This window comes from Acanthochromis polyacanthus, chromosome 3 (genome assembly GCF_021347895.1).
Source record: "Acanthochromis polyacanthus isolate Apoly-LR-REF ecotype Palm Island chromosome 3, KAUST_Apoly_ChrSc, whole genome shotgun sequence".
Classification (NCBI taxonomy): Eukaryota; Metazoa; Chordata; class Actinopteri; family Pomacentridae; genus Acanthochromis; species Acanthochromis polyacanthus.
The window spans coordinates 27,165,900-27,309,492 of NC_067115.1; the positions used below are offsets into that span (position 1 = coordinate 27,165,900).

The 143,593-nt window shown below is 38.8% G+C and overlaps 10 protein-coding genes and 1 long non-coding RNA gene across 14 annotated transcripts in view; 7 read left to right on the top strand and 4 right to left on the bottom strand.

Moving 5' to 3' along the window:
- Positions 1-1,654, top strand: part of synpo2b (synaptopodin 2b) — an 8,504-nt gene extending 6,850 nt beyond the window's left edge. The window contains exon 3 of the mRNA XM_051946117.1: positions 69-1,654. Coding sequence (XP_051802077.1) covers positions 69-605 — 537 coding nt within the window. The 3' untranslated portion in view covers positions 606-1,654. The remainder of the gene's footprint in view (positions 1-68) is intronic.
- Positions 1,655-4,015: 2,361 nt separating this feature from the next.
- On the top strand, positions 4,016-9,388 carry myoz2b (myozenin 2b). The gene is made up of 5 exons (XM_022208517.2): positions 4,016-4,297; positions 6,044-6,210; positions 7,439-7,532; positions 8,191-8,350; positions 8,423-9,388. The coding sequence occupies exons 2-5, from the start codon at positions 6,052-6,054 to the stop codon at positions 8,646-8,648; spliced, it is 639 nt and encodes a 212-aa protein (XP_022064209.1). The 5' UTR covers positions 4,016-4,297; positions 6,044-6,051; the 3' UTR covers positions 8,649-9,388.
- Positions 9,389-12,581: 3,193 nt separating this feature from the next.
- usp53b (ubiquitin specific peptidase 53b) lies at positions 12,582-43,465 on the top strand. 2 transcript variants are annotated; one of them, XM_022208491.2, is made up of 17 exons: positions 12,582-13,099; positions 14,394-14,579; positions 14,852-15,012; positions 15,512-15,604; positions 15,773-15,907; positions 17,645-17,758; positions 18,325-18,407; positions 19,910-20,015; positions 22,262-22,408; positions 22,629-22,778; positions 22,877-23,045; positions 30,049-30,171; positions 30,269-30,971; positions 34,572-34,633; positions 36,978-37,056; positions 39,313-40,151; positions 40,301-43,465. In XM_022208491.2, exons 2-17 carry the CDS (start codon positions 14,486-14,488, stop codon positions 40,375-40,377), a joined length of 3,135 nt encoding a protein of 1,044 aa, XP_022064183.1. In that variant the 5' UTR covers positions 12,582-13,099; positions 14,394-14,485; the 3' UTR covers positions 40,378-43,465. The 2 variants fall into 2 exon arrangements, with proteins under 2 accessions (XP_022064183.1, XP_022064184.1); XM_022208492.2 differs by having other exon boundaries at positions 14,858-15,012.
- Positions 43,466-43,550: 85 nt separating this feature from the next.
- fabp2 (fatty acid binding protein 2, intestinal) lies at positions 43,551-45,431 on the bottom strand. The gene is made up of 4 exons (XM_022208493.2): positions 45,074-45,431; positions 44,404-44,576; positions 43,988-44,095; positions 43,551-43,760 (listed from the first exon to the last, which is right to left on the bottom strand). Exons 1-4 carry the CDS (start codon positions 45,138-45,140, stop codon positions 43,710-43,712), a joined length of 399 nt encoding a protein of 132 aa, XP_022064185.1. The 5' UTR covers positions 45,141-45,431; the 3' UTR covers positions 43,551-43,709.
- Positions 45,432-51,521: 6,090 nt separating this feature from the next.
- On the top strand, positions 51,522-52,174 carry LOC127533478 (nicotinamide riboside kinase 2-like). The gene has a single exon (XM_051946559.1). It carries the CDS (start codon positions 51,628-51,630, stop codon positions 52,147-52,149), a length of 522 nt encoding a protein of 173 aa, XP_051802519.1. The 5' UTR covers positions 51,522-51,627; the 3' UTR covers positions 52,150-52,174.
- Positions 52,175-54,791: 2,617 nt separating this feature from the next.
- Positions 54,792-76,827, bottom strand: gucy1b1 (guanylate cyclase 1 soluble subunit beta 1). Its single transcript, XM_022208495.2, has 13 exons — positions 76,685-76,827; positions 76,300-76,373; positions 72,665-72,765; positions 72,433-72,551; positions 70,020-70,217; positions 68,689-68,919; positions 68,446-68,562; positions 67,461-67,594; positions 62,373-62,570; positions 60,784-61,021; positions 59,993-60,133; positions 57,452-57,606; positions 54,792-56,276 (listed from the first exon to the last, which is right to left on the bottom strand). Exons 1-13 carry the CDS (start codon positions 76,685-76,687, stop codon positions 56,141-56,143), a joined length of 1,845 nt encoding a protein of 614 aa, XP_022064187.1. The 5' UTR covers positions 76,688-76,827; the 3' UTR covers positions 54,792-56,140.
- Positions 76,828-77,969: 1,142 nt separating this feature from the next.
- gucy1a1 (guanylate cyclase 1 soluble subunit alpha 1) lies at positions 77,970-90,642 on the bottom strand. Its single transcript, XM_022208494.2, has 8 exons — positions 90,150-90,642; positions 89,823-89,890; positions 89,044-89,132; positions 88,215-88,930; positions 84,849-85,334; positions 82,388-82,531; positions 79,960-80,114; positions 77,970-79,671 (listed from the first exon to the last, which is right to left on the bottom strand). The coding sequence occupies exons 1-8, from the start codon at positions 90,387-90,389 to the stop codon at positions 79,533-79,535; spliced, it is 2,037 nt and encodes a 678-aa protein (XP_022064186.2). The 5' UTR covers positions 90,390-90,642; the 3' UTR covers positions 77,970-79,532.
- A 10,102-nt stretch (positions 90,643-100,744) lies between these two features.
- ufsp2 (ufm1-specific peptidase 2) lies at positions 100,745-108,786 on the top strand. Its single transcript, XM_022208496.2, has 12 exons — positions 100,745-100,883; positions 101,053-101,134; positions 102,651-102,834; positions 103,305-103,371; positions 104,805-104,959; positions 105,095-105,287; positions 105,571-105,717; positions 105,832-105,996; positions 106,102-106,226; positions 106,309-106,385; positions 107,929-108,053; positions 108,141-108,786. Exons 1-12 carry the CDS (start codon positions 100,881-100,883, stop codon positions 108,225-108,227), a joined length of 1,410 nt encoding a protein of 469 aa, XP_022064188.2. The 5' UTR covers positions 100,745-100,880; the 3' UTR covers positions 108,228-108,786.
- A 2,151-nt stretch (positions 108,787-110,937) lies between these two features.
- cfap97 (cilia and flagella associated protein 97) lies at positions 110,938-126,362 on the top strand. Of its 3 annotated transcripts, none has more exons than XM_051945886.1 (5): positions 110,938-111,053; positions 112,798-113,739; positions 114,533-114,813; positions 118,018-118,180; positions 126,118-126,362. In XM_051945886.1, exons 2-5 carry the CDS (start codon positions 112,821-112,823, stop codon positions 126,129-126,131), a joined length of 1,377 nt encoding a protein of 458 aa, XP_051801846.1. In that variant the 5' UTR covers positions 110,938-111,053; positions 112,798-112,820; the 3' UTR covers positions 126,132-126,362. The 3 variants fall into 3 exon arrangements, with proteins under 3 accessions (XP_051801846.1, XP_051801844.1, XP_051801845.1); XM_051945884.1 differs by lacking the exon at positions 126,118-126,362 and adding an exon at positions 120,077-120,682; XM_051945885.1 differs by lacking the exon at positions 126,118-126,362 and adding an exon at positions 120,077-120,682 and having other exon boundaries at positions 111,006-111,156.
- On the bottom strand, positions 121,375-123,728 carry slc25a4 (solute carrier family 25 member 4). Its single transcript, XM_022208501.2, has 4 exons — positions 123,508-123,728; positions 122,320-122,806; positions 122,067-122,207; positions 121,375-121,941 (listed from the first exon to the last, which is right to left on the bottom strand). Exons 1-4 carry the CDS (start codon positions 123,616-123,618, stop codon positions 121,781-121,783), a joined length of 900 nt encoding a protein of 299 aa, XP_022064193.1. The 5' UTR covers positions 123,619-123,728; the 3' UTR covers positions 121,375-121,780.
- Positions 126,363-127,597: 1,235 nt separating the features above from the next.
- The window catches only part of LOC110961038 (uncharacterized), a 28,017-nt gene continuing 12,021 nt past the window's right edge, over positions 127,598-143,593 (top strand). The window contains exons 1-3 of the long non-coding RNA XR_002596342.2: positions 127,598-129,608; positions 136,198-136,513; positions 137,543-137,593. This is a non-coding gene — a long non-coding RNA (uncharacterized LOC110961038). The remainder of the gene's footprint in view (positions 129,609-136,197; positions 136,514-137,542; positions 137,594-143,593) is intronic.

The following is a 143,593-nucleotide window of genomic DNA, read 5'->3' on the forward strand; positions in this document are numbered from 1 at the left end:
GGTGGCAGCAAAGTCTGCAACGCTACTCTCACACCAGTCAACCAGTACTGTACATGCTTTTCTTTCAGGGATTTGGTAGAAGCCGTTCCTTGAGCCTCCCCCAGCAACTGAATTCAATGCCTCCTGGACTCCTGTCGCCTGTGAGTCCTTTGGGAATCCATCCACCTTTCTTACCTATGCAGAGGCGAACATCCTTTCAGGAAAAAGTCTACAAGCCACTGTCACCGTGGGAGGCGGCGTCGAGGAGCCCCATTGGCTCGGTGGATGAGGCCTTTTTGTTTCAGAGCCTCCCGTCATCTGTTGCTTCTAACGTCAAAGCTGCAGGGCACCACAGATCTCTGCCAGAGCCTCCAGTTGAATGGAAACGCAGGGTGTCTCTTGATCCTTCAGCTGTCAGTAAGAGTCATTATCATCACATGGCTCCAGTTTTTCAGGCCCCATCCATGAGCAGGACATTTTCACCTGAGAAACCAGCCTTCTATGGGCCTCCCTTCAGACCTGCTCAGCCTCTCAGACCTGCCAGCAGGGCCAGCATTGGATTCATGGCACAAGGCTCCAGTCCAACAAAGTATTCTCCCTTGTATAGTGCAGTGCAGCGCAGTTAGTACCACTGAGAGGAAGTCAGACAAACATCCGATGGAGAGAAATATATGTTTTTTTTCACATTTTTGTGACATACTGTAGATGGTCACGGAAAGTGTATTGAAAATGAAAGAAAAGGAAGTGAAATGGCTCAAAGTGATGGATTATTTTCACTTGGGATTGAGGTGTGTTGGTTAAAGATTTGGACACGTTTTTGACACTTTATTAGGTGTGTTTTGAATTTATGATGGGAGTGTAGTTCACGGCATGAGTGGTCCCCCGGTTTAAAGAGCAGAACAGCTTAATGTAGCTATTGTGTGAGATGTTTTCTCTGCTCTGATGGGAGGTTTTACAACGGTGTCTAAATTTGGACAAACCAGACCATCGCAGTGACGATTTAAGACAGTCTGTAATTAGCATATGTTACGTCAGTTAAAGTGAACATGATGCAGATGAGAGAAATTTGACCCGGGGAGTGGTGTTGCTCACTGAAAAATGCTGTTTATAAAAGATGGCAGATAAGCCGCTTTATTTATCTTTTTTCTTTAAAAGTTATTGTGACTTCAGGATACTCTGGTTGATGTTAAGCACATTCTTGCATGTGTAGACAGTGATAGCCAGTACAGATGTCGTTCATCCAGTATTAATCTGTCTTTCTCTCACTACTATGGCAGTAGCAATAGCAACTGTACTTTAAAAAAATAGTCTATAGTGCTTTCTATTGATGGCAACTTACAAACATGTTATTACTGTGCCTTTTCAGAAAACTAGCAAACTTGCAGTGAGTGTTGCATCTTTATTCCATCTGCTGAACTATATGGAAGATTTCTACATGAACACAATCTGTTTTTGTTGTTGTTATTAATATGAATTTCATTAAGTTTGATAAAACACTGTGTGGTGTTAAAGTATAAACAGACTCAGTTTCTGTCTTCCATATGACTTATGTAACCATGTTGCCTGACAGAAAGAAAAGGGGCTTTCACCCTGTACAATAGTTGTGGTTAAATGTTGGGTTTTTTTTGTGCACTTTTTAAACACAGACTAAAAAAAATAAAACACATGAAAATTCTTTAAGACTTTTGTATGTTATTAATTTATCTTTTGGCATCCATCCATATTTTAGTCACATGTATTTTTAAAAACAATAATGTTATCTCTCACTCTTTGTTACATTTCTTCATTTATTTAAGTACAATAAATACATACGTTACAGGAACATAAAGCATTCGCTTTATGCTGATTTAGAACACTAAAATGAAAGGTATGATAAATATTATATTCTAAGTACCATTTTTACATCTACATAGGAACTTCTTCCAGGCCAAACCATTACAATTGTTTTAAGTTACATTGCTTCAACAATTATTTCAGTTTTTGTTCATAAAAACATTGAGGTAGAGGCCCCATTTACAGTATGGTCGGATAAAAAATGAACAAAATATGCATGTACACAAATAAGAAACTTTGATGAAAAATGGCAATAAAAATATTAAAACCACAAATTAGTAAAGAAATTATGTTATTAAGAATAATTACAGCTATGAAGATGTAAGACAAATGAATCAGCTAAAACAATAACAGCCAGAAGTGAGATAAGATGAAATTGAAAACCTAAATCACCCTAAGGATAAAAATGAGGCAAACCTTAGACTGTTCTTTGTGTTCTTTCCATAGACTGGATATAAAGATGAATGAATGTTGTCCATAGGTTTTCTAAATGCAGTTCTGAAACAGAGTGTGGTGACTCAGGCCGTCACATCTTAATTATGTATAACTTTAAACCATCATAAAATTCAAATGGGTAAACAATAAATTATTGATGATCAGAAATCATGGCAATGTAGAATGTGGACTTTTAATATAGATGTACCCACAAACAAAATGACCTCACACTGAGCACAGATGTGTTTTACGCATGTGTACGTTATGTACGGATACGAATCACGAGACCTAAATATCTAGCGGGAGGTATGAATTGATGGGACTCAGAAACACCCCCACACTTTAATCAATTGTTCCTCATATCATTTCCGCCGGGTAAGTCCTGATAAGTCCACATTGTTGGATTTGTAGTAGGATCACGATCATGTGATCGTCAGCAGGCAGCTGATGTAGTGTTCACTTGTTGTCATGGTTACAGTGACGCTGTGACGCTATCTCACAATGATACAGAAATCTTTAACCAATCCATGGAGCGAGACTATAAGCTGCATCACTGCCAAAATCTAATCAGTTGGTCCTTGTGTCATTTCTGACTGTCCCTGAAAATTTCATCCAAATCTGTTTGTCCGTTTTTGAGTAATGTTGCTAACAGACAGACAGACAGACAAACCAAAGGTGATCATGACATAACTCCACAGTGTTCCTTGGTGTTTCTTTCCTTTGTGCACTCATCATGGATGAGTAAAGTACCTTTAATGACCAAAAACTATTTAGTACCAGGCTGTAAACATGTTTATTTCAACTGTAAAGTTACATATTTTAGCATGGGGGTCTATAGGGAGGGCTGCTCAGTGGCGTAAGTGGTTAGCACTTTCACCTTGCAGCAAGAAGATCTCTGGTTCAAATCCCGGGGTGGGCCTGGGATCTTTCTGCATGGAGTTTGCATGTTCTCTCTGTGCATGCGTGGGTTTTCTCCGGGCACTCCGGCTTCCTCCCACAGTCCAAAAATATGCTGAGGTTAATTGAGTACTCTAAATTGCCCGTAGGTGTGAATGCAAGGGTGATTGTTCGTCTGTATATGTAGCCCTGCGACAGACTGGCGACCTGTCCACGGTGTCCCCTGCCTTCGCCCAAGTCAGCTGGGACAGGCTCCAGTGACCCTAGTGAGGATAAAGCGGTGTATAGAGAATGGATGGATGGTCTATAGGAATTGTCTTTTTAAAGCCCGCCTCAAGTGGACATTTGAAGAACTGCAGTTTTGGCACTTCCACCTCGGCTTCTTTTAGCAGCTTGGTTTTTCCAGATTGCAACAGAACAGCAGGTAAAACTGAATTTCCAAAGCTGCAATGTATTCCAACCATCTGAGTGTGTTAAATTGGAGCCTGCATTGGTAATGTAAGGGTATAAGTAATTATAAAACCGAGAGTCTACCATGCCTCACAGATTTTACAAGGAATATAATGCTCACTATGTCTGAAGCATTTTAACTGTCCCAATAAGGAATTACTGTACGTCACTTCACAAGTATTTGGCGAAGCACCATCACCCCTTTGACCCCTGCATTTATCTGTTTATCATTATCTAAAGTCGGTAATTGCAGATAATAACAGGAACTTGAATCGTGCTAAGAACAAAGAGGTGCCCAGTGTTGACCAGCTCGAAGACACAGCTCCTCTGAGGTGAGCCGTGTTGACTTGGAGGATTCAGAAACAGGGAAAGGAACATTTCTCGGGGGGGGGGGATCCTTTCCCTGAGCAACATGGGTGGACATGTGTGTGTGCCATCTATCCTCTGTCCCCTCTCTCCCTCTCTCTTTCTCTGGTAGCTATCCTTGCCCCATGGTGTTTGAGAGTGGTTTTGAGTGTTTGGCAGGTTAAATTTAGCCTATTGATGTAAGCTGCATTCCACTCACAACAGACACAGGGACACACTCACAGTTTGGCTTTAGTGTCCGCGAGTGTGAAGATCAGGGAAGATCAAGCCTCCTCTGGGTTGACCCCTGAGCCTCAGTGTCTCCCCCTTCAAGGATACAGCAGAGACACCATCACAGGTATGGACAAGCATCAAAAATTATACTTGTGTTGGAACATTCAAGAATTTAATTCTATCTTGACATGATACTTTGGGCTGCGTCTACTATCATATATCATATTATGACCTTACTAATACTTGATTATTCACTAGATATATTTTCTATCTCTTCAATTATATTGCTTTGATGTTCATCTTAATATTTTTTCAAACATAATTCCTTCAAAGTCAACAGTGTAGGACATTATTAAACGAGTTTTGAAGAAGTATTTCCACCACCCGGCACCACATTCTGCATCGAACAAAATTTAAAGGCTGAAAGCTGTTTTTGATGTCACGGTTGAGCACTTTTTTTTGACACTGCTGGGCATTCGTTATGTCCGGCTACTCATCCAAAACTCAGGACACAATATTCATCCTTGACCTTTCCACTGGTGATTTATTATGTGAGGTCTTTACAGGGAGATGCCACTAACATGAACTCACACATTCAAAAATCAGTGCGGAGATTTAAAAGTTACGTGCGTGTGATGCCGATGCAAGTACAACGGGGCTTTATGGATTATGCAACACACTGTAATCGTTAAATATGAGGTCTGCAGAGGACATTATAAAATCACAAATGCTGATGTAGCAGATTTATTTCATAGTACACTGAGAGGGAGAGACTTTATGGATGCAACAAACATAATATACACTCTAATTGTGAGTTTAATGTGGGCCTTCTTAGATAGTTGTCATTTTATACTGCTATTAATACAACAGTACAGAGCCAGGATTTGTTTCGGTGTCAGATAATGAAAGATGGCTGTACACTAAACTCAACAAACACCAAACTCTGTGTTCAGCTTTACTCTGTCAACCTATGAGCTAGCACGACATCCATTTCCTATCGGTTCACAGCATTAGCAGTAAAGCTCCTTCTTTATGACCTGGGCAGAAGAACTACATCCTGTGTCCTGTATGTGTTTCCAGTCCTCCTGCCAACCTCGCCACAGCCACAATGTCACAATTCTGTACAATGCCAACTGGAGAGAGGAAGAAGAATGCAGCAGCTATTTGCCGAGAGGTCCATGGTACCAGCGGTATGATGTTAGAGCTGAGGCTCGGCAGACAAACACACTGCTGCGGGAGAAAATCCGTTCTGATCAGAGTTCAAAATGTCAGGGCTGCTCTCCAGCGTTTGCCATAAATAAGCTAATGGAATGATTTACTACCTATGGTGACTAATCCTTTGTCGTTGTCCTTTTCAAAAGTCTATTTCTGGGTGGGTGGGAGAGGGGAGGGAAGCTGTGTGGGCCAACTTGTGTAGCTGTTCGGGTAGCGTGGTGAAGGTCCGTGACAGCTGTGGTACATTCTGTCTGTAGCATCGTGTACATCCAGAACTAATTGTCAAGTACAATGATAACACATTTTCCATGAAAGGGCTCCCAAAACGGATATTAGGAATTTAGGGAATGAATGCTTGATGTTATCTATGAACTCTTCTTAACCCTCCCCAGCTCTTTTTCATGTGTTGCCAAACAAATTAATAAATAGATACATTAACATAAGAAAACTGCCACACAGTAAATCTGAGGCTTGGCCCACAACCCAATGACACTGACATGACACATGAACTCCCTGACTCAATATATTGGCACAAGTATGTGTTTTAAAAATGTTACCTCACAGTTAGGTAAAATAAAAACAATGAACTGATAGTATTGGTCTAATATGCATTTTATACTGACTGATTTTTGTTTCTTACTTTGTTGCTCATTAGGGGACATCATGGATCTCGGAAAGAAGCTCAGCACTCCCAAAGACATCATGTTGGAGGAGTTATCACTGCTTTCCAACAGAGGTTCCCGACTTTTCAAAATGCGTCAGAGAAGATCTGAAAAATACACATTTGAAAGTATTCAAAATGAAGCAAACACACTGCTGAATGTAAGTCAACACTTTTTTCTTCTGTTATTTAGTGATTTGAAGGGATTTGGTTGACAGAGTCACTCTGTGGAGTTCTGGCATGGGTGCTGTCTGCAAAACAATTTGTAAAACAGTGCTAATCATCAAGTAAAATTATCAGGAAATATCATAGACTGTATATAAAGATGGATGTAGCATCTGGCTCCAAAAATGAAGCCCACCCGGCAGTGTCAAAAACTTGCAATATCACGCCGTCCGCTAGGGTTGGCTCCAAAAAGCTTTTGCTCCATAGAGCCCAATTCATCACCGGAAAAAATAAAATTTGATAGACTGATTTTCTACAGCTCAGGATTTTTTTCCCGTTAGTTTTCGTGGTCAAAATGAGAGATCAGGTGGCCGATCTTAAAATAAATCAATACTGAATTTTAAATAAATCGTTAAAGTTGGCGGAGCCAAGGGGTGTGGCTATACTTGATAGACAGTCTTGTCTGAAATGATTGACAGATCCTTTAGGGCGAGGCTTTCAGCAGTCTGGCTTCAGTTGCTCTCCGGTCCAGCATGTTTGATGACGCTTTTTACGTCACTGGCTCCAAAAAATCCAAAATGGCGACCAGGAAGTAGCAAAATCCGGGCTTCGTTTTCTCGGCGTTGAAACCAACGGGTGACGTCACGGTTAGTTCACGCCTGGGAAATATGTTCTTTGAAAAAAAGTGTTACAACACATGGATGATAACGGAGACATGCGCCTCAACCACTTTGCTGAGGAGCTGCTCCCTGTTTATCAGAGTGTGCTGATGTGTGTGTGTCTGTGTGTTTGTATAGAAGAAGACAACAGTAGTTATAAGCGAACCAACATTTTTGCAGCACAATAGCTATTATAATCCACATGTAAATATACACTGCCGTTCAAAAGTTTGGGGTCACTTAGAAATGTCCTAATTTTTGAAAGAAAAGCATTTTTTTTCAATGAAGATAACATTGGATTTATTTGGCATAGATATTGCTAATGTAGTAAATTACTATTCTAGCTGGAAACAGATGATTTTTAATGGAATATCTACATAGGGGTACAGAGGAACATTTCCAGCAACCATCACTCCTGTGTTCTAATGCTACATTGTGTTAGCTAATCGGCTAATTGATGATTAGCAAACCCTTGTGCAGTTATGTTAAACACATGAAATTGCCTGGGCGACCCCAAACATTTGAACAGTAGTGCACATACAATGTGTTTGATTCTGTTTTGCAGAATGATTTGTTGAATGAAAATGCACACACGGTGGAAATTAAAGTGGATGCACCCACTGACGGAGACGCTGCCAACGCAGAAAACATTGTTTCAGGTAATTACGCGGTTAAGTAAGTGATGCTGTTAATACTGAATCCAATATGGAGCATGATGATTTACTGCATTAGTAATAATCATTAACACGAAAAGTTTAGTAAGTAAAAAAAATCCATTACTTTATTGACATGTCTTCTGTCATTCATTAATGGAAAATTAAGCTGCTGCAGTCAGACAAGAGCTTCTAATTATGTAATACTGTCATGATAATGACAAGTGGTATCACTGCAGCTGGTCTTAGCTCGTTTCCAGAACATGGCACCGTGAATCGCATGTCATTCTGATTAATTATTCAACTTAAGCAGCTTCATTTGATTTTATTAGTTCAATAGCAAACAGAGCCCAGTGCTTATTCTAAAATGCTTCAGCGGGGCTCCATCCCATGTCGACACATTACATGATGAGCACACACTTGAACTATGTGCTATTTTAAGGCCTCAGATCGTAATGATGGACAACTCAGTCTGCCTGCGTAAGTGTTCTCTAAGCGCAGTATCTATTCATAATCCTATCCACTTCAAAACTCGAGCCTTCAATAAAAAAAGCTGAAGAAAAAAGCTCAACAAAAGCACACTGTCAGATTATTCAGTTGCAAGGTTACAGTATTTATCCACAATATGTGATCTCATGGCAATTATTTCTTTGCTCCTCAACAGACACGACTGCAGAGAAGTTAAACACAGCTATGCACAAGTCCTACCACTCGCCATGGGAGGAGGCCATCCTCAGTGACCCTGACCTCGCTGAAACTGTCTCACTAAGAATGCCAGCACCAGACCCACGACCAGAGCTGCCTGAGTACAAATGCTTTAACCGGTGAGAAAACTACATGCACAGTGTGGTGAACGGGAACAAAAAGAACCACTAATGCGTCGATCTAAATCACAGGGTCGCCACTCCTTACGGCGGCTTCGACAAAGCTCCCAGAGGAATCACATTCAAGCTGCCCGAGGTGGACCTGAACCCCCCCAAATTCCCGGAGCTCCAGGAGCCGGGGGTGAAGCGACCCACCTTCAACAGAACAGCCCAGGGGTGGATATCTGAGGGCACCCACCTGATTCTACCCACCATCACCCTGGAGCCCATCAAAGTCCCAGAGTCTGACGACCTGTAGATGATTTATCTGATAACCTGATGTTGGCTGTGGCATTTTTGGCTCGACCTATGACAACAAAACAGTCAGCTTGTAGCACAGTTGCAATCTCTGTACCACTATTTGAGATTTTTCCCATGCGATGGACACGAAATGTTTCTTGTGTTTGTTCTTCTGTTAACTAGTATGTTTACCAAACACTGGAATCCAAAAGAGAATCATGTAAATAGCAAAAGGAATGCGTTGTCCAGGACACTATAGAGGAAGAGTTTCCACCACTGCCGAAAACAAAACTGTAAATTTGAAGCATGTTCAAATGAATTGATGAAAATGTAATGTAAATAAAAAAATGCAGCTTTAGCAAAACTGGAACATGTGGCAAGACATGTTGAGTTATTGCCGAGCAGTGATCAGTAGGAATTCAGTTTTATTTAGCTCTAAATCATTACACATTAAACCAAAGTCATGACCACTACCATAAATGCCCAAAATATAATATGAGATTGCACATCAGATAATATTAAATATATGTCACTGATTTGGCTGTTTTCAAAATCACATAAAGATAATTATTTTTTAAATATTGACTTTAAAATGTTCATATTGTTCAAAAGCAGAGGCTGTGCTTAAAAATATCTTAAGAAGAAGACTGTGAAGACAACCAGCAAAATAACAAACTCAAAAACCTTGAATTTATACTTCAATAAATGTGAAATAGTTTATTGTAAACTGCACAATAAAATGCAAAATGTATAGTCCCACTTGCCTTGTTAAAAGTGGAATAACACTAAAGAGAAAATTCAATACTTGTTTTTTTTAATGGTTTCCAGTTACAAATAGGCTAAATATAATAAAGTTGCAGCTTTAGAGCATCGAACTGTATGGCGATGACACCATGTTGTGTGTCTAAGTTTACAGAATCATGCGCTGAATGTTTATGAGAAATATTTGGTGTTGAGCTCATTGTGTTTCTGAAGAATCAAACATTCAGACTCAAGATTTCTGTACTATATTTTCCGATACTTAAATGTTTAAAGGTCATTCCAGAATTGGAGGACATTTGGGCTTCAAAATTTTTGAAAAATAAACTTTACTTTTTTCTGCTACATATTCATCAACAATAGGTAATAAAACTATCAAAGGCTTGATTGGCTCAGCTTACACATCAATGGTACCATTTTTATTCCATGTTTTATTTGTTGTTTGCTAACCCTACTCTAATCACAGTAACAGGGTTGCTAATCCATGCTAATGTTAGCTTTTTCTCAGCAGTAGAAGCTAGATATTTAGCTAGCTGTTACTGCTGACCAAGAGGACAGGCTTATTGATGGAAAAAAGTCGAGAAAAAAGTAAAAAGAATTTATCTTATCCTGATAATATGCATAACAATGTGTGTGAGGTAGAGTGAAACATACAATAAAGGCTGACAATGTTATGAAAATATGAAAGATAGAAGAGAGGACATAGCTTTGCTCTACCCATTCTTTTGGAAAACTGATGATGTTAATTCCAGTGTTTCATGTCACTTACTCTTTTCTTTTTCTTCTACCAGCTGAAAAGGTTATGCTAACAGGATTGTCATGGGACACACTATCCATGCATAATAATTATTATTTTAAATATTGTGTTGATTTTGAAAATGGCCCCACAATGACAAGAGAAATTTCCTCCAGTTCCTTGTTACACATCCCAGCACATGTAATATAGTCTCTGTTTTAATCACTAATTCGTCATTGTGTACCATTCATTTATTCAACAATAGAGACAAAACAGCAAACAGCTGTATCTTTCAAACAGCTGGACAACGGAGAGGGGGAGAAACAGGAAAGTCCACAGGATTGAATTCAAGGTCGATGGGAACTTCAGAAGAAACATACACAAGACTACTGCTCCTCCAAAACCTCAACACTGTGAAGGATGTGCATGCCTTTCATACACACTGGTCCCAACAGAGTGACATGTGAGCCCTCCTGCAACTCATGGGGGCAAAAGTTATCTGACTTCTTCAGCTGTTTCATTACTGACACGATGAGAAACAACACAAGCTGCGCATTTGTGTGATTTCCCCACCCGCTCCCTAAAAGGTGACACCATGGCAGGTGATGTTGTATTTTCATCGTGGAGTCTGTGCACAGATGCAACACAGATCTTAACATGCAAATCTTATTCACTCAATGTACGCGCTGAGAATGGCTGTGCAGCACGCAGCAGGAAGAATAAGAAGTCTTTTCTTTGTTAGTTTTCTTTTTATAAATAATACCAAAAAACCCTTCATGTGTCCCAGGGGAGGTTTCAGTGCTATTCCTGGAGCTTTGGCAGAATGCAATACACTGGAAAAATACACATCCTTAAGATAGGGTCAGAAAAATACTCTACACAGTTGAATGTCCACTGCATTGACTGCACACTTTCTCCATATATGTGTTTAAATATAATACACTTAGTATGGACATGTACACTACCATTCAAACGTTTGGGGTCGCCCTGACAATTTCATGTTTTAAATGAAATCTCACCCTTTTATTCATGTGCTATCATAATTGCACAAGGGTTTTCTAATCATCAATTAGCCTTTCAACACCATTAGCTAACACAATGTAGCATTAGAACACAGTGATGGTTGCTGGAAATGTTCCTCTGTACCCCTATGGAGATATTCCATTAAAAATCAACCGTTTCCAGCTAGAATACTGTACTCATTTACCACATTAATAATGTCTAGACTATATTTGTAATTCATTTAATGTTATCTTCATTGAAACAAAATAAGGACATTTCTCAGTGACCCCAAACTTTTGAGCAGTAGTGTATGAACCCAGTGGCGTAGTGGTTCTGTCATGTTTGCATTTTGTTGCTCTCCAAAGACATGCACGATTGGTTAGTTTGGGATTCTAAATTTGCTGTAGATGTGAGGGAGAGTGTGCCAGCTGGGATACGCTCCACACCCTCCAAAAGAAAAAGCGGGTGTTGTAATTGGATAGATGGATGGATGTATGGGCATAACATTAATGCCTAATTTCAGCTCAGCACCCTGGCCTGAAGGTACCAAACCACATATCCACAGTTAGTGAATCCCTGAATCAGCTCTGCTCATGATGGTGAGCTGCAGTTAGAAGTGCCTGTTTAATATTCCTGAACAGATTGAATTCTTGGACTGAAAATCAGCGAGGACTTCTCAGTGTAACAACTCACGAATACTCTGTTTTTCACAGGCTGGCCTGCATGCTGTGAACACACACACACTCACAAACAGGCAATCACACACACACACACATACTGTACACACACACAGTTGCACAGCCACTGATGTAAATAACCTGCTAGGGTTCACTGACAGTGTATTTAAAGAAACTGAGAAGAGCAGCAGCTGATTAACACTTGGCAAGTGTTTGCTTGCTTTATTTTTGTCTTAATTACCTTTTTTGTCTTTTCAATTCACTGACATGTTAAACAGTGCAGCCGAGCCACATGAAAACTTTCTGTTTCGCGTATAGTATAAAATATCTTTGCGGAAAAGACACACACCAACTACTTAATGTCACTTTTGCTGACTCCAGCTTGCATGCACCATCAGCCTCTTTTCCTGTCTCCGCTCAGAACCTGCTCGGCTCTGCAGGCTTTCCCCTGCCAGGCCCTCCATCTGCCCCGATTCCTGCCATCCCATGTCCTGTTTACTGCCGCAGTAAAGTCGCTACAGACACAAATGGCACAATGTGATGACAAAAGGAACGCTTGGCGTTAACAAGGGTGAAAGCGTGAGCCTTTTGTCTGGCGTGTCCGGTGGATTTTCTTCCAAGAAGACACACGTCATTGGGTGTTTTATTCGAAGGGAAAACGGGACTCTGCTGCTGTGTCGTGTGTGTGACATGTAAGCCGGAGCATTTTTCAAAACACAGGCAGGGGTTAGTCCCCACAGTGCTGCATGATTATGAAACCAGTGCAGTCATGTGATGTCTTCTCTCATCATCATCATGACAAGTTGGAAGTCTGACCTTCCGCCAGCACACACACACACACAGACACACACACGCACACACACACACACACGCACGCACGCACAGAGTAGTTTGCCATGCAGGGATTGAAGATTGCACTACAGCGGCAGTGCACTTGAGGCTACACTAGGGGCGGAGTTTGACCTCTCAAGTCTCCAAACATCACTAATCCGCGTCGGACATTCTGGTCCAGGATATCATCGGCCCTGTTTGGAGGAAAGGGAGGGAAAAAAAGAAGAGAGGACGATTTACGGAAACAACACAGTCCTGCGGGCTCTGCTGCGGTGCCACACGGAGGCTCGGGCTGCGGCTTGTGTGCGCGTCGGAGCGGCGTTTGGGATCGCTCCATGCGGCTGGACGGATCTGCAGTCATCGCTCCGCCGGGTTTGTTGCAACAGTCCAGCGACAAGTCGTGGGATTTTGCGGCTTTACAGCTGGAGGACGAGACGAACTGCTGACCGCTTTCCTCCACCAAAGGTGAGCTGTTTTTGTTTTTCTTTCCTCCGTGCAAGTTTTGCGGCATGTTTAGCTCCAGTGGTCCTTCCGCTGGGAGCTGGAATATGGAGGGGGGCAGCAGCGTGTTGTCTCTGGGTGGAGGTGGAGATGGAGGTTTTAACGCCGGATCGGGTCACGAAATGCAGCTCAGTGAGAGGATGCACGTCCTTTTCGTGAACCCAGCAGCAAAGATGGGCGCCTGTGTCCGACCATATAGGCCCATGTGGGCACTGACATCAAGTGGAGGCTCTCTGCATGTTATGACACTGAGGAATCTATGACCAAAACATAAAAGAAATAAAGACTCCAGCTTGGAATTAAAGGCCTTAAAATCAATATTCTACTGGCTGCTTTTACAATCAGCAGATGGCAACATAAAACATTGAGGCTGTGCATCTAATTATAATTGAAAATATTGATTTCCCTCCCACATGTATAGACATTACACATCAGCATCAGATTTAAAAAAAAAAATAATGTAATTGTCGCCTAGCGTGGGATCTTGTTGCTTCACTTCTGTGTTATGATGTTTTTGATGGTGGTTATTTACATTTAGCTTAAGAGTGCAGCTTTAAATGTAATATATTGTCATTTTAAATTAGAAAACATACTGTTTATGTTCATTTTTAGCCCCATAATGCAGCTTTTTATGACATGATATCCACGAGAAATATTCTAAAGCAAAGTAATGCAGCATTTAAAATAGCAATGATAATTTTTTCCCCTCCTTTCCCACATCTTTGAATGGAATAGAGTAGAATTTAAAACATATGTCCAAGTGTATCTGTAAAAATAGAGGGCTATATAAGGATTTATAGGGTAGCTGATGTTGCACTATCGGATCTGAAAACGTATGAAAAAGTGTGGCTCAAGTAGTGCAAGTGCTTTCTCAAAGGAACTCCAAAGGAAGCCTTAATTTTGTTGAGTTTCTCTGTATTATTTTGTTAAGGTCTTCACTGCATGATGGGCCTCTTGATATGTCGTGTCACTGTATAAATAAATAAGTAAATAAAATATAAATGGAAAATGATGTAAGAAAAATGTAGGAAAGTCCAATAATTTGTCCCTTTTGTTATCACATCCCCATGCATGTCTGTCTTTTTGTCAGTTTACTGCCTGCAATGCAAATAAGAACAGATTCAAGTGTGTTTATGTGAACATCTTTAGTCCCTTAAATCGAAATACTAAAGGACCAGCTCTTTAAAAGTATTAAAAGCACTTCATACACGTTTACTGTTTGCCTCATTGTGTCCCTCCCTCCCCACATTCTGTCCAGTTGCCGTTCAATGTCCAGAGGCACATGGCTGAGGCTGCCCTGTGGCTGATCCCGACGATGCTTTCAACAAACCGCTCCGGAGGTGCGTGGGGATGAAATGGATGGAGCCCATGGCCAGACCAACGCACCAGCTCCCACGTCCCAGCATGTCCAGCTGCAGCAAGTCTCCCCCCAACTCTGGAGAAGGTAGATGACCGGATTCATCTGACCAGATCAGTCATTTGGATTGGTGATGTAACGAACGCTGTGTCCAAGATTAACTGAATTTTAGTGCAGGACCTTCACTGTTAATTATCACCGTTGGTGTACAAGACTTTAAATGTCAACTGCAATGAACATAGAGCATGGAAGGCTAATGTTTTAAGTGTAGCATAGTTTTAAGGGTATGACACAAAGACACAGATGAGCACCCTTTTAATGCCAAACAGGAGATTTGTGTCAGGAGTATTTGTCATTAGTTGCAGGCTCTAACTCCATGGCATGGGTGAAGATGTTCAAAAAACCTGGCGGAGGTCTTAAGAAATCCTACCAGCCTGGGAGCATGCTCTCCCTCGCCCTCACCAAAGGCCTGCTGAATGAGCCCGGGCAGAACAGCTGCTTCCTAAACAGCGCTGTTCAGGTGAGAACCGTTTTCTACCTACCTTAAATTACTAATTCATTTCAATCTCAATATTCAGCAAGCAAACAGTACATTCTCGTAACATTTCCTCATTCTGTCATTTATCTCTAAAGCTTAAAAGCTGTTTTTTACCACTAGCGGGAAGAAGCAGATCCCAAAACAAGCTATAAACTATGAAATATGCTCGGCATCTGGATGTTTTATTGTTTTTTAATAGCAATATGTTGCACATGCTGGTCATGCTTGTGTATGTTTGGACTCGGCACTAGCAAAACCAAAATACTCAGCTGAAAATGAATAAATGCTAAGTAAGGCTGCAGCGTTGAGAGTTAATGTTCAGTGGGTTTGGCAGCACTAGCAACCTTTTGTATTTTACACAAAGGCATTTTGCTTCGGCGTTCGCATCGGCTGTTTACAGGATGTAGAGCGTGTGATGTCTCCGAATAAAAATATCTCCTTTTCAGTTTTTAATAGATGTGCTGTTTTTAAAACTTCACAGGTGCTTTGGCAGTTGGACATTTTCAGGAGAAGTCTGAGGCAGCTCTCGGGTCACTTCTGTCTCGGTGATGCCTGCATTTTCTGCGCTTTAAAGGTACCGTGTGAAGGGTGTTGCATTGAAAGCTGAGTCACTGTTTTGTTTAGATTAGTGCTGTCAGTGCGATCAGACGTCTCTCTGATCATACCGGCAGTTTTTACTACAGTGGTTGTATGGATAAGTTGAAACAACTATCACAAACTAACAATTGTTTTTGTTTTTCAGAGTATATTCAGCCAGTTTCAGCAGAGCAGAGAGCGCGTTCTCCCCTCCGACAGCCTGCGGAACGCCCTCGCTGAAACTTTTAAGGATGAGCAACGCTTCCAGCTCGGCCTGATGGATGATGCTGCTGAGTGCTTTGTACGTTGACACTGTGCCTTTGGCTTTTCAATCAGAAACGATATTCAGCGGACCTTTCCTTAGTAACTGTGAATTAAATTTTATGGTGCTTCTTCCTTTGTGATTCTAAGGGCCAGTGAAAAAGAAACATGAACCACTGATATAATGCTCAGATTCTATATTGTTTGTCACAGTTGTAGTTACTTTGGATGAAGGAGTAATTGGGCCTTTTGCTTGTTAAGATGATTTAAACCTTGCTAGAATATTCAGTGGGGTGTCTTCAGCAGTATATTATTATTGCTCTTTAATGGGGAGACACCACTGCTTGAAACTGACATCAGCATTTACGAAAAAGTCTCTTTCATGTCAAAGTGAAAACAGATTTCTGCTAAGCAGACTTAGTTCATCAAAAACATAAAATGTAAAAGAAGAAAAACACTGAGAGAGCGCAGTACTCCACCAAGGCTGCTCAGTCGTATAATTTCCGATGGATGAAATCGTGAAAAAATATGTGGCAGAGATCACAGCATCATAGAATGTGTCCATTTAATATAGATGTACCCACAAACAAGATGACCTTGCGCTGGGAACAGGCATGTGTTATGCATGTGTACGTTATGTACGGATACTGAATTGTGTGATCTGAATTTGTAGTGGGAGGTGGGAATTGATGGGACTCAGAAACACCCCCACAATTTAATCAATTGTTCCTTGTATCATTTCCGATGGATAAATCCCGATAAGTGCGCAATGGTCAATTTGTAGTAGGATCACCATCATGTGATTGTCAGGAGGCAGCTGATGTAGCGTTCACTTGTTGTCATAGTTACAGTGATACAGAAATCTTTAACAAATTCATGGATCCAGACTATAAGCCGCATCACTGCCAAAATCTAATCAGTTGGTCCTTGTGTCATTTCATAACTTCACTGAAAGTTTCATCCAAATCTGTTAGTCCGTTTTTGAGTAATGTTGCTAAATGTCATTGCTAGATGTTATGTTTGCTGGATACCAAACACTGCCCATCATCACAAACATACCATCCTCACCCAGAAGCACGGTGGTGGCAGCATCATGGTGTGGGGATGTTTCATTGGTAGCATTCCCTGGAAGGTTTGTAAAGATGGAAGATAAAATAAATGCAGCAAAGTATGGGGAAATCCTAGAATCTGCAAGAGGGCTGTGATTTGGAAGCAGTGACCCAGAGGATGCAGCAGTAGCTACACAGAAATAGTTTAAAGACAAAAAGGCTAGTCAGAGCCCAGACCTCTATCCAGTTGAGAACTTGTTGCTGGATTTAACAAGGGCTGTACTCTCATGATTCTTGTGCAACCTGTGCAGGGCCGATTGAGACCTATTCATCTCAGGGTAATGCTGAAATCGCCATCAAAGGTGCATGTAAATATCGACTTAAAGGGGGTGAAAACCTATGCAATCACTTATTTTATATTTTCAATTCATTGACATTACTTTGTAGAAGTCTGTTTTCACGTCTTGTAAATTTGTGTCCAAAAAAAGCCAAATTGAACTTGATTCAGTGTTGAAAAGCAGCAAAAATGACATGGGGCGAATGCTTTTTATCTTTATGTTTGAGTGACTTTTACTTCATAGTTTAGGGGGAAAATCTGTAAAGCTGAATTTGTTGGATTTACAGCGCTAAATATTTTGTTTGCAGTGACGCTGTGTTCTATATTTTTTTTGTTTGTCTGCTTAGACTGACTGTTGGCACTGTGTCTGCTCTGATTTCTTAAATATCAGGAGAACATCCTGGAGCGAATCCATTTACACATAGTTTCCGACACAGTGACCGATGCTTGCTCATCCAAATCCTGCATCACCCATCAGAAGTTTGCAATGATGCTTTATGAGCAGGTAAACTGCTAGATGACACTGAAAAAACAATACAGCACTGTGTGGTAGCAATGCACAATACATAGAGTTAATGCAGTTATGCAGTTTACACAGTGAAGACATGATAAAGGACATTAATGTATACAGCTGCTTTAAATACAGATGTACACTACTGTTCTAAAATTTGGGATTACCCAGGCAATGTCATGTTTTCCATGAAAACTCACACTTTTATTCATGTGCTAACATAATTGTGCAAGGGTTTTCTAATCATCAATGTAGCATTAGAACACAGGAGTGATGGTTGCTGGAAATGTTCCTCTGTACCCCATGGAGATATTCCATTAAAAATGCAGCTAGAATAGTCATTTACCACATTAACAATGTCTTGACTGTATTTATGGTGAATTTAATGTTATCTTCATTGAAAAAAATGCTTTTCTTTCAAAAATTTGGTCATTTCTAGGTGACCCCAAACTTTTGAACGGTAGTGTAAATGTAGAATTAGTAAGAATCATAAATGTGCACGTTATTTACTACAATAAATAGATGTGCACAGTAAAGTATGGTTTTCTTTTTGTTTGCAGTTTGTGTGTCGCTGCTGTGGTGCATCTTCAGACCCACACCCATTCACAGAATTTGTACATTATGTCTCCACCACTGCTTTATGGTGAGTACTTGATGGACTGCCACGGCTTTAAAAAATGGGATCCAGAAATCAGGCCAGGGTGCTAATCCTGATTTAAATGTCAAAGTATTAAATAACGTTACTGGAAAATTGATTGTGATTCCAAGCATCTCAGATCAATTTCCTTCCGGTGCTTAAAAGCCCATAACAGGAGTGTTTTGTGGTTTGTTTGTTTTTTGGGGGGGGAAATATTGGATTGCTTTTACAGATGTTTAAACATAATCCTAAAATTGACATTAAGAAGGTTTATTCATCTTTTTGTCACCTTTATTTTTCACGGTGATAAAAGGTTTTGCATCATGTGTGACTATCTGTCGTCTCACTGCGATTTCATGATGATTCTGATTCATCAAGTATTCCTTTTAGCTGCACCAAACAGCCCAGCTTAATTATTGTGAGCCTACTATTTGTTTACAATGACAAATAATGATTAAGTCTACTTTTTTATATCCTTTTTAATGCAGCAAGTGCAGTGCAAAGTTTATGCAAAGCCATAGTTGTGTGTTTGTTTTTATTCTGGCGTCAAAGCTAGCTGCTGCTAGCTGAAGAGTGTTGACATGAACAGATGTATTCATTATGAATGCATTCAGCCGTTCGCTATAGGGTTATAGGCATTGTTAGATAAGAAGCTTGTTGTGTTTCTAAAGATAAAAGACAATGTCACTGAAAAGTACAGGATTTATTCTGTACAGCTAATGGTCACATGTACCTCTAATGCTATCGAGTACAACGGTACAGCCATGAATTGTACCACGGCAGCAGAGACGTGGTTTTACAGAAGCATGTATGTCTTACATGGCCAGAATAAGCAAAGAAGATGTTTTAAAGTTACCAAACACAAATTATGCGCTATTGAACAAAATTAGGAAATGACAATCGACATTTTTTGGGCACATCATAAGGAAAGAGACCCTGGTATGTATCGTCACAAGTGGAAAAATTAATGGGGAGAGAAGACGAGGCAGACAGAGAATGAAAATGATGGACGGACTGACAACATGGCTACACATGGAACAGGCAGCAGTCACAATTCAGAGAGCAAAAGATCAGATTAGATGGAGAGAAATGATCGGCACAATGACTGGCGTGGCACTTGATTGATTGTTTGATTGAAATAGTTATGATATGGTGAGTTTACATATGGATATGTACGCGTGTGGCATGATAAATTTATATGTATATACAGGTACGGTGTGGAGGAGAAATTACCCACAATTCTGTTATTGCAATCCGGAAAAGACCAGTGATTAACATGACATGATTACACCTGAAAAATAAGGTTTTTGTGTGTTTGTTTGTTTTTTTGTACTAAATTTCAAAGGTGTGCCTAATAAAAGGGTCAAGAAATGTATATCTCATTGCTGGAACACACACTCTACCTGTTGTTTAATGTATTAAACACATAAATGGTGCTGTGAGGGAAAATATGCACGTGTAAATCCAAATGCGACAAAAAAGTAAGAAAATTGTGTCTTTTTGTGCAGCCAACAGGTTGATCGCATGTCGGGGAAGAGCGAGCGGCTGAGGTCGGACATGTTTGGAGAATTGCTGCAGGCAGCAAACAACACAGGCGACCTCCGAAGTTGCCCGGTATGTTATTCACTTATTGTTTGTTTTTGTTTAAATGTGAAGTTTTTTTAACACAAAGTCACAGCTCCGCTCCCGTCAGTCAAAACATGTCTCTGAATCCACCACTGGTAAATGCTGATTGGTGACAGGCGGCCGTTAATGAATAATTCAGACGTTCAGTTTAACATGTTGCCATGAAACTGACATAAGACGGGTTCTTGCGACTGTGCAGAGTACACTCTGTGCTTTCTGCTGTGACACTGCACTTGAAGCGGCCGGAAGGAGACGGTGCCAGACTAGTGTTAGGATATAAATAGCGGTGGGGGCTTATCCACTGTTTTTCTCTCATCTGTATTTGCGACCGCTGTCTTGTTTTTAGCATCAGTCGAGTAAAGCTGAGCGCTCTGTTCCCGTAAATCCATTCTTCTTCGAGAAAATCTAAAGTTGCAGCGTTAACTCAGCCGTGCGCGCTCTCTGATGATGGCGACAAGTCAAACAAGTTTAATTTCAGTTATTTTAATATATTTGTTTGGTTTTATTTCAGTGAAAGAGCGACAAAGCAACAACCTACTACTGGGATATTTTTTGTTACTTAAAGAAAAACCTTAACTTTACTTTAATTTCTGTGCTTTAAGTTGTCAGATTGATTCAGTGAAGAGAGCTTCAACCAAAAGAAACTGAAATTATACCTCCAAGTAACTTCCAAAGTGTGCCAATTACAAGCTGGCTGGTATTTTTGATGACACACGTTTGGATCTTATGACCGGTTCACTAGTTTTCATTTTATTAATTTTATGCCTACATGTTTGATTTTATTTTTCATTTTCTGTGAAGAACCTTTTTACATCTACTTTCTGTATCTTTTTTTTTTTAACTTGTTGTGTAAATCACTTTGTAATATAGGTTTAAAACAAATAAGCTTTCTTCTTCTTCTTTTTCTATTTCTCCTTATTGTTCTTTTTGTTATTAATATTATTATCAACACATCTTGGAGTCTCCTTGTAATTTTGAATTAATTAATTTGGTCAATGTTTGTTGAAAAACAGAAATGGAAATTTCTTAATCACACACATAGTTTGTAAATCAATCTGAATCTATGTAACACTAGCTAGCTGTTTCCGCTCTATGAAAGAATTAGTGGGAATTTTCTTCCTTTTGCATCTATTATTCCCTAAATAAGAATTACTTTTGTCTTTAGATCCATCATTTAGAGCAGAGGTGTTGAACTCATTCTAGTTCAGGAGCCACTTTCAGCCCAGTTTGATTTCAAGTGGACCACACTAATAAAATGAGAGCGTAATAAGCGATAAATGACGATATCTCCAAATTTTTCTCTTTGTTTTAGTGCAAAAAATATATATTATGAAAATTTTCACATTTGAGGAATTATCTTTTTACAAAATATTATGAACAACCTGAAATTTCTTAGAAAAAATATTTTAAATTTCAGCAACTTTATGCCTCAGTTTGTCATTTACACATTACACCTCACAGATTACAGTGTGTCTAAAAAAGGAACAAAACATTTAATCACACGTATCTGGAACTGAACAATATAGTATTTTACTTTATGATCAAAACCACAAAAAAGGACAAAAAACAACATCGAGAAACAAAATCACAGAAAATAAAATGACAAAAATGAGACAAACGACACGAAACGAAACAAAAAAGAGACAAAAATTTGACCAAAAAAGTTACAAAGTGACAAGAAAGTTGACAAACAACAATAACGAGACCAAAAAATTGCACAAAACGACAATAACGGTAGACAAGCAATGAATGAAGTGAAACACAAAAAGACAAAAAACACGAGCGAGACAAAAAGGAAACAGAACGGCAAAAACAAGAAACAAAAATATGAGACAAACGACAAAAGTAAGACAAAAAACGACTAAAAACAACAAAAACAAGACAAAATATTCCAAAAATGAGACACAAAACAACAAAACTATGAGACAAACAACAAAAGCCAGATAAAAAAAGACAAAAAAAAGCACTAACAGTAAGAAATATTTTAAAAATGAGACTCAAAAATGACAAGAAAACAATGAGCAATATAATATTTTACTTTATAACCAAAACCACTTGTCAAGGTGTAGAAATAATTTTAAATTTATAGTTTTGCAAATGTAAAATGTCGTAAGTCGTCCCGTGAGCCAGATCGGACCTTCTGGAGGGCTGTATGTTTGACACACCTAATTTAGAGCTTTGGGACTGAATGCTGTTCTTGTTTGTACAGAGAAAATGTTTTTCATGTGTTGCAGAGCGACTGTGGTCAGAGCATCAAGATCCGCCGTGTTCTCATGAACTGTCCAGAGATCGTGACCATTGGATTTGTGTGGGACGCTGAGCAGTCTGATCTCACGGACGATGTCATTCGGTCTCTTGGCCCACGTTTGAACCTGTGTGGGGTAAGAGCCCAAAAGGATGAATGGAAATATCTGTGGGTTGTGAGCACGAGATGGCAAACTGGAATGTAAAAAACACACTATGTAGAGAGAGATAAAGGGCAACATGCTGTAATCTTTAAACTGGTTATAAAAACCCCACACATGCATTTTACTCTTGTAGGATTTGTCATCTGGCAGAGAGTAATACGTGGCACTCACATTTCAATTTTCTTCTTTTCAGCTTTTCAACCGAGTCACTGATGAAAATGCCAAACGGAGCGAGCTACATCTGGTGGGGATGATCTGTTTTGCGAGTAAACATTACTCCGCTTTTGCCTATCACACCAAATCTTCAAAATGGATGTTTTTCGACGACGCTACAGTAAAGGAGGTTAGGCCGTCTGCTGTTAAAGCGCTTTTTTTTTTCCCAAAGTCCGCTACTTGTTACTGTGCGTTACATCCTCTTGTGCAACACTTTCTTTATCCCAGATTGGATCCAAATGGAAAGACGTCGCCTCTAAATGTATCAGGGGACATTTCCAGCCGCTGCTTTTGTTTTACACCAATCCTGAGGGAAGTCCGGTGTCTAATGAAGATGCACCGCGACAAACCACCATGTGTCCTCGATACAAAGCCCAAGTAAATGGTGATGTTACCGGTAAGAGGATGTTTTACTTATTATTAGCATGACTCACCCTGATACTCCTTTTTTTTATGTGAATTTTTAAAAAGTTTAGTACAGTAAGTCTGACAGGTGTCTTCACAAGTGTGTTTGTTGGCGCTGTTAATTGGATATCTTGTGCATAGCTGTCAATCGGGGTAAAAAGGTTTAATTAACAGGTTTTTATTGCAGCTGTTTATGTGGTAACAGGTTATGAAACTGCTAAAAGCGCAAGTTAAACGGACGACAAACCAGATTAGAGTTCCAAACGTGTTTTTTCGTCTTAGAAAGTGATCATGCTTGAGTGCTGTAATGTACTGAAAAGGTCAATGTTGATGGACAGAACAGAACTTTGACGCAACACAAACCTTAGCTAGAATATAATATTTGCTGACAGCTTTGACTGTAGTGAAAGAGTCAAAAAGTCATGCCGGGAACGAATGTCCGACCTCAGAATTTAAGCTGGATGAGGTAACAGATAATCTACAATGAGCCGTGCAGCCATGAAAGAATAAAATATCCGTTATAAAAACTGTAACATCTCTCTCCATGACGCGTGTTGGTAGCACACACACACAGGACTACATATGCCATGGTTAATGTCTGCAATTATTGGATGTATTGTTTATTTCTCAGTCTGTGAGGTTTATTTTAATCAAAACTTTGCATTAGGTGCATCAGTATTTAGAGCAGACTCCCTTCAAGTGTGGACCCAGGCCATGATCTTTGACAAAACACTAGTAGGATACCATTTCAGTATTTTTGCAGCATCTATTAACCCTCTGAACTCCGAGCAGTTTTACTCTTTGTGGGCTCATTTTCCCTGTAATATAAAGTCCTGCACCTCTAAAGAAACAGCACCACCATGGCTAGAAGTAAAGAGAACTTCAACACGTCCTCTGTGCTTTATGACAGTGATGATGTCATAAATTGTAAAAGAAGCAAATGGAAGTTAACGTTCTTTGATTACTTATTTTGCAAAATTGAATAAAAGCTGAAATCAACATTTGCAACATGTTTTTTAAGTTCCCACATGCGCTGCTAATGCTGCAAAAATATAGTGACTCTATGTGCTGTTATTGTTTTACTACATAATTATTTTTCCCTACTGTCTGCTTTTTGGAAACACAGCCTGCAGTTCAGCTAGAAAATACCACGTGATTGTCGGTTGCAGCTTAGTCACTAATAACTTAATGGTTGCAACATGAGGTGGACATTTTTTTCTATTTTTTACAGAATCCTGTTTGAGAAAATGTTTTATTTTTGAGGACTTTTTAAAATTAGATTAATGATTAGATAATTTTGATGAATTGAAATTATTTTAAGCTTAGATTTGCTGAAATTTACAAACAGAATGGCAGATAAGTAGTTGATGGACTGCCTGAAAGTTGAAAATTACATGCTTCTTGGTTGTTTTCGTAGATTCTGGCTCTGATAAATGGTGTAATATTGCCATTTTTGTAATGATTATATTCCTTTTAAAGCTGTGGGTGAGTTTGGAGGTTCAGAGTTTAAGTAAGCCTAAAGATATGTAGCATGTTTTTAACCCTTAGATGCCTAAGTGGGTCAAAAATGACCCGGTGACAGTTTCTTGCAATATCTTCTTCTCATTTTGTATTCCAGATATTTCTTGAAAAACATGTTTTTGATATAATTCCATTTAAATTTTTAAGTTACCTTTTATACTTTTTAAGAAATTAAACTACCCCAAGCTTCCATATGAGCGAAAAATTTCCCATAAAATCTCATCGAAACCTGTGATTCTTATCAATTGTGGCGGTCAGAAATATATTTACTGTGGACCACACATGCTATTTGAGAAGTGTTATTGATCAGGACGATTATTATATATAGAGAGAGCAGCAACAGCTGGAGGAGAAGAGTGAGAAAATGTCAACAAAATGGATGTTGGCATTCTTGTTTTGCTGTCCTGTGTAATATTCTTCTTTTTCAATGATCAAAATGTTCAAAATCTGTTAGCAAGTGAGAAATAAGCATATTTCAAACATGAAATTATTCTTGTGTGGACAAAAATAGAATAAAAACAACAGTACAAATGATTAATATTTAACCAAAATACCAAAAATGGCATTTAAAACACATTCATTCTGACATAGGTCATTTTTGAACCACTTACGCAAGGGTGTAGATTCCAATCACTTGTCCATCTAAGAGTAGAAGTATATCATATATCTGCATTAAGATGTCTAAAAATGACTGGAGCGCTGCTATAAATGTGGCTATCATGTGTATTTGTAGTAGCCCAAATATTTCCAACAGTATTCAAACCCAGATAAATTGGTAATTTTTGGTGAATGTAATGCTACATTTCATGGTGGTGTCCTGTCATATTCACTTTGACGCTGTAGCTGGGTATAATAAGCACTGAGGGATGCTTCACAGGGCAGATGGAGGAAGAAAAATGCCAGTCTGTTATTGATCACAGTTATTTTAGTCTGACAATCTGATAGTACTAAACAACCCCACCATTAAATTTGGCTCTGTTAGTAGCTGTATGGATATTAGACTTATCTAAGGATAAAATACGTTACTTGTGTTTTTTAAATTATTATTAGAATATAATGACATGGAATAAAACTTAAACATATTACCTGGTCAACATCATTTCTGCATGAGGAACATCAGATGGAGTTTCATTGGCAATTTTAGTAAAAACAAGATCTTCAAACTATATCTGTATCTTTGGGACTAAATGTACACTACTGTTCAAAAGTTTGGGGTCACCCAGACAATTTCATGTTTTCCATGAAAACTCACACGTTTATCCATGTGCTAACATAACTGCACAAGGGTTTTCTAATCATCAATTAGTCTTTCAACACCATTAGCTAACACAACGTAGCATTAGAACACAGGAGTGATGGTTGCTGGAAATGTTCCTCTGTACCTCTATGGAGATATTCCATTAAAAATCAGCTGTTTCCAGCTAGAATAGTCATTTACCACATTAACAATGTCTAGACTGTATTTCTGATTCATTTAATGTTGTCTTCATTGAAAAAATGCTCTCTATGCTTTCAGAAATGAGGACATTTCTCAGTGACCCCAAACTTTTGAACAGTGGTGTATATACAGATTTTTTTTTTTAATGAAAAAAATGTCCAGTCTCACTGCAGCTCTTAGATAATTTTAGCTACTTACCCAATGAAGCGAGATCATGTAAATGCAGAAAATGCTTTCTCAGATTTGGACATATATGCTAGCTTCATGCAAAATGTGGGAAGCTGCCCTTTTCTTGGCTGCATGCATATTATGCAGGTTTTACGCTGTAGCGAACTGAGATGTATACAGTGATTTTTTTTTCCATTATTTGTTATTTTTATTATATTTCTTCCAGCATTATCCCTGGCCGTGTCAGGCAACTTATTGTGAAATGAAACCGCCTCGTAAGAGCTCACGATCTGAGTGAATGATGATAATTTCATTTCCAACTATCCCACTGTGCTTCAGCATCTGAACAACCTTTTTGAGAAAGCATTGTTCCCTGAAACTGTGTCAGCACCCATCGCACAAACGATTTCACTCGAAACCGCACATTTTGCCATTATGGTTTGCGTTGGGATTGTGCTGTTAAACCGCAGGCAGAGAGATTGTCCCGTCCTGTGTGCTGGCTTGAACTTGACATGAGGATGATGCCGCTGTTGCGCGCAGATTACCACCCACGCCTCCCTCCCTAATCCCTGCTCCTGTGGCCAAACGCACTCATGCTGCCGCTCCACAGTTATCACTCCTCCCCTAGACGTTTCCGATGTTTGCCTCCATTAATTTATCAGCTTGGTTTTTTGGCAATGGCATCTCGCCTCTTTAGATGGATTGTTTTGCTTTAATGTGGTGCCCAAATACTTTGGCATGGGACAGGATTCTTGTTTTTATGTCAGTCAGCGTAAGTAATTGATGTGTTTGCTTCACAGGAAAAATGCAGCTCGGGTTTGTTTTGTGCTCTTCCCTTTTTTTTCATTGTTATCTCTTCTGTTAAATTAGATTATGTATTAGGGTTTAGTGAGGTACTGTTAATTTGCTCTGCGGCATGTGGTGGTTCTTGTGCTTTATCCTCGTGTCCACTCTTCCAGCTTGCATTAGAATGTCTCGGTGTAACTTCAGGCGACATGATGAAGTGTGCATTAGTTAATTACTTGGCAGATGTGTGAGGTATACTTCATCCGAATCTAGTGTCCTTTTTTTTTTTCAGTGGAGCCACTTAAATGTCAGCGTTAGGCTACATGAACAAATCTGGAAATCCATAATACTACAGCTTACTCACTGCTGTTACTCATCGCTGTTCTAACATCCAGCAGCCACGCACACACACACACACACAGAGCATTATTTGACCTCATGTTTCAGAGAGCGTTTCCTTCACCTTTTCAGAAGTAACTGAGAGTTATATTTTACTCACACAGCAAAAACTCAAAATCTTACCAAGTGTATTTGTCTTATTTTTAGTCAAAATATCTCATCCCACTTGACTTAAGATAAATTCGCTTAACAAGCGACATTTCAGCAAGATGGAGGGACTTGCTTTAAGGCAACACATCTTAAATATCTTGTTAAGTCAAATTATCTTGTTTAACCCTCGTGTTGTCCTGCGGGTCAATTTTACCCGTTTTAAAGTTTGAAAATGTGGGGGGGAAAAATATTTTCACGGTGAACACTTTTACATTTTCAACATTTTTTGGGAAATTTTTGAACATTTTTTGATGGAAAAAAATAAACGTTAAAAAAATGTGCGAATTTCGCTGGATTTTGGTTGATTTTTTTCACGAATGTTCTTAAAGAAAATATTAAAGCTTTACTGATATATGTGTAATCACTTTAGATATTGTTAGGATTTTTTTGAAGATTTTTATTTATTTTTTTGAAAATATTTGAAATTTTATTAATGTATTTATTAAATTTTTATTTCTTGCCAAGTTTGGGGATTTTTTGTAAAATACAAGGGAAACTTTTAAGGAATTTTCTTCCTGAAGATTTTGCAAATTTCTATATATTTGGGGAATTTTTTGCTGAATTTTTGTCAGACAAGGCAAAATATTTTTTGGTGCCGTAAATGAGGACAACAGGGGGGTTAAGACACCTAAGCTTGACAATCCTGGTAAAATATAGCTGAAAATAAGTCCTCGCAGCTAATTTTAAGATCTCAAGATTCAAAATATATCTTATTTCAAGAAATCTTATGAAGCCATTTTTCACTTGTTCTATTGGCAGATTTTTTTACATTTACTTCAAGGTAAAAGTTCCTTGAAATAAGTTATTTTTTTCTTGTTTTGAGAGGGGCATTTTTCCAGTGCAAGATTGTCACAACAGCTGTTGAAGTAAAGTGCTAAATAAATAAAAACACGTGTAATAAGGAGCCGAATGCTGTAAGTGCTGAGATGTGAGCGTGAACAATGGCAGCAGCTGCGAGATGAACATGCTCATTTGAAGGCAGATGTTTTGCAGTTCGCATAATGACTGTTTCTCACGATGACCCGCTCGCTGCAGAGACAAAGATATACACCACAGGGTTGGATGATGTGGCAGCAGCACTGCCTTTTAAACAAACTTAATGATGCAGCAGCTGCGCTTCAATTCAGTGCAGTTCAGTTTTATTTATACAGCGCCGATTACAGTTCAGATTGTCTCAAGATGCTTTGCAGAACCCAAACGGCTTGAACCAAAGAGTGTCAAACATGCGGCCCACGGGCCAAAACTGGCCCATCAGAGGGTGTAATCCGGCCTCCTTTGTAAAGTGTAAAAATTACTGCAGATTATAAATTTGTAAAACCGTAATTTGCAATAATTTCTAGACCATGACAAGTTGTATTGATCCTAAAGTAAAATACTATATTGCTCATTGTTCTTTTGTCGTTTTGTGTCTCGTTTTTGAAGTATGCTGTCTTGGTTTTGTTGTTTTTCGTCTTTTTTTTGTCTGTCTTTCGTTGCTTGTCCCATGTTTTTGCCATTTTTTTCTTTCCTTTTTGTCTCGCTTGAATCATTTGTATTTTTTGTCATTTTGTTTCTCGCTTTTGTAATGTTTTTTGCCGTCTTCATCATTTTGTGTCTTATTTTTGTAATAGTTTGTCTTGTTTTTGTTGGTTTTTGTCTGACTTTTGTCATTTGGATCATACAGTCAAATGCTACATTGTTCAGTTCCAGATGAATAGATGCTTTGTGCCTTTGTAGACCCTCTGTGATCTGTAAGTTTTAACGTGTGTGGGTGTTGGGTGGGGAGTGAGTAGGAAGTGTGTTATTGTTATTTATTGTTTTATTTATATGTGAATATATAGAGATATTTTTTGAGACCCGTTTTTGAATTTCATTGTATTATGCAATGACAAATAAAGGGATCTGAATGTGTAAATGATAAACTAAGGCATAATGTTGAAATTGACTTAATTGTCTTCAGAAATTTGTTTATAATGTTTTATAAAAAACAATTCCTTAAATGTGAACATTTCTGAAATGTACTTTTTTGCCCTAAAACAAAGGAAAAATTTGGAGTTGTCGTTATTTATAAGTTATTGTGCTTTGATTTTACTGGTCTGGCCCACTTGAGATCAAATTAGACTGAATGTGGACCCTGAACTAAAATGAGTTTGACACTCCAGCGCTAAGGCGACAGTGGCAAGAAAAAAATAAATAAAACATCTTCAGTGAGATTTTTAGTATTGGTTTTGCAGAAAGATGAGTAAGGATGCATTGTCAAAACAACTAGTACTGCTGAGCTAAAGCTTACACGAGAGCCAGCCCTCCTGTCTCAGGCTAATACTGCTGTATCTGTTTGCATTTACCTACATGAGCAGCCATTGGTTATTCATAAGGTGTAATATTTTGTGCTGGTTGAGAGAACTTAGACCCAAAGAGAGTTATTCACTCACTGATGTCAGCAAGCCTTAGAAAAGTCCAACCAAAGAGCCAGAGTACACAGTGAATCATAAGAAAACATCAAGTGCAATTTATACACTGACTCATCTGCCATTTGATTTATTTTCCCCCGCAGTGAAACATCCACTTGGCAGTCCTAACAAATTTCAGGAGCCTTTCATGGAGAATTTGCAGAGGCCGGGCGAAACATCGAAAAAGGACAGAGGGCATCGAAGGACTGACCCGTCACAACACAAAGGTAGAGCACTGTGTCTGTAGCGCACTGTACTGTAGTTACTATAGACACACAAATTCCAAAATCGTCATTCCACACATAATCTGTCCACTCTCCTCAGATATGGCACACACAAGGTCTTCATCTCCACCAGAGAACGGGCCGAGGCCTTCCGCAGAGAAGTTAAAAAGCCATCCACGTACTGAGAAGTCATCCAGCCATTCAAGCAGAGCATCTCAGGAGCCACATGGTGCACAGAGTGGTGGGCACAGCCGGAGGACCAACACCTCCCCCAGTCGCCACGATCAGGATGAACAATGGGACAAAGGTGGGAATGGAGGAAGCCGCGGCAAGTCAAAGTCCACCTGGAGACCCATCCGGGAGGTGTTAAATGTGGACACGGTTCTGAACGAACTGGAGCAGCGGCGCCAGCAGCAACACGACAGCCCGCGGTGCAGCAAGACTTCATCCCAGGAAAGAACGCACGCTGAACAGAGCCGAGACCGAGAGCGGGACTACGGGCGAACCAGAGAAGATCGGAAGCAGAAGTGTTTAATGACGATTTATGAGGACGAGCAGCGGCAGGAGACTGAGAGCCACAGCTCGGTGGAGTCGGAGAGCAGGACCAGCCAGCAGAGAGGCAGCAGGCTGAAGGGAGGCCCCAAGACTCTGCTGCGTAGCGACACCTGGACCATTCAGAGGACAGAGTCTGGATATGAGAGCAGTGATAGACTCAGCAGTGGCTCCACCAATCCTGACTCACCGGGGGTCGATGGCTTCGCTGTAAAAGACCAGAGATCAACACCGGAGGCACAGCTGCAAAGGTAATTTAGTTTTATTTAGAAACCACAGATTCACATCACATGTCATGTAAGGTATGGGCTTTATGAATTATAAACAGAGAACAAAGAAACCCAACAAGCTTTGCATTCCCTATGAGTGGCAGTGGGAAGGAATGATGAAATCCCTAGAACAGGGAAGGGAAAAAACAACCTCTGACAGGGAAGGTGAGCATCTCCCTCGACCGGTAGGGTGAGAGTGGGGATAGTAGGAGTTGTTGGGGTGGGATGGCAGGACATCAGGTAGTAGCATCAGCAGCTGCAGATCAGAGACATGTAGCTCCAGATCCAGGGACATCTGCGGATGGTAAGAAGGTAATTGTTCAATGGGTTTCTGTGTAAAGACAAATAGACGTAGCAATCGTAAAATAATACTTTTCTATTCAATTCAGTTGTATTTATATGGTGTCAATTACGGTCAAATTATCTCAACAGAACCCATATGCTTGACCCCCAGAGCAAGCCCTAAGGTGACAGTGGCAAGGAAAACACCCTTTTAACAGGGGAAAAACCTCGAGCAGAACCCGGCTCTATATGTGGGGGGGGACCCGTCTGCTGCTGGCTGGGGGGAAAGGTAGAGAGGTAGAAGGGCAGAGGTAGAGGTAGCACCTCACCTTAGTAAAATACAGTAGCCTATTTATGAGCTGCTATCGTGTATCTTACTGATTCAGACACAAAAAATATTTGAGTGAGAACAAGGATGCAGAGTCAGTTATTACTATACATGTACACTAATGTTCTGAAGTCTGAGGCCACTTAAAATGTCCTTATTTTTGAAAGAAAAGCTATTTTTTAAAATGAAGATAACTGTGAATTAATCAGACATACAGTCTAGATATTGTTAATGTGGTAAATGACTATTCTAGCTGGAAACAGCTGATTTTTAATGGAATATCTCCATAGGGGTACAGAGGAACATTTCCAGCAACCATCCCTCCTGTGTTCTAATGCTGCATTGTGTTAGCTAATGGTGTTGAAAGGCTAATTGATGATTAGAAAACCCTTGTGCAGTTATGCTAGCACATGAATAAAAGTGTAACAATGCCTGTGTGACCCCAAACCTTTGAACGGTAGTGTATATCGACTAGAACGTCAGCTATAGCGACTATTATTTTCATGTATTTCTGGGTTCCATCAGTTTATCAGTCTGTGATTAAGTATGAGTGATGATGCACCTCAAGTAAAGCAAACAGGCTAAAGGACACATCACTTGCTGAAAATGCAGAATGGTTCCCAGCAGTGCCAGTGCTCTGACCACCATGTCACCAGGGAATGTTGTCAGAAAGAGGAAGTTGCCAAATCTGAAGTTGCGGTTTCTGCTTTTAGCAAAGGATCTCTGATGTTTACCTCACTTGCACATGCGTCATCACTCAGAAATACTTTTGATTTCCGTGGAAACTATGGTAAAACTGGGCGGAAAATGACATGCTGCTCGTTCCCATGACTCCACGTTTAAATTGCTTGTACTATGTATAGTCTCAGTGCATCAGAAGGCGGCTGAAACTGCACTTTGGAGAAAAACTTTTAGATGTGGTTTGAACAGTTTCGTAAGTGAAATTCTTCCCCAATCAACTGTGGCATTTCTTGTGACCTTCACACCTTGTGCAGCTACAGCTGTCACTGGGAGGTGCAACGACAACAGTCTTGCAAGTTTATTGTATGTCACACTGTCTAAGACGGGTCTAAATAAAAATGTGTTCTCAATCTGTCAGACTACTCAGTGTCAGTCGGTACTCAACAGTGTGACATGAATCAAAATTCGAGGCGCATCAGACTGTGGGGTGAATGAAGGGTTAACTGCAGCATTACAATGTTAATAGGAGAGAGTGAATGAGAGCAGAGATGTATCATCAACTTGTGTTATCATTTAGCACCTCTCCACCAGTTTTTCTTCTGTTACAATCAAGCTTTTTTCTCTTTCGTCTGCATCATTTGAGCTTCTTTAAATTCCATGGATGTATGAAGACAGTTGTGGCTCAGTCTTTCTACTAATTTTATCAGTCTTTACTCACAGTTTTTCCAAAACAACAATCCCCATTAGAAAAGAAACATCTTTAAAATGGTCAACAGGACACTTCCAACTGCAATACAGTCGAATTTTACTCGTATTCTGATTTTTCATCCATGAAGGATTCATATTTGTAACGTTGTCAGAGAGCTAAGAAAATAGATTTTGCATCATGTCATCCCAGCGTACAGTCTGAGAGCGCAGGTGAGGCCAGCAGGGGAAACGCTAATGAACATGTGCAGTGAGCCGCACGATACTGAAGCAAGGCTGGAAGCTAGACAACATTTTTGGCTTTGCTCATAACAAGCAATTTTTATTCATGTGACTGGCTGCAGTCTTGGAGTCTGGTTCGTTTGATACATCCATGGTGTGCACGTATATGTTACAGCAGCAGTCACCCTGACAGTTGGGTCCTAAAGTTGTTGTTGTTGTTGTTTTTGATCGCTGAGATTCTGTGGTGATAGTTTTGACAACTTGTGTCTCAGACAGCTCCAAATTGCACATTGTAAATAGGCCTGTAGTTGACCAGTTAAGGATAAATGTGAGATGTATTTTTGTTAAATAATCTTGGATTTTTAACCACTTGCTCCAAATGGTTCATTACATACTTTACATGTCTGCATATGTTTGATGAAAATACATGCAAGAAGAAAGGGTACCGGGGATATCAGAGTACCTTATTATCATTTATACTGCCAGTCAAAAGTTTGGATACACCTTCTCATTCAGTGGGTTTTATTGAATTGTTTTCTACATTGTAGATTAATACTGAGGACATCAAAACTATAAAAGAAAACATATGGAATTATGTTGTGAACAAAAACATGTTAATCTTCAGTATTAATCTAAACTGTAGAAAATCATCTGAAATAGAAAAGCATTCAGAGAGTGCAGTACTCTGCCAAGGCTACTCAGTCGCTGTGTCATTTCCGACGGATTAAAAAAAACATGGATCCAGACTATAAGCTGCATCACTGCCAAAATTTAATCACTTGGTTCTTGTGTCATTTCTGACCTTGCCTGAAAATTTCATCCAGATTTGTTTGTCCATTTTTGAGTAATGTTGCTAACAGACAGACAGACAGACAGACAGACAGACAGACAGACAGACAGACCAACAGCAATCGTCACATAACTCCGCTGAGGCTCCGCCTTCGTGGCGAAATAACAAATTAAAAGCACTGAATGAGAAGGTGTGTCCAAACTTTTGACTGGTAGTGTATTCCTAACATAAACAGGATGCACAGCTAAATATCCAAATTATAGTTCAGATTTAATGAAAATATTTAAAATAATCATGATTGAAATTAATTTAAGCAGGCTTAATATTAACAAATCTCAAATACAGTGTGCCAGCTAATAGACATAGTTCTAAATCAAACAACAGCCAATCGCATAGCTGAGGCAAATCCAGTTACACCTGAGCAGACAGGGAATTTAAAAATGCTTTTGTTTGTAATATTCTGTCTGTGTTTTCTTGGGATCCTGTGCATTATTTCATTGTTTAGATTTGTTGCTATATATGCTATTTAAAATAAAAGTGGAAAACGTTCTTAATCTGGACTCTTTCTTTACAGCCAGCTGCATCAAAAAGGAGGCGATGCAAAATCAAGTATAATGTCTTCACCATCACACAACGGTAAGTTCTGAGATTTAAAGAGGTTCATCAGGTTTTTCTGACACCGTTACAGTCCTAGCTGCCCGTAATAAATGCTATAAACTGTAACTTATTCGTAATAAGCTGAGTTAATGTATGGTTTGCATTGTATAGCAGCCTGACTGAATGTGAATTTAGTCATTAAAGCCTGGAAAGAAATTCACTTCAAGTCTATTTTAGGAGCATGAAGTATGCTTTTAAAAAAAGAATGAGTCATAAAAGAAGCAGTAGGATAAAATAAGACACCGACAAAAGAAAGGCGATGTTAGCAAGTAAAAAAGAATGTTGTCTGACTGTGGATTTGATATGTAAATGCAAGATTTCCGCCCTTGGGTGTTTGAACAGCTTTCTTCCAGTACAAAATGTGTTAAGTATTCATGCATACCCTACAGCTGTTTGACTTTCCAGACATCATGTTCTTTCTTTCTTTCTTTCTTTCTTTCTTTCTTTCTTTCTTTCTTTCTTTCTTTCTTTCTTTCTTGTGCGGTCTGATAATGTGCAAGTAGTTGAACATTGATTAACGTTGGGGTTGATTTCTGAGCTTAGACTGTCTTATTTAACCTTGTCACCCAGTCAGCCCTGCGCAGGCATTAATCTGATGATAATCCCACAAAGCTCATTCAGATAGCACAGCTGGACACGGCTTCTGGCATTGTCGTAAATATCTTTCTGTTGCATGCTGTACTTTGAGTGTGCTGCGCTTGATACTTTATCGAGGCTGTGTGCATCTAGAGCCAGTGTTTCCAACCAACAGCTAAAGCTTTTATCCTTGCATGGACCTCTCCAGGGCAACAGCAAAGAAAAAAATAACACATCTATTTTTAAAGGGAAGGAATTCGGCGCCACGCTGCCTCTCGCTGCGCTGGTGCACCGAGTGAGCGGGCTGGCTGATTTATCCAGTTGTGGCGAAGTCTGGTGAGATTAGCTGTTTGCTGCTGCCATCTTGTGTCCTCAGAGGACAATAGCTTCTCCATCAGACATGTAAATGATTTAGTTTGTTCCACATTGTCTAAGTTTCTAAGAGAGGGCCAAGTCTAAACCATGGCTCCTCTCTATCAGTTTTTGACCAATAAGATTGTGTCACATTGCATAAATATACACTTCACACTCTATACCTCATGCATTCCTGGGAAAATGCCGACAGATTAACATTTTGTTGACAGTAGTCCTCTGAAGAGTAGCGGTCCTTGATATCAGGCTATTTTGGCATTGCAGAATAAACAGTTTGAACTGAGAGAGGTTGCTGGTCTTCCATCTGAAAAAACGAACACGCTCAACACTCCTTTGTTTATAGCTTTTTTTTGTGTGCATTCCCCGTTAATGGTTATTGAAGAAGATTAGGCTCTGGTAATAATCTTGCAATTCAGAGAAAGAATTATATGAGTCCTGAGATTAAAGGCTGATTTGACCAGAAATCCAAGTTCATTCTTAGGATTTCTTATAATAATATCCCTAAGTTCAAAGAAAAAAAAAATTAATCCTCATGCTTCGATGTTTGTTTGTTTTTTCACAGTCCTTCCTCGAATTCTGTCATATGTCAGATTTGTTAATATTCTTGGGATTTTTTTTTTTTTGTGGTATTTTAGCTGCAGTGGTAAGCACAATGGATTGGTGGTTAGCGCTTCTGCCTTGCAGCTAGAAGATCCACGGTTCACGTCCCCGCCTTCCCGGGATCTTTCTGCACGGAATTTGCATGTTCTCCCTGTGCATGCGTGGGTTTTCTCTGAGTACTCCAGCTTCCTCCCACAGTCCAAAAACATGCTGAGATTAATTGGTAACTCTAAATTGTCCGTAGGTGTGATTGTTTGTCTGTATATGTAGCCCTGTGACAGACTGGTGATCTGTCCAGTGTGTCTCCTGCCTTCACCGTGAGTCAGCTGGGATAGACTCCCGCCCCCCCGAGACCCTAATGAGGATTAAGCGGTGTATAGAGAATGGATGAATGGATGGATTTTAATGTAGTGCACAATAATAGTGTTGCGTGTTTGCATATTTTCTGCCGACTTTAAACCTTCAGTGTGACAGTCTTCTGGCCGTGACAGTGACTCTTCTTCTTCACACTGTAATCTTTCATCCGAATGCATAATTTCTTTTTTATCTGGTGCATTAACTTCTTAATGATCCACGTGGTTAAGCCTGCTCTGTTTCTGCACTGTAGCTTTAATTTGAAAAAGTCGAAACGGAAAGAATAAATTAATGCCCCATCTTTTGTTGTGACGATCACAGAATGTAAATAGTTCCAACAGAGCTGACCTTTTTTTTAAAATATTCTGATTGTATTTAGTGTTTCTCTTTGTTTTGATTTGCTTCCTATTCTGCTTTTTAGGTAAACATCAACCCAAACCTCAGGGAAAGAACCACGATCAAGTTTCACATTCACATCTAAAGGGCAGTCCAAGTTCACGGTAGAGTCTTTTATCATAATATATACATAAACTATTTCACTATGTGCAATTGAAGGGTATTTCCATTTTATTCCAACTTGCCGGCTGACCTAATCCCCCTGCACATTCATCTACACACACCATATTGTTTGCATGCTTGAGGGTGACTTTCATGACGGTTATACTGCCCCCCCCCCCAAGGAAACTCAAAGAGCTATAGTGGATTATCCATGGAATACTATGAGAATGAGTCATTTCACAGTGACAGTAAATCGTATTCATCCAAATTGGCGTCACCAGATGGGAGGCTAAATCAAATGGAAGAAGACACTGGAAAGATTGAGCCAGAAAGGAAACAGAACCGTCTTGATAGATGGGGTCCTTCACAATAAGATGATCTTCCTGTGGTTACGACTTGTCACCGGAAAACTTAAGCTGCACCTAGTGAGACTTAGAAGAATAGTTTGGTTCACAGCTATGACAAAAAATCATTTTGCAGTACTGCTCTCCTTGAAACTTTTATATTACCCCCCAACATCAGCTGAACAAATAACCAAGGCTGGCTACACCAAACAATCAGCTCTGAGATGATGGGATAAGAAAAATTGCAATGGAAGCTGAGATGAAAATTTAAGTTTGTGTATCATATCCAAAAGTAAAAAGAAGGTTACATGCAAGAGACATAATGAGGCAGGCAGCAAGTTGCCCCACGCCTAGATCTGGGATACTTGGAAAATCACAGGAAGCTTGCACTGTGTCCTCCTGATGTGTATTGTTTGAAGGATGTCCTTGTTTCCTTGATACTGATACAGTGGAGCTGGAGTGAAAAGTTAGTATGATACAGTCATGGATAAAAGCTTACCTTACGTTTGGAAAGACCACTCGAGTTTCCATTGACCGCTATGACTCTTGATTTTCTTTGATGGAATCTTTGAGACGTGTGCATTTTCTTTCATAGATTTATAATAGGTCTTCAAAGATGCTTCAGACCCCAAAATAATTGTGCAACCAATTGTTTGTAAGCATAAAGTGCATGGTAGAGTTGTTACTGCCACCATCACAAAGCTGTGTGGTCAGATGAAACAAAAATGTAGCTATTTGGCCACAATGACCAGAAATATGCTATTCAGGAGAAAAGGAAAGGCCTTGAACCCCAAGGATACCAAACTTACTGATCAAGCATGATGGTGGCATTCAATGGAGTAATGAAGGAGAAGGTTACCACCACATTCCTCAGGAAAAGCTAAAACCGTCAGCCGGAAGGTTGATTTTGGGCATAGCTGGATGTTCAAACAAGACAATGACCCCAAACACACATCAAAAATGATACAGAAATGGCTACATCAGGCCAGAATTAAGGTTTTAGACTAGTCTGTCCGAAGTCCTGAAACATTAAGAATGTGTTGGCTGTGGAAAAAAAAAGGAAAAAAGTGTTAGAAAGCCAATTAATTCTGTTCAGCTGCACCAATTCTGTCGAGAGGAATCAAAGATGCAACTAGAAGCTTGTGGACGGCTACCAAAAGTGCCTAATTGAGGTGAAAATGACCAAAGGACAGTTAATCAAATGTTAGAATTACTGTATGTATATTTTTGACTCAGCAGATCTCGTCATAATTCCAAAAGACCAAAGTGCGGAATTGTTTTTTGTGACTAAGATACGTTGGATTTCGGTGATTCCTTTAAAGATTAAGAGTTTTAGGAGCTACTTGACTGCCCATATCATCATTCGAGACTGCCATGATATAATGTACATGGTCTTTACGGGTGTGTGTAAACATTTAACAACTGTAATATAGTATGGTAAAGTCACTGGAAAAAAAAAAAACTAAAACTGCCATTTATGAATATATTATATGCACTCCTGTTCAAAACTTTGGGATCACTTAGAAATGTCCTTATTTTTGAAAGAAAAGCATTTTTTTTCCATGAGATAACATTCAATTATTCAGAAATCCAGTCTAGACATTGTTTATGACTATTCTAGCTGGAAACAGTTGATTTTTAATGGAATATCTCCATAGGGGTACAGAGGAACATTTCCAGCAACCATCACTCCTGTGTGCTAATGCTACATTGTGTTAGCTAATGGTGTTGAAAGGCTAATTGATGATTAGAAAACCCTTGTGCAGTTATGTTAGCACATGAATAAAAGTGTGAGTTTTCATGGAAAACATGAAATTGTCTGAGGTGAACCCAAACTTTTGAAGGGTAATGTACATGAAGTTATTTATTTCCGTAATATTTCAATGATCATTTTTATCATGTCTTTTTTTTTAGACGGAAATCAAAGTACACTTCTAGCACCTCCAGAAAAGCCGTGTCTTCAGAGAGGAACTCTTCTGGTTCAGATAACAGGCCGAGTGAGCAACAGGAGCTGACAAACTGTAGAGGGCACACTGGAGAAAGTACAACCCTGAGGCACATTACAAAAACCAGCAGCTCAGAATGGAACAGCTCCGATGATCTCGCTCTCTCTGAACCCGAGGACAGAGAGAGCACTTACCTCTCCAGTAACAGCGAGACCGCCGCCTCCGATTCTCAGTGTCCCCACATAGCCCTGCCATACCATCCTCCCAGCAACGTGACTGCAGAGCCTCTCCAGCTGAACAACCAGCGTCAGCTCGGTACGACGGGGTCGCCTCACCTTCGGCCCGCCCAACGGATTTCTTCTCACCAGGGCGAAACAAGCCACGCGGCGTTTCGTCCCAGGATGCTTCAAGAAGCTTTCCCATCAAGCCCTCGTCTTTCATCCACATCCTACGTTAGTCCTCACAGGAAGCCTGACATGTCGGGCCTCCGAACCTTCTCAGATGCAAGCTCCAAGTCGGGCTCTGACCCGGAGAGGAGCACCCCGTCATCGTGTGAAAGTGAGGAAAGACTAACTGGGTGCAGAGTGGAACAGGCAGTGCCGGCTCAAGAGGTTTCTCTGACAACATACTTTAACGTGGACAACTGTATGACGGAAACATACCGTCTCAAGTACCACAACCAGAGGCCTCTTGTCCTCTCTGCCACGGTGCCACGGACAGTGATTGCGAGTGAGCGGAGAGATAATAGCCACACACTCCCTAGTGACACACACTCACAAGACGTGCCAAAAGCCAGACCTGAAACAAGTAAGCCTCTGTAGAAACACTTTAAGTTATTGGAAAGGACTAGAATGACAATATCCAGTTGTTGCCTTTGTTGGTGTGTGAGTCTGCGCGCAGGGAACTGCCATGAAATGTATTTTTAACAAGACTGTTCTCTTATTGTTTCTTTACAGGCCATAATAGCAATAAACCCACTGCAAAATGGAACCCAGTGACAGCCAAAGGACTGGATGAGCGTGGTTTTTTATGAGTGTTTCTTGGTAAGTTTTGTTTACATGGATGGACAGTATTAACTGGATGCCAAAGAGTTTACAGAATGGAAATATGTTCAGAAGCCCTGACACCTCCAAACTGAGTGGAGCTTATTTATGCAAGCTTGTCACATAAGTAAAACCTATTTCTAAATGCTGTTATGAATTGTTTGACGGATTAGCAACGATCACATATATCTTCCATTGTCCAACGGTATTGCTGCAAGAAGAAGATTTAGTTTGAAATCTGTTTTTCAGTTTGCACAACGGGTGTTTGGAGAATTCTGTTTATCACCTTACGACGAGGTTCAAATGTTTATTTTTTTATTTGTGCAATAGCACTGCAGAGGTGCTTCAGAACGGCAGAAAATCTATATTTAAGGCCAGGTGTGAGAGATTATGACGAGCCACAGGAGATGCTGTGACCTGTACAGTAATTCTACAGACATGAGTGAATGGAGTGTATGTTAAAGATAGTTTATCAGATTATGATGTCATTCTACACAGTACAATAAAATCAAAGGTTTGCCTCATCAACAGCAGGTTGAAGGGAGTTCATTTAATCACACCTACTAAAGGAGTAAGATTGGAGACGCGTTTCATTAATACACGGGCAGCTTAACGACTTTATGCACATGGGGAACTTTAGATCCCCAAAGAACAGACACTGCAACAAAGACTTCTGTTTTATTGCTGATTAGTTTCACGTGTTATCATTTATCAGTTCTTTTACAACATTTCTGTGTTAATGAATGACTGCGGGCTGCCCCGTATTAGTCAGCCAACTTTGCTGTAAAAATCCTTCAACAAAGATTCTTGTTTGTTCAGTTTCCCTGAAAAACTAAAGCAAATTTAATGCAATTTGTCAAAAATGTGTAACACAGTTTATCAAAGTGTGATTTTGCATGAAGGGGCAGCCCTCGGCCTATTCAGCCGGTCGCTCTACGATCGTGCAGCCTTCTGTCTTCTACCTTCAACTGTGCTGGTTCTTGTAATCCTTTTTTTTGTAACTCACAGTGATGTCAAACTGTATTTTTTCCAGTCTTCCTCCTTAAGTGGACAGATTTAAACAAGTCTGTATTTGCAGGTATTTCCGTACTGATGCCAATGTAATTGATATACCTATGTGACATTATTACTAACCATACAACGCAACACACAAGTATTCTTGTTCATTAGAATAATGTTCTGAAACCTGCATGTGGCCTTTACAAAATCATACTAGCTGTGTGTACAGCAAAAGCATGAGCATGAAAATACTGGGCTGTGAGTCCAGCAAACTTAACATTCTATTGGATTTTATGTAATTGTAATAAAATAAATTAATCAAATAGCAATTTGTAATCAAGATTGATTTGGAAACCTTTTTTTAACATTTAAATGTGGTTCTCTTCTCTTGCTTACATATAAATACGTCCATTTTAAGTAGAAACATATGATGCAAACAGTCTAAGATGTACTATGCATTCACTGAAAATTACTTCAGTGCAGATTTGGGTGTTTTTTAAAAGTCTGTACAGTGCACATCCGACATTCCCAAGAAGTTAAAAAGTTCTGTTGCTTCATTTTCAAATATTATCCACATTTTTTTTGTTTGTTGTATTTTCTGCTCATTAGATTGGCAAGTCTTTCCCTAAACATCCCTTCCACATCTACACGTTTCCACTTTGCATTTTATCTACTCACAGTAACCTTTGCCCGAGTGTTTCTCAACTCCTCTCACTGAGCACATCTAGTCACTAAATCTGCCGTGTATGTGTGCCGTGTTTGTGCTGTCTGGCACCAAAGGACAGATTTATCTGTGTGTGTAATCGCACCTAACCTAGTAATGTGTGCATCTATTTGCATTTCACACGGTTTATTTATTGACACTTTTTCAATTCTGGAAAAAAAAAAGCATCTATATAACAGAGCTATTGAGAATTTACTTAATGTTCACACCTGACACATACTAGGCTGCCTTTAAATAGGTTGATTGTGCTGTAGTAATTATAAATCACCGTTATTTTTAAAATATCCGATACGTTCACTGAATATATATACAATATAAATTATTGACTAAGATGAAGCTCAGTCCAAGTATATTAACCAGATTACCTTAATGTTGTCTCACCTGCAAAGTGTTTTGTTGTTGTTTTTTTACACAAAACTAATGCTTATATCATTTACTTACTGCATTTTCCTGTTATTTACATTCTTCATCTGTAAAATACGAATTCTCCTGTTTTATTTCTGAACATTGTGTCTTCACTTGTATCGATAGTGCCTTGACATTTTCAGTGGAACATGTTTTTTTTTTTGTTTTTTGTGAGTGAGCAACATTTGGGGAATGAAGGAGGCGGATGGAAGGGGAACAGAGGATGTGATGAAAAACTTTTGGAATATGCAATGCTAACAGTGACGCATCGGAGGCACAGGTCTAGTCGTCCTAAAATCCCCTGACAGCTGGAAGCTACAATTTAAATCAGAAGAGTTTGATTCGCTCATGTGTGGAACGTAAGAAAACCTGTGCTTTTAGGTGCAGAGTGCATCCCACCTCCTCTGCCTCGGTGCTGAACCTCAACGTCTAATAACTCTGCAAGGTTTTTTCCAAAGCTTTGCTAGTGTGTGTGTGTGTGTGTGTGTTTGTGACTTGCGTTCATTGCCTGCAGGCTTTATGTGCTCTACAGGCCTGTTTTTCTCCTGTGTCTCATGTCACAGTTGGCATTGCATCAATCCAGATCCTTTATCGTGTGCTAAACATACAGGGACAGAGCCTAATCACACTGTATTGCGTCAACACCCCGAGAACAAAAGAGAACTTTCCACATTATGTCACTGATTTCATCTGATAAGTTCCAGGCTGATGTGGCCTGATGTGTCGGATCTGTACGCCTCATTCAATCCTGCTGTCATACCTCTGTGGGTTTTTTTTTTGGCCTGACGTTTCTGCTGAATTGAGTTGTTTGACGTTTCAGTGAATGCTTCATGACATGTGTAAGTACAGATCAGTTTAAAGAAACATGTAAAATCTGTCTACACTTTATATTTTTGTAGATAATATATATTTATTTTTATTCATTGTTGAATAAAGTTTCAATTACTGTATCACTCTCAAATCAGTCACTCATGTTTAACTTGAGCTTCTCTGACAGTGATTGTGTTTGACAAATCGACGACAGAACAACAAATGTGAAGAGGCAGTTCATGACTTTATTACAAGTATGAAAATCCAATGCATCACAGGGAGTGTGCTTTTTTTCAGGTTACATTGTTGTAGGCAGCTTATAATTCAGCACAATATTGTATGCAAACCAGCTTCTCTCGCTTCACTTCTGCAGATCAGTTTGGTTTAACCCCTCTTGTAAATCCTCTTGGCGTCCACACCTTCGTAGTTGTAGCTCTGTTGGAGAAAGATGATGTCAGATGCAGGTACTACGACTAATGTTGACTGACTTTCCAAGAGGGCCCTTCTTTCCAGTGAATCTCAGAGCACCAAATAAACATTACAGAATGCGTTTAGCCTAATTAAGCCAAATATTACCATCTCCTATGCAGTTTTCCCAAATAAAAATTTGTCTTAAAATTTTAATTCTTGGTGCTCTAATTTACATGCAAATTCAGCCTTACTTGTACGAGTTCATCTCCTTGCACGATTCTGGTTGTTGTCAGTGTTTTTCCGTTGTCTTTTCTTGTGAAACTCCCCTTCAGCATGTCTCCCTCCATGGTCCAGGTGCCCTGTGTGGTGAGAAATAACAGTGATGACAAGAGGCGGGAAATATTCGGCAAAGTCCAAAAGCAAACTGTGTTGACCGACAGCTTTATGAGTGTTTGCATTAGTGAGCTGAAATCGACCGGGCAAAGGTTTTATCACAACACAAGTCAAGCCTTGATTTATGTGTTTTCTCAGCTAACAACCTATTGGGCTGCGGCTCAAAGGTTAAAGGTCGTCAGCGAATGCATCGGAAGCTCAAGGTGTTCACAAAAACTTAATGCAATGAGTTGTGATGTATAATTGTATCCCACCAGATGCCACTTTTGCTCACCGAGACTTCTGTTCCGTCAGCCAGGCTGTACTCGAAGTTGACCCCCAGGGTGAAGTCTATTTCCAGGGTGCGGAAATTGCTGCTCTCCTTCACATGAAACTTGTCTCCGTTCTGTTCGATGGTTATCTTGAGGTTGTCGTGAGCAGCCAGCTTCCTCTTCACCACGTTAATTCCTATCAACAGACACATTGAATATGTTCAATAGACCCCGAACAATGACGGGAAGTTTGTCAGGATTTAATCTCTTTTCATGCACAAGTAGTTCCTTTGTTTGTGCCTTTTCGGAGCAAGAGTCAAATCACAAACATGAGGTCATCATGCCACCAATGTTTAGAACTGAGATTTTAGATGCTTTGAGTTCAGAGTTTAAAGACTATTTAAGGTTGCTCACTTTAAACCATGAGCATTTAAGTATAAAAACCTGCATAAAAATTTGGTAGAAAAATGTGCATCATTATCAGTTTGCTGCATAAATTATATCGTAACAATGATCTTCATTAAATGTCACATATTGTCTGTAAATATCTGCATTTTATTAGGTATTTATAAAGTTTTAAACACATCATGGTCATCGTTTTGAAGAAAAAGCAGACATAGTAATGAGACAGACTGCCATAATGGAAAACAGTTATTTAAGAAACAGTAAGACTGCAGATTTGACACCACTCACCCATTTGTTCCATGAATTTATCATAGTTGTCGTTGCGATCGACTTTCCAGGTGCCGTTAAAGGTCATGGTTGCTGTGAGGTTTGAGCTGGACGACTCTGAAACGAGGAGTGTCTCACTCGAAGCCCGCCGCTCCTTTTAAACCACACGCCCCCTTATCTTGTCATCTATCTGATTGCTGATGTGGCCGTTTAAAGATCATGTTTTCTGCAGGCAACATCCATTCTGTACACATTAAAAAAAAAACTGAATGGTTGATATCCTGTTGAACCTTTATCTCTGTTTACATAGGGTGTTGGTCATAACTTACATTCATGGATGGTTATCAGTGCAGGACTGAAGCCATAAAACATACAGCATTTGATACAAGGAATTGAGATATATTTTTTTGAATTTTAATTTAACTTGAAAGTGATTTTTTTTGTCATTTTTTTGTCCATCAAGAAAAAAGTATAACTTAACAGACCTGCTCAAGCATGTGCATGTACTTTTTTTGTGCATTGTCGGGTCATTCCAGAATGGAAGGACATTTTACGTCCCACTCATCAAATTTTAAATAATCCATGTACAAAATACTAAAACATGCAGTTGTTCTGTGTATTTAAATGTCCTGAGACCAAATCTAAAAAAAAAAAAAAAACTAGGAGAAAAGAATGTTAGAAAATATTTTTTAAAATACCAAATATGTCTGGAGTTCCTTCTAAAATGTCATTTTTCTCCTGTTCCACCAACCTGATGACCAAATTGAATCTCAAATAAAACAGTCAAAATGAAGTTTAAATCTTTTTTTTTTTTTTGGTGTTACTTTTTTTTCATTGATGTCTATTGGAATTGTGGGATTATTTTGCATAACATAATTATTTGAAATAATAATTATTATGCATGGAACATGTCTCCCACAAAAACCCAGTTAGCATAACCTTTATAGCTGGTAGAAGAGGAAGAAAATTAACATCATCAAACAGTTGTCCAATAGAATAAGTAGAGCATTATGCATATTATCAGGATAAAACAATTTCTTTGCACTTTTCTCTTCACTTTTTTCCATCAGTCAGTTCGTCTTCTTCTTCAGCAGTAACAGCTAGCTAAGTATCTAGCTTCTACTGCTGAGAAAAAGCTAACATTAGCATGGATTAGCAACCCTGTTACTGTGATTAGAGTAGGGTTAGCAAACAACAAATAAAACATGGAAAAAAAATGGCACCATTGATGTGTAAGCTGAACCAATCAAGTCTGTCATAGTTTATTACTTATTATTGATGAATGTGCAGTAGAAAATTGTAAAAGAGAAGGTTTATTTTTCAAATATTTTGAAGCCCAAATGTCCTCCAATTCTGGATTGACCCTACTATATATTTGTAAAATATAAATGGAATTTTGTTTAAAATCTTATCACTCAGTCAAGATAGCGTGGCATTAGGTGCAACCACTTTGCTCAAAATCAGCAGAGATCAGCTGAGGTGATACGGTAATTCCACTGATACCTTTGACCTCGTTTTGGTCATTGCTAATAAAAGAGACCTTTGAGATTTAAAGTTAATATTAAACAAATATTCATTTACACACGTATTATCTGCCAATAAACACAAAGCTCAGTAAGTAAACAAGTAATAAATTTACTTCTTAGTGTTTCTGTGTTTTGAGTTTATGAGGTGGGGTAAGAACGTTTTGTATTCAAAGACTCTGGTCTACAGAATAATGTAGACACAATTTATTAACTTCTAATCGACTGAAGCTGCAAGAATAAAGTGTTTCCGTAAAACAAAGATATGCAAAAAAAGTGTCTGAGAACACTGAATAAAACATGCAGAGTCTGACCGTTCTCGGTCTTATCTAAGCTTCTTCTCATCCCAAGAGACCTTTGCCTGACCTTCATGGCCACCTCAGTGAATCTGCCTCTTATCAGACAAAAGACCTTTCTACTATGACTGCAGTGATGAAACTGATGAGAGGGCTTGAGACATACTTGAATAAGTCCCTTACGACATCCCATTCAGTTTATCCACGTTGTAGTATCAGCTCTACCAGCACATGTAAAATGATAACGTGGTGTGTAAAGCTGGCACTATAGTCACTAGAGTTTATTCAAGTTGCCAAGCTATTCAAACTGATGTTTTCTTAGTTCTGCCCATCCAAATGAACAAGGGTACTTCAAGAGATTCTTGGCCTCACATGGAAACAAGGGTAAAAACAAAAGTAAGCCGAAGCTGAAAAGTCTGAACAGCAATCAATATAATCTTAGAATGAAAGAGTAACCAGTGTAGTGATGTTACAAAGCAGAGTAATACTGTACATTCTCAGTTTAAAGAAGTGGTTAAAGCTTGACATCTGGACGTTGTTTGTAAATAAAAAGTCTGGGATGAGTACAGCCCTTTTAGCCGCTGAACCCAGATTTATCCTGCCAGTTCAAGGATCAGGATGGGAACTTCCTGGTCACTAGCCTGCTTCTAACCTCATGCTCGCCCAGCAGCTCTTATGAGGGTACTCAGCTCCCTGGAAACAAGGGGTCTTACTCCCATTTTTGTAGCGTAACTGTATACCATAAAGCCATATATCAATGTCCACAGAACCTAAAATGTTTGAAGCAATCAACTAAAAAAAGGAGAGGAAAGCTTGGTGCTGGCGTGTTGTTGCACAAGGGGCAAAATACCCATCCACATGTCAGGGCAAGGAGCCAACTGTGTCTTTAAAGTGTTCATGAACTTTACTCACCCTACTTGGCACCATCTGACTTCTAGAAGTAAGCCAAGTCAGCTAAGGTGACATGTACTTCTTGTGCTGTGTGGACAGATTTATTGTCCCGGAGCAACAGCACATCAGTTCAAAACTTTCTACTCCATGCAAAGAAATTACTGGCAGGATGAATGTGGGTTCAATGGCTAAAAGATCTGCACTCATCCCAAACTCTTTACCAACAATGTACGCATCTTGAGCCTTAGCTTTGTTTTGTTTTTTAACTGAGAATGTACAGATACTACTCTGCTTTTTAGCATCACTATACTGGTTACTCTTTTATTTTAAGATTTTATTAATTGGCATTCAGACTTTTCAGCTCCAGATTACTTTTCAGAGTTGCCAGCTCACCAAACCAGTGGAGGATCTTCTGTGGAGGCACGGTGACTTATGATCTGATTGGCCACCCTGTGTGCCCCCCCAAAATTTTCGTTGGAAATTTACATTACTGATACTCCGATTTCCGACGCTCATGAATGCAACTTCATTGTCCGACTGCACCAGAATGCACCAATGACTTCAGTTTGGTTTTTTAATTTTCTTTCTTTTGGATTTGAAGAAGCTTTGAATACGTTTCTTGATGCCGGAGGAGAAGACGAGCAGCTTTCTACCTTTGCAGTAAGAAGACTGTGACCGTTTCTCAGTACATAACTGTCTGTATTTGCGTTCCCACGTGCTCCTGAAATGTCATCATGGAGACTGCATTAGACCAGACTAGTGTGCATAGATATGAATCAGTAGATAGATATATGTCTATGGCTGCAGCTCTCACTGAACAAGAGAATTTTATTAGAGGAAGTCAGACACAGTCACACAGAAACATTACACCTCACACTGAAACGGAGCTACAGCTCTGTGTCTTGGACAGGATTTATTTTCAAAGCTGCATGTGTGACGGTAATAATCCGTGCCAGAGCAGACCTCATTAGCACTTCCGCTAGGTCAGCTAACTTCCGGTCACTCCATGGATGCTGCTGTCGGTAATGTAGCCACAATATGGATTAATTTTTCATGTGGGCTTGACAAAGACGAGAACGGAAATATTCAGAGCAAGTGGAGCAGCTAGCTAACGCTTATTACCGTTTTACATTTTCAAAGTCACATTTTTTGAAATCATGTAATTTTTCCGTAAAACAAATCACGGCTTTTATTACGTCAGAGAAACCTGGAAACGTTGTTTATCCGTAATTCCACTAACTTGACTGAACTTGGCTGCAGTTCCCATTATTTGAACATCAATATGATGTATAAATGCAGATGGACTTCATAGATTTCATGATGCAGATATTTTTATTGATGTCCAGTATATTTTATGGACATAAACATATTTGATAGAAATATTAGAAATGGATATCTGGTTCCTCATAATAATTGAGTTAATGCCATTAAATGTTCATCAGCGATTCGTCTTTAGTGTGAAACTTTTATTTTACACCTATATTTTTATAAATGTTGGTCATTTTAAGGTAAGACATTAAAGGATGGTTTTCTTAGGTAAATGAATTTAAGGTTTAATTGACTGAAATCTTTCAGTCAATGTTGTGTTTCTTTCAATTTGAAATATCTGGATTTAATTAATACATCTCAGTCAGTTACATTTTATATTATTAGAATTCTTATTCAGTTTAACACTAGATGATGTATCAGTTCATTGAGTATTTCAGAGCCTGTTTTTTCTTTTCAATTATCTGTATTTAAAGTGATATTATTAAAATATAATTGCAATGAAACAGCAGCAACATAAGAAATGACCAAATATACAAAGGAAGTGCAGCTATTTTAATATAAAAAATGATCTATGAGTTAGAACATGGTGAAAGTGCAGCTAAAGTTAAGTTAGCGAAACTACAGATAAGCAACGTTTCCTTTTACTTCCAGAAAAATAAAAGCTTCATATTTGCTATTTATTAAAAAAAAAAAAAAAATCACTAAAAGCAACACTTCCACCAAGTTTGTTTTAGTTTGTTGGTATTTATCGGTGGAGCAGCAGCACGTTTTCCACAGACCGTTTTACTGTCTGTTGTCTTGTTTTAATCAGTTTTCAGTTCAGCAATTCAGTCCTTCGGCTGATTGGACCAACAGACACTGAAGAACTCCGACAGCTGGTCGGTAATAAATGATAATTTACTGATCGTGCCGGTTTTAATGAACTTTATGTTCAACTTTAGAGTCAGATATAATGTGAGCAGTGAAGCCCAGGAGTTGGTGGAGTTTATTTGGGAGTGTTGACCAAAGAAGAGAGTTAGCATCCAGTGAATATTAGCTTTAATATGAATTAGCAATGCTAACCGAGCTAGCTTACCAGTCCTGATTAGCAGGTAAATGTAGCATCAAGCTAGTGATGTTTGTGTTGTTTCCTGTCAGCAGCAGAAGTGTGTTGGGTTCCTGTAATGTGGTTCATTAAGTTCATAAAACTGTGGCTGGTTGATGTTAATGTAACGTTCAGGAAACTTAAAAGCTGCTTTTCCTTCATAGACATTTTAGCAAATTATTCTCTCAGGTTTTCTCTGCAATTTATATTTTTATTATCTGTGATTATTTCATTATTGTAAAATAAAATTGGAGGCATAAAGACTCATTTAGTTATTTTATTCCTGAAATCTTTGACATAACAGAACTAAACTTCCATTTTCCTTCTTGTACTTCTGATACTGGAACTAAATGCGTCTTCAACACAGATCATCTGGTTTTAATGAATCAGCAGCAACATCACAACAAAAAATGAGACAATTTTCAACAAATTAATGAAACTGATGTTATTTAAAACTATCAAAGTCTGTTTCAGTGTCAAATTAAAGCTGATTATTGACCACTAGAACATTAACGTTACTGTTTTAATCACATTTAATCTTGAAAGAATCACAAACAAGAACACAGAATGCGTCTGACCAAAAACCTCTAAAGACTCACTACAGCCAAGATAAAGACAACTCAGCTGCACCAAATCCACTAATCACTGCACACATTAGCACCATGTGCTAACTGTGGCTAAAGAACCACATTTACCAAGACAGCTATTCGGTCCAAAGCCCTAAAACACACCAAGAAACGCATTAAAGACAATTTTACTGCTGGAAGCTGCAAGCCAACGCCTAAAGAACAAACTAAAGCAACAGAGCCAAACCTGGTTCAGTGAAGAGAAGCAGAGAAAATGTTTGACTGCAGACATAAAGCAGGAAGACACTGAGCTGTTCAGGTGTTCCTGATAACACCAAGCAGCCACCTGGACAGCCAATAGGAACACAGCTTACTGGAAGTCAGAGGGCTGGCTTAGTGAAGTAAATTTAAAGTTGAAGCAGAAAGTTAACAAAGAAAGTTGAAAACCACCTTCTGATGCCTGAAATCTCTGAATTTTCACACAAAGAACTCCTGAACATGTCAAACTGGTTCCGTAGTAGAACCTTCACTGTAAAAAGTCATAGTATGGTGTGTTGCTCAAAAACATTACAACCAGCTGTCTAGGGTCGCCGAGGAGCAACATAAAAACATGACAAACACTGGTTTCCAGAGGGTTAGGCAGCTATTTGAAAGAGTAAGTTTACAACAACACATGTGAGCAGAAAAATCACGAAGTCTGTCTTTAGTTCAGCTGAAAATATTAGTTTTTGTCTTTTTTATAGACCAAACTTTTCAGGAGGTAGATGATAATAATGATGAATAATTAAAGCTCTCATATACAAGTCCAACTTATTTTAGATCCTTGTGGAGAGTTTAATCTGCTGCAACCTTCTCTTTTTCAGCTTTCTTAGACGTCTGATAACTCCCGACCTGGTTTTTGTTGACGTTTTTGACCCTTTTTCCGAGCTTTGACCAATCTGAGAACATGAAGTACATCATCTGCATTGGCAGCGTAACCAATGGAGGGAAATCCACCCTCACCATCCACCTGATCAAGAACCTGCCCAACTGCTGCGTGGTCCATCAGGATGACTTCTTCAAGCCCCAAGATCAGATTGAAGTTGGTGAAGATGGCTTTAAGCAGTATGATGTCATCACTGCTCTGGACATGGACGCCATGATGAGTACGATCTACGCGTGGCTGGAGAACCCGGTGAAGTTTGAGAAGTCTCATGGCGTTAATAACACCCTGGACACAGAGATCGTCCTGAAGTCCGACCACAAGGAGGAGGAGGAGACTCACATCCTCATTGTGGAGGGCTTCCTGCTTCACACCTACAGGCCTTTGATGGACGTGCTAAACCAACGTTACTTTATTTCCATTCCATATGAAGAGTGCAAAAAGAGGAGGTGCTCTAGGAAGTACACGGTGCCAGACCCCCCCGGCCTGCTCGATGGCCACATCTGGCCCATGGACCTGCAACACAAAAACATCTGCTCACTGTGAAAGATTATTGAGAGCAGCTTTTTGTGATTTCTATGCAGAACACTATGATGTTTGCTGATCTGTGCACTATTAAATGACTTAAGAATCTGGAATATTGCTACTGTTTATTATTGTTCTCAGGTTTACTATTAAATGTATAGAGTGTTGTTTATTCTATTTTATTGTATTTGATTTAGGAATATGGAGTATTGGTACTTGTTATTGTTCTCAGGTTTACTGTTAAATGTACAGAGTGCTACTTACTGTATTTTAAAATTTGCATTACTGCACAGAACATTTCAGATTATTTTACCACAGATCAAGGGTACAGATTGTTGTTGTTCACTGTGTATTGGTAGTACTCATTTTGATTTAGACTGATTAGTATACAGAACCCTATGATGTTTATGGTATACAGCTGAGAATTAGTTGCTAAAAGTACAGAATATTATTTCTTATTTTAGGTTTGATAATTGTCGGTAAACATTCTAAGAAGTGGAAATTGACAGGGTTGTATATAGTGCTGTTCTTGTACAATATTTGTCACTTAATTACCCTCAGGATACTGTCGCTGAGCTTACTAGTTTTACATAACAGACAGATGCTGCAGCTGATGATGCTGTAATTCACATAAACAAGGAAACAAGTCCATCATAATTTGAATGTTAATAGTCCAAAATGAAAAGGTCATATACAGCCTTCCTATGGGGTTAAAGAGCCAAAAAAAAAAACACAAAACATGAAGGTCGGTTGCAGCTTTAATTTTTTTCTTACAACTTTTTGGTGGCCCCCAAAATATCTATTGTACCCCCTGTGTCCCCCCGCTAAAATTAATCTGGATCCGCCCTTGCACCAAACTATGTATAGCCTGAGGTCCACAGACAAAAAGCTGCTGACTTCAACAGCATGGGCATGAACAGGGAGAGCTCTCAGCAATAATAAACTAGATGAGCCCTCAGTAGAGGGCAGAACCACGCCCTCTGCTGGCGAAAACCCTGTCCTCCCCATACAACTGATGCAATATGTATCAATTTTGATCATCGTACGTATCTCCCTCCCTACTTGATCTGCTGACCTGTAACTCCACAACTGAGCAGGGGACCTTAGACTGATCTTCAGTGCCAAGTTTGATTATCCTGACTTCAGCGGTTGCAGAGATATCGGACCGGACATAGCCACATACATACATACATACATACATACATACTTACCCAGCCAGATACCGCACCGAATGCAATAACCCCGCCGACGTACCCGTCGGGCGTGGTTAATAAAGTTAAAATAAATGTGGTTCTTCTCCATCACAGACTATTTATTCAATGTTATTTAGTCACAATGAGGAAGATACAGCTCTACACCCAAAGGTCTTTTTACAGTCCACATTTTGCCCTTCTAAAGTGGGAAATGTTGATGATGGTTCTGTGTCAGTCTGATCTGCTGTAACTACCTGAATGCAGCCATCATCATTATTGATTACAGCCATGTCTTTACTACCGTGATGCATTGAAATGTTATCAGTAAGGGGTTGGGTAGGTTCACATAGGTGGTCATTACTAACACCTGAAAAATATCTTCAACTTGAAAGTAGCTTTTGGTAACCTAAATATAGGAGTGTCACAAGCTGAGAATAGCAGGTCTTACAATGAACCATTGTAAATGAGGGCATATTTACATGTTGGTTTCAAATGTTTAAAGACTAATTAAGATGAACTCTCAGAGATATTGCCTGTTTTGACTATTGCAGGTATTGTAAATTTTAAAAGTTGAAGAAAAGTTGAGGCTAAGGTTGTTAATCAGTTTCAGTTGAGACAAATTTGTGATATAGGGCTGATTATATAGGGATAATTAGGACAAAAGACAAATTAATGATCTAGTGCATAATTGTAAGAGACCTCCAGGCAGACATCAAAAGAATGAGTACCACCTGGAATCAAGTTGAGAGAGCGGCACAAGATAAGAGAAATTTTAGGTCTTTTGTTGACGGCCTATACCCTGGAAAGGGTTGATAGGCATAAGTAAGTAAATAATAATTCTAAGATACATTATTCCCTCAAAAACCCATAAGCTAAAAGTCTGATAACAGTTCAAAACACAAAAAGGAAAAATACAAAAAAAAAAATTAAAAGCACTAAGAATAAACACACCAAGATAATGAGTCCACATGTAGTTTTCTGTATACTGTAATAAATCAAACACAGTTTCCTCTGTTTGCCTGAACTAATCAGTGCATTACTTATGTTAAAAAAGACAAGAAATTAAAAAAAACTCATGGACATATGAGACGTTGTGGTGTACTCTTACAAGCATAAAATTAGCAGCTGCTTTGTAAGCAACTGCGTCTTCTCTTTGTTATAGTCTTGAAAATTCAGTCTTCAATCACCATAACGGCAAGAGGTTTGCAATGACATTGTGGGGTGGAGGAAAATTTCTTCACCTGCATTGCTATCCTCCAGGAGACCACTAGAGAGGGCACTTTCCAAAAACATCTACAGTATATTGTGGAGTTACTTTGATTAAAAACACTGACGGTTCTTACTTACGTTGGCTTTGGTTCAAATAAAGACAATGCATTACTTTTGCCTGTTCGTTGTCGTTAAGTTTAGTCTAAGATTTTCCTGACAGATAACAAAATCTGTACTAAACAAAGGAAGTACCACGTAACCCACACTTTTACAGACTTGTTTATTAGTTACCTCCCAAAAAGAAACACTGGTCGAATAAAACAGTCGTGTCTTACAAGCACAGAAATGCACTCATACAGGACAAGAGGCACCTGTTTGTTGTTGCACAAGAAGATGGAAGAACATTATGTGAAGTTTGGTAGTTACAAACTCGGAAAACGTAGTGGGGGAAAAAAATACAGTACATATACTCCTGTGGAATTAATCCAACATATAAAGCACAAAAATGTTTTAGTTAGTTCTAAATATGATGGAGGCACATACAGTAGTTTTATCCATAATAAAATTTACTATATATTTTTTCCTTTTCTAAAGGTCATCATTACATTTTAAACTCTTTATTTCAAAATAAAATAATACAAAGTAACATGAAACTGATAATAAATATGTTGTTCTGTCACTATTTCAATAACATACGTACATGAGAAGTAAAATAGCACTCGGCATTATTTAATAGAAGGAGAAACAAGGAGATAGTGTAATGAGAGGTGCAATAAATAAAGCAGATATTTTTAGTTGATTCTTAGTGATAGATATATGAAGATACTAATGGCTCAAATACTTAAAATCTGTGACCTCTAAAAATACATCCTTGCAATGTAATGCATGAATGTAGTTAGCTTAGTAGTTTGTGTGCCAAAGAATAGATGACATTGTGATATAAATATATATATATAAATACATTATCTCTAATATCTAAATATTTTTTCTTTAATTGATGTAATTGATGTCAGTGTAGTGTATTCAGTGTAAAACTTCTCATATTCAATGAACAAATACTGACAGTAATGTATACAAACATGACACAGAGTCACAGAACGTTTCTTAAAATTTTACCTACAAGTCAGATTTTCACTTTGAATCAGGATTTTGCCATTGTAACTTTTAAAAGTAAATCAGATAACACATATAAAATAAAACATATTGAGTAGTTTTTGGCTGAGTTAACACTAAATCTTGACACGAGACAAGTGACCGTAAATGTTTTGCTTATCAAAAACCTTTTGTGACACTAGTTATTGTCTATCATACACGACTTTGTCCAAAAAAATGTTAAAAACTTGAATGTACCACATACTGTTTCATTAACCTCTGTGTATTCATGAAGCACTGCACAATTATAAAATATAGTGAGGTCATGACAGATCATGGGGAAGCAGAGACAGGGAGGGCAATGGGACACCAAAGCTGTTTAATCATATTAAAAATATCTTCATGTCTCTGGATAAATCATTATTGTATATCTCACCTGCTCCATCTCGTCCCTGCCTCACAGTGTCAGCAGACAGTACAACACTGGAGCTTTCATTAGATGATACCAGTGGTGCGAGTTAAGCTCTCTCTGCGTCAGTGGGCGTCCTGGAAAGAAACCACACCTTCATCGGCTCCTTTTTTCCTTTCATGGTGACGGGGCCCCGATATGCCAAATGAAACTGAGGGTCGGCATTCTCGGCAGACTGCAAACACCTGGAAGACGATGTCACAGATTATGCATGTTGTAAAGTCTCTGATGACTGTATCTCGCTGGTAAATCAAATAAGGACATCCCTTCCTTGTATAGAGTTCACTTTAAATGGATTCCAGTCTGTCGTTTTTATCTATTACTGGTATTTTCTTAATACACTGCTCAAAAAAGTGTAAGGGAACACTGAAATCATTGACATAAATTTATTGAGAACAAAACAACATAAGAATGGATTGTGGAAACCTAAATTATTGACCCACTGAGGGGGGGGATTCACAATCATTTACACTTTCTAACTGGACAGATGGATGTCCTAGAACAAGCGTGTCAAACTCATTTTAGTTCAGGGGCCACATTCAGCCCAAATTGTAGGCCGGACCAGTAAAATCAGAGCATAATAATCTATGGAAAACAACTCCAAATTATTTTAGAGCAAAAAAGTACATTCTGAAGAATTCAAGGAATTTTTTGTTTGTTTTTTTAAACAAAACATTATGGACAACTTGAAATTTCTGAAGAAAATGAAGTTCAGTTTCAACAATTTTATGCCTCAGGTTATCATTTACACACTACAATGTACAGATTACAGTGTGTCTACAAAGGCACAAAATATTTAATCATCTGGAACTGAGCAATGTAGTATTTTACCATATGACAAAAGTCAGACAATAAATAACAAAAACAAGACAAAATATTCCACAAATAAGACACAAAGCGGCAAAAGCGAGAAACAAAGTGACAAAAAACATGAGACAAATGACAAAAGTCAGACAAAAAAGACAAATAACAACAAAACACGACAAAAGAATTGACAATTTGTCGACAAAAGAACAATGAGCAATCTAGTATTTTACTTTATGATCAAAACAACTTGTCATGGTCTGGAAATTCTTTGAAATTTATAGCTTTCCAAATTTACAATCTGTAGTTAATGTCATCTCTGTAGTTTTTACACTTTACAAAGTCATGTTTGTTTGACACTTCTGTCCTAGAAGTTTAACTGAATTTGTGTCATACTCTGTTTTTTTTTTAGCAGTATATATTGCAAACCCCTTTAGGATGCAAAGCTCTACAGTCAGTGATCCAGTCACACACACATTTCACAAGATGCAGAATAAATGGCTTACTGTAGACTACTGATAAAAATAAGGATGCGGTTATTTCATAATATACTCACCGGTACGTGTACTCTGAGACATTTATTCTTCCCTTTTCACCGGTTGTTTCAGTGCGACTTGTGAGGTTGACCGTATTTCCAAAAAGGCAATATCTGGGCATCCTCTGGCCAATCACCCCGGTCACCACCTCTCCTGTGTGGATCCCAATAGTAATCTAAAAAGCAAAGAGAAAGCTGATTGCATCATTTGTTGGTATTAATTTAACCAAAGCAAAATAAATATGCCAAACACAGCCCTGCTTCCTTTGAAACTGGTACGATCAAGCTAAAATATTTATTGTAAGATATCTTCAGAACTGATCATTACTTATCTGCTGAAAACCCATTTTTTAAAGGTGCACATAAAGCACCTGATTTATCTACTTCAAACTATACTTGTGTAAAAACGTACTGTTTTAGTCTGGCAAAACTCTGCTGCTATTACAAAACTGTAAATGTTTAATCAAGGACTTGGTAATTTTTTTCTGCTCCACAGAAAGAGAAATTAAATAAAATCCAGCTCAGTGTTTCTCTTCATCTTTAAGCACAAATCCTTGAAGCTATCAGCTGAAACGTGCAACATTTGGTGTGTGGATATAAGGTTAACTTTGCCAGAAGTCTCTCTATGCACAAAATTAGATTTTTTTTAGGTTTTACATTTGCAATAACCGTTCCAAAAGTAGTCCTGAGCAATCTGGAGACTAATATTTACACTTGAACTTGTAGGCACTTCAGTGCTTGTTGTCTTCAGAGCATGAACATGCCGTGACTGTCTGGGACAAATGAGAATCTATTTTTAACCACGGGGTCGTGAGATGATTCGAGTCTGTTTCTTCTGCTAAACTGGACTCCTCTTCAGCCAGTGCCATGTCCCAAAATAAACAACCTTCTGTTAGCCAGACATGATTTTCCAAAAGTGAAGTCTCAATAGTCATTGATACAATAACAATCTCCAGCGGTCAGTTAAACAAGAGTTTGCTGTTTTTCATCTAACTTCAGCGAAGTCAATCTGTTTGAAGAACAGAGAAGAAGCAAACGTGACGAGAAAAGAGCAGACTGGAAAGCTTGTCAAAGCACTACGGACAACACAACAGACACTGCTGGTCAACACACTGGTCCTCACTGCCAGAAGGTGTGCTGTTCGCAGATTGGACTTGTCAGCCATCTGAGGACACACAACTAGGCCGAAACGCAAGCAGACATCATACTCGAATACCGAGGGATTGCTAACGACGAGTGTATATATACACAATATACATTCTAAGGGTCTAAGAATCAGATGAACTCCTGGGTAGGTTTTCTGTGGGTCAGACGAGGAAGAATGTGGGGTGCCAATGAAACCAAAAGTTTGGTCAACATTTGCACAAAATGTCTGTCACTGAAACAGGAAATGCTCTTTGAAGATGCATTTTTACATAGATTTTTTTTGCAGTTACTTTTGTAATGTTAAATACAATCTTTTTATTTTTCCCTTATGTAGCATATGTTAACATGTGAAAATGGACTCACTTGAACTTTTCAAGCTTTTCAGTCAATTTTAAAATGCTGCTTTAGAAAGTAATACATCAGTAGTTATAATCCAGTGGTAAAATACATACAGGATTGCATAAGTGAAGAAATAATGCTTCAAAAATGTGAATTTTTTTGGTCATTAAGTATGATTATTTATTACTCTGGCCACATTTCGGGCTCATTGTCATGCTGAAAATGAAACTAGGACCAGTCTTACACCTGGCTGATTATATTAACCTTTACAAGTACTCTAGATGTGTAGTTATAAGAGTGCTTTGGAAACTATAATTTCCTGATAATGTTTCTGCACCTTTAACCTGAAGTAAAATCTCGAATTGATGACTTTAACTTGAGGGGAAAACATTTTGAATTTATTGTGGTCTTTGCTTTATTTGAGGAAAGAAAGTGAAACAGACAGTCAGACAGACAGACTGCATACACCCAACACTAAACCTGACACTGTAGTATGAGAGTAAAATTAGAAAGCCAGCGCTGCTCCAAATAATCCAAATTATTCATGCCAAAATAACAGATGCATTGCTAAAAAAGCTCCAACACAAATAAAGAAAAACAGTCTGAAAATCATGACAGCATGTGCCAAACACACAAAAAAATTCTATCACCAAAGAGAAATGAACCAACAGCAATATGGAAGACAGCAAGCATACAAGTTAAAAAGGAAAAATACAATCTACAATATTCTTAATGTGTAAAATATTTTTTATGCTTTAAAATGTCATAATACTCAAAAACCTTTTTTTTTTAAATCAGCACCCTATTATTTATTTTGTTAAATTCTCCAAATTTTTCCAGTATTTTAAATTTTTCCCAATTTGTCGAAGTCCCTGTGCTCAACAGCTTTATGCAATATTCACATTTAATGAGGAGCAAAATCTCAGTTTCTCCACCTCTCACCATGATAACTGTCAGTGTGACGAGTAAGAGGGGGCCAGGCTCACATTTAATGGTACTGCTGGGTTTCAAAAATATAATATAATGAACAAAAATGCTGTCATACTGAATTTGAATAACCTGAGATTCGTATCACACCTGTACGGGCTCGTCGTCCACCTTGACTTGTCCTGCGATCTCCATCATATCGAGAGCGAGGTGGCAGATGGACTTGGCGTGGTGTGTGCACGGCTCAGGCAGGCCGCTCACTGTCATGTACTTATCACCGACCGTTTCCACCTGTACACAGAAAAACATTTAGTCATCCTTCACGTGACTAGTATCATGACCCATTTTGCTTTGCTTTGCTTTTATCTCACGTGGCATCATCTTTTCCCGCCGTTCTACAGAGCGATCTGCTTTCTTTGAATGCGCTGTGCAGCCAGAAATAAACTGAAACACCCCGAGATAAACATTTAAACACTTACATCAGCCTTGAGAAATTCAGGGCCTCTTTGAGCCCTGCTAAAACCATAGGACCACCTAGCCATTCACCCTGTAGAGTAAATATTACTTCTTTTGGTGACCCAGTGCCTGAAGCCGATCCACTGGAAGTAGCGAGGTCTGTTTGACTTCTTAAAGTGCATTCTTGTCTGAAAGCCTGGAGTGTAAATCTGCTGCTCGAGGCCCATAAAATGCTGCAGTCCCTCTGTAAAACTACACTGTGTTTACAAGTTAGTATTCCTCTGATGAAGAACTCAAGTGATATAAATACTCTGAGTTGTAGCTGCATAATTGCGTAACATTTTTCACCAGATTGGTGTATTTTAGCTACTTAAATCCTAGAATTGCAGTCTCTTTTCATCATAGTGCTGCAGAAAACACTCCTTTCTATCCTTTCACTGAGAGAAATTCACACAAATGTGCAATATTCTCTTTTTGCTTCCAACCTTGTATACATAAGGGTTCTTCCGCGAGTCTGTCAAGATGTCGAAACGTGTGTAAACGTCGTTGAGAAGGTTGACGATCTTGATGGCTCCCTCGGCTGAGGCGTGCTTGCTGCAGAAGGCGTTGAATCCGACAATGCCGCTGAAGAGAATGGTCACGTTGTCGTAGCGTTTTGCCGGGACGGGCCGCTTGTGTCGCAGCTCATTGGCAACAGATGGCGGCAGAACAGAATAGAGCAGTCTGGAAATAAAGAGGAGAAAGGAGTGTTTTCAACAAGAGCATAGTTAGGGTGGACTCCAGCGACAGAGTAATGGGCTGGAGCTGCCAGGCTGAAGTCCGTCCTTTCGATCAGCATTTCATTTGCTCACCCCACCACCTTTTGGTCACTTCACTATGCAAGCTGCTCTCAAATGGGAGGTGGTGTTTCTATGGTAACTGGTTAGAACATGGCTGCCTGTTAAAAAGCAAAACACCTTCCACAATAAGTTCAACACACATGATACCTACATTATTAGAATCACCACACAAAAATTTATACATACAAATAGAGTATATTTACCCAGTGGACGAGATACATAAAATCCTTTTTTTCCAAGTGAGGCACATGCTTGAACAGAGGCAACAGCATGAATATATGTTCTCATTATCAGAAAACATGGTGTTGTAAACATATGAAATGTCAGCGACAGCGCAGCAGCAGTTCTCTTAAATATTTAGAGAAGTGCCACGAATTCTAATCAATGTTTGGAGCCTGAGGCGCTCTGAGACCAGAGAATGCTTAGAATAACAATATAGGGATCCAACGGTAGAGCGAAAGTCTATTGCTATAAGAAGAAGGGACTGCTGCAGCAATCTAAATAAAGGCCACGCTCCACCTCTGCGCTCATCTTCAGCTGTCAGCCACTGTTTTGCAAAATTACTATGATAGGCTCATTTCTGAAACCAAGAGTCAAAACTAAGTGAGGGTCTTTACCATAACAGAGACCAAAGACTAACTTAGGTAAATATCACCTTGCTCAATGTGATAATATCTTAATGCAATCCTCAGTTTTTCTTATAGACCTCATCCCTAAAATACATTAAAATACATTGCTCATTAGACACACTAATGAGCAATCTTTGTCACTTATTTTTCCAGCAAAAGATGACAAAAGTAGAATTACAGCAGTGTAGTTACACATTAGTCGTGATGAGCTTGAGGTCGACACGCAACCTACAGCTAATGACAGAACTGAGGTATGTAATTACGATAATTATGATAATGATAATTTGACGCGCGCCTTCTCTTAATGACGTACCATGGGGTAAAGTTTGTAAACACTGCTAAATTTGGGTGTAAATGAAAAAGCTATGGGTATAGCCACAGAGATGATAAAGGCACTCTCAGCACAGGCAACATGGAGGGAGTTCACCTGTTCACCTGTATATCCTGCTCACAGTGTAACAGTAGAAAGCTGGCAAAAAATGGCAAAGTTCCCATTTTATGTGCAGTTATATTAGCATAAGCCAATAGCCGCAGGTAAAATGTATATTCATTTTAGGCCAAACAAACACTATTTTTTTAAAATTGATAAAAAAAAAAAAATCAAACCTGTCTGTCTTCTTCTTCTCATCCTCCAGGGCTCGGAGTGTGTGCTGGAGACGATCTGTCAAGATTTCCAGCTCTTGGGTGAGCTTGTACTCCTCACGAAACTGCTCACCCAGCAGCACCAGGTCACGTGTGGCATCATGCAGGGGGATGTCGCTTAGGTATAGCCCCCTCCGAGTTAGATCGTCCAGGTTCATGACACTAACCACAAAAGAGGAAAGCAGGTTAACAAAGAAGGGAGAAAAATGTGAAGGGCTTATTGATTATTACAGCTGTTTGCACAACAGAATTGCTGCAAATATCTACTTTCTGGATCTTGCAGCAGGAAACGTGCAGACCTGTGTGTCGTTCTTGCTCATATCGAGATACAAATTAAGCAGAGCATAAATAGTGAACCACTGGCAGTGAGATCATTGTCCTCTTGTCAGGGCTGAGCGTACAGTCTCCAGATAATTGTTCCTGTTGTGGGGTGAGGTCAGACACTGCTGCACAGGTCTTCTCTGATCAGCGGAACGAGCACGTTTCTCTGCTTCTCTGTTTGAGTACCTGTCACTTATGTCCTGCAGTCTGTAACCTTTAATGAAAACACTGATCTCGTTCTCTACAAAGCGGCTTTGATCTGACAAGTCAAGATCTCTTGAACCCTGCTCTTCTGAGTGCAATATTTCTCTAAAAAATGCCCGACTAGTAATAGAAATGCATGTCATATAATTAGAATATGGAAACATTTCAACATTTTTCATCAGACATTGCTTAAAGGGAAAAAGATAGATCACACACAAACTGAAATATTCCAAGCCTTAGTTGGTTTTAAATTTGATAACGACTTTCCTCTCCAAAACCTATCTCAAAATATTAGAATTTTGCAAAGGCTGCATGCTCTGTCAATACTTGGTCAGGACTCCCTTTGCTTGAATTACTGCAGAATGCGGCATGAAGGCAATTGGCCAGTGGCACTGCTGAGGTGTAATGGATGCCCAGGTTGCCTTGATAGCAGCCTTCAGCTCTTCTTTATTGTTGGTCCGTCCCATTCCCCTCTTGACAAAACACCACAGATTTCATATGGAGTTCATATCTGGTGAGTTGGCTGGCCAGTCTAACACTGCAATGCCATGGTCCATGAACTATTTCTGAGTGGTTTTGGCAGTGTGAGCAGATGCCAGGTCCTGATAGAAGACAAAATCTGCATCTCCAAAAAGTTGACTGAAGTGTGTCATGCTCTAAAATCAGCTGGTAGATGCTGCGTTAATAGTGGACGACACCAGCTGATGACATGATGTCTAAATCATCACTGACTGTGGAAGCTTCACGCTGGACTTCAAGACGGTTTTATCCTGTATCTCTCAATTCTTTCTCTAGACTCAGTGATTTTGATTTCCATAAATAAATAAATTAATTAAAATTTCTTTCCATCGCAAAAGAGAACTTTCGACCACCTAGCAACGGGCCAGTTCTTTCTCTGCTTGGCCCAGGTAAGAAGCTTGTGACGTTGCTGGATGTTTAGGAGTGGCTTGACAATAAGAATTGAAGACTTGTAGCCCATTTCCTGGACTTACTCTGCTTGCTTGGTGGCTCTGAATGTTCTGCATCCAGCCTGAATCTCCCCCACATTCCCGATTCTGCTTTTCTTCACCATCCTCTAAAAGTTTGCAGTCATTCCTTTTGCTACCACACTTTTCCTTCCAGTCAACATTCCACTTACATGCTTTGATACAGCATTCTGTGAACAACCGGTCCTTTCGACAATGTACTTCTGAGTGTCAGTGATTGTCTTCTGAACAACTGACAGGTCAGCGGTCTTCTCCATGACTGTGGTTGTGTGCACTGGATCATACTGAAAACTTAAAGGTTCTTTGTAGTTGTTTTGAGTTAAGTAGCTGATTAGAGCTCTTCTCTGCCGAGCACCTGTCTACATATTCTACTTATGTGAGATGCACCTGTCTAAGGAACGAATAGAGGTCACAGGAAAAGAACCAACGTAATTACCAGCTCAGGTTTGTTTGTGTTGGTTTTGCTTCTTCCCCTGTACCTTGACATTTTTTGTTTATAAATAGAAAAAAAAATACATTTGAGCTTTCTAGACAGTTGCTTAATTAGCTGACTGCGTTACTGAATGGGGAAAATAAAGTTAGAGTTAGAGTCATTGAAGTTAGAGAAAATTCTGAACAGAAAAAAATCATTTTCTGCTGACATTTTTCCAACAGTTTATCAATCGTGAAAATAGCAAAATAATTTTCAAGAAGTTAGTCAAAAAACATCTGTGTACAATAGAGACTTAATATAGGTTAATTGGAAGTACAAGTATTACTTAAAATTGCACCTTTGCAACAGAAATAGTTCTAGCGAGATAAATAAGTAAAGAATGGGTGACTGTCAAATCTGATTTAAATTTAATTGTTAAATCGGGTTAAATTGGGGTTGTGCTCAATGGCGTTGGGTGTAATATCTAAGGGCAAAGAAATTTGAGTTTTGTGTGACCAATATGCATAATATATGTAGATCTATGTAGATATGATATGTAAATATTATATATCACTGCTGACCTGGGAGCGGTCTTGTATTGTCTGTATATTGTTGTGTTGTGTATATGTTTGTTGTTTTATGTTGCATTTGTATATGGATTGTATTGTAAATAATGCAACTGCATTGACACATTGTAAGGATGTTGTATGGACCCCAGGAAGAATAGCTTTGGCATTGCCATAGCTAATGGGGATCCAAATAAATCAAATCAAATCAAAATCGCTATAATTAACTGTAGTTGCACTTTTTACATGGATAGTGTATTGTCAAGACTAGAAGATAGATTATTAAAGAATAAGTCTTTGTACTACTGACAACGAACCCAGCAAACAAAACCAAGGTACATTCAGCGTAGCAACAGACTCTGTTGCTTTCTCAGCGCTGTTGACCCCCGCTGTCCAAAAACTGCCAACTTCATATGTAAATATCAGTTACAAGAAGTAGCATTCATTATGTCATTAGGGTAGTCTTGATCCTGGAAAATGAAAACAGAAGGTTTGCATTACAAACTAGGAGTAATCTTATTTTTCTAAGTAATCCTAAATTTCACAGAATACCATTTAAATGAGGCCCAGCATTAATATGACAGTGTTAACTTTGGGACCTGATATTGATTTACTTTTAGTTTCCTGACAAAACTGTGCTTGTTTAAGTTACATCCTTTGATTTTTGTTAGTTTTAGTCTAATTTTAATCATAAACATAACACAGCTGAAGCCCAGCTTTCCTCTGTGACTGTGTAATTTCTGCGTGTTCGGTGTTTGTCTCTTATAAGCATTTTCAGGCTGCAGCTGTCGCCATCTTTGTGTATGGTTGTCATGGTAACGGGTGTTATTCTCGTCGCTTTCGAGGTTAGTGGAAAAGGCTCAGTGCTCATGTCCCTCTGCTTTGCAGCGACACAACAGACTGACCCTCTTCAGCAACGTTTTCATTTCCAGACACTAGACAAAATTAAAAAAAAAAAAAGTCTCTCTCTGTCAGGCACCAGTATGAGCAGCACAGCCACTGCCGGGCAGCATCATCTTTCAGAGGAAGATTCACTGAGCATTTCATGTTCAGTCAATTCCAGTTTACAGTTATCCAACAGTATTTATCAACGAAGCATTAGATTGAGTGCTGTCATTGATCCTGGAACTGACCAGCTCCTGTTGACACCGGCGTGAAAGATACCCGACTAAAACGTCAACATCCACATCACCTGTGTCGACTTAGCAGTGTTCCATTACCTTTTAATATCTGCTGCTGCTGCCTGACGGTCATAGTTTGTCTCACTCTTTATAAATCTGTTTCTTCCGAGAACTGAAAATGTCAGATAACATTACTGAGCTTCTCAATAATGGCAGAGATATTTTGGGCTGCGGACGAAAGTTTTTCTGGGAAGCTGCTTTCTGTGAATCCCCAGATGCTGCAGATCACCGAATAAGGAGCAGTGCAACAGGAATACTATTCATCTTTCTTATACGTTGATAGAAAATGTAACATATTTCATCATAGTTTTCCTATTGAAATGTTACTTGTCACGTAATGTTAGTTTTGTTTTTTGTGTATTTTTGCATTTATTGTATTTTGAGATGAAATTCATACAACCAAGTGGCATTTATTTAATTAAAGTATACCTGACTGCACTGTGGTTTATCTACAGCGTCCTCCATAATTATTGGCACCCCTGGTTAAGATGTGTTGAAAGCCTTGAAATAAATTCAATTTCTATTGCAGAAACAGACTCTCACACTGGAAATTGTAGAAAAATGTATTATAGGAGAAGATTAGGTGCTGTTTTGTTGGCAAAAGGGGGTTGTACAAATTATTAACATCAGTGGTGCTAATAATTGTGGCACACATGATTTGATGAAAAAGAATTATTTCTTAATGTGTGATTTTTTTCCTCACTGAATAAATGCACTTGAATTAAAGGTTAGATTTTGCTCTTTTTTCATCGTGGTCCTATATTATTTAGAAAAAAATTGAATTTATTAGAAGCTAAAGAACACATCTTAACCAGGGGTGCCAATAATTATGGAGGGCGCTGTATATCCATGAAAAAATGGGCAGTTCTTGCCATAATGCTACAATAAATCTTGAGACAATAATAAATACTAAATACTACTGTACATTTGAGACAACATTTGATTAAGGAAACCATGTCCAAATGTTTTGGGTAATATTTGAAGCCTTTTGGAAGGGAAATAATGTGTTTGTGGACTTTTTTCATCATCATTTTGTAAATTTACCTCTTCACTGATGACTAATGGCCTTTGGGCTGAACATCATACAGGACTGAATGAAGGGAAGGACCAACACAATGCAAGTAAGCTTCTTCTGTATTACAAACATAGTGATACAAAGGCAACAGTAAACATAAACAGGCACTGCTGAGATTATGGTATTGTGGTTCGTATCTGTCGTATTTCTGTATTCATAAATCAGAAACACCATTCGTCAAAGCAAATCAACATTTGGGTTTTAAGGCTTACATTTGCCAGAAGTTTTTGTCATTCAGTGGGTGAAAGAGAATCAGTGTCTTGGTGTGCGTGTTCAGTCGGTGCCTCTGTCAGATCTGTGGGCTTACCTGGGTGAGCAAAGAAAAAGGATGTTCTCTGCCTCTGGCAAGTAAATCATCTGTCCTTTCAATCTCAGACAGCTGATCTCCACCCCCGTCAGCTCGTCCTCGTTCTCTACCGTCTCTACATTCAGCAGGCCCTCCTGTCAGGGTTACGTCACACTCATGAATGTTTCATTTTATCTGCTTCAAAACTGGGCACCACCTTTTCATTCTAGTTTGAAATCTGTGCACTGTTCATTTTAAATGTTAAATGCAGCAGCGCCATTGACAAAAACTTAATGAGATTTTATGCATGTTTTTTTTTTTTTTTTTTTTTTAAAAAGCGTTTTTAAAGTGTCATTTACATAGCATTCCAAGAGTGGAAGCACTTTGAGGATCAGTCTCTTCAGTATGCACATTACCTACCTGAATATAGCTGCAAGGACCTGCAGCTCCTATTTTAACACCTAAGAGTTTACAGTCCCATGAGACACACGAGGAGCTTTTAATTAATTCCTATTCTTGCTCTTCCTTTCCTGTCTGAGTTTCCATTTGATTTCACACTGAAGTCTGTGGTCAGTAAAAAAAATAGCTTCACCTTTTTGCTCTGATATTTCACAAGTCTCTCTGACCTTTACGTCTGTTCAGAGTCAACTAGAAGCAGTTCTTATCTTGTACTGGACATTCAGACAATTATCCTGTTATCTTAAGTTCTACATATTAATGTGATTGTGTTTACATGCTCATTGATCCTCACTAACGTTGTTATGAAACCCTCGGAATCTAATTTTATGCAGCTTCTAAAAATATCAGTGATCTCATCAATATTAATGCACAAGACCATAAACACATTCTGGCATGTACAATCTCAAACCATGCCTGGATCATTTGTAGACTTGCTGTGTTTTAGCGCTTTCTGCCAGTGTAGTAGAAGCCAATACACGAAATGCACTGGCATGGTTAGCAAAACAGCACGGCGACACAAACAGAGATGTATTGTCGTCACACGTACCTTGCTGCGCAGAACGAAGACTGTGTTGATGTGGGAAAGAATGCCATGAAAGCTGAAGTCAATGTGAGGACGGACCAGAGAAAAAACTGAAGGGAGGATACAGGTACCCGGCTGGAGCTGGGACATCAAACAAAAACATGCATATTTTAGTTACATGGAAATTCAGTAAACAAATTGAGCTTTGCTAAGTCTAAAACAATTAAGTGCTGACTTTATCCACCAGCGTTGGATGTGAATGCACACCTGAGGCAGGACTCGGTAAATGGCGTTGCCGCATTGTGTGAGCATCAGGTCCTTGTCAAACATGAGGTGGAAGGGGAAGGCCTTGCAAAACGTATAGGGGCTGATTCGAGTCTCCTGCGTGCCGTTCTCCTCGAAGCCATCGAGATCTTCGTAGAGCGCCTCCTCCTCCGAGTCCTTCTCCTCTATCAGAAACTTGATGTGGTCACACTCCTCGCTTTTTGGTTGGATCATCTGCGTCGAGTGAAGATAAATTGATAAGAATATTGGTGAAATTCTATTCTGCTGTAACAAACGATTGCAGCAAAAAAGATGGCCTTAATGAAATATCTTCACCTTCTGCACTCACCGTGTCATTAATATTATCCCTGTGATACTATAATTAACCTCGTGTGTCTTTTATAGATTTAGGAGGGTAATAAATGACATTCTGTGGGTTTACGGGCATAAGGCTCGCTGACGTCAAGCTGCCGTCCCTGCACCCTGTTGCCACAGCAACACTGGCTAATATTTCCAGAAATTGGGTGTCACATTTGGAGCGTCTGCCATTTCTGTTCTTTCATTTACACACACAATTGCTGAAAAATACAATCCTGTCTGTACTATATGATTAGTTTGGGGAGAAAATGTCACTGATGAAATGAAGAGAGAACTCCATTCAAACACAGTGGACGTCTGAGGAGAATAACATGCTGCAGTTATTGGTTCAGATTACAGGCTGTGACTGTTGGGGCTGAACATTAACATACAAATAAAAATACCAATAGCGGATAGTTTATGACATCCACTGATAGGAATATTCGTTCCAGTTTAGTCGAAATCGGATTTGTCTGGCTGAGGTAAATATAAAAAATATCGATCTCTCCTCAGTTCCCTAATAAAAATGCAGTCAGTAGCCATTTTACTGTCAGCTACAGTTAGACAATGTTAAAATAATACTGAGGAGCAAGAATAAAAGTCCCTGAAAGACTCCCAGTATCTTCAAACTAGAACCTCTACAACTCATATCTAAAAATATCCTCTGACTCACAGACATTAGGCAAAAAAATCTCATTGCTGAACTGCAGATGTCACAGCGTTCCCGTTTGGGTTTTGGGGAAATGTGTGTTGTTTAATCTTCACATTAAAACGTCTTCAGTCATATTCAGAGACAAACTCGCACATTCTGAGACAAAGCATTTCAGGGACTTTTAGGCTTCCTTGAATATTGGACCATAAATTTTAGAGCAACTGATAAAACTTTAAGTCATCTTCATTCATCATCAGTAGCAGAGAGCCATTAGAGCTGTGGAATTCACTGTGCACCAGAAGGGAAGAGAAACAGCAGAGCAGACCTTCATCTCTATCTCTGTTCCGTGGATTTGTTGAGCGACAGTTTTAATGATGCCGATGACGATGTCTTGCAGGCCTTCTCTCTCCGAGTAGTAGTGGAGAATCAGATTGTTTCCTTTCTCGGCATCGGTGCAACGAAACGACGGAGCTCTCATCCCAGGATAAATGGTACCCAGGTGATCGTGTAGAGCATCCAAATTCTGAAATTTAAGATTGAATTATTAAATATGCAGCAACTGCTCACAAAAACAAAAAGACGGATTTAAAAATGTATGTTCAAAGCTCGAGCAGCAGCTGAGATATGCAGATTTTTTCATTTGCAAGAGAAAAAGGGGTTTCTCCTACAATGAACTTAGGTCAGATGTCAATAGGTAGTAAGGTGTCATCATATGAATTATTATTACACCTGCACACTTGCAGAAAGATCTTCCAGTCCTCACAACACAAATTTGTTCCTGTCCTCTGAATTCTGCTTTTTTTGCAGGGTTAGTTTTTGGGAGATTCTTGTAGGATTCACAAGCTCATGCACTGTTACTGGCGCACGGTTTATCCAAACAGGGTTCAAGTTTTTGCCCTTTTCTAGTTTCCTGGGAAAAGTTCTCCGCTGCTTCTGTCTAACAAACCATCCGGCACGTCGGTCTGTAAGAACCAGCTGTACAAACAGACTCGTTCTCAGCTGGTGCTTGAGGGGGATTTAAGCGACTTTGTGTCATTTACCAATTTTATCATGCTTAGAATATTCTCTTCGGCATCAACTAAATCCAGAACTGGTCCAGATCTGTCCTACAAGTTATGAATCAATAGACTGTCTTCCTTCAAAAGGGAAAACATGGTTGTTTGGAGAATTAAAGTGCCTCATTCTGAATGAATTTGAGAATAAATACGAATTCAAAAATATTAACAAACGTAATGGAAAAATAAATTACCATGTCATAATCGGCGTAGCTTGCCAATTTACTGACAAGTTTTTTAGCATCACTATTTCTCCACTGTGTTCCTTGGCGGAGTTATGTGACGATCGACGTACGTTTGTCTGTCTGTTAGCAGCATTACTCAAGAACAGACCAGCGGATTTTGATTAAATTTTCAGGGAAGATCAGAAATGACACAGGGACCAAGGGACCATTTTGGCAGCAATGCAGCTTATAGTCTGGATCCATGGATTTGTTAAAGATTTCTGTATCATTGTGAGACAACAGCACAGCGTCACTGTAACTATGACAACAAGTGAACACTACATCAGCTGACTGCTGACAATCACATGATTGTGATCCTACTACAAATCGACCGCTGTGGGCTTATCAGGAATTATTCAACGGAAATTATTCAAGGAGCAATTGATTAAACTGTGGGGGTGTAATATCACCAGTGTAGGCTAAAATATACAATAGTCTACTGTAATATCTCTGTGATGCATTCCCCACCTTGGATGTGGACTGCTTTGGTTTCAAACATCTTTTCAATATCTACATTACCATTCAAAGGTTTTAGGTCACTTCGAAATATCCTTATTTTTAAAAGAAAAAATACTTTTTTTTCAATTAAGGTAACATTAAATTAACCAGAAATACAATCTAGACATTGTTAATGTGGTAAATATCGATTCTAGCTGGAAACGGCTGATTTTTAATGGAATATCTCCATAGGGGTACAGAGGAACATTTCCAGCAACCATCACTCCTGTGTTCTAATGCTACATTGTGTTAGCTAATGGTGTTGAAAGGCTAATGGATGATTAGAAAACTATTGTGTAATTATGTCAACACATGAATAAAAGTGTGAGTTTTCATGGAAAACATGAAATTGTCTAGGTGACCCCAAACTTTTGAATGCTAGTGTAACTCCATGTAGCCTGCATTCCCTCTGTATTTCTCTCACAGTACAACATCACTCTGTTCTGAGAGATGTTCTATTAACATCTTCAAATTCTTTTGGAGTCTCTTATATGACTGCTGGCACTTCTTCACTTGTTGTTAGCTGATTGTTGACAGCAGTCTTGAAGCTGCACAGTGGGAAAGTCCTTCTTTACTGTATGGCATTTGAGAAACTTTCCCACGATCACAGTGGATCAGAACGTGGAAATTTTAGGCTGATGATCACATCTCATGAACAGGTGGTGTTTGTCAGTCTGAAACAAGCAATTTGTGACAAGTAAATTATCCTGCATGAAGCCCATTGATGTTTTAAAGCTAGAACATGTTACTGAAATACAAGCTCCAACAGTCATGCTCTCGATTCTACACTATCTTTATGTAGCCCTGTAGGTTCCAGGGTCCTTCAAATTCTACACTCCCCAGTCTGTAGCTCAAGCTTTCTGTCATAAAACTTAGAATCTTCGAGCTAAGATGACGACAAAGCTCCACCTGAACCACATAAGACAAGTGCAAAGACAAATGCAAAGACAAGTTGGCCTACCTGCAGGAATTCACGAACATTAGAGCCCAACACACGTAAGATGGTATCATATCCCGACTCCTGGCAAAATTCAAAAAACATCTTCCCAAACATCTGCAGGATGTCTCCTGCATCGATCTCTGAAATGCAGAAAAAAAAATGTGAATGTCTCCCCTGCCATACAGGCTGGAATATGCTCATTTGTATCTTTAGTCACACTGGCGACAGTAATCAAAAACATGCTGTCACTTACTGAGGACTTTACTTGCAGCTGCGACAAGATCATATGTTTTGGCATCTTCGTATATGATTCTAACAAGGAACTGACCCTCGATATCAAGTTGAGCCTCCCTCCTGAAAAAAAACAAAAAAAACGGAAACTGTTACTCATGAGCCACAGCAAATGTTACAGTAGAAGTAAACAGTCCTTGTAGGCAACTTGTTCAGGCAACCAATGGCTTTTCTTTTTCCAAATTGCTGTCCTGTTGTTGCTTAAATCACTGAGTGATTTGTGCTTACACAAACAACTCAACAGCAGCTTCTGTATGGTCAGTCGGTGTGCACTGTCTTGATTTATATTACAGTAACAAGGGAGGGTTTCTATATTTCTTTGAAGCAGTTTTGTGGTTTCAAAACTGCACTGCTGAACAAGTGGAGATGATCAGGTCTAGATCTACTGCAGGTCCTTTGCAGGCAATCTGAGGCTAAAGTGTACTAATTATACATTTGACAATCCAGTTTTTTGCTAAATTGTCAGAAAAGCTTAATGAGGTCCTGATTACCAATGTTTAACTAAGAAAACAGACATGATTTACAGGCCTGACCAGCAACCACAATTTTATCAGCATGCGTTGCAGCTGGAAAAACATTCCAAGCCTTGAGATGTTTTGCAAAGAAAATAAGAATTCTGCTTTTAAATTACTCAGCTCATGAAAAACTCAAGAGGAAAATACCAAACCTGATAAATTGAGCATTAAATAAGACGGAGTTACATTCACAGATGTAATACATGAGTCTGCACTGCAGTATGTATTTTGTGGTGGCTGGAAAATGACCACTTTGAAAACATTTATATAAGGCAGCTGCTGTCTTTTCACTTTCTTTCGTTTTTGGGAAGGGTCAAGTGAAGGGCAGCGAACACTACAGATGAAAAATAAACTTAGTGCGAGTCAAATATTTAAACGTGCTGGAAAAATTAGCACTACAATGAAGAGTGAGAAGCTGAAAACGAAAAAGTTCACTATTAGAAAGGACTACTGTTTGCTGAAATGGCGTATACCTACTGTTTATGACACAAAAAGCACACTAGCCAACAAAAAACAGTTGCGATACGAACACAAATTCAAGGATTGTAAGTAAAACTGTATACTGACTCAAGCAACTGAATACTGAGGCAGTGCCTTGGCTTCCATTAGGCATCATGTGTTTTGTATTTTTGCATTATTTCTATTTATATTTTGCATTACTATTTTTACCCAATAAAGTCCGTGAGTTTGCAAATTAATTGTTTATGTTTAACAGTTTTTTTTGTTTTTAACAGAGTATCCCCCGCATTACTCATGTAAAATATACAAAAATATAAATATACAGAATATACATGTAAAAGGTCCCAAGAAAGTCAGTAGTGAGCCTTTGTTATTCCCCTCCCTCCCTTCCTACAGCTCATCTGCTGCACCTGCATGGGCAGTGTCTTTGTAACAAATACACTGAATATTGGCTGGTATCATTGTAAGAGATGTATATATTCTATATTATAGCAAAAGCATGACAGAAAGAAGCAAAATATACCGAAGTGTGAACAGATTAAGAAAAGCAACAAAAGAAACAGATGATCAATAGCGACCATAATAATAATTAAGATTTCAAAATAGAAAGTAGAAATAAATAAGTAAAATAAGATGATTTATTTAGCCATTTAAAAACCTCACAAATAGATTGATTAGATAAAAAGACAAAAAGCTATGCACTACCATTCAAAACTTTGGAGTCACTTAGAAATTCCATTATTTTTGAAAGAAAAGCAGTTTTTTTTCCAATGAAGATAACATTAAGTTAATCAAAAATACAGTCTAGATAGATAGATAGATAGATAGATAGATAGATAGATAGATAGATAGATAGATAGATAGATAGATAGATAGATAGATAGATAGATAGATAGATGGCTGGAAACAGCTGATTTTTAATGGAATATCTCCATAGGGGTACAGAGGAACATTTCCAGCAACCATCACTCCTGTGTTCTAATGCTACATTGTGTTAGCTAATGGTGTTGAAAGGCTAATTGATGATTAGAAAACCCTTGTGGAATTATGTTAGCAGGGTCAATAAATAACTGCGGGACTTTTTGACATTTTTGCTGTTTTCAGGCCGAAAATCAACATGGCCCTCTATAACCAAACACCAAATGGCATTTTACAGAAAGATTCTTCCAAATATTATACATACAATTGAATAAAATTGAAATTGAAAGTTATTCATAAAGATATAGTAGTAAACCTGTTGACATGTGATAAATCCACACTTGACTCAGACACTACTTTATATTAAATAACTAATAAAGGAGTCTCTCCAGTTTTTTCTTCAGGAGGAAATGACATCATGTGGAGCAGGTCATGTGATCTGGAATTAACACATTTCCTAGAGAGGTGTTTTTGTAATGAGTAACTTAGTTGAAAGTGATTTCTCAGACACACATATTTTCCATATAAAATTTGATATATTGCCAAAAAAGAAATATCTGTCATAATTATCTAAACTTAATAAATAGAACACAATCAAAACTATTTTTCAATAAGCTCATTTCAATATTGTTTAGCTAATTAGAAGGTGGTCGCTATGAAACTGTTATTTAGTCGACATTTAAGTGAAACCTAGTAATTTTTTATTAATAAGTGATTGCTTCCATAACAAATAATTATGGAATTTGTAAAGATATGATCATAATGCTGGGCCTGGGATCTTTCTGCATGGAGTTTGCATGTTCTCCCTGTACATACGTGGGTTTTCTCCAGCTTCCTCCCACAGTCCAAAAATATGCTGAGGTTAATTGATTACTCTAAATTGTCCGTAGGTGTGAATGCGAGTGTGATTGTTTGTCTGTATATGTAGCCCTGTGACAGACTGGCGTCCTCTCCAGGGTGTCCCCTGCCTTCGCCCGAGTCAGCTGGGATAGGCTCCAGCACCCCCCCTACGACCCTAGTGAGGATAAAGCGGTGTATAGAGAATGGATGGATGGATGATCATAATGAACTTTTTTTAACTTTTAATGAAAATGTATGCAAGATATATCCAATAGACTTCAAAAGTCCCTCAATTATATAATGACCGAGCACATGAATAAAAGTGTGACCCCAAACTTTTGAACAGTAGTGTAGATAACAAAAGAAATGTTTTAATGGATGCTCAACCTCAACCTGCTACATTAATAAAATAATATACCTTTTTTTTTTTTTTTTTTTTACACATTAGGCATCATTATTAAGAATTAAACAATAGTCCACTCTTACACTAACAGGGGCATTTTTTTTCTTGTTAATGTGTGGTTTTAATTTTGAGGATCCATGTACGTTTTGCTGTTCATGAATGCATCATTTCAGCTGTTGCAAACTTCTTACAGGGGTTTGTTGCATTTTTGCATGTCAATACATCATCAGACAACTTTTGTCGGTAATTACTGAAGCTGAAAGTGACAGAATTCTAATGCAATATTTATATTTAGCTGTTTAGTGTCATTGTGAACCTGCAGAGGATTGAGGTTAATGATTAGCTATAGTAAATATCTACTTCTGTCTGTACAGTCGGCCTGTGTGTGGTGTCCTTGTAGTGGGCACAGTGTAGCCTATGATACCACCATGGCTGAGAAAGTAAACACATTCAGAAACTCACTTGATGTCCTCCCACACCTCCGGACCGTAATTCCTCAAAACGAGCAGCTCCAGGGCGTGATTCACAAAACCATACTGTCAAATTTTACACAAAACACGAGCAACGTCAAGAATATTTCATGGAATTTTTCTCAAACATGCATTCGTACGTGTTTTCACATTGTGTTAAATAGGTTTAAAACGTTTCACGAGCTTGCTAATACATGTAAATCGTGTCCACCTGTTAATAAAACACTTCACTGTCCCGGTAATGATGGAAATTATTGTATAACCGCTACACTATAGTCTCCCAACAGGAAATGTCAAATACACCGCGTAGCGAAAACAAATGTCTATTTCACCATCATTCAAACAAAACACAAAAATACTCAAAGCTGCATACGTACCATGGTGACCGCTGCCTGTGTGCTTCCTTATTTTTAAGCAAAAACGCTTAAATCTAGCAAAGCCTTCATCGCTTGGTACAGATGCTGAGTGTCGCTGCGTCCATGCCCCGTTTTTTTTTCCCGTGAGCGGTGACTGACAGCCGGATTGTTCAATAGGAGACCGGAGAGGCTGTTACGTAAACAATACGTGACCAATAGGAGCGAAGCTGCTGCAGTCCAAGTGATGCTGCTCAATCTGGAACGTCCGCAGATTCGCAAAAGGCTTGTTTTACGCGATTCAATACCTTTAAAAAAAATTATTTTATTATTGTAAACGATCTGGGGAAAAAATAAATATTAATTAATTAATATATTAATTAATATTTATTTTTATTTTTCCCCAAAACAGTTATACAGTGGACGAAAAATGTGTAAATATTGTATATTGACTTTTAATACATTTAGTATTTCTATTGATTTTAAATTAGAGGTATTTTATTTATAGCATTGTAGAGCAAGTTTTTTTTAGAGTACATACTAACCTTTAGTGCTATTGTTAATCTGGTTACTAACCTGCCTGTTTTGTCTTTTTGTTTGGTTGTTTGCTTTGTTTTGTTTTTTGTTGTATGTAAACTGCTGAATATTTGAAATTTTCTCAGGAATAATAAAATATTTGTTTATCTATCTATCTATCTATCTATCTATCTATCTATCTATCTATCTAAATTTGTAATTATAGCATCAAAAGTACTCCTTATAGCTACATGTGTAGAGTACTTGGAAAAGTTTTAGGATTTAAATTGATGTTTAGATTATTCAGTCATATAATCAGGTGTAAGACTAGTCCTAGTTTCATTTTCAGCATGACAAGGACCTAGAAATGCAACCACAGTAATAAATAGTCATACTTAATGACAAGAAATACACATTTTTTAAGCATTATTACTTCACTTGTGCACAGTACAGTCTGTTTTTGATATATATATATATATATATATATATATATATATATATATATATATATATATATATAACATTGTTTTATTCATAGCAATGCATTCCAATTAAATAACTGATCATGTGTTTTTTTCAAGAAATCTCCGTAGTAACCAGTATATATAACTGTCAGATAACTGCACTTGCCTAAGAAGCACATATTTTTCTCTGAAATGTAGTGGAATGCACGTATGAAATAGCATAAAATTAACTGTACGTATTCTGTCTCATGTCAAAATTTTGTTTGTGTCAAAGGCCTGAAAATATTGCATAAATATCTGCATGTTGCTACACTATAGAGTCAGTCACAGTTTGTTAATGCCAATATTTATTGCACTTTGATTACATTACAATAACGATTAAAGCACATCATTATGAGTGATGGCAAAACATTCATGTGTTCTTGCTGTGTCATATTTTCTCTGTGCTACAAAGCTCATGTAATAAATATAGTGTCAATGTGTACAGTGAAAAAAGTAAAAATATGCGTACATTACTCTTTTCATATATAGTAGGAAAGTGGGATCTCGGAATGCTTTATGTCAACACACCACACACTGCAACAACAATGCTTCTGGTTGTCTGTCTGCCTGTGGGATAAAGTATTGACACGTGTTGTCATATTGGCAATATTAAATGAAAAAGAAAATTAATAAAACTGCTAAAAACTAGAAATATTTCCATTTTGTTTGAAAGCTGACATCTATGACCCTGTCCGTATAGTCCCCATAAGGCACCTGAATCTGCTCCGCGTTGCTTCATTTGATTAGAGGTTGAATCCTAAATGTTAAAATATATTTTGATGTCATCATTTGTCATGAAATTCTTCCCTAAAACACAAAAAGCCAATTCCATTTCAGCTGATGTACCATCAGTACTTATCAGGTACCTCGTCTGACCAGTTATAAATGGACCGATCAGATATTTACGGTCCATAAATCTGTTTAGCAACTTCACATCCAAAAAAGATTTCTGTAACATACAGTATCTACATTTTGCAAGATTACACAACTGTTCAAAAGTTTGGGGTCATCCAGACAATTTCATATTTTCCATGAAAACTCACACTTTTATTCATGTGCTAACATAACTGCACAAGGGTTTTCTGATCATCAATGAGCCTTTCAACACCGTTAGCTAACACAATGTAGCATTAGAACACAGGAGTGATGGTTGCTGGAAATGTTCCTCTGTACCCCTATGGAGATATTCCATTAAAAATCAGTCATTTCCAGCTAAAATAGTCATTTACCACATTAACAATGTCTAGACTGCCTTTAAATTTCCCTTGGGATTAATACAGATCTATCTACCTATCTATACTGTATTTCTGATGAATTTAATGTTATCTTTATTGGGAAAAAATGCTTTTCTTTCAAAAATAATAATGTCTAAGTGATCCCAAACTTTTGAACCTTAGTGTATATATTTGCTTGTTTTGTGTGCTTTTTAGCCACATTTACCGCATGTTTTATTAATACTTTGCACCTCTTAAATGTCAAAAAGAACAAAACAGTCCAAAAGTCTTTTACTGACAGTACATCTATGTCTCTGGTGGGAGCTACGAATGAAAGCTGCTCAGTTTGCAGAGATGACTTATTCTGGAAGAAAGATGAAATGAGTTCCTCTCTACTGCAACCATACAAATGGATAATTGCACGGAGACGACACTCGTGTTTGACAGCAAGCTGACATCTCTGTAATTAAGCAGCTGCAAGAGCTTGACTGGCGGACAATATCATCAATGTCAAAACAACCCAAATCAAAATATACAAGGTAGTTGCACTGTATTCACTAGATACATTTACATCTCTTCATAGCTACTGTTTTCTTTTTTGTTGTTTTCTTTGGAGGGTTCTGCGTCAGTCGAACTTCATTTAATAGTCAGTCTTGAAGTTTTGTAAGACGCTTCCAAAAAGTAACAAACACCAGGGATATCTTCTGGGAAGTTGGCCGGAAGCTCCTCTCTGCTCCTGGGAACAAAGACAAACTCTGGGCGACCCTTCAGCAATCTGGAACAAAGAACACACAAATAAAACATGAATCCAAAAAAAGAATTATTTGACACAAGAGGAAACGCAGTGGTCTTATTTTCCCATCTAGGACACTTTATGTTTTTTTTTCTTGCAACAACCACTTGTGGAAACAACTGATACCATCCAGACCTTCTGTGTGCTGATATATTTAAAAGCGGTTGACATATTTTGTCTTTCCAGGCAGATATTATCTCCTGAGTGAGTAGTGAAGAATTACTGTGGGGTCAAATTCTCACTGTGACAAAGATGACAGTATTCTTTCACCTGTGGGTTGTCGGGCTGATGTTGATTTTTCCAGGCTGGCTGCATGATTCAAACTTGTTAGCCAACGTGACATTGTTCCCAAAAAGGCAGTAGCGTGGCATCCTCACCCCAACTACACCAGCCAGCACTGATCCACTGTGGAGGCCGATACGCATCTGGGGGAAAAAACGTTGAGTTTCACTTGGTTTGCACACGTATGGATGTGAATGAGCTTTACCGCAGCTCAATACACATTTCTGACTTTGTTTTAGTGCTGCTGTCACCACCAGTAGTTGGTGGAAGTGAAATCTAAACAAACATACAAATGCACCAAGAAAGGCAGCAGGGAAGATTACTAGCAAGTAAACATGGATGTACAAAACATTTCATTCATTTTAAAAAAGCAGCTTTGTAAATATTTTATGCGGGGAGAAATGCACTTTTGCCATTTGTTAGACCTTGCGGATACACAGTGGATTTTAGAGAGTGACACTGAATGAAAATAACTTCCTGAATCCTATGTTGAGGTCAGAGCTCTGAGGTTGGCAAGACTCAACACTCTCGCTGTACGTTTGGGGTTACTGATATGCCACAGACTGAATATGGGATCCAACAGATAAGAATATAAGCAGCAAAAAGTCTCTAGAACCTTTCAATAGTGCTACATGTTCACTGTTTTCAGTGTTACCACAGTATACTAAAGATTTCAGTAAGGCTGAGGCAGGGCTTTAACAACCAGTGATGAGATGTTCTTGACTGTATTTCTGTGCGTTCAGAGCAGGGGCAGAGCCAATAGATGAAACCAAGGGGGCCACCTCAGACTTAAATCTGGCCACCCCACACAACCAGTGGTACAGCCCATCAGAGGGATGGGCTGGTACTCATAAAAATGAATTTCTGTCCTCGCTCTAATGTAATTACACCTCCAAGGAACAGCAGAGTTACAGGATGATCAGCATACATTTGCTTGTCTGTTTGTTAGCAACATTATTCAAAAACGGACTAACGGATTTGGATGAAATTTTCAGACAAGATCAGAAATGACACAAGAACCACCTGATTAGATTTTGGCAGTGATGCAGCTTATAGTCTGGATCCCTGGATTTGTTAAAGATTTCTGCATCATTGCGAGATAGCGGGACGGCGTCACTGTAACCATGACAACAACTGAACGCTACGTCACCTGCCTGCTGACAATCACATGATTATGATCCTTTTTCAAATCGACCGCTGCGGACTTATCAGGACTTATCCATGGGAAATCATACAAGGAACAGCTGATTAAATTGTGGGGGCGCTTCTGAGTCCCATCAATTCCCACCGCCTGCTACATATTTAGGTCACGTGATACAGATATCCATTTTCAACAGTTGAAACCTTGAAAAAAAAAATCATGGCAGTAATCACAGCATTATAGAATATGGCCATTTAAAAAAGATGTACCCAAAAACAAGATGACCTTGCGCTGAGCACAGACATGTGTTATGCATGTGTACGCTATGTATGGTACGACTGAGCAGCCTTGACAGAGTACTGTACTCTCTGAGTGCTTTTTTGTTTAAATTGTAATATCAATAATTATAAACATAGCTGGGAAAAAAAACATTCTTTATGCAGAAGATTCCTCACGGTGTTTTTCTGCGTGACTTCATGTCTGTATAAGGGACTGATGAATGCAAGCGACGACAACAACTGAGTATTTAATCTCCTGCAGCAGTTTTACACACAGAATTAAAAGAATTACGAGCGATCAGTGTCAGTAATTGTCTTAGACTCCATTTCTAAAACACTGTCTGTCAGTCACTGATTTGGGATGTTAGTGATAATGTCACATGACAAGTTGCGTTTTTTTTTTTATAGCAAAACGTCTTAAAATGTGACAGTTTAGAAAAAAATAACTGCATTTCTACACATCGTGATAAATGTCAAATGTCTAAACCTAAAACATCATATTTGTTAATTATGGTTCTCGCTGCATAATTTTAGAAAAATCTCCCTATAATGTGCCATTTATTATCTATTTGCTCTAATCATTTCTGATAAAATGGTATTTATGCAGCTCCTGCTGTTTTGCAATTCTGTAAAATAGTGGAATAGTCCTTGATTCAGGTAATGATGGCTCTTAATGTCCTTGGTTAATTATACTAAGTTATCTTCAAATAGTCTTTATAAAATATAGCTCAGAGTTCTTGAAATCAGTAAATCATTCATGCAAATTTGGAAATGACACTGTCAGTCAAAAACTATCTGCTCTAAATGCAAAGGTTTTGTCAGGTCTTTTCTTGTAATCGGCTATAAATTGTGTGAACAACAAACAGAGTATGAATAATTAGGTTTGAAATCAGAGACATTTTTTGCTCAAAGCTCTTCAAATGAAAACTCATATTGTTAGAAGGTACGTAATCAGACTGAACAGGGAGCATTACAGTAATTAGTGCTTGACCCTCACCTGTATTGGGTCTCCTGTCGGTGTCATAACTTCGTCTGAAAGCTCCATCATCTTTAAAGCCATGAGTGCAATTTGGACAGCGTGAGTATCACTCTCCTTGTGTAAGCCACCAGCTACACAATACGCATCACCAATGGTCTCCACCTAAATAACAGCGAAAAATCATCGTTTCTGCTCCGGCAAATAAGACATAATACAGGTTTTCAGAAGCTCTTTGTGTCGTCTCCCACCCAACGTCAAATGGCTTCCTCACTGCATATAAAGTCACATATTACGGTCTCCTTTTTTGAACCTGAAACTATTAAATTAGCTTTCACAAAAACAACGTGACATGAAGACAAAGAACCTTAAACAAAATGATAAATGTGAAGTGGATATTCATCAAAATCTCTTTCTTCATCTTGCTGGAAGAGACAAAAAGTCAAAAACATGTGGAGTAATAAAACTTAAACCTTGATCCTCAGCTGCATTATAAAGTTCAGTGCTTTTTTTTCCCCTTCTTCTTTTTTGTTTGGGTAAAACTGGACTGCAGAGCACTCAACAGCTACGTGGCTGAGACAAAGTGAAACTATTTTTAGGCTTAGACATGTGGAGTGGAAACAGGGTCCTCAAGGAACCCCTGACTTCCTAGCGTTTTACGAGATATTTGTCAAACACGCTTCTCTCTCTGTTATGCTTCCATGACACTTTGATTACATTACCCAGCCTCCCTGCAGATTAGCAGCCTTTGGCAGACACTTGGGTAGTTGGTTGAGTTACTGTCACATTCTGCCTTCTGATTTCAAAATGCTTTTACTTTGACACAAACGGTAAATCTATGACGGCGTTTCATACCGCTTTGGACCTCATACGCCTCCTATGCTGCTGTGTTATTTGCTAGATTGTTCGCATTATCCTTTTACTGCTAAATGAATTTAAAGTGTGTAACATTGAAGTGGAAACTCTGTTTTTGAATCTTCAAAAATGCATTGTTTGATATATTTCTTCAGTGTTGTACGCACCTGCTGTTACTGGAGGAAACTGAACAATCAAAGGCTTTGGGATTTAGGTGTGTTTGTGAAAGCCACGTCATAGCTACCACTGAGCAAACTCTATGGTAATATGTCTTCAATCTTAATGGGTTTAAAGGCATTAAGAGGAGTTCACACATTATTACAGATATACATTTTAGGTTAAACAACTTAAAATTGGACTAGCAAAAAAAAATGTAGATACACTACTGTTGAAAAGTTTGGGGTCACTTAGAAATGTCCGTATTTTTACAAGAAAAGCATTTTTTCTTTAAATGAAGATTACATAAAATGAACCAGAAATCCAGTCTAGACATGGTTAATGTGGTAAATGACTATTCTAGGTGGAAACGGCTGATTTTTAATGGAATATCTCCATAGAGGTACAGAGGAACATTTCCATCAACCATCACTCCTGTGTTCTAATGCTACATTGTGTTAGCTAATGGTGCTGAAAGGCTAATTGATGATTAGAAAACCTCTGTGCAATTATGTTCGCACATGAATAAAAGTGACATGAAATAAAAAACATGAAATTATCTGGGTGACCCCTAACTTTTGAACACTAGTGTAGGTTATAATGAACAGGTTTAGTATTATAAACACAACATACAGCAGTGGAAAAAAGCATTCGGGCAGCAATAAAATTTTACACATCTCAAATATTGTCATGAAACATTTGTGGAAAAATCTTTTTGTGCTTCAAAAGGTATGGCTTCGTTAGACAGACACAGACAAATATAAATGGTATTCTTTGTTTATTGTTAACAAGAAAAACTAACAAAACTAAATTTTGCCAAAATGACCCAATGCTCAAACTCTCATATTTTCATGGGACCAATCAATTTATTAAGTTTTTAATGGCTTTTGTAGGATTTATTTAGTATAACGGCTGTGATTGTACTGAAAGAAATTGCACTTGTAATGTGCACCTGATTCTTAATGCAATATACGTGCAAATGTATGTTCCACCACTGTACTTAGCAGTAACAAGACGTCTTTAAAACCCCATTTTGAGAGGGAAAATTTGTATAAGATATATTTAAAATGCTTAAATACTTTGACTACAAGGTTATTAAAGAAAACATACAAAAAGAAGTTACTAGCTATAAACAAATTAAAGGTGGCAAAATGCCTATGTATAAATAGTAATTTATAAAAAACAACACGAGGATGTTGAATATGACCTAATACCTTACCATGTCACTTTGCCATATGAAGTATAACAGTTTGACATGATTCCAAGGTTGTTTGCCTGATATGAGAGCATTTAAAAAAGACAGGACAGCGAGCTACTGTCAGCTATCCATTCGGGGGTTCTCATGAATTGTCAACACAGCAGTTTCTCCAGGTAAAATCATGAACGGATGTTGAAAAGGTAAATTCTGACCCCCACAGTGGCAAACAAAAGCAAAAGCTCTGCTCAGCAGTGTGCAGTGACATGAACCTACCTTATAAACATCAAGCTCTCCACAGTGGTGGTCAAACCTGGTGTACAGCTCATTGAGCATCGTGATCACTTGCATCGGCGTACAGATCGAGCAAACAGCCGTGAAGCCCACAATGTCGGAGAAGAGCATCGTGACTCGGTCAAACTTCTTGGCTTGGACCGTCTCTCCCTGCCACAGCTGCTGGGCCACGGTGCCCGGGAAGATGGAGAACAGGAGGTCCACTGTCTTCTTCTTCTCCTCCTCCAGGGCTTGGTGAGCATGCTCCAAGGCTGCCTTGGCCTTCCCCAGCCGCTTCTTCAAGCCGTCCTGGGCCTTGGCCTGTTCGCCCACCAGGACGACGTCACGCAGTGCGTTATGAATGGGGATGTCTGACAGGTAGAGGCCACGGCCCGTTAGCTCCTCCAACTTGTCCACACATGGAGAGCCCAAGAACAAGATGGCGTTTGACTCTGAAACGTAAATCATCTGACCTTTAAGGTCCATGAGCTGAAAGGAAAAATCAGAAGATGAGAAGCATTCATTTTAGTGGAAATGTGTAAAGTTAGTTTGTATCAGAGCCTTATTTAACTCAAACATTTTGGTCTTCACAAGAGGAACATTAGGATTACTGTGTAGACCACATTCTGCTGCAGGATGTAGAGACAGCATGTTTTTCTTAAGTACATCTCTCCCACAGTCAAACTAGGAGAAGCTTTCTATCAGTGACAAAACATACATTGTATACATGCATAGTTTCCCTCAAGAATTATGAAGAGATGTAAACATTAGAGAAAAACCAAAACAAGCTTGCCAAATTTGGTATTTACAAAATGAAAGCTATGCGCAGATTTCTGACCACTACAGCAGTAAATAAATCCAAGTTTATTTATGTTTCAGACGAGCAGTAATTTAAAAAAAGGGAAAGTCTTGTCTAACTTAAGCACATCATTATTAATGACGCTAGCAGTGCGGCTCTCGGGAGTGTCAGTCAGACTGAAGTACACTACTGTTAAAAAGTCTGGGGTCACTTACAAATGTCCGTATTTTTTAAAGAAAACAAGTTTTTCAGTGAAGATAACATTAAATTAATCAGAAATACAGTCGAGACATTGTTAATGTGGTAAATGATTATTCTAGCTGGAAATGTCTGATTATTAATGGAATATCTCCATAGAGGTACAGAGGAACATTTCCAACAACCATCACTCCTGTGTTCTAATGCTACATTGTGTTAGCTAATGGTGTTGAAAGGCTCATTGATGATTAGAAAACGCTTGTGAAATTATGCTAGCACATGAATAAAAGTGTGAGTTTTCATGGAAAGAATGAAATTTTCTGGGTGACCCCAAACTTTCAGTGGTAGTATACATTTATATAACATTCCTTTTACTTTCTTTACCATGTTGTCCTTGTTTAAATGTACCCTTATCTTTGTGTAAGTACTTTGAGAGCCAAGAAAAAGAAAACTGACTCAATTTCCTTGGCTAGTAAATCTTATTCTGATTCTGAAACCCAACACAATAGATAATAAGTTCACCACAAGAATGCCCTGGAGACAGTGGAAAACAATCCACATCAACAGTAGTCTCTATAAAGTATTAGTTTTGACCCCAAACTTTTGAACAGTAGTGTATCTCAACAAGCACTGGATGGATTGTTCTAGATTTCAGAGCTAAATGTCACTGCAAATAATGATTTTCCTTTAAATCCAGTGAAAACATTTGTCCTTGTAATACTTTCCCTTAGTTTTATCATTTGCCTAGTGCTTCGGTTTATGATCAAATGCCTTTGAAACTAGCAACATTCACATCAGACTCAGCTGCACTTTGAGTGTATGGCTAATTTGGAAACGTCAGGACGCTAACACTATAAACTGACATGAGACATTATACCTGCTTCACCTCACATCACTATTTGGTTTAGCATGTTAGAAAATGCAAACATGCTAAATTAAAATACAGATTTTAATGATGAATAATAGCATGTGAACAATAAAAACAAGAAAAAAAATCTTTTGTCATGTCATCTTAACCCTTTTAGATCTACCATTGTGCAAGTCCACCAGTACATATTTTTTCATTTTTACATACTGAAGTGCAGTTGTTTGGAGTATTTTTATGTGCTTTACATCAATATAACACTCACATCCCAAATTTTAATAATATGTATTGACTTATGTCTTAACTTCTACAATAAATTGTTTAAAAGTGCAATAAATCTAAAAAAATAGTTTTTTAACATACATTTCAAAATAGAGAAATAGCATAGCTGTATCCTTCAAATTTTTTTAAAAAAAAGTTGCACAATATCCCGTGGTCTCATTTAGAAAGACTTTTGCTATGTGCACTTTATTGGGTGTTTTTACAAACCCATCACTGCAACAAAAAAGCGCTCTGAGACATGGTAAATATGTGAAATGTTGGTCTACCTCCCGAGATTTTACATGCAAAAAGACTGATCGATCTATCTTACCTGGTTCAAATCTAGCACCAATCAAAAATGAAAATGTAATTGTAGCACTCGCGCTATGCTGGGCTCTGTAGGGTTTATGTATGTAAAGATTCACTATTAATACCAAAAAAATGGCCTAAACAACTTGCCCTATTAAACCAGACTTTGCCTTTATTCAGAAAGGATTATGTACAGCTGACACCATCCTCTCACCAGTTCTTGCATTCGCTTCATTGTGTCTGGATGGATAAAAAAAACTATTTTTGTCTAACAGTTTGGTTTCTTAATAAAGGCCTCACAGACCCATTTAAGTGACAGTGAATGCTTTGACTTATATTTAGCTACAGGAGGACTTTGAAAGTGTACCATAATTAATGTTAAATGTGTCACTTCCACTGACAATGCAGACTGTCACAAACACAACATCATCCCCACATGGAGGAGATGTTTGGTCACGTGCCCGCTCTCTGATTTCTACCTGTTTTAACTGGACTCTATCCATTTTCTAATGATAACTCTACCACTAGACGACAAGTGGTATGTTAAGCGGCATCATCTCCGACTGAATGTCATCAGTCATTGTAGGACTGTCACGTTTACTCACCGATATTATTTTGTTGTGTGTGTGGTTTTTTTTTCCAGGTCAACTAATTCCCGTGCACCCTTGCAGAAATAGCACGAGCATGACTGTGCCTTTGATGAATGAAATGGTTTGACATTTGCTTCTGATCTCCGCTGGGGGTATTACGCCGATCTTCACCCCAGGCCAAGTGTGGCCAAGTGAACCACTAATAAGCTTGACTGCTTTTAAACAGTCCATTTTTTTACTTCTTCTATCTCACTTCATTTAATATCAAGATAATGATGGGAAAACTTTAATACACTTCATTAGTCACTGGCGTCACGTCAAATTATCTCACAGACATGTGGACATACCTTCCCTGTATTATCTGTGGTGGAGACTCCATGTTTGATCCGAATGATAAACTGTGCGTTTAGCATGGTCAGAATGCCCTGAAAGGTACATTTGATCTGGGGGGTGACGATGGAGAAGTGTTCCTGGAAGGTAGCAGACCGTCTCAGTCCGTCCTTCCTGGTCAGTCTCTTTCTGAGCGCGTGTCCGATTTGTACCAGAACCAGGTCCTGGTCCAGGATCAGATGGAAAGGGAACACAGTGGAGAAGAGAGAGGTAGGAAGGGTCCCAGCTGAGGTCGCCCGCAGCGGACTGGGGCTCAGATTTTTAGCATCCTTAACTACAACTGTGTACAGAAGATATGGCTGCGGGCTGGACTGCAAGATGCTGTCTTTAGCAGTGTGGGGGTCCTTCAGCACATCCACAGTGGTGTGATAGAGCAGACGGGCAGCAGCTTTGATGACTCCGGGGAAAAAGAGCTCAGTGGTCGGGCCGGGGTTGAAGAAATAGACAGTAAGCAGACCCGGATCCTTGTCTAAGCACAGCACCGAAGGTTCGTTTACACAACCTCCTCTGTCCGGGTTGGGCTGCATGCTGCTCTGTTTCAACAAGACGTTGAAGCTGTTGAGGAAGTCGTGGAGAGCTCCCCCCACCACCCTTAAAATGTGTCTGTCCTCCTCATAACACATATTGAAGAGCTCCTCGCCAAGAGCCACTTGCAAAGCTTCCATCGGGATTGCTGGTGGACGCGTGCAAAAAAAAACAAAAAACAAAAAAAAACAGGATTTGATGCACACCCTTTAAAAAGCCAGTTACAAATTTTGCGCAGTGATTTTCAGATTTGCCGTTTACCTGTTTTGCTCGAGTAAATGTTCATCATCTCCAGTAAATGCTCTGGCTCATCTCTGCAACTCCCATAGTGTGGACAGCAAAACACTGGACTGGAAAGTCGACAAATATCAAAATCACACACATAAATCGGCAACCAGTGGACAATAATTTTATAGTTCAGTCACACAGATACATCATATTAGAGCTTAACTTCTCAACAACATAATTTTACGATTGATTAATCCGCCATATATCTTCCTAAATAATGAAAAATGCTTGTTCCTGTGGCCTGCTTTGATGGACCAACAGCTCAAGACACAAAGATATTCATCCATATTCTTAGATATTAGTTTATATAAGCAAAAAAGGCAACATTGAAAGCTCCTGCAATGTAGTAATCAATAAAAAAAAATTACCCAAACATTGCAGTTGGTTAATCATTTTAACCCCACATCAGAAGGCATCATTGTCTGTGTGCCATTTTCCATAGTAACATGTCTGCCAGCAGATTTGTAAAGGGGTTTCTCTTTTCTTCTCCAGGTATCCATAGCAGCCTGAGTCTGTATCACACCTCACTCTTGTTATCATCATTCGTATCACCCCGGTATTGAGGGCGGCAGCAGGAATTTGTAAGGTATGGCTCAATTTTACAATACACGCTGTGGTAGAAGTGGCAGGATGTAATTTATAGCAGGAGTAGTAATTGCTGCTTTTAGACAGTGTTGCTCTTATTGTCACTGTGGCAGCTGCATGTATAGATATATGGATTAAAAAAACAAACAAACGACAACAGTAGTTACCTTTCAGAGTCCCTGCTGTGATCTGATAGTGTCACCATTCGTTGGAGGGCAGTGTGCAGCCTTTGAAACTGTATCAGAAAGTGTCCAGCAAGTTAAAGGTCATCGTCTGGCAAGACTTAGAAATAGCAATTACCCAGGCACCAATATTTAAACATAGCAGGATTCAAGTGTTATGATCTCAAGAGGATAAACACGCATGGTGTCTATGCGTAAAAGCAGAAAAATCCTATCACTGAAGATGCAGCGCCTGGTTTGTTTGTTTTTTTTATGTAGAACATGCTGCAGGAAGCACATGAGGTGAATAATAATAAATGCATTTATACTCACCTCTGGGCATGCCAATTTCTGGATGCTCTCCCCAAGTGTATGCAGGTTAACTTTGGCTCTGCTCGTCTTCTGTCGAGGCAGATCCTCGCCTGTTTTTCCATGCACGTCCTTTGAAATAGGCAATAAATCCGCGGCGTCAGTTGCGCGCTCCTCAAAGTCTCCCAGCTCATTATTTTTGGCGCTGCCGGAGAACGGACACTCTCCGGAGATCTTCAGCTCTTTCAGCTTGGCGCAGAACATCTTCCTCGCTGGATTCTCCGAGCTCTTATCTCATTTCGGAAGGAGACGGTTCGGGGCGAGCGGCTGCGGACTCTGGGAGAAATTCCATCATCTGGTGCGCTCATCCAGCAAAAAAAAAAACAAAAAAAAAACAGCCCCCTGCTCTGCAAGCCGCCGATTCAAATGATCAGCACCAAAACCCAGAGACCACATACAATATTCATTGAAAGCTGCATGGGCAAATGATGGCAGGGAAATATCACTGCCAAAAGCCAATGAGAAAGTGGAGGGGGGAAAGAGTAATTGGCCAATCCATGAGCAAGTTGGGCTGGTGTAGCCGAACAACCTATCAGCAAGGAGAAATTATTTCCAGACGACTCCTTGCATGCAATAGACTTTTTTCTTTTCTTTTTTTTTTTTTAGCTCAACGTTGGGACTGAGTAGTATGGCATGAGACTGACAACCCTTTTAAGAAATAATCACATTTCCATAGACGTTCTCATGGAGTTTTTAATGGTGTTTGTAATTATTTTGCATTTAATTTGAATATTACAAATAGCTCTATTTCTGTCTCTCTCTCTCTCTTCTGCACACGCACATTGGCACAAAAACAACATTCTTCCCCAATTTTCCTTCAGAAATACCTATAAACTGATAAATGTCAAGGTTCCTTCCTCTCATTTTTTTTTTCAATCAGAAAATCCTGAACAAAAGACTATCTGTAGTTTCCTGCAGGATCAGCTGCTTAAGGTCAACATGCTTTTCTCTGACAGCCTGGGTGTCAAACTCATTTTAGTTCAAGGGCCACATCCAGACCAGTTTGATCTCAAGTGGCAAGTAAAATCACAGCATAATAATCTATAAATAAGTCCCTTTGTTTTAGCACAAAAAAGTACAATTCTGAAATGCTCACATTGAATGAACTATCTCTTTAAAATATTATGAACAGCCTGAAATTTCAGAAGAAAAACAAGTGCAATTTCAACAGTTTTATGCCTCAGATGAACATTTGCATATTAAAACTTAAAGATCACATTCTGCCTACCAAGACACAAAACATTTAGTCTCAGGTATCTGGAAATGAATGATATAGCAGATCTAGAAAGTATTTTAAATTTGCAGTTTTACAGATTTACAGTTTGCAGTTAATGTCTTCTCTGTGATTTTTCCACTTTGCAAACTAATCCCACAGGCCGGATTGGACCCTCTGGAGGGCTGCTTTTGGACCATGGGCCATATATTTGACATATCTGTCTTAGAGCTTCTCAAACAAGGTGTAACTTCAATCTTGGAGCCTGGCTTTGACATTTTAGAAAATCCCAATTTACAAAGTAGGACTGCTTATATGATTAGAAACACTGATAATATTTTTGTAAGGCTGCATCAGTTAAGTTGATTCAGCTAAAATGTCAGAAATTTGAAGAAGAATGTCCATAATAAATGCAGATGATGCTCAGATGCCCAACTGAGTTTATTGTGTAAAACCAAAAACTGGACTGGAAGAGTCATATGGAGATAGTGTACAGGAAGTGACAAATCTGATTGTATTTCTTCAGGAGGCTAAGGTCGTTTAACATCTGCCAATCCCTGCTGTTCCGTGTAGTGGTGGCCAGTGCTCTGTTTTTTGTGGCCTGTTGGGCAGAAGATGCCCGTACAGCAGACAAAACCAGACTGCCCTGCATGGCTAATGTTTCCAAAGATGTAGTTTTCAACAGTACTTTTTAATTCTCATTCCCATTTTCTATGGTGTTTCGTGGCTTCGTTTCCTGACTGTCTGCTCTGCTTTTGCACTACCCCAGGAATGCTGCTTTTGTTGTTGTCCATTTGGCATCTCCATGTGTTTATTTTTTATCTGTTTGTATTAACTGTCACTTCTATGGTTTCCCAAAAACTTCAGTTGACAAATAGCTGCTAAAAACCACAGGCACATTTACAGAAAAGACTGTGACGACATTTAGTTTTTTTAAATTATGACTGTTCAGGGAATAGTTCAGTAATAATTAGAAATGTTAAGTGATCATTTATAAAAATGAGTGGATAGTTTTCATTGTCCATGAGGCTACAGTGCAGCTTGTTTCCCTTCTTTGGCCTTAAAAGAGCATTTTTTTTCTTCTGTTGAATGTAATAAATCAATTTCAGAGTTTAAATAATGAGCAGTAGTGTCACTTGGGAGTTTTTGCATTACTTGCAGGGTAAATTGGTTATGTAACTCATACGCTGGCTGACTTTTAACTACAAGGATGTTGTTACCACATAAAATAATGGGTTTATAGTTTGGAGATTAAAGGAGGAATCCTTTCATTTTGCTTCACGGTGACCGCGACCGGTCAGAGCACTTAATTAAACCGCTGTTTTCTCTGTAAAATGGGCAAGTTCTTTTATCTGAGTCACTTTTATGGTGCATAATGTTAAATGCTGCGGGTGTCGGCTGTGAGACTGTGAGGATATCGCTTTAAGATCTTTGGCTAATTTATCTCTTTTGAGAGGGCTAACTTTAAACTACTTTATCCGAGCCCTGTCAAACAAGTCTGCATTTAAAGGCCAGCTCACTGAACTGAAAAATGTTATTTATCATTTCACATGCTCTTATTTTTGACTGCAAATAAAAGGTTACTTCTTTCCCTTTCACAAGAAAATGTAAGTAAAAGCAGCTGTTGATGGGGACCAAATTAATCACATTGCTGTCATGAACCTGCTTTCTTTATCTATTCTTTTCTTGAAACAAGCTCACTCGTTACAAACTCAAGTTAATGTGGAGATTAAAGAAACGTGTTTCTAATGGAAGACAGCATGATGGACACACTCAAGACTTCCTCTACCAGCACGCTCAAAGAGGCAAATGAATGCAAGTAAAATATACACTTGCTTGGGGGTGGGGGGCAGCATGGATCAGTGGGTAGAGTGGCTGTCTTGCAACCGGACGGGTCAGTTCAATCCTTGGCCTGGAGAGCTCATGTGTCCCTGTGCAAGACACCAAACCCCTAATTGCTCCTGATGGGTTGTGGTTAGCGCCTTGCATGGCAGTCTCCGCCATCAATGGATGAATGTGACGTATAATGTAAAGCACTTTGGGTGTCTTTCAAGTATAGTAAAGCACGATATAAATACAGACCATTTGCTTTTGTCCAGAGACATTCTGGATGCAGATCCTCCTCAGGTCTCAGAGAGCCATCTGTTACCACAGAGATGGCAGATTCTCACCAAGACCCAGAGGAGACAGCACCAGCTGCACCGGCATGAACAAACATCTTTGTCATGATTATCTACAACATGGACCTTTTGATCTGTGCCAAAGAGCAAGAGGGAATCAGGTTTCAAGACAGAAAAGCTTTAGTCTAGTTTTAGTCTTGGCTTTGTGCTGATTTGTGTCTCAATACTGGATAATTTCAGAGAAGAGAGGAGCCCAACTGGAGCCAAGGGAGGAAAAGAAGAGCTGTGAAGCATCTGTTCTACAAAATGATGAGCGAGGAACCAAACAACAGGCGGACTGTTGGTTTCACAACTGGAAGAATAAATGACAGTGGTTGAAATCACTTTGTCTGAAGGCAAATGGGTCATTCCAAAATACTGAAACATGCAGTTGTTGCGTAAATGTACTTGTCCTGAGACCAAATCTGAAAAAACTAGGAGAAAATAAAAACTTTTAATATATCAAATAAGTCTGAAGTTCCCCCTAAAATGTTATTTTTCTCTTGTCGCACCCCCCGATGATCAAACTGAATCTCAAATAAAACAACTGAAATTAAATTTAAATCCAATTTTTTGGGTATTTTGTCTTCATTGATGTCTCTGAAAATTGTGGGAAAAAATTTTAATCAACATAACATTTTAAATAATTATTTTCCATGGAACGTGTGTCCCACAACAACCCTGTTAGCATAACCTTTTTAACTGATAGAACTTAGAAGGAGAAGAAAACAGTGAATCATATGAAATGCTGGAATTAATATCATTAAACAGTTTTCCAAACGAATGGGTAGAGCAAAGCTATGTCCTCTCTTCTATTTTTCAGATTTTCATAACATTTTCAGCCTTGAATGAATGTCTCAATCTACCTCATGCAACCCTGTTACACATGTTTTCCAGATAAGACAAATTATTTTGACTTTTTCTTGACTTTTTTCCATCAGTCAGTTTGTCCTCTTGGTCAGCAGTAACAGCTAGCTAAATATCTAACTTCTACTGCTGAGAAAAAGCTAACATTAGCATGGATTAGCAACCCCGTTACTGTGATTAGAGTAGGGTTAGCAAACAACAAATAAAACATGGGATAAAAATGGTACCATTGATGTGTAAGCTGACCCAATCAATCCTTTGATAGTTTATTACCTCCATCCATCCATTCTCTATACACCGCTTTATCCTCACTAGGGTCGCAGGGAGTGCTGGAGCCTATCCCAGCTGACTCGGGCTAAGGCAGGGGACACCCTGGACAGGTCGCCAGTCTGTCGCAGGGCTACAGACAAACAATCACACTCACATTCACACCTACGGACAATTTAGAGTTATCAATTCACCTCAACATAATTTTAGACTGTGGGAGGAAGCCGGAGGGCCCGGAGAAAACCCACGCGTGCTCAGGGAGAACATGCAAACTCCATGCAGAAAGATCCCAGGCCCACCCCGGGATTTGAACCGAGGATCTTCTTGCTGCAAGGCAAAAGTGCTAACCACTACTCCACTGTGCAGCCATAGTTTATTACCTATTATAGATAAATATGTAACAGAAAATTGAAAAAGAGAAGGTTTATCTTTCAAATGGACTGGCCGAAAGTGAACCAATCTTGTAACCTCCAACTCTGGAATGACCCAGATGATACAACTGATGATCTGAATCCAGACAAACAAGAGGTGCTCATTAGTGGAGAGACAATTTCTTCATCTTTTCATCTGTCATCTGATCAGAGGACTGAGTTAAGGGTGATCACTGGGCTGTTCCTGTTCTAGGTTGTTTTGGGTTATGTGTGGATTTGGGGGAGAAGGAAGCAGCAACAAACAATTAGGAAGATGTCATGGGCGAGAAAATAAAAGAGGAAAATTGTATACGAAAAACGGTACTGCACTGAGGTAAATACAGCAAAACCTCAATCTAAGAATACTCTCTTACAGCTTGAAGTCATGAAAGTGCAAGCTGTATTATCACCAAATGTAAAAGCAGAACTCACTATGTTGAAATCTATTTTTGTTGTTTTATTATCACTGATGCATCAGTGTTCAAGCAGCATTGTGTTGTTGGTAACATTTTCGGCATGAAGTGGAAATGCTCAAGTGCAGCAGTTGACTAAATATATGTAGCTTCATTCCGCCAGTGGACATAATGCAGAACTGTTCATTCTTCTGTGCTGCCTTCGTCTGCTTGTCGCTCAGATGTTATCCTGGGGTGAACCTGTTAGTGATGGGAAATGAAGGCAGAGCAGCATGCAGACCTCATGCCCGAGTAGGGGACCAATGATGTGAAGCTAAGGTCATTTGATATCCAGGAGCAAAACACGCTGCATGAAGATATTTTCATGGCGTGCGCTGCTCTATTTTTTTAGAGTCAATCACCCTGCAAGTTCCCTGCTATACGTGCAGGAAGATCATATCACATAAAACACCAACAACAAGCATTCTATTTGACGTGCATGGTATGTTGCTGTGCGGTTTACAGGGCAAAACTGTGATCCTATGTATGACATAATCCGATGGGCTTTTACAGGCCCATCTGGTGGAGATAAGCTATGAAATAACATGTATTTAATGGTTATGTAAAGCATGTGCTGTAAATTGCTTGCATTGCTTGACATAGGAAGCTACGTTTCATGTACTAGATTAACAGTTTAGCAGCGAAATGGCAGAATACATACACACACAGGCTAACAGTAGCTTGTTTAGTCTGCAGAGGCCCTGAGCACAACATGATCCCAGATGTTTCACAGCCTGACTTTCTTGGGAAAAAAAAGTGTCTTGTGTGGCTCAAGATTACTTACTAGGATTATACAAGAAGGTGTTCAAACAACAGCCAGGTGCTCACAGGAACACTGGAACATAATTTTCACACAAGAGTGGTCATTAAAAGGGTCATTCCAGAATTGGAGGACATTTGGGCGTCAAAATATTTTAAAAAATAAACCTTGTCTTTTACAATTGTCTGCTACGTATTCATAAGAATAAGCTAGAAACTATGAAGGCTTGAATAGCTCAGCTTACACATCAATGGTGCCATTTTTATTCCATGTTTTATTTGTTGTTTGCTAACCCTACTCTAATCGCAGTAACAGGGTTGCTAATCCATGCTAATGTTAGCTTTTTCTCAGCAGTAGAAGTTAGATATTTAGCTAGCTGTTACTGCTGACCAAGAGGACAAACTCACTGATGGAAAAAGTAAAGAGAAAAGTGAAAAGAACTTGTCTTATCCTGATAATATGCATAACAGGGTTACATGAGGTAGAATGAGACATTCAATCAAGGCTGGCAATGTTATGAAAATCTGAAAAATTGAAGAGAGGACATAGCTTTGATCCACCCATTCTTTTGGAAAACTGTTTGATGATGTTAATTCCAGTGTTTCATGTGATTCACTGTTTTCTTCTTCTTCTACCAGCTAAAAAGGTTATGCTAACAGGGTTGTTGTGGGACACACCTTCCATGCATAATAATTATTATCTAAAATGTTTTGTTAAATAAAATATATGTTCCCACAATTACCAGAGACATCAATTAAAAAAATAATGCCAAAAAAGTCTATTTGAGATTCAATTTGGCCATCAAAGAGGTGGAACAAGAGAAAAATAGCATTTTAGGGGAACTCCAGACTCATTTGGTATTTTAAAACGATTTTCAAACATTCTTTTCTCCTATTTTTTTTAAAAGATTGGTCAATTTACACAACAAATGCATGTTTTAGTATTTTGTACATGGATTATTTGAAATTTGATGGGTGGGACATGTCCTCCAATTCTGGAATGACCCAAAACATCCTTTCCAAATATATGTTCATTTTAAGTCACTGGAGGCGAAAAAAAAAACAAAACCCAGCCCTCAAGCTAGTGGATGCCATACATTTCCCTCTGTGTCATTATTCACAACTTAAAAAATGTGAACCTATGTTTTAAAGTGTGTCGATGTAGTTTTAAACTGTATTAAATCCCTTCCTGTTGTCAAAAACTAACAAAAGGTCGAGATACCTCCGCACGGATTTGCAGAAAAAAAAACAAAATAATGTGCTCCAGTAAAACCCTAAAAATAAAATTCTCCCCATCTCAGCTATACAAAAAATATGTTGTATATATTCAAACGTTTTTTGTTTTTTTAATTTGCATTGCCATGTCCTGCCACATCTGTCATTTTGTCACACAAACGAAAGCATCCAAAGATAAACTTTTCCTATGGCCATATGATGAATGTAAGTTTCCATAGCGGCTGTCATATATTCCATCCGCGCACACTCTTCTAATACTCTGTTTATGATACGGAGGGAGATAGCTAATCTCATCACAAATCAAGCCCAGTACACTAAGTCCACAGGAACTCAGCAGACATGACTTCAGACTGGAACAATGTATATACTTCAGCTGCACTCACTGTGACAAGAAGAGCAGATTGCAACATTCAGGCACACAGAAGCCTTGAGGAGATGTTGGCGGCTGTGATAATGTTGCATTCATGTGTACTAGTTAATTTTAGTAGACAAGCACTCAAAACTGGTGCACCAAAGTAATGAGCACATGAGCCAAGCTTCTGTTTCCTTTTTCACATGGAAAATAATAACTTGTACTTTCAAGCACATTGTTGAAAGTGAGGGCATGATGGAGTGCAGCCAGTTCGTTCGTATATTCATAAATACCGACACAACATCCTATTCCTATCCTGTTAAGTGTGTTTATTTCATTTTTTTTATGCTACATTGAGCTGGTTCATGTTGAATGCTCACATGAGAGGCACCATTTCAGCTCCTTTTCCCAGTAATCATAACAAACTCTTGATGATTTTGTCCAGAGGCGCTGTTAGGAGAAAACATCACTGACCTAAAACTGACCTCATTTTCAACCCTGCTTCCTGACATGTGCCTTCACATAATCACAAAGAATGGCTCAGAAAATTTTAATTTTAAAGGGCCATATTGCAAATCATTTTATTGGGGTCTTTAAAGACTTCTTGTGTGCAGTTATATCACTGTATACTGTGCACCTATCATGATATTTGCACCAATTACAATATATTGCACTGCTTTTTAAATCTGTAACTGTACTGGACTGTCATCTATAAATATCCATCTACTCGCCATTTGTAAATATCTATCTCAAGTTCAAGGTCAAGGTTCACTTTATTGTCTCCCATGAGAGACATTTGGCTTAGACAACTCAAAAGCATGCTGCACTGCAACACATGAAACAGAAGACATGCTACTAAAACACAGAAAATGCATGACATACTAATGATGAATAATAATGGATCCACACACTCACACTCTGGTGGTGGTAAGCTACATTTGTAGCCACAGCTGCCCTGGGGCAGACTGACGGAAGCATGGCTGCCAATCCACGCCTACGGCCCCTCCAACCACCACCAACATTCACACACCAGTCTGAGAGCAGCACTGGAGGCAAGGTGGGTAAAGTGTCTTGTCCAAGGACACAACCGCACATGATTAGGTCAGGGCGGGAATCGAACCACCAACCCTTTGATCATTGGACGACACGCTAAATCAGTTCAAATAAGTTCAAATAACATAAATAAAAACCCTAAAATACACACATACATACACGCATGCATTCCTATGTACACAACATTTGGCTCCCTCTTTTTGGTAGCTGTACCTAACTGTTCATTAATGAGCTTGATTGAGAGAGGCACAAAATAATGTTTAACAGGGTTGAGCCTGCACACCGGGACTCTGTACATTCTACCTGAATTCAGCAGAACATGCTCTGGAAACAGGGCATGTGAAGAATCTGAAAGCAGACTGTTTGCTTGCCTGATGGTGGTGTGTATCAACAATTCTTGTGGCATGAGTGGAGCAGGGGTACCCATGACCTTAGTTGCTATCTTCTCCTGGTTTTGAATCTGAGTTTCTGATTTGACTTTCAGAGCCCCAAACCAGCAGGTGATCCCGTACCTAAGCATGGACTCGATGATCGCATGGTAAAAAAATCAACATAATTCCTCTACAGACAGCAAAAAGCCTGACTCGTCTGGGAAAATGGAGGCACAGATGTATTCTGACACAAAAACGTGCCACCTGTGTGTGCCAGCTGAGGTCGGTATCAATGTGTACACCTAGGTACTTAAAAGAGGTAGTATTTTTACTATACTATTCCAGACCCTTGTACTGCATTGCTTGTTTCTTAGTGTGTTATTTCTCAGTGTCTTTGTCTTTTTTTGTGTTTCTATTGTGCGCTGCGCATTAGCACCGCAGTCTGAGAGAAACAGCATTTCAATCCCATCTTTGCCCTGCAAAATTGACAATAAAGTTGACTTTGACTACAGAACTGTCCTTTGTTTGGCTGAAAGCAGTTAATTACATCTGATTTCTCTACAAACACACACAATTTTTGAGTTATGCTGGCGATGCTTGCTTCAAGTGATCATTAGCTGCCTGCTGATAGTCACAGGGCTCACAGTTGTATGTACACACCAACTACATACAATATCTGTAACACTGTGCCCACTCACCCTGCATGCATGGCTGCCATGGATACCCGGAGGCTAACATGCAAAGCATCACGAAACACGCTTTTGCTGTGGATTGATTATGACATTTTACAAGTTGCGTTGCACTTGCATTTTTTTAAATCCTTGCTTTTAAAAATGAAAATAAAAATATATAATTCAACAAAGAAAAAAGCAAACAACAAGAATGTTGAGACATGTTGTCAGATGGTGTATAAGGGTGACAGGGGCACTGAAGCTGGGATAATTAGATATAAAATGCCTCACTCAATCCCAGTAAAGCCGAGCCAGCATCAGAAACTAATTGTGCCACTACTCTCTATATATTACGCTCTAAAGCAGTGAGTAGTATGACTGACTGGAGAATTTTTGAAGCTACAGAGCCTGAAATATTTATTTACTTATTATTTTACCCCAAATGCAGACTTTACTAAATGTTTCTCCTTATTTTATTCTTTCTCTGTTCTGTTAAACATTACCTTATGGGCAACCTTAACAAAAAGAAGGGGAAAAAAAGATGCTGTCTGGTATTGTAAAGGTAATATTGTGTGATGCTTCACAAAACTAATATATTATAGAGACTTATATTATAGATATATTATAGAGATGTTTAGTTTAACACCACTGGAAACTACAACATTTGAAAGGGTAGCAGAAAAAAAATGTCAGACGTCCAACTATCATTTCAATAATTACGAGTGACTCTGAACGCACCGTTGATGGGCGGAGCCAGCGTGGTCCAATAGGAAGCAGCGACCAGAGACACGTTGAATAGTTTCTCCAGCAGACATGTCAGCCTCCAGTGCTTAGATACAAAAACAGATAAACTGGTAGCTTTACGTTGTCAGACTGAACTCCACGATGGTAAGTTTACTGATAAATTAGTTAAACAAACCGTCTCCTTCTGTTCAGCTTTATATTAAACTCCGTTTGTCTCTAACAGCAGACAGCAGCTGCTTCAGTTCAGCAGTTAGTCAGTAAGATCTATGTTAAAGATGTAAACTACGAACTAACCTGTCTGGTTTAATCACAGGTTGTCGTTGACTCCGACTCTGAGATCATTCTTCGTGTCAAAGGGCCGCTGGAGCTGAAATGTCAGCTGGACACCTCAGATGGTGAGTTCATGCACTACAACATGTTGAAACGCATTGCTTCCTGAAGTTTGATACCTAAAATGTTGAACTGAGATGGAGCTCAGTCCACCTGACCTGCTGCCTTCAGCTCTGTCATTCATCTGTTACCACATGCTTGTTGGGAGCAGCCAGGATTTTAGAAATACTGAGGGCATGAATCCCCCAGTGTCCCACACTTTCTGCATTAGTTTAGCTTCTATTTGATTTATTTTCCTTCTGGGTTGAATAAATATAGCTTTGAAGTCCTCCCTGAAATGTCATAATAAGTGTAATTCCTTCTCAAGATGCATCATGGGCAGCATTTGTATCTGAAACAAGAAGCATGTAGGACATTTTATGCCAAATGAACATATACCAGTGAAGTGTGTTTGGTGTATTTGACAGTGTGATCCAACCAATCATCCTCTATGTTAGTGAAGTTTGGGATCCAGTCAGTCATCAGGAGGTCAGGTTCATGTTAAAAATCTAAAGAAAACACCAGCCAGTGCATGCAGAACAGAGTTAAGCCATTGCCTATACCCAATGATTTTTACCAGTAAACAAAACAAACAAAAAAAAGCTGTGGTTACATGTCAGATTGAGCCTCCAAGACAAACCGAGATTTGAGGCTTTACAAATCCAAGAGGTGATCCATCCAAAAAGTTTCTTCTGTGGTCCTGAGAATGACTACACAACACTGATCAAACTCGGATCAGCACTGCTCTCCAACCAGAGAAAAACAAAATAATACAATTTCCAAAGATGCTTATCTTGGAACAGTTGAGGAATCGAGTCAAAACTCAAAACATGAATAGAAATTGAGAGAATACAAAGCTTGACTCCCAAACTTCACAGAACTAGATGGCAATGAAAAGCAACCAGTTCTGTCAAGAGAAGGACATGCAGTAGACTTAGCTGTACAATATGTGACTACAGGTTACAGGTTGACAAACATATTTAAGACCTCATAAGCTTTTATACACATGGCATACACACAACACATTTTTATTGTTTTTCTTCTTTTTTTGCCATTCTCTTGTTCTTTTTTAATCATTTTCTTTATTCTGCTTAAGTGTATATACTTTATAATTATGTTTATATATTCAGTATTTTTTCATAACTTGTTTTTCCCTTTTTTTAAAGTAACACCATCCTTGATGCTTTAGCAATTTTGTTAACCTGATTTTCATGACAATAAAAGCATATTGGGCTTAAAATTTAATTGAACTGTTGTTTGAAATTGTATGAAGCAAACCGCAGAACATGACTTAGTTGTCTCATGTTGTCATTCACTTTATACATGGAAGAAACAAACAGATAAGGCAATACAAGGCTGAGGATACAATTCCCATGGTGTAGTTCACATGATAAAATAATGACCAAGTGCAGTGTCACATAAACCACTGTTCCTTTCAACAGCCAAAACTGTAATGAAAATCCTAAATATCAGCAAGAATAATGCAGCTTTGGCAAATAATGTGATGCACAGAAGTGACATTGTGTGTTTGTTTTCTTACAGCACAGCTTATGCAAAAGGTAATCTCAAGAACATTTGAGAGTCTTCGCTCCCAGGTGAAGTCTGAATCCTGTGTCCTCGCGGTCTGTGACAGTCCTGTTTTCATTTGGCCAAACAGAGGTGCTCTCGCCACACCTGAAGAAATCACTCCGAATGCACCATATGAGGATTTACAACAGTGGATACAGTGAGTTCTGTTTTTAAAAGCTTCTTGTTCTTCGATAGAGAGCCACATCAGTCCACTTCTCACATCTTTATACTAGCGTCCTCTCAACAATTTCCTGTAAAAATTCTACTGTTGGTTTCTTCGGGCAATTATTGGCACTAAATTGTTTAGTTTCAGACTCCTGAGGTTGTGTCGGGTGGAGTTACCGCTAAACATTCAGCCTTTATGCGCCACATACCTGCAGCAAACTTCCAGAAAACTTGTTGTAGTTATACCTTAGTTATTCAAGAGCAGCACAAGCTTGCTGCTACTTTTTATTAAGTCAGATTTGATCATACATTGATGTACTGTAATTTTTATTCTCTAATTTTATTGTCGTCTTGTTTAATAGTATTTTCAGTTGTGTTTCTTACTTTCAAATCCTGTTTTAAACGTGTCTTGTATTGTCTTGCGCTTCTTGTTATTGTAATTATGATCGGTACGTCCTCCAGGACAGACGACCAAGACAGTGCTGGCAAGAGATCTGCAAAAAAGAAAAGCAAAAGAAGTTCCTCAGCAGTGAGTATGTTTTGTACGTGGTGATTTTTCTGGTTTTGCAACTTTCTGTATTAATAAGACAATACAGTTTCTACAATTTCATTTAGGAGATGCTTTTATCCAAAGCAACGTATATGTGAGATTAAAAACATACAAAATCCTGAAATGCATTCTTCCTGGTGTTAGACAAAGCAGTTCAATCAGTGTTTATCATGGCACCAAAAAAATCTAAGAATGGCTGCAATTAACAATTGCTTTCAGTATTATTGCCTGCCAGTTATTCTCTCAATTAACAAACTGCTTAGTCTAGAAAATGTCTGGAAAAAAGAGAAGATTTTTATTGGACAGTGTGACATCTTCACCAGTCCAGTTGTATTTTACCAACAGTCCAAATATTTAAAACTGAGTAAACATGCTGTCATAGCGGACAAAGTTTGCATGCTGCCGCAATAACCAAAACTGTTATCCCATGAAAGCACACCTGACTGATGTTGTCTGTAGCAAGATACACTGCAGATTCATGACTGTCATAGGCATTTGAGAAAAAAGAAAAATAAATTCTCTTTACGATTTCCCAGAAATCCAGGTGAGATCTTGAAATGTCTTTTTTTTTTTCTGGCCTTCAGTCCAAAAGCTGTAGTTATTCGTGCTAACTGTCACAGGAGTGTTAAACAGCGAATATATACCACTGTTCAAAAGTTTGGGGTCACTTAGAAATGTCCTTATTTTTGACAGAAAAGGAGTTTTTTTCAATGACGATAACATTAAGATATTTGGAAATCCAGTCTAGACATTATTTTGGTAAATGACTATTCTAGCTGGAAACAGCTGATTTTTAATGGAATATCTCCATAGGGGTACAGAGGAACATTTCCAGCAACCATCACTCCTGTGTTCTAATGCTACATTGTGTTAGCTGATGGTGTTGAAAGACTAATTGATGATTAGAAAACCCTTGAGCAGTTATGTTAGTGGATGAATAAAAATGTGAGTTTTCATGGAAAACATGAAGTTGTCTGGGTGACCCCAAACCTTTGAACAGTATTGTTTGTACTTCAGACTCTTTTGCATTGTTAGTTAAAAAATAAATGAGTATTTAATCAATTTTAAAATTGTTACAGATGCGTACAGTTCTGGGCAAATATTGATAGGTTAAACAACTGTGGTCTCGTTTTGCATCCAAATGCAACAAAAAAAGCATTTTCAGTTTACTCATTCCTTCTTGTCCTAAGCACTGCTGGCTAAGGCTCATGGGTATTGTAGTAGATAGAATTATGTCATGCCAAAGTCATTGAGAAACTGTGATTTCTCAGGCACTAAGTTTGTCAGGGAAAAGTCGATGCAGCGTATTAATTTGTGGCTGATAACTGCTAGATAAACCGGCATTGTATTTGCTCTAAACCACTTTATCTGTCTCACTGTCTTTATGGTGTCTGCGTGTCCTTGTCATGTAGAGCGTCATAAACCTTGGCCTGATGATGGAGGTGACACAGCCAGGTCCTCTCTCAGCACCAATCCTCAGCAAAACAGTCCAGAAATCCCACTTCTTGACTACAACTCTTCCCATGGACTGTGTTGTCTGTACCAGCTGTGGTGACGCAATCAAAGAGTACGTCTTATCTTGAGAACACTTGGTTTCGTGTTCCTGACCAGACTCTGTAAACTCAGCCTGTCAGTGCTGATAAACTTGCTTTGGACTCACTTCAATGAGTAGTTTTCCTCGATTCCCTCTCTGGTTTCGCAGTGCCTGTGAGCGGCTGCTGGAGGCGCTAACTCACCAGCTGTGTGACATGGAGAAGGTGACCCTGCAGCACATGAGGGGTCCAACAGTCCTCGTCCCTGAAGTGCTGCACTTCCTCCTTCCAGAGCCAAAAGGCCTGGTGACTGTGGTTTATCCAGCAGGAGTGTCTGACAGCCAACTCGAGGCACAACGGAAGGTGAGAACCACAGACTGAGCTTTTCTGGAATCATAGAGGTAGTTTCCCTGATGATGAGATTGTTATTGTTAGCAACTTTATTGCTGAAACAACCAATAAAACAGAAATGAAGGCTGAGAAATAGAACAGACTGTTCACAGTTTATCAAGCTGGCAGCTGAATTCAATTTGTTGTAAAGGGACAATAAACTGCCTTGGTTAAAAGCAATGCATCCCCCTCACGTGTTTAATTTTTAAAACATATTTCTGTCACTTTATTTTGTGCAAACCTTTTGTCTGAGTAGGAGTTGCATCAGCAGTTTGAGCTGCCAGATGACAGGCCTTACTTTAGACGAGCCAATGCTTACCACTTTCCCAATGAGCCCTATAAAGACGGTTATCTGCGAAACCCTCATGTGGTCCTCACACATCCCACGCTGGATAATGGAAAGGTAAGTCTGTCTCAGTCTTTCTCTTTCACCATGAACAGATAGAGGCGTAGTTTGAAAAGATTTTTAAACTTCATTTTTCTTTTCTGTATGTGTGGGTTTTTTTTTTCCCTCGAGGTGTACTTGGTCCAGGGGATCTACAGCTATCACCACTACATGCAGGATCGTATGGATGACAACGGTTGGGGCTGCGCATATCGCTCCCTGCAGACCATCTGCTCCTGGTTCCAGCAGCAAGGCTACGTCGAGCGTTCTGTTCCCACTCACAAGGAGATCCAGCAGGTAGCCGCCCTGTAAATGCGATCCCAAAACGACAGAAAATGTGCCCGTATTTGCACAACAGTGACGTCCAAGATGACTGTTTCTGTTTGGGTCACTGTGTTCCAGGCTTTGGTGGATGTTGGAGACAAGCAGACATCCTTTGTGGGGTCATGTCAGTGGATCGGATCCATTGAGGTTCAGGCTGTCCTCAACCAGCTGCTCGGGATCACTTCCAAGATCATGTTTGTGAGGTGTGATTGCACTCTTAACCGCAGCACCAGTGGTTGTTATATGTGGAGGATTTATCTGACAACTTATCTGTGTGTTCTTTAGTCAGGGATCTGAGTTGGCATCAAAAGGCAGAGAACTGGCCAACCACTTCCTCACTGAAGGAACACCCATCATGATTGGTGAGCTGAAATTCTAACTATTATTATTATTATTATTATTATTATTATTATAGGCATTTTGAGGCTTGGAGGTTAATCTAGCTTTAAACTTAACGCTTTATTTTTGTTTCAATTTTTGACTACAACAGCATGTGTGACTGTGATTTTTTTTTTTTTTTGTGAAATTCCACTGAATTTTTATGATAAAACAATAATGACACCTAAACTTTCTGGCAACATTTAATTACTACTAAAAGGATAATCAATAATTTAATGTTGTCCAGTCACTTATCCACAAAACAATCAAAATGGAGAGCTACAGCACCATCATTCCAAAAGTGAAGGTGATTATTTTAGTGCACTAGACATCATCTTAACTAAATTGTTACTGTTTTTTGAAGCTCTTAGTGGCAACTTTAACTCAAAAACAGTGTGGAACTGATTCATTATAGGCCTTAATGACAGATTTATAATGTAAATTTAAATACATGTGTCATTTTCCTGGTAAAGAGTGTCACTCAGCCAAGTCAATTGCATCCGACGGAATCAGTGACATGAATAAAGTTCTTCCTCCAGCTCCCTCTGTCCAGCATTGCAGTCAAAAGTTCTTTGCCTTCCACACCAGTGTCTTCTTCTAGTACCTTACTTAACATTGTGCTAAGCCTGCCACCCCTTCTGATAGTATCAGGTTTCTATAACAGTACTCGATCAGCTGCTTCGTTGCGTCTCACCACATGTCTGGCCAGGGCTAGTCTACGTTGCCTCATGATGGTTGACCAGCATGGATGTGAGCCATATAGAGACTTGTTGGTGAGATGTGATTTCCAGGAGATGTTTTGTACTGTCTGTAACATTCTACTTTAAATCCCATCAATTCTTTTGAGACAGTCTTCGTTAGTGACCAGGAGTCAGATCCTTAAAGCAAGATGGATTCCACCGACGTCTAGAATACTCTTGTTTTGGTTGCAGTTTTAATTGGAGATATCCATTATTTTGACAGAGAGTACCCATGCTTTACCAATTTTGTTTCTATGTCATGTGCTGTGTTGGTGTAGCCTCCATGATACGAGAAATCGTTTTCAATTTTTGACCCATCTAGTGCATGCAATGTCTCCTCAGATGTTGGGTGAAGGTACATGAAGTCCGTCTTTCCAGCATTCAGGAAGAGTCCAGTCTGTCTTGTTTCTCGCTCTACACAATGCAATAAGTCTTCTTCTTCACTTAGAGTGTTTTATAGATGGACAGTGTCATCTGTGAGTGCAAGTTCTGGGTGGACTTCTTCAGGGTTTCTTCTACTTTGGTGACACTTTAGGATCAGACCATCGGAGGGCAAGATTACGTTCTTCAGTGCATAGTCGAAGCAGATGATGAAGAGGAAAGGTGCTAGAGGGTCTCCTAGAGTGTCACTAATTGGCCCCTAAATGTGAATTCGACTGGATATCGATCATGAATTTGGTGAAAGAGGGAATCAACATTCTTCAAGGCCCATACTGTTTATGGTTAATAAAGTATAAACTTATTAAAACCTGGGAAAAGTTTCATTATAATTTGCTCTGTGTTGCAGGAGGGGGAGTTTTAGCTCACACTATCCTGGGTGTGACATGGAGTGAGACCACAGGACAGATCCGCTACCTCATCCTAGATCCTCATTACACAGGAGCAGAGGATTTGCAGCTCATCACAGACAAGGTAACTCTTATAAGGATCCTCACCAGCTGCATTTCTCACAGTTGTCTTGCACAGCACTGATCTTTGTGTGGATATTGTCTTTCTCAGGGCTGGTGTGGCTGGAAAGGACCCGATTTTTGGGATCAAACCGCGTATTATAATCTGTGTCTGCCTCAGAAGCCTAAGGTCATCTGAGCTCTCACATCCTTTCAAACGGACCTTATTTTGCATTGATGAAGCATTATGGAGCATTATGGAGCAGCACTATAACCTGTTTGCTTTATGAAAACATGTCAAAGTTTGCTAATTTAACTCATTTCTATAATCATGTTAAATTCTTGTCATTTACTCACATGGATTTGGTTAAGCGCCTCGTAAATGATTGTTTTGCCTCACGTCACAACCAGAGATGGATGTAATATTTGTGTGGAAAATAGAAATTTATTACAAACTGTACGTTCCGTACTTGGCATTGGTTAATATAACAAACGATGCTGAAATATGTATACTTAATGTGCTCATGACGTGTTCAAGAGAAATACAATCCATCAATTTCAGCTGAGTTTTGTCATTGCTTTATGTTACTGGTAGACAAATGAACCCTCCGCCAGCGATGCTAAACATGGCCTTGAGTGCCGGCAGAAGTGCGCTCCGTTCTGTGGCTGGTTCATGTGAATACCTGCTGAATGACGTCTTTGTTTCACAGCACTGTGCGGTTGATTTTACAAGTAATTAAACTGTACAGTGTATGTTTTTTCATGGCTGTTGTTTCAGTTTTTTCAGCTGATTTAATTTTACAGACTTATTTGGATGATCCATTCGTCATTTTGACCTGCTTTCAAGCAAAGTACAAAGTGAATGTTTTGGCTGTTGGTCAGACGAAACAAGAAATTTAAAAGACTTCTGTTCAGTCGTAGAAATGGAGAGAAATATCCAATCTGTGATTTATATATTTGCTAGTAAAAACATTGAACATGAAATTACACTGATCCTAATCTTGCTTTGCTGTGGAACTGCTGGCAACATTTAAAGGAAGCCAAGTCATTCTTGTTCTGTTTTTGAACGCAGCATGATCTGCACTGGTCTGAGATTTTGTCATCTGTGACAGTCAAATTACTTTCCTTTTTTTCCCCCAGCAGACAATTTTATCAAAACACTCACACTGACAGGTCATTTTGCAGTGCAGATAAATTACAAATGGGGCTTTTTCCATGCCTTATTTGTGATTTCATACCCATATGTCGATTGTGTGAGTAAGAGACTACTACAGCAACACCCCCCTCCCCATTCAGTCCCATCTCTACCCATCCTGCATTGGCATGTAAATTCTATGACATTGACCAGACACAGGTTTATTGAAGAGATTCCTCCCTAAGGCTATTGTCAGAGGACATCGGCATTTCATTAGTGTGTGTCACTTTTAGGTCTAACTATGTTATAAGGAGTAAGACCGTGACAAATTGTAATTTCAGGGGACGCGCCTCCAGATAATCCCCTTTCTTGTTAATGGAGATGCTCCAGGGGGAGCAGTTACTTTGGCATAATAGATCCCTAAGAAAAAACTAAATGACCTCCCTTCTATTCATCCACCGGTTCTGTTCCATGATATGTTAGAGAGGTATAAAAACTTTGTCTGGAAAGGACAAATCACTGCAGTGCGTATTTTAAATTTGTTATCGTATATTGTTCTCGGTTGGTTTTTAGATAAAAAAACTGACAGAAAGTAAGCCAACAAGCTGTTTATATAGTGTTACAAGCAGCTAAGCAGTGAGATTGTATTAGTATGTTGATGTCTGTAGTATCAATAACAGAAAAATGTGACACTCACCCATAATACACACATGTACATCGACTCTTCTTGGTTTTTTTACACATAATTCAATCAAGAAGCCATTTAGTGTGAATTTAACTTTTGGAACTGTTCCATAATTTACTGGTTTAATTATATTCTAATGCCGACACTAGACCAAACATTCCTATGGATATGTCTTACATTAATTTTGTACTCTCTCATGTGGACGTTTGTGTTAGTATCAGTAGGTCAGCTTGACCACGATGTCTTTGGGTTGCACAGGAAATCTTATCTCTTGCCTCTTGAAGGCCCCCACAAATAAAACTATGGAGACCTTGGAGTGCCTCATTAATCTAGACTTTATTTTTTTTTTTTCTCATATCTTTGGAATCCATGACTCCCATATGAATACATATGGATATTCCAAATAATAATAATAATAATTACGAGACACTTGCTCTTTGTATCTTTGTTTTTTGTCAAATTTCTCCAAAAAACACATTCTGATTAAAACATCAAGCATTATTTGTGCTACTCTTTTACCACTTAACAACTGCAAAACCAATTGCTTTCAGTATTACAAAAGAGATCTTATTTTGTAACACTGACTGCAGTCTTTTTAAAAGCTATTTAAACCCTGAGTTGAGACATAGTTCTTTAAAAGTTTTTTTTTAAACTAGTTTTTAAATACATGTCATTATTGTCTGAATGTTATTTAATCGGTGAGATTGCACAGTTGAAATGTGTGTGGAACAACAACACTCATTTGTTCACTCAAAAGAAAAATAATCCAGATGAAATTTTGGCACAGCTCTCAGTCTATAGTATTTCCAATATCCAGACAGAATATATATATATATATATATATATATATATATATATATATATATATATATATATATATATATATATATATATATATATATATATATATATATATATATATATGAAATACTGTGATCAAATCACTCAGTCGTGAAGTATTTTGTGTAGTTTGTAAATTACTTTTATTAATTTTTAATTTGATGTGTCGTGATTCTTTAAATATTGTGTGATTCTCGCTGATATTATGAGATCTAATTTGGTTACCTTAGAGTATTAAAGCGCCTCGCTGCTGCAGAGGTCTTCTTCAGGGAAACCGTTTCCAGGAAGTGACGTCGCTTAGTTACTAGGCACCATGTCGCTGTCGGTATCCAGCTGCTAACGAAGATTCCGTAACTTCAGTGCAGGTTTGCGTTTCATTTATTCGCCTTCTTAAACGAAGACATCTCGTCAAAGGGAGTAAATGTTACTTTAACGTGAACAACCGTTTATTTTGCCTCCTGTCGTCGGGTAAGATAACATGTCCGTACAGCTAACGTTCGCTAACCTAAATGTTAATGTTAGCATTAGCTGACTGTCATGCTTGACGTATGTAATTTATGGGTTTCAAATCGTTCTTTTCTTCAGTAATATATAAAAGGTTTCAACCATAGACTGTCTGTGGTTTCAACTCTAAAGAGCCTTTATCGACAGTACCACGACTGTCATGCCTGGACTGTCGGTACCTCGAGGTAAATGTGGTTGCAACGGCAGTTACAGGCATTATATTTCCGAATTTTCCTAAATATTGATATTTAATCACTTAGTTTTCCGTTCCTTTTGTCTTTATGGTTTGAAAATCAGTCGGCATATTCTTGCCACTTGTTTGAGGTGTGTCAAATCTGCATTAAATCTGTATCAATATTTGCCAGTGTTGCCTTACTGTTGTGTGCTAAAGCAAGTTGTGCAGGGTGTCCATAAAGTCTGGACACATAGAAAATCTTATCAACTATAATTTTTTTGCCTCCACAATTTAAATATTGCTTTGTCAGAAGAAGGAAGAGTTGAACTGGTGTATATATATATATATATATATATATATATATATGTTCATCTTTCATGTCCACTAGGAAGTACCAGTTCAACTCTTTCTTCTTTCTGAAAAGCCATATTTAAACTGTGGAGGCAAAAATAATAATAATTATATTGTTAATGAGATTTCCTATGTGTCCAGACTTTAGGGACATCCTGTACAGTAAATGAGCGGATATCCCATTCTGCCATGATTGCACAACTAATAGAAGTATCAAAAGTTTGCTAACAGGAGGATTTTTATGTACCATGGAACTGAATGTACACAGTGAGAAAAGTAGGTGGCAGAAAGCATTCAGTGTTTAAAAGCATGACGTTTTGCAGAATAGTGAGCTGTAATGTCATGTTTATTTAATTTGCAGAAAGTACTTGAATATGTCTTTTCTTTTGGGTTTATTCATGATGATTACACTATCCTGTAACAATACTGTTGGAGTATGTGTTTCAGTGGTGTGACTGTCCTGTCACAAATGTATTCAAGTGTGAGAACCATTTGGGCTGTTTGAACTATGTGTGTAGATGTTTTAAAATGCATGGGAGACAAACTAATCGCTTAATCTAAATATAATGATCAGCAGGCTGAAAATCCTGGTACGTGAGGAAGATCTATGTGTGAACTGTATAACACAGCTTTGATGAGATTGTTTTGTATACCCCACTACATCATTTTCCCCACTCAGAAATCATTGTGCAAATCCACAAAGTTCAGCACACAGCATAGGCTGAACAGGGATTGAGTGGTTTTGATTTAAATATGACCTGCACACCCTGAACATGAGGGGAGAATCATGTGATTATGATACATTGGTGGACCTCTGATGCACGTTAGGCAGTTTAAAGAATTATATTTAAATGAGTGTGTTTGGGACAATGTTTAGTTGCAGTCTTAACCAGTTGGACTTGCTTGTACTCTGCTAAGTATAAAATAAACCTACAAGTAGAATGAAGATCACTGCTTTTGAAGCGTATAAAATAATTTAGAATAATTCTCTGAATGTTGTAGAAAGAAAAATGCCCCATTACATTCCATTTCTTTAAACTTAAAATTTTATGACGTTACGTTCTTACGCTGCCCTACAGGTTCTGTGTCGTTGAAGACGGCCATGTTCAACCCCAGTGAACTAGAAGGTGAAGTTGACCATTCATTTTTCGATAGTGACTGTGCTGATAGCAGTGGAGATGGATGGAAAAAGACAGAGAAAGATTTCAAGGCTGAAAAGGAGAGGCGTGCTGCACATGAGACATTGAATGCAAAACATGCTGAACATGCACAAGGGTATCACTCCCTGAGGACTGAAAGGACAAGAAAACATCTGAAACAGGTGGAGAATAACAACAGCAGAAGAGTAGAAAGGAAAGAAAGATGCAGGACATCCAGTGTATCATCTGTCTCTGGTATATCAGATAAAGTCATAAATGATAGCAGTGAAAGTGAGGATGACTCTAATTTGCCCTCTAAAAGAGCCAGTGGAACATTTATGGGTTTGTTGGCTGACTCCAGAGATGTCGATGATACGGATGCCTATAACCAGAGCCCAAATGAGAGTGAAGAAGAAGCATTAGCATTCAAGGCTAGCACTAAAAGGAGATATAAACAATCTCCAAAAAAACTGCAAAGAAATCGGTGTAGCCCAAGTCCATCTCCTACTTCAAGTGAGACCAGTGCAGATGCAGACCCAGAGAGCTCCTGTAGCAGCAGCAGCCGCAGGAGCAGCAGCAGTTTAGAGTCCCCCACTCCCTCCAAACACAACCAGTCTTCTTTATGTCCTGGCGTGAGAAGGCAGTCATCAGGATCTCGGGATGTGCCTGATATTCACACAGAAGAGTCTGATGATAGAATGACAGATGTGAGCCCGCTGTCCTCTAATGACACCAGCCCTCTGCAGTCGTTGGACCTGAACCACAGAGAAGTTGAAAAGGGAAGCCAAAAACAGGAGCAGCAGCAGCAGCAGGAGAGTGTGCCCTCCAGTGGCCTTAGCAACAGGCATCAAGATGAGGATTCAGATCCGGATGTGGATGACTGTGAGTGAACTTGAACCTTTTCTTGTATGTCAGATATGTTTGCTAAAAGCTCTTTGCCTTTTACCACTAGTTCTTAACCTTTTTGGCTTGTGTCCTTACCAGTGCTCAGCCCACATGTAGCTATACCATGTCAATGTAATGTTATATATAACATTACATTGGAAACTCAAAACTCTGCTCTGTCTAAAATCCTGATAAATATGAACTGTCCTACATAAATCCCCTTCCTTAAACAGCTGACGTTTTTTGTAATCATCCATCAGGAGAAAAGGCAGACATCTCCTTTAAAAATGTCACCTTTACATGAGCTATAATCTAAAATGGACTTTAGCTTCAGTTTCATGTAAATCACATAGCAGTCTTGTCTCTTCTGTGAGATGAGTAATCCTGCCTTTTCCTCTAATGAATGCTATTATACCTGAACACAATTGTGCACATAGAGATTGTTGAGTTTTACTTGAATTCTCCTTAACTTAAACACTGTAGTTGGTTTTCATGATACATTTTGTCCATATTCTCTATTTGTACCAAGCAGCAACCTTGCACCTTCCCTTATAGTTTACAGCAGTAACGGTTTGAGCTAAGGGTGCAGAGTGTTGTGCTGTAAGCTCTTGAAAAATAAATGAATCACCAAAAATTTTATATTTAATTTTTCACGTTTTAGTAGTACTTTGTAAACCTTCAAACCCATCACACTCTGTTCAGACACGAGTCAAAGAATCAAATGTAACATTAAACATCTGTTTTTAAGTCAGATCGTGATATTCTAACAAGTGTCCTTTTCACCAATCAGGCTCTCTCCGTCTAGAGAGTCAGCTTGAAAGTAGCCTGGTCCTTCGCTGTCCTGGAGGAAGAAACAGAAAGAACTACTCGTTTACTAATGATGAAGTGCGGCGCATAGATCGGGAGAATCGGCGACTTCTTCGGGAGCTGTCGCGCCTTTCTCCAGGGCCCAGACCTGGAAGCGTCGTCGGGAAGAAAACCCACGTGGGAGTTAAGTCGCCTCTAATTCGCCCGTCTCACAGTGCACTGAACAGACAGCGGGAACAGCAACGCATTGAGAGGGAGAACCTGGTGAGTTCTGTTTCTTAGGTGCTGGATTCACTTATTTATTTGCCATCAATCAGTCTTGATGACAAAACATAAATACTCATGGCAAGAAAACATTTGGTAGAAAGATTATTCTTCATTTTACAATTTTTTTAAAAATGCAAATAGGTGATTTGTGGTTCATTAGCTGTAGATTTACTCCACACACTTGCATAACCACACAATAGTGCACTTCTTCAAATTTGTGTTAGAATTTAGTTTCTTGGGTTCACCACACATTGTGTCAGTATTATGTGAATCAAGAGAGACCGATAACAAGATCTGTTTCTTTCTCTCACAAAATCATTTTCCTTGAAGCCTTTCGGTGAATCGTATGTTCAAGCAGTTCGCCGTTTGTATGTTCAATCCAAGTCACGTATTTAGACTGGACCTTTGACTTTTGTCATGTATTCCTGCCTGTCTTAGCAACGACAAAGAATCCCAATGTCAAAAATAGTGGTGTGGAATTTTACACAGCTAAAATATCACAAGTTAACAGATAATTGATCAGGTAAGAAATACTAGCACTGCTGTCTCTAGAATGAGATTTCAGTTTTATCATTTGTGTGATAAATGTCTGAACTGACACTGTTATTTAATCTTTTGAGTTTTTAGCTTTTCTTAGTGTGACTATACTTTATGCCAAGGGTATTTTCTTTTATTGTTTTTGTTTCCACAACACTGTGCTTTACTCACTGTTGTAGCCTCCTTGTATATACACTACTATTCAAAAGTTTGGGGTCAATTAGAAATGTCCTTATTTTTTTAAAAAGCATTTTTCTTTCAATTAAGATAACATTAAATTAATTAAGAAATACAATCTAGACATTGTTAATGCAGTAAATGACTATTCTAGTTGGAAACGGCTGATTTTTAATGGAATATCTCCATAGAGGTACAGAGGAACATTTCCAGCAACCATCACTCCTGTGTTCTAATGCTACATTGTGTTAGCTAATGCTGTTGAAAGGCTAAATGATGATTAGAAAACCCTTGTGCAATTATGTTAGTACATGAATAAAAATGTGAGTTTTCATGGAAAACATGAAATTGCCTGGTTGACCCCAAACTTTTGACCCATAGTGTGTATATGTAGCATCCTCTCAAGTATCATCTTGTCACCATTTTTCAAGCAGTTTTTCAGTAAAGACTCTAAATGATGCATTTGACTGCATCCACTAGATTTTCTTACTGTATCAGTTACTTCCTCAGAAACATATCTGCATATTAGTGTATCACGTACTGTTGTATTTTTTATTGGTCTTGGCCTTGTAATTGCTTTTATTAACAATTATACAAGCATAACGAACAACGTTTCTGGCAGAAGTTTGAGTACTTGTATAACTGATCAATATATTTTTTCAACAATTGCATGTGTGATTTTATTTTCTGAAGTTATATCCTAATAGGTTTGTCTCACAAGCTGTACATTTATTTAAGAATGCTTGTATGATTGATGCTAATTGGTTGGCTTTAGTAAGTGTCAGTCTGACAGCGCCACCCCTGAAAACAGACACGGATGGACTAGGACAGATGGCAGCAGGTGGCAGGCTCGCAGCAGAGCCACAGAGTGACTTTATCAGACAGTTGAGGCTCTGCAGCTTTAGCGGCTCATCCTATTTTAACTCTGCTTGACCACTTTGGGCGTAAAACACACGTTCAAGCAAGCAGCAGTGTTTAAAAATGAGATTGCCCAATAGCAAAGTGAATGAACCATTGACAGCTTGCAGGATGCTAGTGTTATTAAGTAAAAATGAGCATTCTTTTCTTCTCTATTATTGTAACTTATGTGTCTCCTTATTATTGATTAGAGGTGTTACTTTAATGCAGTTGTTTTCTTCAGGGACTGTGCTTCGGTCATTCTCAGGACAGACTGTTCACTTTCTTGAGTCTACTCTCTGCGTTGTCAGGAGTACTTTTCGTCTTCTCTATTCTTGGAGAAACTGAATCTGTCATGTGATCAGCATTTCTATCCCACACACCCACATGTAATTTCCCTCATTTCTGTGCACCAGTTCTCTGTATTTCAGGATTGGTCAATTAAACCCATATACTTAGCTTTCTTTCAGAAAAGTTAAATTAATGCAGTAGATGATTTTGTTTGAAGACATTCCAAATGATTCGTGCAGTGGAAATGCAGTAGGTGAAAAGTCTGACTGCAATTAGATGCCTGTAGTGCCTTCTTGTGACGTCTGGACGACTTGTGAACTTGTAGAACAGCCTTTTGAAGCTTGAGATTTTTCCTAGTTGCATTGCTTCATGTGGAGACTTTGCTTACTGGGAGATTTATGCAGAGCCTGCATGTGGGAGTGTGACTGCATGTATGACATTCAACCACTTGCCCACACTGCTTTGCGTCATGCTGTGTTGTTGTGTTTGCTGTGCACCAGACTTAGTTTATTTTCATAAGTTCACTGAAGTTTGTTGAATAGGGACTTTGCTTTATGTCTGAGTCAAATAGTTGCACATTTTGTGAGTAATATGTGGTGTTTTATGCATTGGGGGTCAAATAGCCACAACAAATATGATAAAATCAGTGAACTCAAATGCTTAAAAAACACTAAACACCTAAACTACACGTAGCTGAAACTAATGCAATGAAATGTAATGTAGCTTTGCAACACAGAGGTGTTCATGCATTGATACACTGATATATAGAATATGAGCAAAATATTAGGAACACATTAGAAAGTAAAACAGGTCAGCATCAAGCGATCGTAACATTTATTGTTGGTGAAGTGGAAGAAATATTCAAGGCTTTTACTTGCGCAAAAGGAGCAATACTACAATTTATAAATACTTAGTAGAAGTAGAAATGTACTAACTTTAAGTATTGTCATCAAAATTTTCCGTAAATAGCAAGAATATAACTTACTGTGCTGAATGTGTATTTTTAAATGTAATGTATTTTACTGGATTACTATTAATGATGCGATTAATGTGTAATAGCATTTTCTATAGCTGATGTAGCTTGTTTTAACTATTCTTTCACTGTGCTGCTCTGTCTATATCAGATTTTATTGCAGTAATTTTCTAAACATGTATGACCTGGAAAGTGCTTAAAAATTATTGTAAAGTACAATACCTGAGTAAATGGACTTTCTAACCTTCCACCATTGATTAACTGCCACTAATGTGCATTTGTAGAAGAATATTTATGAAGTAAACATTTTTTTTTGTTTCTTTCAGGCTTTCTTGAAGAGACTAGAGTCTGTCAAACCTACACCCGGCTTAAAGCGCTCAGAACAAATGGCAGACTATCAGCGCCATGTCGGATACCTGGGAGCTCCTTCATATTCCATCTGCAGGTCAACCACAAAAAAAGACAGATCTAGCAGCAGGACAGCCTCAGGTAGGCTGACCTTCACTGTGTTGAGACACATAGATGCTTTTCAGTCATTCATATACACTCAACAAAAATATAAACGCAACACTTTTGTTTTTGCTCCCATTTTTTTATGAGATAAACTCAAAGATCTAAAACTTTTTCCGCATACACAATATCACCATTTCTCTCAAATATTGTTCACAAATCTGTCTAAATCTGTGATAGTGAGCACTTCTCCTGTGTTGAGATAATCCATCCCACCTCACAGGTGTGCCATATCAAGATGCTGATTAGACACCATGATTAGTGCACAGGTGTGCCTTAGACTGCCCACAATAAAAGGCATATGGTGATATTGTGTATGTGGAAAAAGTTTTAGATCTTTGAGTTCATCTCATAAAAAATGGGAGCAAAAACAAAAGTGTTGCGTTTATATTTTTGTTGAGTGTATGTTAAACACTGATGAATATTTGCTGATAAAAGTCTCTCGGCCAAACACAGCAGTTTAAACAACAAGCTCATACCTTCTCAAAGAAATTGCAGCCACATCTCCATTCAGTTTTGCATTTTATTATATACAGCAACTAAGCCATACTGACCAGGTTCTGTGGAGTATCACATTAGAGACCCACTGTGAGGTAACTGTGCAACATATAACACTAGTGCACTCAAACCTGTGAGTGTTTGGATTCCACAAGTACAGTTTAAAACCAGCTGATGTTTGTGGGGCTGCTTTGGAGCAATCTCATATTGATTTACTGAAGTCATACAAAGAGATCTTCATCTCAAAGTGAAGGCTGCAGATTTATCACCCACCTGATGGGCATCCCCCAGATGGCTGCAGAGATTTAATTAACTGAAAGAAGACGTTCAGACAGGATACAACAGCTGGTATAAACACTGGTAAGAATCACCCATTTATTTATAGACAAGTACTGGATTTTCTGTTTTTGCTCCTTTTCCCGCTTAAATGTTTTAAATGTTGTTTTGTTGATGTTGTAACTTGGTTTACCAGTAACGCTTGAGATATATACCAACAGCAGTCAAATCTTGTGTTGCTAAATGACAATGAGTACGCTGCTAAGGAATGTGGCGGAGTTATGTGACGACTGGTATATGTTGGTCATTCCGTCTGTTAATCCATCTGTTTGCAACATTACACAAAAAGCAGACTAACTGATTTGGATGAAAATTTCAGGGAAGGTCAGAAATGACACAAGGACCAAGTGATTTGATTCTGGCAGTGATGCAGCTTATAGTCTGGATCCATGGATTTGTTAAAGATTTACGTATCATTACGAGATAGCAGCACTGTAACTATGACAACAAGTGAACACTACGTCAGCTGCCTGTTGACGATCACATGATTATGATTCTACTACAAATCGACCATTGCAGAATTATCGTGACTTATTCGTCGGAAATGACGCAAGGAACACTTGATTAAATTGTGGAGGTGTTTCCGAGTCCCATCAATTCCCACCGCCCACTACATATTTAGGTCAGTATCCATACATAACGTACACATGCATAACACACAACTGTGCTCAGCGCAAGGTCATTTTGCTCGTGGGTACATCTATATTAAATGGCCACATTCTATTGTGCCGTGATTTCTGATCATCAATAAGTAATAAACAAATGCTACATTTAAAAAAAAAAAAATGCTGCATTTCTGAAAATGCCATATGGGGGAATGAACACTTGATGCAGTACTGTGTTCTCTGACTGCTTTTCTTGTTAGTTACTATATTAAAGCTAATAAAACACTGTTGTGCTTTTTTGTGCTGTTGAAGTGTTCAAATACACACAAGTTATATTTACTTCGCAGTGGAATAAAAATTAAAAAGTCATGTTTAGTTTCTGATTTGAGTATCATAGAAAATCTGTAACCAGAAAACCTTTCTCTGTTGTCCACAGCAACAGGTGCCAGGCCAGCCAGCTCCAGAGCAGCTTCCGCCACCACCGACTCCAGCAGCACACCTTTACCCAGGTCAAAAAAAGTGAATGGAGCCCGACCGGCCTGGTGCTGAGAACCTGCTGTTTGACATCTGATCTACAAAGAAGCACGACTGGTTTCATTCAGTGATGTTTGTTGTTGTTCTTTCGTCACAGAAGGTCGACTTTGAAAGGTACAAAGCCATGTTTTTCCATGTATAGGTTCATCACATTGACTGAATTAACTCTCCAATGATTGTGTTGTCCTGCTTATTTGTTATGAAGAAGATGAAATTTTCTCTGCAATGGGATGCTGAAATATAGCGATTTATGCTCTGATCTTTAAGCTATAATAATTTGCTTCAGTTGTGGTAGCGCTTGACAATACTTGCATTTTTGCAGGATATATTGCTTGTACTTCAGCAGCTATGTTGAAATGATGATATCTAATTGATTCTGTTTTTTTGGGTGAGTGAAATTTCCATTAAATGGCAAATTCTTTTGTTCAGCCCTTTTTTGTTACATTTTTATGATTTGTGATGCAGTAAGTATGGTTTTTACACAATTAAAGTGATGTTTAAAAGCTTATTTTTGGTTCTGTTCTGTTCCTTGTGAAGTAAAGCTGCTTGGTCAACAACTCAGAAGCTGGGTGTTTTACAAGTTTAAACAAGAATAATGTTGGACACAAAATTATAAATACATTTCTTGAAACACACTTAAACAAAATGAACACATGGCACAGTTTGTACAAACAAAATCTCTTTAGTAAAGAGAGTGGTTGTACTTCTGATGGACTAATGACTTTTAATATCTCTTTACAAAAACCAAAAGTGCTGTGGTAAACCCCTACCAGCTACTTTTATATGTGACGCATTTCATCAACAGTGTAGGTACCACATTAAAAATGGATCAGATAACTGTTATTGGGATCTGTCGCAAGTGAAAATCAGGATCTGATGACTGTGTGTCATTTTCCAATATAAAGATTGTGAATATTTTGATTAAATCTTATTGAAATTTGCTTTTCCATGACTTTTGGGCAGAAAACGTATGTCAGTGTAGGAATGGCACAGCTTTAAATATGAGATACTTCATTCTTGAGGTGCTGTAGTTGATGATGGCTTACTGTCACACTTCCGTGATCACTTGAACAGAGCCATCAGTAGTGTTGCTCCAGTCATCTGTGATTTTCCTGCTGTGATAGGTGAAAATGTAAGCCCTGAAACTCACAAGATGATGTCCCCATAACACCAGAGCATGCACCAAAAAAGACTGGACTATTAGACTAATATATCTTTATTCTTAATAAAATAATGTATGAGGTGGGATACAAGGGTCAGAGTGGTGACAACATAACACATGGGCCTCAGCAACTGCTTCACAAACTAACATGAGGAGCCTATGGCCTGTAGTGACGTCTGCCGCATCACAACAGCTCCACTGGCTTGACTTTGTCATACTGAAAGATTGCCTTGTGGCACGTTGTGGATGGGATATATACACCTTTCTGAGGAGGCACGTTGACCTAGGTCAAATGTGTACCCAGGTCAAATGCGCCTACCCACCTTCCCCCGGGCTGTGGCAGAGGAGTGGTTCATGTCCACATTGTAATTCACCAAGCTGTTATCACTGTATTACAAGAAATAAGACTTAATAAAAGGAAGGGTTTCCTTGGGGACTGGGAGATTAGACAGTGTACTTCTTGATCTCATCATACAGCACCAACACGAAGGCACCACCCATGCCTCTGATCACGTTGGACCAGGCACCCTTGAAGAAGGCTTTTGATCCCTCATCCTTCAGGATCTTCCTCCAGCAGTCGATTGTGCCCTTGTACATGATGTCAGCTATGGAAATAGAGACAAGAACGGTGATGCCTAATGCCCATAAATGCGTAAAGTGCGTAATTGTGACAGACATATGCAATGCATTACTACAAGAACACAATTCTACAAGCGTGAGTGACCCGCACCTCCTTTGCGTCCAGACTGCATCATCATACGACGTCTGACTGTGTCAAAGGGGTATGAAATGAGACCAGCAGCAGCGGTCACAGTCTGGGCGATCATCCAGCTGATGACGATGTGCGTGTTCTTTGGATCTGGCAGCATTCCTGTATGAGGGAGGAGTTAAATCACGCTCATCACAATATAATACACATACACTGTTAACATATATTAAGTAAAAAAAAAACATTAAGTGTCAGGTGGGACAGGGGTGCGCACCTTTGGCTGTGTCGAAGCATCCGAAGTAGGCCGCTCTGTAGATGATAATACCCTGCACTGACACGTTGAATCCGAGGTAAAGACCCTTGATGCCATCGGTTTTGAAGATCTTGGTGATACAGTTTCCAAGACCGGTGAACTCTCTCTCAGCAGCGCCTTTGCCAATGTCAGCAGCCAACCTCGTTCTGGCGAAGTCGAGAGGATAGACGAAGCAGAGTGATGTCGCACCAGCGGCACCGCCAGATGCCAGGTTACCAGCGAAGTAGCGCCAGAACTGTGTTTTTTGATCCACGCCACCGAGGAAGATCTTCTTGTACTTGTCTTTGAAGGCAAAGTTAAGGGCTTGGGTGGGGAAGTAACGAATGACGTTGGCCAGGTTGCCTCTCCAGAAGGAAAGGAAGCCCTGCTCCTTTGGGATCCTGACCACACAGTCAATGATTCCCTTGTACTGCATGTCTGCGGTGATCTGTTTGCTGGCATGCTGGACCTGCGAACACAATAACAAAGTTCAATGAAGAAAGGCTGCACTGACACCTGCTCAAACATATGATGAATTTTTGAGTAAATCAAGTCTGTAATTGACCATTTTCTATTTAAATAAACAGTATATGGCATTGTTGATGTTATTAATATTTTAGAACCTATTTATGTCATTTTCATATTATTCCTAGTGTCTAATATTCTCTGGGCAGGCATTATGTAGTTACAGGCCCAGCAGTCTACAAGCACACTCCTGTCACTTGACACTCCACTCTGTATTAGATTACACACTCCAAGTTAAATATAGCAATTCACTTTCACTAAATATCACTGCTGCAGTCATCTGTTATAGTGGAGCAATAATTAACTTAAAAGAACAAGCGGCGTAAAAAACAAACAAACTTTGTAGTCGTTTTACTGCAGCACTAAGAGGCCTTGCCATCACTACTGTCACAGCAGCAGTTAGGCGCTGTCAGTGCGTAAAACCATCTCCAAATTGAGGCAGAACCTCTTACTTACCCCGAGGCATTACGCACAAGACTAAATGAGCCAAATTAGTGATCAACTGAACCTTTCCTCTACTAAAACGATCACAGCCTTATGTTTTGGTGTTTAGCTCATGAGAAAATCAACAATTACGCACGCTTTACGCACAAAACGGTGAACATGCGGCCATGATATAGGTAACAGTTGGTTCAATTATTTTACCTGCAGCAACAACTTGACTCTCTCAATGGGAGCGACAGCTGTTTTGGAGATGGCAGCGGCAATACCACCTGCCAAAAAGTCCTTCATAAAACTGACCACCGCGTCCGACATGGCTGGATGCTTCTTGTGCCGATTTGAGATCCTTGACTGTTCCAAACCCCAACAAGGTCTTCAAGGAAACCCTACGCCCCTCCAAGTGGACGAGGCACCCCCATGTGTCCTAATATATCAGGGCCATTTATCGCGAGAATTTTGAGTGATGGATTTGCAGTTTGTCGAACAGTTAAACGAGGCTGGATAAATTTCCGAGGTTGAAGTTCAAGCAGTGCGCCATGTTTCTGAAGTCAAGGGTCGGCCAAGCTGGGGACGTTTAAAGGACACAATCTGTGTAATTTGATAATTAATAAAACGCAGATATGCCCGAAAGAACCCTTTCACATATAGTCCTGCTGGTGAGCAGCCTTCTCATGCACATGAACACATGTGGTGCCCGCTGAGTTTGCAGAGGTCAGAAAATATAGAAAGGAATTGTGTGTGCTGGATCTTAAGTGGGATCAGATGTGGTGCATTTGGAGTAAAAAACATTTTTAAATTTCGTAATGTTGTATCATGATTCGGACAAGACGTTTTCACAGGGATCTATCTATCTATCTATCTATCTATCTATCTATCTATCTATCTAACTATCTATCTGTGTCTTGAAATACAACCTCTGTGTTCTGGGTCAAAGAAAGAATGGATGGAGAACTTTTTAAAAAAAATCAAAGTGAGGAAAGACACACCATGCACTTGAATCACCACCCACTGCTAATTTATTTTACGCTTTCCTCTGTGCACACTTTACGTTGTGTTGCACTTTAATTTTGTGCGCCTGTGGAGACAAAACTTCTTTCCAACCTGACCTAACACGTGGGATGTCACAAGATCTGATATGAAAGTGCAGCGTGGTCCAAACTGGTAAACCGGCCAACTTGGCTCCGTTTTGTTCCATTGAGGAAGCGCTGGACATAATGTACTACAGCTCCATGTCCTCCAGCCTGATTGGAGGCCAAAACTAATTCATTCACATGATTGTTTTTTTAAAAGCTCCTACTTTGAGTTCTCTATCAGCTGCTAGAGCGCAATGACTATTTTACTGTAACAAGCATTTAAAGGCACCCATTATGTCACAAAATCATAGGTTCAATTTTAAATGCACCATCTGAAACAAATTTAGAGCTCAATAGTTTCTTAAAGATTTAATAAATTCTATTTAAATGGAAATTAACAGTGCACATTAAGTGGGAGCTCACCCTGTAGGAGTATAACTAACTACCACCTCATGGCCACTTGATGGCGCTCCTTGACTGAGTGAATTCATAGCTTGGAAGGCTTCAAAGTGTCCTGTAAGACCACGAGCAAGCTCATTTTAGTTCAGGGGTCACATTCAGTCCAGTTTAATCTAAAGTGTGCCGGGCCAGTAAAATCACAACATAATAGCCCATAAATAATTACAACTCCAATTTTTTCCCTTTGTTTTAGTGCAAGAAAATACATTCTGAAAATGTTCTCATTTAATTAACTGTCTTTTTACAGAACATTTCAAACAAGAAGCTGAAATTTCTTCAGAAACATAAGTGAAATTTTAATAATATGATACCTCTAGTTTATCACTTACACCTTACAACTTACAAATCACAGTGTATCTATAATAGCAGAAAACATTTAGTTGCAGGTATCTGGAACTGAATGATGTAGTATTTTATTGTATGATCAAAACAACTTGTGAAGATCGAGAAATTATTTTAAATTTACATTCATTTCCACATCTGTGTAGTAATCCTGAAAGTTCAGTTGTCCAACTGCCTTGTAAATGTGTAAAATCTATTCATAAAATGAATAGAAGTTGTGGCAGTCCATCAGCAATAGGGTTCAACCAAACCAAACTCTGTCATGCTGAAGCTGCTCACTTACATTATGTCTCGCAATGTTCAATGTCTTTAAATATTTTTACAGTAAGTATTCATTTTCACCTCTGTAAGTTTTATACTTTGTAAAATCATCCCATGGGCCAGATTAGACCCTCTGACGGGCCAGTTTTGGTCAGTGGGCCTTATGTTTGACACCTCTGTGTAAGAGGATAATTACAAAGTAGTAACACTACTGAAAAGACTTTAGAAATGATGTTGTTATTACACCTAAAATTGGCATTGAGACTATTGAACCTAAAGCTTGAAGGCAGTATATCCAAACCCAGAGCATTGTTGTTAGTTAGTCTATAAGTTTTATTGCTCAGTTTCTATAAAGCTGGCTGTATTTCTATTTTTATTCCTGCGAAAGGAGATTAAACTAGATTTGATTCTGTTGTTTATGTTGTGTTTGTTAGCGATAACAGCAACTCACAGAGTGACCAGGTTCATTTCTTAGCTGTAGGCCACATTGGTTGCTCCTTTCCCATCCACCTGCTGCTATGTTGTGCTGTCTAGATGAGTCAGTGGGTGGCACTGGAGAGCTGAGATCCTTACAACCTCCCTAGAGACCAAATGTGGTACCCAGTAAAACAGGTGCTTTTCCTCATTTACTTCGCACATGACAATAAAAATAATGTACCGCTTTACTTGTCCCCCACAGGGAAACACTCTTAAGTCGCTCCCACCGGTCAGGTCAGAGGTCACGCTCAGCTGCAACCCTAGAACTGGTTTGGGATTCAGCCTCGTGCTCACTTCGGCACTTCAGTAAGGCAGATGCTTATTGACGCTGGACCTTGCACCTGCTTTCAGGCGAGCAGAAGTCGTACATTTGGTGTTTGCTGTCAGCAACACTTGGCTTTGATTCCCCAATCAACATGTTTCCCTAATAAAGCATCTTTATTCTGAGTTGTGACAGTCTGTCTGATTTAATGCCACTGTTTGTGCTTATTGGTATGAGAGACAAAGAAAATATTTCTATCAGTAGTGTTTTGTTGTTAAAGAACAGGGGCGTCAAACATGCGACCCGCGGGCCAAAACTGGCCCTCAAGAGGGTCCAATCCAGAGGGACGACTTTGTAAAGTGTAGAAATTACAGAGATGACATTAACAACAATTTGTAAAACTATCAATTTAAAATAAGTTCTAGACCATGACAAGTTGTTTTGATCATAAAGTAAAATACTGGATCGCTCATTGTTCTTTTGCCATTTTTGTGTCTCATTTTTTGTAAAAATTTGTCTCGCTTTTGTTGCTTTTTGTCTTTTTGTCTGACTTTTGTCATTTGTCTTATGTTTTTATTGTTTTGTGTTTCCTTTTTACCTTGCTTGTGGTTTTTTTTTTGTCATTTTGTGTTTTGTTTTACTGGATGTCTTGTGCATCATTTGTGTCATTTTGTTTCATGGTTTTGTTATTTTTTGTCACTTTGTAACTTTTTTGTCTAATTTTTCGTCTCATTTTTGTTTTGTTTCATGTTGATGCCTGTGACTAAATGTTTTGTGTCTTTGTAGATAAACTGTAATCTGTAAGTAGTAGTGTGTAAAAGATAAATTAATAATGTTGAAATTGAATTTATTTTTCTTAAGTTTCAAGTTGTTCATAATGTTTTGCAAAAGGATAATTCATAAATGCGAACATTTTCAGAATGTGCTTGTTTGCACTAAAACAAAGCAAAAATTTGGAGTTATTTATAGGTTATTATGCTCTGATTTTACTGGTCCGGCACACTTGAGATCAAATTGGGCTGAATGTGGCCCCTGAACTAAGATGAATTTGACATCTCTGTTAAAGAAGATGTAGACTGACTGAGTTTTGAACCAGCAAATTTGTCTCTCATTGTCCAAAGGGAATTTTTTAAAAATAAAATTCAACAACAGTTTCAGAATTTCTGAGTTAATATTCATGTAACATCCAGTAAAGATTTTCATGGTCTCCTGATATACATATCATCTGTAAATAACACCAGAAGTGAATCTTCTACTGATTTTATGTCCAGTAAAAAAAGACTCTAATGTCGTCTTTTGCGTGCTCAAACCTCTTTTTGTACTAGTATTTAAATCTGATCTAGATTTGCAAAAGTCGTTGCTCAGTAACCTTGGATCTTAGAGATTCAGGGAGGGGTCATGAGGAGGGGGGAGGCTTGGATTTGCATTTTGAATATGAAGAGCTGCAGGTGTCAGACAGTTAGGCCCCCCCAGCACACAGAGAAGCCGTTACGCACCACTCTTACACCAATACAGTCACTGATTTTATCTGTTAAGAAGCAACTGCGACAAGCATCTTTTTATTCCTCGGATCCCCTACTGTCTACCTCAGACAAGAAGAGGCTCAAAGATAATGGAGATTATGAGTGTCAGACAGGGTTAAAACCACTGATATTAGGGTCACCACTCACCAGCGTGGGACGGCTGGCTGCCTCTGACTCCAGGATTTATTTTTTCATTTTGCCATAAAATATTTCATGGGTCATTCCAGAATTGGAGGACATTTTTTGTCCAACCCATCAAATTTCAAATAATCCATGTTCAAAATACTAAAACATGCAGCTGTTGTGTAAATTTACTTGTCCTGAGACCAAATGTAAAAAAAAGGGGGGGGGGAAAGAACATTTGAAAATATTCTTTGAAACACCAAATAAATCTGGAGTTCCCCCTAAAATGCTAATTTTCTTTTGTCCCACTCCCTTGATGACCAAATTAAATCTCAAATAATAAGGTTAAAATGAAATCTAAATCTTCTTTTTTTTGGTATTATTTTTTTCATTGATGTCTCTTGTAATGTGTCCCACAACAACCCTGTTGGCATAACCTTTTTAGCAGGTAGAAGAAGAAAAAAACAGTGAATCACATGAAACACTGGAATTAACATCATCAAACAGTTTTCCAAAAGAATGTGTAGATCAAAGCGATGTCCTCTCTAAGATCTGCCATCCAGAAATGTGGGCGCCAGGTCTGAAGGCATATTGTTAATAATAATAGTAATAAGAAGAAGAATAGTAGTAATAATTTAATTTAATTTAATTAAAAACAAAAAATAAAAATGGAAATAGAAATTTATATATGAATGCTTTTATTTTGGACATGTCGAAAAGAAGCCACAAAACAACAAGAAAACAATACAAACAAACATAACAACGCAAAGCAAAAAATAGCAACTCAATATATCCAAAAAGGAGCAGGACGAAGCAGAAGATTATTTCCTCCTACCCCTTCTCCATCTCGACCTTCACTCACTCAGTACCCTACTCCCATGGTTATTTATGTACATGTTTACAAACAAAATACAAAATAAATGACATAAATAAACTGAGATTAAATAATCATTGATATACCCTTGTCAGATATAATAAAATATAATAAATATAGTAATCAGATATTAGAAATTATCTGTTTATTATATTTATTGGTTACTCCTTATTCTAAATAACTAGAAGAAATCTAAAATGCAAGACCAACCAATGAGAGACCAGGGAATTGTCCTTTAAGAGAGCAATATAACAAAAGGTGTTTTGATACTGTATAGACAAAATATTATTACGTTTTATCTCATATTTACTATAATAAATAGCTTTATCTTGTTCTTTTTGCACAGAACCACAGGGATGTGAATCAACACGTTCAGCTCCATCCTAAGAGAAAACCATGTTAGCTGCTTATTCCCCTACAATACTCGAACCCAGGAGCCTCCTGTGTAAAGTCAAAATGTTAATACAATCCTCTAGAATCAAATCCAGCAGGCTGGGATGCACATTCAGTTTTCCTGAGCAGACAGAGAGACTGAGCTCTCTGGGGCTCAGAAGATTATTTGAGTGTTTCCCCTCTTTCTCTTTGGTGCCATTATTGGCTGCTGGCCTGTTTTCATGAACTCTATAGAGGCTGACTGGGGACAAAATGTGTCAAAAGCACATGTGTGTGTCTCTGTGGGTTAGAAAAAAAGAGAGAGAGACAGTGTCATGCAGCTGACGTTTCACAGCCACAGTCAGGGCAGTGCCCACGGCAGAGCGGCCAGGGTGGCTGAACACACACACACACACACACACACACACAGCTCTGGAGAAGGAAGAGGAGGAGAAATCCCCATGACCAATCAGGAAGACCTGGAGACACACAGTCAGTGGGGGACGAAGGGATGGACATGGCAGGAGTGGGGGTGCAGGGTGAGTGACACTGGGGCTGAGTGGCAGGGAGAAAAGAGGTTCATGAGAAAGAGGAGTGGGGTGAAAATTAAGAATGGGAGAGTGGGAATATGAGAACAAAACTGGAGCTGAGGACGGAGAAAGAGGAGATGAGTGTTCAGAGCAGGAAGTCTGATGATGGGAGGAGGCGCAAACAAATAGGGACTGTTTGGTTCGTTGTGTGTCGCTGTTTGACTGTGATCATGTCTGAGAGGGAGTTGTTCATAAACACCACCGTTCAAAAGTTTGGAGTCACTTAGAAATGTCCTTATTTTTGAAAGAAAAGCATTTTTTCAATGAAGATGACATTAAATGAATCAGAAATACAGTATATTGTTAAAGTGGTAAATGACTCTTCTAGCTGGAAACAGCTGATTTTTAATGGAATATTTACATAGGGGTACAGAGGAACATTTCCAGCAGCCATCACTCCTGTTATGTTAGCACATTAATGAAAGTTTCAGTTTTCATGGAAAACATGAAATTGTCTGGGTGACCCCAAGCTTTTGAACAGTAGTATATATTTATACTATATACACACGTGGACAAAATTGTTGGTACCCCTCAGTTAAAGAAGGAAAAACTCACAATTCTCACTGAAATCACTTGAAACTCACAAAAGTAACAATAAATAAAAATTTATTGAAAATTAAATAATCAAAATCAGCCATCACTTTTGAATTGTTGATTAACATAATTATTTAAAAAAACAAACTAATGAAATAGGGCTGGACAAAAATGATGGTACCCATAACTTAATATTTTGTTGCACAACCTTTTGAGGCAATCACTGCAATTAAACAATTTCTGTATTTGTCAATGAGCGTTCTGCAGCTGTCAACAGGTATTTTGGCCCACTCCTCATGAGCAAACAGCTCCAGTTGTCTCAGGTTTGATGGGTGTCTTCTCCAAATGGCACGTTTCAGCTCCTTCCACATATGTTCAATGGGATTCAGATCTGGGCTCATAGAAGGCCACTTTAGAATAGTCCAACGCTTTTCTCTCAGCCATTCTTGGGTGTTTTTGGCTGTGTGTTTTGGATCGTTGTCCTGTTGGAAGACCCATGACCTGCGACTGAGACCAAGCTTTCTGACACTAGGCAGCACATTTCTCTCCAGAATGCCTTGATAGTCTTCAGATTTCATCGTACCTTGCACACTTTCAAGACACCCTGTGCCAGATGCAGCAAAGCAGCCCCAAAACATTACTGAGCCTCCTCCATGTTTCACCGTAGGGACAGTGTTCTTTTCTTCGTATGCTTGGTTTTTGAGTCTATGAACATAGAGTTGATGTGCCTTACCAAAAAGCTCCAGTTTGGTCTCATCTGTCCAAAGGACATTCTCCCAGAAGCTTTGTGGCTTGTCAACATGCATTTTTGCAAATTCCAGTCTGGCTTTTTTATGAGTTTTTTTCAGCAGTGGTGTCCTCCTTGGTCGTCTCCCATGAAGTCCACTTTGGCTCAAACAACGACGAATGGTGCGATCTGACACTGATGTACCTTGGCCTTGGAGTTCACCTTTAATTTCGTTGGAAGTTGCTCTGGGCTCTTTGGATACAATTCCAACGATCCGTCTCTTCAATTTGTCATCAATTTTCCTCTTGCGGCCACGTCCAGGGAGGTTGGCTACTGTCCCGTGGGTCTTGAACTTCTGAATAATATGAGCCACTGTTGTCACAGGAACTTCAAGCTGTTTAGAGATGGTCTTATAGCCTTTACCTTTAAGATGTTTGTCTATCATTTTTTTTCGGATGTCCTGGGACAATTCTCTCCTTCGCTTTCTGTTGTCCATGTTCAGTGTGGTACACACCTTTTCACCAAACAGCAGGGTGACTACTTGTCTCCCTTTAAATAGGCAGACTGACTGATTATGAGTTTGGAAACACCTGTGATGTCAATTAAATGACACACCTGAGTTAATCATGTCACTCTGGTCAAATAGTTTTCAATCTTTTATAGAGGTACCATCATTTTTGTCCAGGCCTGTTTCATTAGTTTGTTTTTTTAAATAATTATGTTAATCAACAATTCAAAAGTAATGGCTGTTTTTGATTATTTAATTTTCAATAAATTTTTATTTATTGTTACTTTTGTGAGTTTCAAGTGATTTCAGTGAGAATTGTGGGTTTTTCCTTCTTTAACTGAGGGGTACCAACAATTTTGTCCACGTGTGTATATTGTGACAATACTGATAGACATGAGCCATGCCATACCATTGTATGTGTTTAAACAACATTGCACTTCACCTCCCCTTTTGTTGTCTGTTGCATTTTGTTGCACTCCAATGTTAAGTAATTTTTGATTCAACCTTCACTTTTCAAAGTTGGTCACTCTACTACCTGTCTGAAGCTAACATAACTGTTGATTTACTGATGGTCTAGCTGCTGTGTGTTTTACTACAGGGCTTGTGTTGACTTTTCACTCATACTTGGTTCTCTCCAACATCAGTGACACTAAAACACATTTTCCAGCTACCTTCTTGCTTTACCAACTGATTTTCCATACTGTCTCTGGTGTGATTGTAGTTCTGCTCTCGCCTCTTTGAGGTGTCATATCTGCACCCTCCATCTTAGAAGACATGTTTAAACTTTATTGTACTTTACAGACATGTTTGCACCTGACTTAGGACACTTTAAGAAAGGTCTGGAGTTCCCCCTAAAAATGCCATTTTTCTCTTGTCCCACTAGCCTAGCCGCGCTAGACAACCCACGACAACGAATTTAATTCTCTGCCAGGGTGGGTCTAGTTACCCTCCATAAGGCTCGAGGTTGGATTCTCCTAAAACTGGCCGGACGAATCACCATGAAATGTAGAGTCAGAAGGCGGGCGTAATGAAGTGACGACAGAGGCGCAACGATTCTGACAGAAACAACCGGCGCACAATAAACAGTTATCTTTCGACTCAGCTTTGGCCACAGCCCTTAAAGATTTGAAGCTAAAATTCAACTTGAAAGATAAACAAAGGACGGCACTTAAGTGTTTCATTGAGAAGAAAGACGTATTTGGACTTATGCCGACGGGATATGGCAAATCCTTAATATACCAGTTGGCTCCGCGGCTCTGCTGGTTGGGAAGCTAATGGGACTTAGCCACAATCAGCCGGTGCTCTCGGAACTACCTCAGCCTATTCGTTGTGTTGATTGGTTGTATACCTACCCAATTGCTGCAGAGGGATTTGATAGACAACCTTTTAGCCCGCCTCCCTCCCTGTCGAGCTTCCCTAGACCCTTGTGCCGTCAGAAACATGGGTGTAGCATGGCTAGGCTATTGTCCCACCCCTTTGATGACCAAATTGAATCTCAAATAAAACAGTTAAGACGAAATTTAAATCTCCTTTTGGTATTATTTTTTTCATTTATGTCTATTGAAATTGTGGGAACATTTTTTTTTATCAACATAATATTTGAAATAATATTTATTATGCATGGAACATGTGTCCCACAACAACCCTGTTAGCATAACCTTTTTAGCTGGTAGAAATAAAAGAAAACGACATGAAACGCAGGAATTAACATCATCATCAGTTTTCCTAAAGAATGGGTAGAGCAAAGCTATGTCCTCTCTTCTATTTTTCATATTTTCATAACATTGTCAACCTGTTATGCATATTACCAGGACAAGACAAATTCTTTTTACATTTTTCTTGACTGTTTTCCATCAGTCAGTTTGTCCTCTTGGTCAGCAGTAACAGCTGGCTAAATATCTAGCGTCTACTGCTAAGAAAAAGCTAACATTAGCATGGATTAGCAACCCTGTTACTGTGATTAGAGTAGGGTTAGCAAACAACAAATAAAACATGGAATAAAAATGGTACCAATGATGTGTAAGCTGAGCCAATCAATCCTCTGATAGTTTATTACGTATTATTAATGAATATGGAGCAGAAAACTGTAAAAGAGAAGGTTTATTTTTCAAAAATTTTGAAGCTCAAATGTCCTTCAATTCTGGAATGACCTTTATATGTGTATATTCAGTAGTGTACACAAAAACACACAGTATTATAGACTTAAGGCACTGTTGCTTTTGTAGTCAAGGTTTGAGAATTTCCAAGGTTCAAAAGTGTCACATTGTTTACATTTACTGTGAAGCGACTGGGAAACAGCCGATTCACAGATTAAGTTCCCTAAATTGGATAAATTAGGAATTAGTAAACTTTGCTCAAAGTCCATTTTCAGGATTTAAGGGGAGCTATAGTGTAGGAGAAGTAATAATTGGATCATTGTAAGTGTGTGTGTGAGTGAATGAATAGATGTATGTGCATAGGCTTACTGCATTCATTTTCTTGCTGTTGTCTCAGCTCCTCTTCTTTCTTTTTATCACTTACTGCAAATCTTTAAGCATATTTAAAATCCTACATCCTCGGTTGTGATTGTCAAGCATCAATCTGTTTTAATACAAATAGAATATTATGAACTACCAGTCAAATAACGTAGTTCTTGTGCATTCCAGGTGCACATCTGGTCATTGAAATGTGTATAAATCCCCAAAACACAACGTAAAACCTGAACAAAAGCTCCCATTCCTTTCCTATGACGTTTCAGCCTCTTCCACCCCCTGTTACCTTGTTTTCTTTGCACCAAAGTGTAGAAAATTTTAAATAGCAGCACTAATGTCTCACTTATAATAAAAGAATTCCACTCGAACCAGTGGCCGCTCAAGACACACTAATCAATTCAGAGGAGTAATATACTTGTAGGACCCTCAAGTTGATGGTCCCTCTCACCTAAGTGTGTGAATTACATTCATCCATTCTCCTTTCTACTCAGAAAGACAACAACCTCTTCAAACTTCAGTGTTGTTTAAGACGGATTCTGAACCTCCTTAACAGCCCTTACTCCCAAATTAGCGGGGTCATTTTAGCTGTGGAATAATCTCATCTGGAATTGGAGTGTGTAATGAGGAAGGCTTTGTCGCACGGCTTGTTGAGCTGAAATTGTAGAGGTTCTATTGTGTAGATCTACTGGTATGTATTTAAATGTATTGGTTTTATCACGGGCATTGTGCTGTAGAGAGGCTCTGCGGCTTTCCTGTGGAGAAAACACCTTTTATATTATTCATTTTGTGTTCAGACAGAAAACTTTGAATTCAGAAGAAGAAGCGACTTCACCTAATTATTGACAGAAAGCCTTGAGAGATTGCAAAGTCGATGCTTCTCAGAGAAATCTAGAAATATAATTCTTATTTGTCATCATTTGGGCGGATTTAATGGAGTGTTTAAAGAAAGTCTAAAATTAGCATGAGACAAAAAAATTGCCTAAAACAAATCAAAAACCGAGCTTGCAAGTATTTTTTTTAAAAATAAATGATTAAAAAAAAAAGATCATTCAATCAACAAGTGTGCCAGAGCCGGATATATCTTTAGATTGCTAATTTCGACCAATAGTTGGTTAGGATCCAAAGACAGCTGGCACATTTTTTCTCCAAACAACAGCAAAAAAGAGAAAGGGAAGTAATGTGTCGGTTTCCAAAAAAATGAGTATTTTAAATTTCTGATAAACTCACTGCAGAACTGTGGTGAAGGAAACACCGCTTATTGTAAATGTTAAGTTCTCCGTGAAGGAAAATATGACAGGTACTAGCTTATAACCAAATCCATTTGCTTTTTTTGATTCCCTCCTTGCAGCTCCTGAATATATTTCAGCATTGCTGTTGCTCCTCTGCTCTGGACTGACCTGCCCAAGGAGCTCAAGCTTCCTTTAATGTGCTAATTAGGGCCAATGCTGTTTTATATGTATACATCTCAGATGTTTTCTTATCTCTGCATTGTTTATTTTATTCCAGTATCTCTGCTTAGCTGTTTGTTTTGTGCAACAAGAAAAATCTGAAAGCATCTGAAGTAATAACCAACCCCAACCAAAAGATTTCACTCTAATTGATTTCCAATCAAGCAGAGTTAAATTATTTATACGTAAACAGACAGATGTGTGATTTTGTATTTCAGATATTTCCATTACACTTTAATTTACAGTTATGTTACATTTACACACTACTGTTCAAAAGTTTGAGGTCACCCAGACAATTTCATGTTTTCCATAAAAACTCACACTTTCATTCATGTGCTAACATAATTGCACAAGGGTTTTCTAATCATCAGTTAGCCTTTCAACACCATTAGCTAACACAATGTAGCATTAGAACACAGGAGTGATGGTTGCTGGAAATGTTCCTCTGTACCCCTATGGAGATATTCCATTAAAAATCAGCTGTTTCCAGCTAGAATAGTCATTTACCACATTAAAAATGTCTAGACTATATTTCTGAGTCATTTAATGTTATCTTCACTGAAAAAATCTGCTTTTCTTTCAAATATTATGACATTTGTAAGTGACCCCAAACATTTGAACAGTAGCGTACATCCCACTAACTTATATTTTTAACTTAAACCACCCTTTAAATGTCACGTGAGTTTCACTTGTTGTTTCACATCTTCATACTGTTTTTTGTCTCTGTTGAAACATTGCTTTAGATTAACTGAAAGCCTTAAAAGTAGGTCAGTTCAAAAAGGCCTTAAAGCCTTTGATAAATCAATTTGTTTTCATGTGTGTTCATGTGTGTGTGTGTGTTGTGCGTTAGTGTGCCTGACAATGCATCACTGACCCTTTGATTGGGGGATAAGTCCCTGCTTGTGCGTCCATCTTGATTTGATGGCCGGAGAGAGGGCTGATCGACCCCCTGACCTTTCTGCTCGCTGTCCGGAGCTCCTGTCAGCGGGTTAATGAGCGACGGCTGCTCGGGGCACTCTGGGCCTTGGCTAAGTGACCGGACCGGATGACCACCCTCTGCTCTGACACTCACGGCTCTCAGTAAAACACCCCTCCGCCACCTCCAAACAGGCCCTGCCCTTCCTCGCCCTCTCAAAGTGAAGCTGGGACTCAGGAATTAAGCTCAGGTTTGTACAGCTGCTGCACAAGCTTTTAGTGCTCAGCAACAGAAATGTTCACTGTGATGCAGTGATGCAATCAACACTGGAACACACACGCAAATGCAACATTATTGTCTGCATACTTACTTCTGATATCAAAACATGCATTTTATTAGAATCACTAGATGAATGTAACTTCATTCTGATGCAGTGCTATAAGTATTTGTGCTCTTGTAAAGCAAGATGAAGGTTCAATTGTGGGCTAGTAGAATAGAATAGAATAGAATAGAATAGAATAGAATAGAATAGAATAGAATAGAATAGAATAGAACTTTGCATTGATGACAAGCTAAATTAACAACAATAAATAACAAAATCAAATGTACATATAAAACAGGACTATATTAAGAATTACAACATATGCAAAAGAGGCAAGATATAGACAATACAGTGCAGGAGGTAAATGAAATCTAATTAAAAAAAAACAATAAAATAGAATAAATATGAGCAGAAGATTGCATGTAAGCAGCATTAGAACTATTAGTGACAGTAATGTGTTTCTGTTTTGAGTTCAAAAGTCTGATGGACCATGGGAAAAAGCTATTTCTGTCCTGCATTTTAAGACTCTGAGTCTCTTCCCTGATGGCAGCAGGCTGAACACTTACGTTGAATCCCTTTATTTGCTGATATTTACATAAAATCATGTATTTGTCAGTCGTGTATTGTTTACACAGTAGCTCATCATTTTAAACTGCTCCAATTTGTGTGTATACTTCATCAATAATGAATTAACGACATGCAGTCATAGTATTTATTTACTGCTCATACACGCAAATTAGAGACCTTCCAGTCTATGGTCACTCCATATTGAATTATTACATGAGTGCAGGGTCTGATGAATCCATCTTCAAACTCACTCCTTTTTTGAGCACAAGTGCACACCTGTAATCTTTTGTGACTGTATCTTGCATGTTGTGATGCTATTGTGTCGACAAACTCTGTCCATACCTGACAAACTATCTAAAACCACCTTTGTCATTCTTTCCTCCACAACAGTTATTTGCAGCACCACATTTGGCCAAAGGGACACAAACAGAAACTCACAAGGTAGGCAGCTGCTAATCACACTGAGGTGGTTTTTACATAGTATCTGTGGCCACAAAGTCACAAAGACAAATTGTAATTACTCCGCCAAGGAAAGCGGTGGAGCCATTATTTAAATATTTATTATGTGACGATCGCTGTACGTTTGTCCTTCTGTCTGTCTGTGCACAACATTACTCAATAACGGAACAGCAGATTTGGATAAAATTTTCAGGGAAGGTCAGAAATTACACAAGGACCAAGTAATTAGTCTTTGGCAGTCATGCGGTTTATAGTCTGGATCGACAGATTTGTTCAAGATTTCTGTACCATTGAGAGATAGTGGCTACTATAAATCCACCGCTGTGAACTAATCAGGACTTATCCATCGGAAATTATGCAACTACTGAAGAGCTTCGATGGAGTACTGCACTCTCAGAGTGCCTTTCTTGTTTTCAGTATGTGATTACAATATTGTACTATTAAGAATGTCACATCAATACAAAAAATATTCCAAATGTAGAAGGTCCACATGCTCAGTCAATCTGAAAATGACCCAAGAAACCATGATGGAACCAGAGCTCCAAGGTAGCGACACCTTTTACCATTTTTGTATTAGCTTTTACAGTAATTCTGTTATAACCCTTCACAGGCCCTGACACTCAAGCTAACTTTGGCTAAAATTCTGCCTTCGCTGGCAGCAAGGTGTAAAACTTGTTTTTATCACTGAAGACAAGTAAGTACGTTCATCTCAGTTTATGTTTATTAACGAGTAAAAATGAATATGGCTATGTAGGTAAAATTTAAAATTTTCAGAGGATTTTCATGTGTTGTTGGGAATGTTTGTGTCATCGGTTTTCAGCAACAGTCGACTGAAAATTAAGTATGTATTACAAAATATCCACATCAGAAAAATAATTCATAATAATCTCGAACAACATCTACAGTATATTAAGATATATTACATTCAAATAGAAACAGAAGAAAGGAATCATACCCAGCCTTTTAATAAAAAAAAATAAAAAAACTGTGGTTTACATGAAAGTATGTTTTGTGGCTGATATATTTCATTTATTAATATAATTTAGCCTTAGAATTCTAAATTTAACATGGAAGAGATTACGAAATCCTGTCACACACATGTGCTTTTAATTAATTCAACAGAGATTAACAGACCACAAAATACATTCAAAAACAATACTTCAGTTCTACTAATGCCATGCTAAGCAGGAAAAAAAGCCTGTCTATTGTATGAGGTTATGAGGAGGTTGGCTTTACAGATCATCATTTTCCAACGTTGCTTTTATTTTTTGCTTTCATTTGTGCTAATTTGTCCAATGTGGTCGGCTGATTCGACCCTCGATGCAACAGGTTTGTTTCTCGGTGCACGTGAAGTCTCGGGCTTCACCGCAGAGAGCAAAAAGCTGATCTGAAAGCAGCCCATCCCAGTGTTGTTAAAGTGAACAGGGTAATGAATTTTAAACTGCTATAGTAACAGCTCTCAGACATGTGGTTTTAGTGTGTGAGCATGGGTGAGTGGGTGGGCGTGTGTGTGTGTGTGTGTGTGTGTGTGTGTGTGTGTGTGTGTGTGTGTGTGTGTGTGTGTGTGTGTGTGTGTGTGTGTGTGTGTGTGTGTGTGTGTGTGTGTGTGTGTGTGTGTGTGTGTGTGTGTGTGCGGTTCGGATTTGCAGTTGTGTCTGTGTCTATGTATCTGTATGAATGTAGGGGATATGTGCATTAATGGGGGTGGGGGCTGGGAGTCAGCCTCTGTGTACGTGTGGGTGTATGTGCTGAGGATAAAGACCTAGCAAACCAGCCTGGCTTAGCTGACAGGTGACAAGGGTTGTTTTCAATGGGGATTTTGTAATACCAACAGTGAGGAAAAAGCCGGGGTACCGAGGGACTTCTGAAAAGAGAGAAAGAAGACTTTTCTTCTAGCAGTGAAGGAAGAGAGAAAGGGCCCTGAAGGCTTCGAGGGACTTAGAGATCCCACTAATCAAACTGCTCCACCGTCTAGCGCACTCATTTTTATTCAAAACGTAGAAATGCTAAATCATTCCAATCGGATTGATCCCTGTGTCAGTGCCTGTGTGGTATTTTCATTCTCTCCTTTCCGCTGTGTCCTCAACTTTGACATATCAGTCAAGCAAGGACAGAGCTGTTACAAAGAGGACGGATCCAGAGGCAGCCTAATGGTTAAGAAGTGGCATTTTAAATGTTGTTTGTAAATTTGCATTAATTAAGCAGGCCCTCAGGAAGCTGCAGCTCCAAATCGAGATACAGTAAAGTGGTCTAACTTTGTGCTGCCTGATATTAGTCGGTATTGTTTGTCCAACAGTCAGCATGTTGTTACGTTTTACATGACATTGTTAAGCATAGTGTGTATTGGAGACCATAACAACACATCATAATAACAAATATGTGCAAGAACTTATGAAAAACGGATTAATTTTTTCCTAATAATGGCTTATTATAAAATATTGATCCCAGAACCATACACTCACTCACATACACACACACACACACACACACACACACACACACACACACACACACACACACACACACACACACACACACACACACACACACACACACAAAGTTCACCATGCTTCTTTCTTTACTCAACAAAACAACAGCAGAATTTTGGATATTTATTTTTTCAACTAACACATTTTAAAAGAATAAATCCAATTGCAGAATAAATGACTGACAAAACTGATGGTACAAAGAGAGAAACTGTGCATTTAATTCAGATTCAAAACCAACATTTTTATAGATCAGCGGCGGAGTTATGTGACTATCGCCATTGGTCCGTCTGTCTGTCTGTCTGTCTGTTCGCAACATTATTCAAAAACAGATTATCGGATTTGGATGAAATTTTCAGGGAAGGTCAGAAATGACACAAGGACCAAGTGATTAGATTTTGGCAGTGATGCGGCTCATAGTCTGGGTCCACAGATTTGTTAAATGTTTCTATATCACTGCGAGATAGCGGCACGGTGTCACTGTAACTATGACAACAAGTGAACCACTGATTATTATACATACTTAATATTATGTATAAGGATTTCTGCACCTCCAGAGGACTGTGAAAAAAAAGTCTGAAAAATCTCACTCAACCAAGACTGAATTATCTTGACTTGGACTCGAAGATGACAAAATTTCGCACAACCATACAATGTGTTACAACACTGGGCTTGTATAATACATAAATAAATGAATTAATTAATTAATGGATGAATGAATGATTGATTTACCAAGCAGGAAGGGTTTAATGAAGAAAGCTGCTGGCTACACTTTGGAAAATGTACAGCCATGCATTTCTGGATTTTGACCCAAGAGATGATTAAAAGTCAAGATATTCCTGCTTCTTTTGTATCTTTTTTTAAACTCTGTCTCTTGTTGGACCCACATCTTTACTAAGTAACTTATTAAACTGACAGACTGTTTGCTGACTAGTTATTTAAGTAGTTTTTTTGTTGTTGTTGTTGTTTTGTTTTTTTTACCATGTATCCTTGTATTTACCTTTAAACCCCAATAATTCTTTGTATTTACCCCTCAAGAATGCTGGAATGTTCTCTGAGCCTCCAATTAGATGAAGGCAGTCAATCTGTGTCTATAAATTAGTTACCTCGCAAAAATGCAAAAACAAAACTATGTATGAATGATCTATAACATAGTAACATAAAGAACAACATACATATAAAATAATTATATTTTATTTCAGGCCTTTCATTTTACTGACTTTGGTTTTACTTTGTCATTTTTGGGGATCCTACAGACCCTCATTCCTTCCATTTACTGATTGACTCTATCCACTTTATGGTCATGTAGGGGCCGGAGAACCATGGACACTCACACTCCTACCTGCTACCAGTTAACTATTATGGATGTCTTATGGTAGGACAACAAAGCAGATAATGATAATTGCAATCTCAGTAATGGTCTTCTGTTATATAATTATCTTCTTATGAACTTTATTAAAATATTAAAATGTCTTTTTTGTTTACTATAAACTGCCCTTCTTGTCCAATGGGGATCAAAAAAATGTACACTATCATTTACAATTTGGGCTCACCAAGACAATTTCATGTTTTCCATGAAAACTCACACTTTTATTCATGTGCTAGTATAATTGCACAAGGCTTTTCTAATCATCAATTAGCCTTTCAACACCATTAGCTAACACAATGTAGCATTAGAACACAGAAGTGATGGTTGCTGGAAATGTTTCTCTGAACCCTAATGCAGTACTCCACCAAGACTGCTTAGTCGTTGTATCCTTTCCGACGGCTGAAATCTTGAAAAAAATTTGTGGCAGAAATCATGGCAACATAGAATGTGGCCATTTAATATAGATATACCCACAAACAAAATGACCTTGCGCTGAGCACAGGTGTGTGTTATGCATGTGCACATTATGTACGGATACCAAATCGCGTGACCTAAATATGTAGCAGGTGGTGGGAACTGATGGGACTGTTCTTCTTATAATTTCCAATGGATAAGTCCCGATAAGTCCACAGCGGTCAATTTGTAGCAGGATCGCAATCATGTTATCGTCAGCAGTCAGCTGACGTAGTGTTCACGTGTTGTCATAGTTACAGCGATGCTGTGTTGCTATCTCACAATGATACAGAAATCTTTAACAAATCCATGGATCCAGACTTTAAGTTGCATCACTGCCAAAATCTAATCACTTGGTCCGTGTAATTTCAGACCTTCCCTGAAAATTTCATCCAAATCCATCAGTTTGTTTTTGAATAATGTTGCTAACACACAGACAGACAGACTAACCAACGAGGCTCATCATGTAACTCCACAGAGGCTCAATCTCCTTGACAGAGTAATCAGCCGTTTCCAGCTAGAATAGTAATTTACCACAATGTCTAGACTGGATTTCTGATTATTAATTTAATGCTATCTTCATTGGAAAAAGATGCTTTTCTTTCAAAAATAAGGACATTTCAAAGTGACCACAAACCTTGAACAGTAGGGTACATAAGATAAGATAAGATAAGTCCTTTATTTCTCCCCATGACAAGGGAAATTCACGTTGTTACAGCAGCTTATGTAGCAGTAAACGTAGTAAAAGAAATAAAATAATCATAAAAATATTAGTAATAATATTTACAATGTACAGACATGAGAAATGAGGATGAAATAGTGCAGTACTGACACACTGTAAGACAATGCAATATAAAGTGGCTTTAAAAAATAATTTTAAAAAGTGCAAAGATGTAGCAGTGCAAGAATGTCTGTGCAAATTGTATGGTTTGGAGTGATATGGTATGAGTCCAGTTCATGTTAACATCAGCCAGTGATGCTGATGTTGTACAGTCTTAGAACAGATGGAATGAATGACCTGTGATAGTGCTCCTTCTTGCAGGGTGGATGTCTCAGTCTGCTTTGTATATCTTATCGACAAATTGTCATTCAACTTCAGTCACAGAAAAAAGAACAGTCTGATTTGAGATTTTGGAGAGATGCTGATGCGAAAACAGCAATCGTATAACAAATGACAATGTGTTTGCTGCTTATAGGTTTGATGTATTTATCTAACTGATGGACATAATTTCTGACACTTGCCCGCTAACAACATCCTGCCCACTCCACTGAATGTGTGCACCTTAGAACGTGGACTAACGTCACAGTGGATTAGTGGTGGGAGTGTGCAGAGAAACTGGTAATTAGATTTAAAAGAAACTAATTTTTAGGGTTAAACACCCCTGCTGTGACCCAGGCGGTCCAACAGAGAACACTTACCCAGGCAAACAGTGGCCTCTCCCTGCCCCCATCTCCACCTCCACCCCGAAACACACCCACCACAGCGGCGACGAGCACCCTTGGAATGACAAGAGGAGCACTGACTCAACTCTCATCCTGTCCACCAACGTCCGAGATTAAATCATGAAATCATTTAGTGTTTGTGTGGTCTTCTCTTGGCTGTGGGGAGAAAGGATGGACCGGGCAGAGAGGGTGAGCGGAGCTGCAGTCAGTGTGTGGGAACCACATAGGGAG

Bases quoted from the DNA above. Each gene is read 5' to 3' on its own strand.
- myoz2b (XM_022208517.2), top strand. From the start codon at position 6,052: ATGGATCTCGGAAAGAAGCTCAGCACTCCCAAAGACATCATGTTGGAG. The intron at 7,533-8,190 runs GTAATTACGCGG...GCTCCTCAACAG, and splicing joins CGCAGAAAACATTGTTTCAG to ACACGACTGCAGAGAAGTTA. The intron at 8,351-8,422 runs GTGAGAAAACTA...TCTAAATCACAG, and splicing joins GAGTACAAATGCTTTAACCG to GGTCGCCACTCCTTACGGCG.
- usp53b (XM_022208491.2), top strand. From the start codon at position 14,486: ATGAAATGGATGGAGCCCATGGCCAGACCAACGCACCAGCTCCCACGT. The intron at 30,972-34,571 runs GTAATTTAGTTT...CTTTCTTTACAG, and splicing joins CCGGAGGCACAGCTGCAAAG to CCAGCTGCATCAAAAAGGAG. The intron at 40,152-40,300 runs GTAAGCCTCTGT...GTTTCTTTACAG, and splicing joins AAAAGCCAGACCTGAAACAA to GCCATAATAGCAATAAACCC.
- fabp2 (XM_022208493.2), bottom strand. From the start codon at position 45,140: ATGACCTTTAACGGCACCTGGAAAGTCGATCGCAACGACAACTATGAT. The intron at 44,096-44,403 runs GTGAGCAAAAGT...CTCACCACACAG, and splicing joins CTGACGGAACAGAAGTCTCG to GGCACCTGGACCATGGAGGG. The intron at 43,761-43,987 runs GTAAGGCTGAAT...TTTCTCCAACAG, and splicing joins AAGGAGATGAACTCGTACAA to AGCTACAACTACGAAGGTGT.
- LOC127533478 (XM_051946559.1), top strand. From the start codon at position 51,628: ATGAAGTACATCATCTGCATTGGCAGCGTAACCAATGGAGGGAAATCC.
- gucy1b1 (XM_022208495.2), bottom strand. The intron at 72,766-76,299 runs GTGAGTTTCTGA...GTTTTTTTTCAG, and splicing joins GAGGTGTGGGAGGACATCAA to GAGGGAGGCTCAACTTGATA. The intron at 61,022-62,372 runs GTTTGATTTTTT...CTTTATTTCCAG, and splicing joins GAGAAGAAGAAGACAGACAG to ACTGCTCTATTCTGTTCTGC.
- gucy1a1 (XM_022208494.2), bottom strand. From the start codon at position 90,389: ATGTTCTGCGCCAAGCTGAAAGAGCTGAAGATCTCCGGAGAGTGTCCG. The intron at 85,335-88,214 runs GTATGTCCACAT...TTTTCCTTTCAG, and splicing joins CCACAGATAATACAGGGAAG to CTCATGGACCTTAAAGGTCA. The intron at 79,672-79,959 runs GTGAAAGAATAC...TCTTTGTTCCAG, and splicing joins ATCAGCCCGACAACCCACAG to ATTGCTGAAGGGTCGCCCAG.
- ufsp2 (XM_022208496.2), top strand. The intron at 105,288-105,570 runs GTGAGAACCACA...TTGTCTGAGTAG, and splicing joins AACTCGAGGCACAACGGAAG to GAGTTGCATCAGCAGTTTGA. The intron at 108,054-108,140 runs GTAACTCTTATA...TGTCTTTCTCAG, and splicing joins TGCAGCTCATCACAGACAAG to GGCTGGTGTGGCTGGAAAGG.
- cfap97 (XM_051945884.1), top strand. From the start codon at position 112,821: ATGTTCAACCCCAGTGAACTAGAAGGTGAAGTTGACCATTCATTTTTC. The intron at 113,740-114,532 runs GTGAGTGAACTT...TTCACCAATCAG, and splicing joins AGATCCGGATGTGGATGACT to GCTCTCTCCGTCTAGAGAGT. The intron at 114,814-118,017 runs GTGAGTTCTGTT...TGTTTCTTTCAG, and splicing joins GCATTGAGAGGGAGAACCTG to GCTTTCTTGAAGAGACTAGA.
- slc25a4 (XM_022208501.2), bottom strand. From the start codon at position 123,618: ATGTCGGACGCGGTGGTCAGTTTTATGAAGGACTTTTTGGCAGGTGGT. The intron at 122,807-123,507 runs GTAAAATAATTG...TTGTGTTCGCAG, and splicing joins GAGTCAAGTTGTTGCTGCAG to GTCCAGCATGCCAGCAAACA. The intron at 121,942-122,066 runs GTGCGGGTCACT...CTATTTCCATAG, and splicing joins GCAGTCTGGACGCAAAGGAG to CTGACATCATGTACAAGGGC.